Source organism: Dendrobates tinctorius, unplaced genomic scaffold (genome assembly GCF_039654945.1).
Source record: "Dendrobates tinctorius isolate UK_male_01 unplaced genomic scaffold, ASM3965494v1 ptg000019l, whole genome shotgun sequence".
Classification (NCBI taxonomy): Eukaryota; Metazoa; Chordata; class Amphibia; order Anura; family Dendrobatidae; genus Dendrobates; species Dendrobates tinctorius.
The window spans coordinates 94,526,982-94,671,160 of NW_027361687.1; positions in this window are offsets into that span (position 1 = coordinate 94,526,982).

The window sequence follows — 144,179 nt, forward strand, 5'->3', positions numbered from 1 at the left end:
ATTTCAGTCCTGCATGATTCTACCAAGACATGTGTGTTCATTGAAACGGCTGGTTTTTGATAGTTTGGGCCCTATTGAATAATGAATGTTTTGAATTTTCTCCAAAAGTAAAGTAGTTGCAAACTCATCCTTTTAGAAACTTTTTTGGGCTGTTGAGAGGAGTAAAAAACCATCAAAAATTTCAATCCTGCATGATTCTACCAAGAAATGTGATTCTTCATTCAAAACGCTGGTTTTTGCTATTGGGCTCTATTGAATAATGAATGTTTTGAATTTTCTCCAAAAGTAAAGTAGTTGCAAACTCATGCTTTTAGAGATTTGTTTGGGCTCATGAGAGGAGTAGAAAAACATCAAAAATTTCAGTCCTGCATGATTCTACCAAGAAATGTGTGTTCATTCAAACCGCTGGTTTTTGATAGTTTGGGCCCTATTGAATAATGAATGTTTTGAATTTTCTCCAAAAGTAAAGTAGTTGCAAACTCATGCTTTTAGAGACTTGTTTGGGCTCATGAGAGGAGTAGAAAAACATCAAAAATTTCAGTCCTGCATGATTCTACCAAGAAATGTGTGTTCATTGAAACCGCTGTTTTTTGATAGTTTGGGCCCTATTGAATAATGAATGTTTTGAATTTTCTCCAAAAGTAAAGTAGTTGCAAACTCATCCTTTTAGAAACTTGTTTGGGCTGTTGAGAGGAGTAAAAAACCATCAAAAATTTCAATCCTGCATGATTCTACCAAGAAATGTGATTCTTCATTCAAAACGCTGGTTTTTGCTATTGGGCTCTATTGAATAATGAATGTTTTGAATTTTCTCCAAAAGTAAAGTAGTTGCAAACTCATGCTTTTAGAGACTTGTTTGGGCTCATGAGAGGAGTAGAAAAACATCAAAAATTTCAGTCCTGCATGATTCTACCAAGAAATGTGTGTTCATTCAAACCGCTGGTTTTTGATAGTTTGGGCCCTATTGAATAATGAATGTTTTGAATTTTCTCCAAAAGTAAAGTAGTTGCAAACTCATGCTTTTAGAGACTTGTTTGGGCTCATGAGAGGAGTAGAAAAACATCAAAAATTTCAGTCCTGCATGATTCTACCAAGAAATGTGTGTTCATTGAAACCGCTGGTTTTTGATAGTTTGGGCCCTATTGAATAATGAATGTTTTGAATTTTCTCCAAAACTAAAGTAGTTGCAAACTCATCCTTTTAGAAACTTGTTTGGGCTGTTGAGAGGAGTAAAAAACCATCAAAAATTTCAATCCTGCATGATTCTACCAAGAAATGTGATTCTTCATTCAAAACGCTGGTTTTTGCTTTTGGGCTCTATTGAATAATGAATGTTTTGAATTTTCTCCAAAAGTAAAGTAGTTGCAAACTCATGCTTTTAGAGACTTGTTTGGGCTCATGAGAGGAGTAGAAAAACATCAAAAATTTCAGTCCTGCATGATTCTACCAAGAAATGTGTGTTCATTGAAACCGCTGGTTTTTGATAGTTTGGGCCCTATTGAATAATGAATGTTTTGAATTTTCTCCAAAAGTAAAGTAGTTGCAAACTCATCCTTTTAGAAACTTGTTTGGGCTGTTGAGAGGAGTAAAAAATCATCAAAAATTTCAATCCTGCATGATTCTACCAAGAAATGTGATTCTTCATTCAAAACGCTGGTTTTTGCTATTGGGCTCTATTGAATAATGAATGTTTTGAATTTTCTCCAAAAGTAAAGTAGTTGCAAACTCATGCTTTTAGAGACTTGTTTGGGCTCATGAGATGAGTAGAAAAACATCAAAAATTTCAGTCCTGCATGATTCTACCAAGACATGTGTGTTCATTGAAACGGCTGGTTTTTGATAGTTTGGGCCCTATTGAATAATGAATGTTTTGAATTTTCTCCAAAAGTAAAGTAGTTGCAAACTCATCCTTTTAGAAACTTGTTTGGGCTGTTGAGAGGAGTAAAAAACCATCAAAAATTTCAATCCTGCATGATTCTACCAAGAAATGTGATTCTTCATTCAAAACACTGGTTTTTGCTATTGGGCTCTATTGAATAATGAATGTTTTGAATTTTCTCCAAAAGTAAAGTAGTTGCAAACTCATGCTTTTAGAGACTTGTTTGGGCTCATGAGAGGAGTAGAAAAACATCAAAAATTTCATTCCTGCATGATTCTACCAAGAAATGTGTGTTCATTCAAACCGCTGGTTTTTGATAGTTTGGGCCCTATTGAATAATGAATGTTTTGAATTTTCTCCAAAAGTAAAGTAGTTGCAAACTCATGCTTTTAGAGACTTGTTTGGGCTCATGAGAGGAGTAGAAAAACATCAAAAATTTCAGTCCTGCATGATTCTACCAAGAAATGTGTGTTCATTGAAACGGCTGGTTTTTGATAGTTTGGGCCCTATTGAATAATGAATGTTTTGAATTTTCTCCAAAAGTAAAGTAGTTGCAAACTCATCCTTTTAGAAACTTGTTTGGGCTGTTGAGAGGAGTAAAAAACCATCAAAAATTTCAATCCTGCATGATTCTACCAAGAAATGTGATTCTTCATTCAAAACCTGATTTTTGCTATTGGGCTCTATTGAATAGTGAATGTTTTGAATTTTCTCCAAAAGTAAAGTAGTTGCAAACTCATGCTTTTAGAGACTTGTTTGGGCTCATGAGAGGAGTAGAAAAACATCAAAAATTCCAGTCCTGCATGATTCTACCAAGAAATGTGTTCATTCAAACCGCTGGTTTTTGATAGTTTGGGCCCTATTGAATAATGAATGTTTTGAATTTTCTCCAAAAGTAAAGTAGTTGCAAACTCATCCTTTTAGAAACTTGTTTGGGCTGTTGAGAGGAGTAAAAAACCATCAAAAATTTCAATCCTGCATGATTCTACCAAGAAATGTGATTCTTCATTCAAAACGCTGGTTTTTGCTATTGGGCTCTATTGAATAATGAATGTTTTGAATTTTCTCCAAAAGTAAAGTAGTTGCAAACTCATGCTTTTAGAGACTTGTTTGGGCTCATGAGAGGAGTAGAAAAACATCAAAAATTTCAGTCCTGCATGATTCTACCAAGAAATGTGTGTTCATTGAAACCGCTGGTTTTTGATAGTTTGGGCCGTATTGAATAATGAATGTTTTGAATTTTCTCCAAAAGTAAAGTAGTTGCAAACTCATCCTTTTAGAAACATGTTTGGGCTGTTGAGAGGAGTAAAAAATCATCAAAAATTTCAATCCTGCATGATTCTACCAAGAAATGTGATTCTTCATTCAAAACGCTGGTTTTTGCTATTGGGCTCTATTGAATAATGAATGTTTTGAATTTTCTCCAAAAGTAAAGTAGTTGCAAACTCATGCTTTTAGAGACTTGTTTGGGCTCATGAGATGAGTAGAAAAACATCAAAAATTTCAGTCCTGCATGATTCTACCAAGACATGTGTGTTCATTGAAACGGCTGGTTTTTGATAGTTTGGGCCCTATTGAATAATGAATGTTTTGAATTTTCTCCAAAAGTAAAGTAGTTGCAAACTCATCCTTTTAGAAACTTGTTTGGGCTGTTGAGAGGAGTAAAAAACCATCAAAAATTTCAATCCTGCATGATTCTACCAAGAAATGTGATTCTTCATTCAAAACGCTGGTTTTTGCTATTGGGCTCTATTGAATAATGAATGTTTTGAATTTTCTCCAAAAGTAAAGTAGTTGCAAACTCATGCTTTTAGAGACTTGTTTGGGCTCATGAGAGGAGTAGAAAAACATCAAAAATTTCAGTCCTGCATGATTCTACCAAGAAATGTGTGTTCATTCAAACCGCTGGTTTTTGATAGTTTGGGCCCTATTGAATAATGAATGTTTTGAATTTTCTCCAAAAGTAAAGTAGTTGCAAACTCATGCTTTTAGAGACTTGTTTGGGCTCATGAGAGGAGTAGAAAAACATCAAAAATTTCAGTCCTGCATGATTCTACCAAGAAATGTGTGTTCATTGAAACCGCTGGTTTTTGATAGTTTGGGCCCTATTGAATAATGAATGTTTTGAATTTTCTCCAAAAGTAAAGTAGTTGCAAACTCATCCTTTTAGAAACTTGTTTGGGCTGTTGAGAGGAGTAAAAAACCATCAAAAATTTCAATCCTGCATGATTCTACCAAGAAATGTGATTCTTCATTCAAAACGCTGGTTTTTGCTATTGGGCTCTATTGAATAATGAATGTTTTGAATTTTCTCCAAAAGTAAAGTAGTTGCAAACTCATGCTTTTAGAGACTTGTTTGGGCTCATGAGAGGAGTAGAAAAACATCAAAAATTTCAGTCCTGCATGATTCTACCAAGAAATGTGTGTTCATTCAAACCGCTGGTTTTTGATAGTTTGGGCCCTATTGAATAATGAATGTTTTGAATTTTCTCCAAAAGTAAAGTAGTTGCAAACTCATGCTTTTAGAGACTTGTTTGGGCTCATGAGAGGAGTAGAAAAACATCAAAAATTTCAATCCTGCATGATTCTACCAAGAAATGTGTGTTCATTGAAACCGCTGGTTTTTGATAGTTTGGGCCCTATTGAATAATGAATGTTTTGAATTTTCTCCAAAAGTAAAGTAGTTGCAAACTCATCCTTTTAGAAACTTGTTTGGGCTGTTGAGAGGAGTAAAAAACCATCAAAAATTTCAATCCTGCATGATTCTACCAAGAAATGTGATTCTTCATTCAAAACGCTGGTTTTTGCTATTGGGCTCTATTGAATAATGAATGTTTTGAATTTTCCCCAAAAGTAAAGTAGTTGCAAACTCATGCTTTTAGAGACTTGTTTGGGCTCATGAGAGGAGTAGAAAAACATCAAAAATTTCAGTCCTGCATGATTCTACCAAGAAATGTGTGTTCATTGAAACCGCTGGTTTTTGATAGTTTGGGCCCTATTGAATAATGAATGTTTTGAATTTTCTCCAAAAGTAAAGTAGTTGCAAACTCATCCTTTTAGAAACTTGTTTGGGCTGTTGAGAGGAGTAAAAAACCATCAAAAATGTCAATCCTGCATGATTTTACCAAGAAATGTGATTCTTCATTCAAAACCTGATTTTTGCTATTGGGCTCTATTGAATAGTGAATGTTTTGAATTTTCTCCAAAAGTAAAGTAGTTGCAAACTCATGCTTTTAGAGACTTGTTTGGGCTCATGAGAGGAGTAGAAAAACATCAAAAATTTCAGTCCTGCATGATTCTACCAAGAAATGTGTTCATTCAAACCGCTGGTTTTTGATAGTTTGGGCCCTATTGAATAATGAATGTTTTAAATTTTCTCCAAAAGTAAAGTAGTTGCAAACTCATCCTTTTAGAAACTTGTTTGGGCTGTTGAGAGGAGTAAAAAACCATCAAAAATTTCAATCCTGCATGATTCTACAAGAAATGTGATTCTTCATTCAAAACGCTGGTTTTTGCTATTGGGCTCTATTGAATAATGAATGTTTTGAATTTTCTCCAAAAGTAAAGTAGTTGCAAACTCATGCTTTTAGAGACTTGTTTGGGCTCATGAGAGGAGTAGAAAAACATCAAAAATTTCAGTCCTGCATGATTCTACCAAGAAATGTGTGTTCATTGAAACCGCTGGTTTTTGATAGTTTGGGCCCTATTGAATAATGAATGTTTTGAATTTTCTCCAAAAGTAAAGTAGTTGCAAACTCATCCTTTTAGAAACTTGTTTGGGCTGTTGAGAGGAGTAAAAAATCATCAAAAATTTCAATCCTGCATGATTCTACCAAGAAATGTGATTCTTCATTCAAAACGCTGGTTTTTGCTATTGGGCTCTATTGAATAATGAATGTTTTGAATTTTCTCCAAAAGTAAAGTAGTTGCAAACTCATGCTTTTAGAGACTTGTTTGGGCTCATGAGATGAGTAGAAAAACATCAAAAATTTCAGTCCTGCATGATTCTACCAAGACATGTGTGTTCATTGAAACGGCTGGTTTTTGATAGTTTGGGCCCTATTGAATAATGAATGTTTTGAATTTTCTCCAAAAGTAAAGTAGTTGCAAACTCATCCTTTTAGAAACTTGTTTGGGCTGTTGAGAGGAGTAAAAAACCATCAAAAATTTCAATCCTGCATGATTCTACCAAGAAATGTGATTCTTCATTCAAAACGCTGGTTTTTGCTATTGGGCTCTATTGAATAATGAATGTTTTGAATTTTCTCCAAAAGTAAAGTAGTTGCAAACTCATGCTTTTAGAGACTTGTTTGGGCTCATGAGAGGAGTAGAAAAACATCAAAAATTTCAGTCCTGCATGATTCTACCAAGAAATGTGTGTTCATTCAAACCGCTGGTTTTTGATAGTTTGGGCCCTATTGAATAATGAATGTTTTGAATTTTCTCCAAAAGTAAAGTAGTTGCAAACTCATGCTTTTAGAGACTTGTTTGGGCTCATGAGAGGAGTAGAAAAACATCAAAAATTTCAGTCCTGCATGATTCTACCAAGAAATGTGTGTTCATTGAAACGGCTGGTTTTTGATAGTTTGGGCCCTATTGAATAATGAATGTTTTGAATTTTCTCCAAAAGTAAAGTAGTTGCAAACTCATCCTTTTAGAAACTTGTTTGGGCTGTTGAGAGGAGTAAAAAACCATCAAAAATTTCAATCCGGCATGATTCTACCAAGAAATGTGATTCTTCATTCAAAACGCTGGTTTTTGCTATTGGGCTCTATTGAATAATGAATGTTTTGAATTTTCTCCAAAAGTAAAGTAGTTGCAAACTCATGCTTTTAGAGACTTGTTTGGGCTCATGAGAGGAGTAGAAAAACATCAAAAATTTCAGTCCTGCATGATTCTATCAAGAAATGTGTGTTCATTCAAACCGCTGGTTTTTGATAGTTTGGGCCCTATTGAATAATGAATGTTTTGAATTTTCTCCAAAAGTAAAGTAGTTGCAAACTCATGCTTTTAGAGACTTGTTTGGGCTCATGAGAGGAGTAGAAAAACATCAAAAATTTCAGTCCTGCATGATTCTACCAAGAAATGTGTGTTCATTGAAACCGCTGGTTTTTGATAGTTTGGGCCCTATTGAATAATGAATGTTTTGAATTTTCTCCAAAAGTAAAGTAGTTGCAAACTCATCCTTTTAGAAACTTGTTTGGGCTGTTGAGAGGAGTAAAAAACCATCAAAAATTTCAATCCTGCATGATTCTACCAAGAAATGTGATTCTTCATTCAAAACGCTGGTTTTTGCTATTGGGCTCTATTGAATAATGAATGTTTTGAATTTTCCCCAAAAGTAAAGTAGTTGCAAACTCATGCTTTTAGAGACTTGTTTGGGCTCATGAGAGGAGTAGAAAAACATCAAAAATTTCAGTCCTGCATGATTCTACCAAGAAATGTGTGTTCATTGAAACCGCTGGTTTTTGATAGTTTGGGCCCTATTGAATAATGAATGTTTTGAATTTTCTCCAAAAGTAAAGTAGTTGCAAACTCATCCTTTTAGAAACTTGTTTGGGCTGTTGAGAGGAGTAAAAAACCATCAAAAATTTCAATCCTGCATGATTTTACCAAGAAATGTGATTCTTCATTCAAAACCTGATTTTTGCTATTGGGCTCTATTGAATAGTGAATGTTTTGAATTTTCTCCAAAAGTAAAGTAGTTGCAAACTCATGCTTTTAGAGACTTGTTTGGGCTCATGAGAGGAGTAGAAAAACATCAAAAATTTCAGTCCTGCATGATTCTACCAAGAAATGTGTTCATTCAAACCGCTGGTTTTTGATAGTTTGGGCCCTATTGAATAATGAATGTTTTGAATTTTCTCCAAAAGTAAAGTAGTTGCAAACTCATCCTTTTAGAAACTTGTTTGGGCTTTTGAGAGGAGTAAAAAACCATCAAAAATTTCAATCCTGCATGATTCTACCAAGAAATGTGATTCTTCATTCAAAACGCTGGTTTTTGCTATTGGGCTCTATTGAATAATGAATGTTTTGAATTTTCTCCAAAAGTAAAGTAGTTGCAAACTCATGCTTTTAGAGACTTGTTTGGGCTCATGAGAGGAGTAGAAAAACATCAAAAATTTCATTCCTGCATGATTCTACCAAGAAATGTGTGTTCATTGAAACCGCTGGTTTTTGATAGTTTGGGCCCTATTGAATAATGAATGTTTTGAATTTTCTCCAAAAGTAAAGTAGTTGCAAACTCATCCTTTTAGAAACTTGTTTGGGCTGTTGAGAGGAGTAAAAAATCATCAAAAATTTCAATCCTGCATGATTCTACCAAGAAATGTGATTCTTCATTCAAAACGCTGGTTTTTGCTATTGGGCTCTATTGAATAATGAATGTTTTGAATTTTCTCCAAAAGTAAAGTAGTTGCAAACTCATGCTTTTAGAGACTTGTTTGGGCTCATGAGATGAGTAGAAAAACATCAAAAATTTCAGTCCTGCATGATTCTACCAAGACATGTGTGTTCATTGAAACGGCTGGTTTTTGATAGTTTGGGCCCTATTGAATAATGAATGTTTTGAATTTTCTCCAAAAGTAAAGTAGTTGCAAACTCATCCTTTTAGAAACTTGTTTGGGCTGTTGAGAGGAGTAAAAAACCATCAAAAATTTCAATCCTGCATGATTCTACCAAGAAATGTGATTCTTCATTCAAAACGCTGGTTTTTGCTATTGGGCTCTATTGAATAATGAATGTTTTGACTTTTCTCCAAAAGTAAAGTAGTTGCAAACTCATGCTTTTAGAGACTTGTTTGGGCTCATGAGAGGAGTAGAAAAACATCAAAAATTTCAGTCCTGCTTGATTCTACCAAGAAATGTGTGTTCATTCAAACCGCTGGTTTTTGATAGTTTGGGCCCTATTGAATAATGAATGTTTTGAATTTTCTCCAAAAGTAAAGTAGTTGCAAACTCATGCTTTTAGAGACTTGTTTGGGCTCATGAGAGGAGTAGAAAAACATCAAAAATTTCAGTCCTGCATGATTCTACCAAGAAATGTGTGTTCATTGAAACGGCTGTTTTTTGATAGTTTGGGCCCTATTGAATAATGAATGTTTTGAATTTTCTCCAAAAGTAAAGTAGTTGCAAACTCATCCTTTTAGAAACTTGTTTGGGCTGTTGAGAGGAGTAAAAAACCATCAAAAATTTCAATCCTGCATGATTCTACCAAGAAATGTGATTCTTCATTCAAAACGCTGGTTTTTGCTATTGGGCTCTATTGAATAATGAATGTTTTGAATTTTCTCCAAAAGTAAAGTAGTTGCAAACTCATGCTTTTAGAGACTTGTTTGGGCTCATGAGAGGAGTAGAAAAACATCAAAAATTTCAGTCCTGCATGATTCTACCAAGAAATGTGTGTTCATTGAAACCGCTGGTTTTTGATAGTTTGGGCCGTATTGAATAATGAATGTTTTGAATTTTCTCCAAAAGTAAAGTAGTTGCAAACTCATCCTTTTAGAAACATGTTTGGGCTGTTGAGAGGAGTAAAAAATCATCAAAAATTTCAATCCTGCATGATTCTACCAAGAAATGTGATTCTTCATTCAAAACGCTGGTTTTTGCTATTGGGCTCTATTGAATAATGAATGTTTTGAATTTTCTCCAAAAGTAAAGTAGTTGCAAACTCATGCTTTTAGAGACTTGTTTGGGCTCATGAGATGAGTAGAAAAACATCAAAAATTTCAGTCCTGCATGATTCTACCAAGACATGTGTGTTCATTGAAACGGCTGGTTTTTGATAGTTTGGGCCCTATTGAATAATGAATGTTTTGAATTTTCTCCAAAAGTAAAGTAGTTGCAAACTCATCCTTTTAGAAACTTGTTTGGGCTGTTGAGAGGAGTAAAAAACCATCAAAAATTTCAATCCTGCATGATTCTACCAAGAAATGTGATTCTTCATTCAAAACGCTGGTTTTTGCTATTGGGCTCTATTGAATAATGAATGTTTTGAATTTTCTCCAAAAGTAAAGTAGTTGCAAACTCATGCTTTTAGAGACTTGTTTGGGCTCATGAGAGGAGTAGAAAAACATCAAAAATTTCAGTCCTGCATGATTCTACCAAGAAATGTGTGTTCATTCAAACCGCTGGTTTTTGATAGTTTGGGCCCTATTGAATAATGAATGTTTTGAATTTTCTCCAAAAGTAAAGTAGTTGCAAACTCATGCTTTTAGAGACTTGTTTGGGCTCATGAGAGGAGTAGAAAAACATCAAAAATTTCAGTCCTGCATGATTCTACCAAGAAATGTGTGTTCATTGAAACCGCTGGTTTTTGATAGTTTGGGCCCTATTGAATAATGAATGTTTTGAATTTTCTCCAAAAGTAAAGTAGTTGCAAACTCATCCTTTTAGAAACTTGTTTGGGCTGTTGAGAGGAGTAAAAAACCATCAAAAATTTCAATCCTGCATGATTCTACCAAGAAATGTGATTCTTCATTCAAAACGCTGGTTTTTGCTATTGGGCTCTATTGAATAATGAATGTTTTGAATTTTCTCCAAAAGTAAAGTAGTTGCAAACTCATGCTTTTAGAGACTTGTTTGGGCTCATGAGAGGAGTAGAAAAACATCAAAAATTTCAGTCCTGCATGATTCTACCAAGAAATGTGTGTTCATTCAAACCGCTGGTTTTTGATAGTTTGGGCCCTATTGAATAATGAATGTTTTGAATTTTCTCCAAAAGTAAAGTAGTTGCAAACTCATGCTTTTAGAGACTTGTTTGGGCTCATGAGAGGAGTAGAAAAACATCAAAAATTTCAATCCTGCATGATTCTACCAAGAAATGTGTGTTCATTGAAACCGCTGGTTTTTGATAGTTTGGGCCCTATTGAATAATGAATGTTTTGAATTTTCTCCAAAAGTAAAGTAGTTGCAAACTCATCCTTTTAGAAACTTGTTTGGGCTGTTGAGAGGAGTAAAAAACCATCAAAAATTTCAATCCTGCATGATTCTACCAAGAAATGTGATTCTTCATTCAAAACGCTGGTTTTTGCTATTGGGCTCTATTGAATAATGAATGTTTTGAATTTTCCCCAAAAGTAAAGTAGTTGCAAACTCATGCTTTTAGAGACTTGTTTGGGCTCATGAGAGGAGTAGAAAAACATCAAAAATTTCAGTCCTGCATGATTCTACCAAGAAATGTGTGTTCATTGAAACCGCTGGTTTTTGATAGTTTGGGCCCTATTGAATAATGAATGTTTTGAATTTTCTCCAAAAGTAAAGTAGTTGCAAACTCATCCTTTTAGAAACTTGTTTGGGCTGTTGAGAGGAGTAAAAAACCATCAAAAATTTCAATCCTGCATGATTTTACCAAGAAATGTGATTCTTCATTCAAAACCTGATTTTTGCTATTGGGCTCTATTGAATAGTGAATGTTTTGAATTTTCTCCAAAAGTAAAGTAGTTGCAAACTCATGCTTTTAGAGACTTGTTTGGGCTCATGAGAGGAGTAGAAAAACATCAAAAATTTCAGTCCTGCATGATTCTACCAAGAAATGTGTGTTCATTGAAACCGCTGGTTTTTGATAGTTTGGGCCCTATTGAATAATGAATGTTTTGAATTTTCTCCAAAAGTAAAGTAGTTGCAAACTCATCCTTTTAGAAACTTGTTTGGGCTGTTGAGAGGAGTAAAAAATCATCAAAAATTTCAATCCTGCATGATTCTACCAAGAAATGTGATTCTTCATTCAAAACGCTGGTTTTTGCTATTGGGCTCTATTGAATAATGAATGTTTTGAATTTTCTCCAAAAGTAAAGTAGTTGCAAACTCATGCTTTTAGAGACTTGTTTGGGCTCATGAGATGAGTAGAAAAACATCAAAAATTTCAGTCCTGCATGATTCTACCAAGACATGTGTGTTCATTGAAACGGCTGGTTTTTGATAGTTTGGGCCCTATTGAATAATGAATGTTTTGAATTTTCTCCAAAAGTAAAGTAGTTGCAAACTCATCCTTTTAGAAACTTGTTTGGGCTGTTGAGAGGAGTAAAAAACCATCAAAAATTTCAATCCTGCATGATTCTACCAAGAAATGTGATTCTTCATTCAAAACGCTGGTTTTTGCTATTGGGCTCTATTGAATAATGAATGTTTTGAATTTTCTCCAAAAGTAAAGTAGTTGCAAACTCATGCTTTTAGAGACTTGTTTGGGCTCATGAGAGGAGTAGAAAAACATCAAAAATTTCAGTCCTGCATGATTCTACCAAGAAATGTGTGTTCATTCAAACCGCTGGTTTTTGATAGTTTGGGCCCTATTGAATAATGAATGTTTTGAATTTTCTCCAAAAGTAAAGTAGTTGCAAACTCATGCTTTTAGAGACTTGTTTGGGCTCATGAGAGGAGTAGAAAAACATCAAAAATTTCAGTCCTGCATGATTCTACCAAGAAATGTGTGTTCATTGAAACGGCTGGTTTTTGATAGTTTGGGCCCTATTGAATAATGAATGTTTTGAATTTTCTCCAAAAGTAAAGTAGTTGCAAACTCATCCTTTTAGAAACTTGTTTGGGCTGTTGAGAGGAGTAAAAAACCATCAAAAATTTCAATCCGGCATGATTCTACCAAGAAATGTGATTCTTCATTCAAAACGCTGGTTTTTGCTATTGGGCTCTATTGAATAATGAATGTTTTGAATTTTCTCCAAAAGTAAAGTAGTTGCAAACTCATGCTTTTAGAGACTTGTTTGGGCTCATGAGAGGAGTAGAAAAACATCAAAAATTTCAGTCCTGCATGATTCTATCAAGAAATGTGTGTTCATTCAAACCGCTGGTTTTTGATAGTTTGGGCCCTATTGAATAATGAATGTTTTGAATTTTCTCCAAAAGTAAAGTAGTTGCAAACTCATGCTTTTAGAGACTTGTTTGGGCTCATGAGAGGAGTAGAAAAACATCAAAAATTTCAGTCCTGCATGATTCTACCAAGAAATGTGTGTTCATTGAAACCGCTGGTTTTTGATAGTTTGGGCCCTATTGAATAATGAATGTTTTGAATTTTCTCCAAAAGTAAAGTAGTTGCAAACTCATCCTTTTAGAAACTTGTTTGGGCTGTTGAGAGGAGTAAAAAACCATCAAAAATTTCAATCCTGCATGATTCTACCAAGAAATGTGATTCTTCATTCAAAACGCTGGTTTTTGCTATTGGGCTCTATTGAATAATGAATGTTTTGAATTTTCCCCAAAAGTAAAGTAGTTGCAAACTCATGCTTTTAGAGACTTGTTTGGGCTCATGAGAGGAGTAGAAAAACATCAAAAATTTCAGTCCTGCATGATTCTACCAAGAAATGTGTGTTCATTGAAACCGCTGGTTTTTGATAGTTTGGGCCCTATTGAATAATGAATGTTTTGAATTTTCTCCAAAAGTAAAGTAGTTGCAAACTCATCCTTTTAGAAACTTGTTTGGGCTGTTGAGAGGAGTAAAAAACCATCAAAAATTTCAATCCTGCATGATTTTACCAAGAAATGTGATTCTTCATTCAAAACCTGATTTTTGCTATTGGGCTCTATTGAATAGTGAATGTTTTGAATTTTCTCCAAAAGTAAAGTAGTTGCAAACTCATGCTTTTAGAGACTTGTTTGGGCTCATGAGAGGAGTAGAAAAACATCAAAAATTTCAGTCCTGCATGATTCTACCAAGAAATGTGTTCATTCAAACCGCTGGTTTTTGATAGTTTGGGCCCTATTGAATAATGAATGTTTTGAATTTTCTCCAAAAGTAAAGTAGTTGCAAACTCATCCTTTTAGAAACTTGTTTGGGCTTTTGAGAGGAGTAAAAAACCATCAAAAATTTCAATCCTGCATGATTCTACCAAGAAATGTGATTCTTCATTCAAAACGCTGGTTTTTGCTATTGGGCTCTATTGAATAATGAATGTTTTGAATTTTCTCCAAAAGTAAAGTAGTTGCAAACTCATGCTTTTAGAGACTTGTTTGGGCTCATGAGAGGAGTAGAAAAACATCAAAAATTTCATTCCTGCATGATTCTACCAAGAAATGTGTGTTCATTGAAACCGCTGGTTTTTGATAGTTTGGGCCCTATTGAATAATGAATGTTTTGAATTTTCTCCAAAAGTAAAGTAGTTGCAAACTCATCCTTTTAGAAACTTGTTTGGGCTGTTGAGAGGAGTAAAAAATCATCAAAAATTTCAATCCTGCATGATTCTACCAAGAAATGTGATTCTTCATTCAAAACGCTGGTTTTTGCTATTGGGCTCTATTGAATAATGAATGTTTTGAATTTTCTCCAAAAGTAAAGTAGTTGCAAACTCATGCTTTTAGAGACTTGTTTGGGCTCATGAGATGAGTAGAAAAACATCAAAAATTTCAGTCCTGCATGATTCTACCAAGACATGTGTGTTCATTGAAACGGCTGGTTTTTGATAGTTTGGGCCCTATTGAATAATGAATGTTTTGAATTTTCTCCAAAAGTAAAGTAGTTGCAAACTCATCCTTTTAGAAACTTGTTTGGGCTGTTGAGAGGAGTAAAAAACCATCAAAAATTTCAATCCTGCATGATTCTACCAAGAAATGTGATTCTTCATTCAAAACGCTGGTTTTTGCTATTGGGCTCTATTGAATAATGAATGTTTTGACTTTTCTCCAAAAGTAAAGTAGTTGCAAACTCATGCTTTTAGAGACTTGTTTGGGCTCATGAGAGGAGTAGAAAAACATCAAAAATTTCAGTCCTGCTTGATTCTACCAAGAAATGTGTGTTCATTCAAACCGCTGGTTTTTGATAGTTTGGGCCCTATTGAATAATGAATGTTTTGAATTTTCTCCAAAAGTAAAGTAGTTGCAAACTCATGCTTTTAGAGACTTGTTTGGGCTCATGAGAGGAGTAGAAAAACATCAAAAATTTCAGTCCTGCATGATTCTACCAAGAAATGTGTGTTCATTGAAACGGCTGTTTTTTGATAGTTTGGGCCCTATTGAATAATGAATGTTTTGAATTTTCTCCAAAAGTAAAGTAGTTGCAAACTCATCCTTTTAGAAACTTGTTTGGGCTGTTGAGAGGAGTAAAAAACCATCAAAAATTTCAATCCTGCATGATTCTACCAAGAAATGTGATTCTTCATTCAAAACGCTGGTTTTTGCTATTGGGCTCTATTGAATAATGAATGTTTTGAATTTTCTCCAAAAGTAAAGTAGTTGCAAACTCATGCTTTTAGAGACTTGTTTGGGCTCATGAGAGGAGTAGAAAAACATCAAAAATTTCAGTCCTGCATGATTCTACCAAGAAATGTGTGTTCATTCAAACCGCTGGTTTTTGATAGTTTGGGCCCTATTGAATAATGAATGTTTTGAATTTTCTCCAAAAGTAAAGTAGTTGCAAACTTATCCTTTTAGAAACTTGTTTGAGCTGTTGAGAGGAGTAAAAAACCATCAAAAATTTCAATCCTGCATGATTTTACCAAGAAATGTGATTCTTCATTCAAAACCTGATTTTTGCTATTGGACTCTATTGAATAGTGAATGTTTTGAATTTTCTCCAAAAGTAAAGTAGTTGCAAACTCATGCTTTTAGAGACTTGTTTGGGCTCATGAGAGGAGTAGAAAAACATCAAAAATTTCAGTCCTGCATGATTCTACCAAGAAATGTGTTCATTCAAACCGCTGGTTTTTGATAGTTTGGGCCCTATTGAATAATGAATGTTTTGAATTTTCTCCAAAAGTAAAGTAGTTGCAAACTCATCCTTTTAGAAACTTGTTTGGGCTGTTGAGAGGAGTAAAAAACCATCAAAAATTTCAATCCTGCATGATTCTACCAAGAAATGTGATTCTTCATTCAAAACGCTGGTTTTTGCTATTGGGCTCTATTGAATAATGAATGTTTTGAATTTTCTCCAAAAGTAAAGTAGTTGCAAACTCATGCTTTTAGAGACTTGTTTGGGCTCATGAGATGAGTAGAAAAACATCAAAAATTTCAGTCCTGCATGATTCTACCAAGACATGTGTGTTCATTGAAACGGCTGGTTTTTGATAGTTTGGGCCCTATTGAATAATGAATGTTTTGAATTTTCTCCAAAAGTAAAGTAGTTGCAAACTCATCCTTTTAGAAACTTGTTTGGGCTGTTGAGAGGAGTAAAAAACCATCAAAAATTTCAATCCTGCATGATTCTACCAAGAAATGTGATTCTTCATTCAAAACGCTGGTTTTTGCTATTGGGCTCTATTGAATAATGAATGTTTTGAATTTTCTCCAAAAGTAAAGTAGTTGCAAACTCATGCTTTTAGAGACTTGTTTGGGCTCATGAGAGGAGTAGAAAAACATCAAAAATTTCAGTCCTGCATGATTCTACCAAGAAATGTGATTCTTCATTCAAAACGCTGGTTTTTGCTATTGGGCTCTATTGAATAATGAATGTTTTGAATTTTCTCCAAAAGTAAAGTAGTTGCAAACTCATGCTTTTAGAGACTTGTTTGGGCTCATGAGAGGAGTAGAAAAACATCAAAAATTTCAGTCCTGCATGATTCTACCAAGAAATGTGTGTTCATTCAAACCGCTGGTTTTTGATAGTTTGGGCCCTATTGAATAATGAATGTTTTGAATTTTCTCCAAAAGTAAAGTAGTTGCAAACTCATGCTTTTAGAGACTTGTTTGGGCTCATGAGAGGAGTAGAAAAACATCAAAAATTTCAGTCCTGCATGATTCTACCAAGAAATGTGTGTTCATTGAAACCGCTGGTTTTTGATAGTTTGGGCCCTATTGAATAATGAATGTTTTGAATTTTCTCCAAAAGTAAAGTAGTTGCAAACTCATCCTTTTAGAAACTTGTTTGGGCTGTTGAGAGGAGTAAAAAACCATCAAAAATTTCAATCCTGCATGATTCTACCAAGAAATGTGATTCTTCATTCAAAACGCTGGTTTTTGCTATTGGGCTCTATTGAATAATGAATGTTTTGAATTTTCTCCAAAAGTAAAGTAGTTGCAAACTCATGCTTTTAGAGACTTGTTTGGGCTCATGAGATGAGTAGAAAAACATCAAAAATTTCAGTCCTGCATGATTCTACCAAGACATGTGTGTTCATTGAAACGGCTGTTTTTTGGTAGTTTGGGCCCTATTGAATAATGAATGTTTTGAATTTTCTCCAAAAGTAAAGTAGTTGCAAACTCATCCTTTTAGAAACTTGTTTGGGCTGTTGAGAGGAGTAAAAAAGCATCAAAAATTTCAATCCTGCATGATTCTACCAAGAAATGTGATTCTTCATTCAAAACGCTGGTTTTTGCTATTGGGCTCTATTGAATAATGAATGTTTTGAATTTTCTCCAAAAGTAAAGTAGTTGCAAACTCATGCTTTTAGAGACTTGTTTGGGCTCATGAGATGAGTAGAAAAACATCAAAAATTTCAGTCCTGCATGATTCTACCAAGACATGTGTGTTCATTGAAACGGCTGGTTTTTGATAGTTTGGGCCCTATTGAATAATGAATGTTTTGAATTTTCTCCAAAAGTAAAGTAGTTGCAAACTCATCCTTTTAGAAACTTGTTTGGGCTGTTGAGAGGAGTAAAAAACCATCAAAAATTTCAATCCTGCATGATTCTACCAAGAAATGTGATTCTTCATTCAAAACGCTGGTTTTTGCTATTGGGCTCTATTGAATAATGAATGTTTTGAATTTTCTCCAAAAGTAAAGTAGTTGCAAACTCATGCTTTTAGAGACTTGTTTGGGCTCATGAGAGGAGTAGAAAAACATCAAAAATTTCAGTCCTGCATGATTCTACCAAGAAATGTTTGTTCATTGAAACCGCTGGTTTTTGATAGTTTGGGCCCTATTGAATAATGAATGTTTTGAATTTTCTCCAAAAGTAAAGTAGTTGCAAACTCATGCTTTTAGAGACTTGTTTGGGCTCATGAGAGGAGTAGAAAAACATCAAAAATTTCAGTCCTGCATGATTCTACCAAGAAATGTGTGTTCATTGAAACCGCTGGTTTTTGATAGTTTGGGCCCTATTGAATAATGAATGTTTTGAATTTTCTCCAAAAGTAAAGTAGTTGCAAACTCATCCTTTTAGAAACTTGTTTGGGCTGTTGAGAGGAGTAAAAAACCATCAAAAATTTCAATCCTGCATGATTCTACCAAGAAATGTGATTCTTCATTCAAAACGCTGGTTTTTGCTATTGGGCTCTATTGAATAATGAATGTTTTGAATTTTCTCCAAAAGTAAAGTAGTTGCAAACTCATGCTTTTAGAGACTTGTTTGGGCTCATGAGAGGAGTAGAAAAACATCAAAAACTTCAGTCCTGCATGATTCTACCAAGAAATGTGTGTTCATTGAAACCGCTGGTTTTTGATAGTTTGGGCCCTATTGAATAATGAATGTTTTGAATTTTCTCCAAAAGTAAAGTAGTTGCAAACTCATCCTTTTAGAAACTTGTTTGGGCTGTTGAGAGGAGTAAAAAATCATCAAAAATTTCAATCCTGCATGATTCTACCAAGAAATGTGATTCTTCATTCAAAACGCTGGTTTTTGCTATTGGGCTCTATTGAATAATGAATGTTTTGAATTTTCTCCAAAAGTAAAGTAGTTGCAAACTCATGCTTTTAGAGACTTGTTTGGGCTCATGAGATGAGTAGAAAAACATCAAAAATTTCAGTCCTGCATGATTCTACCAAGACATGTGTGTTCATTGAAACGGCTGGTTTTTGATAGTTTGGGCCCTACTGAATAATGAATGTTTTGAATTTTCTCCAAAAGTAAAGTAGTTGCAAACTCATCCTTTTAGAAACTTGTTTGGGCTGTTGAGAGGAGTAAAAAACCATCAAAAATTTCAATCCTGCATGATTCTACCAAGAAATGTGATTCTTCATTCAAAACGCTGGTTTTTGCTATTGGGCTCTATTGAATAATGAATGTTTTGAATTTTCTCCAAAAGTAAAGTAGTTGCAAACTCATGCTTTTAGAGACTTGTTTGGGCTCATGAGAGGAGTAGAAAAACATCAAAAATTTCAGTCCTGCATGATTCTACCAAGAAATGTGTGTTCATTCAAACCGCTGGTTTTTGATAGTTTGGGCCCTATTGAATAATGAATGTTTTGAATTTTCTCCAAAAGTAAAGTAGTTGCAAACTCATGCTTTTAGAGACTTGTTTGGGCTCATGAGAGGAGTAGAAAAACATCAAAAATTTCAGTCCTGCATGATTCTACCAAGAAATGTGTGTTCATTCAAGCCGCTGGTTTTTGATAGTTTGGGCCCTATTGAATAATGAATGTTTTGAATTTTCTCCAAAAGTAAAGTAGTTGCAAACTCATCCTTTTAGAAACTTGTTTGGGCTGTTGAGAGGAGTAAAAAACCATCAAAAATTTCAATCCTGCATGATTTTACCAAGAAATGTGATTCTTCATTCAAAACCTGATTTTTGCTATTGGGCTCTATTGAATAGTGAATGTTTTGAATTTTCTCCAAAAGTAAAGTAGTTGCAAACTCATGCTTTTAGAGACTTGTTTGGGCTCAAGAGAGGAGTAGAAAAACATCAAAAATTTCAGTCCTGCATGATTCTACCAAGAAATGTGTGTTCATTGAAACCGCTGGTTTTTGATAGTTTGGGCCCTATTGAATAATGAATGTTTTGAATTTTCTCCAAAAGTAAAGTAGTTGCAAACTCATCCTTTTAGAAACTTGTTTGGGCTGTTGAGAGGAGTAAAAAACCATCAAAAATTTCAATCCTGCATGATTCTACCAAGAAATGTGATTCTTCATTCAAAACGCTGGTTTTTGCTATTGGGCTCTATTGAATAGTGAATGTTTTGAATTTTCTCCAAAAGTAAAGTAGTTGCAAACTCATGCTTTTAGAGACTTGTTTGGGCTCAAGAGAGGAGTAGAAAAACATCAAAAATTTCAGTCCTGCATGATTCTACCAAGAAATGTGTGTTCATTGAAACCGCTGGTTTTTGATAGTTTGGGCCCTATTGAATAATGAATGTTTTGAATTTTCTCCAAAAGTAAAGTAGTTGCAAACTCATCCTTTTAGAAACTTGTTTGGGCTGTTGAGAGGAGTAAAAAACCATCAAAAATTTCAATCCTGCATGATTCTACCAAGAAATGTGATTCTTCATTCAAAACGCTGGTTTTTGCTATTGGGCTCTATTGAATAATGAATGTTTTGAATTTTCTCCAAAAGTAAAGTAGTTGCAAACTCATGCTTTTAGAGACTTGTTTGGGCTCATGAGAGGAGTAGAAAAACATCAAAAACTTCAGTCCTGCATGATTCTACCAAGAAATGTGTGTTCATTGAAACCGCTGGTTTTTGATAGTTTGGGCCCTATTGAATAATGAATGTTTTGAATTTTCTCCAAAAGTAAAGTAGTTGCAAACTCATCCTTTTAGAAACTTGTTTGGGCTGTTGAGAGGAGTAAAAAATCATCAAAAATTTCAATCCTGCATGATTCTACCAAGAAATGTGATTCTTCATTCAAAACGCTGGTTTTTGCTATTGGGCTCTATTGAATAATGAATGTTTTGAATTTTCTCCAAAAGTAAAGTAGTTGCAAACTCATGCTTTTAGAGACTTGTTTGGGCTCATGAGATGAGTAGAAAAACATCAAAAATTTCAGTCCTGCATGATTCTACCAAGACATGTGTGTTCATTGAAACGGCTGGTTTTTGATAGTTTGGGCCCTACTGAATAATGAATGTTTTGAATTTTCTCCAAAAGTAAAGTAGTTGCAAACTCATCCTTTTAGAAACTTGTTTGGGATGTTGAGAGGAGTAAAAAACCATCAAAAATTTCAATCCTGCATGATTCTACCAAGAAATGTGATTCTTCATTCAAAACGCTGGTTTTTGCTATTGGGCTCTATTGAATAATGAATGTTTTGAATTTTCTCCAAAAGTAAAGTAGTTGCAAACTCATGCTTTTAGAGACTTGTTTGGGCTCATGAGAGGAGTAGAAAAACATCAAAAATTTCAGTCCTGCATGATTCTACCAAGAAATGTGTGTTCATTCAAACCGCTGGTTTTTGATAGTTTGGGCCCTATTGAATAATGAATGTTTTGAATTTTCTCCAAAAGTAAAGTAGTTGCAAACTCATGCTTTTAGAGACTTGTTTGGGCTCATGAGAGGAGTAGAAAAACATCAAAAATTTCAGTCCTGCATGATTCTACCAAGAAATGTGTGTTCATTGAAACCGCTGGTTTTTGATAGTTTGGGCCCTATTGAATAATGAATGTTTTGAATTTTCTCCAAAAGTAAAGTAGTTGCAAACTCATCCTTTTAGAAATTTGTTTGGGCTGTTGAGAGGAGTAAAAAACCATCAAAAATTTCAATCCTGCATGATTCTACCAAGAAATGTGATTCTTCATTCAAAACGCTGGTTTTTGCTATTGGGCTCTATGGAATAATGAATGTTTTGAATTTTCTCCAAAAGTAAAGTAGTTGCAAACTCATGCTTTTAGAGACTTGTTTGGGCTCATGAGAGGAGTAGAAAAACATCAAAAATTTCAGTCCTGCATGATTCTACCAAGAAATGTGTGTTCATTCAAGCCGCTGGTTTTTGATAGTTTGGGCCCTATTGAATAATGAATGTTTTGAATTTTCTCCAAAAGTAAAGTAGTTGCAAACTCATCCTTTTAGAAACTTGTTTGGGCTGTTGAGAGGAGTAAAAAACCATCAAAAATTTCAATCCTGCATGATTTTACCAAGAAATGTGATTCTTCATTCAAAACCTGATTTTTGCTATTGGGCTCTATTGAATAGTGAATGTTTTGAATTTTCTCCAAAAGTAAAGTAGTTGCAAACTCATGCTTTTAGAGACTTGTTTGGGCTCAAGAGAGGAGTAGAAAAACATCAAAAATTTCAGTCCTGCATGATTCTACCAAGAAATGTGTTCATTCAAACCGCTGGTTTTTAATAGTTTGGGCCCTATTGAATAATGAATGTTTTGAATTTTCTCCAAAAGTAAAGTAGTTGCAAACTCATCCTTTGAGAAACTTGTTTGGGCTGTTGAGAGGAGTAAAAAACCATCAAAAATTTCAATCCTGCATGATTCTACCAAGAAATGTGATTCTTCATTCAAAACGCTGGTTTTTGCTATTGGGCTCTATTGAATAATGAATGTTTTGAATTTTCTCCAAAAGTAAAGTAGTTGCAAACTCATGCTTTTAGAGACTTGTTTGGGCTCATGAGATGAGTAGAAAAACATCAAAAATTTCAGTCCTGCATGATTCTACCAAGACATGTGTGTTCATTGAAACGGCTGGTTTTTGATAGTTTGGGCCCTATTGAATAATGAATGTTTTGAATTTTCTCCAAAAGTAAAGTAGTTGCAAACTCATCCTTTTAGAAACTTGTTTGGGCTGTTGAGAGGAGTAAAAAACCATCAAAAATTTCAATCCTGCATGATTCTACCAAGAAATGTGATTCTTCATTCAAAACGCTGGTTTTTGCTATTGGGCTCTATTGAATAATGAATGTTTTGAATTTTCTCCAAAAGTAAAGTAGTTGCAAACTCATGCTTTTAGAGATTTGTTTGGGCTCATGAGAGGAGTAGAAAAACATCAAAAATTTCAGTCCTGCATGATTCTACCAAGAAATGTGTGTTCATTCAAACCGCTGGTTTTTGATAGTTTGGGCCCTATTGAATAATGAATGTTTTGAATTTTCTCCAAAAGTAAAGTAGTTGCAAACTCATGCTTTTAGAGACTTGTTTGGGCTCATGAGAGGAGTAGAAAAACATCAAAAATTTCAGTCCTGCATGATTCTACCAAGAAATGTGTGTTCATTGAAACCGCTGGTTTTTGATAGTTTGGGCCCTATTGAATAATGAATGTTTTGAATTTTCTCCAAAAGTAAAGTAGTTGCAAACTCATCCTTTTAGAAACTTGTTTGGGCTGTTGAGAGGAGTAAAAAACCATCAAAAATTTCAATCCTGCATGATTCCACCAAGAAATGTGATTCTTCATTCAAAACGCTGGTTTTTGCTATTGGGCTCTATTGAATAATGAATGTTTTGAATTTTCTCCAAAAGTAAAGTAGTTGCAAACTCATGCTTTTAGAGACTTGTTTGGGCTCATGAGATGAGTAGAAAAACATCAAAAATTTCAGTCCTGCATGATTCTACCAAGACATGTGTGTTCATTGAAACGGCTGGTTTTTGATAGTTTGGGCCCTATTGAATAATGAATGTTTTGAATTTTCTCCAAAAGTAAAGTAGTTGCAAACTCATCCTTTTAGAAACTTGTTTAGGCTGTTGAGAGGAGTAAAAAACCATCAAAAATTTCAATCCTGCATGATTCTACCAAGAAATGTGATTCTTCATTCAAAACGCTGGTTTTTGCTACTGGGCTCTATTGAATAATGAATGTTTTGAATTTTCTCCAAAAGTAAAGTAGTTGCAAACTCATGCTTTTAGAGACTTGTTTGGGCTCATGAGAGGAGTAGAAAAACATCAAAAATTTCAGTCCTGCATGATTCTACCAAGAAATGTTTGTTCATTGAAACCGCTGGTTTTTGATAGTTTGGGCCCTATTGAATAATGAATGTTTTGAATTTTCTCCAAAAGTAAAGTAGTTGCAAACTCATGCTTTTAGAGACTTGTTTGGGCTCATGAGAGGAGTAGAAAAACATCAAAAATTTCAGTCCTGCATGATTCTACCAAGAAATGTGTGTTCATTGAAACCGCTGGTTTTTGATAGTTTGGGCCCTATTGAACAATGAATGTTTTGAATTTTCTCCAAAAGTAAAGTAGTTGCAAACTCATCCTTTTAGAAACTTGTTTGGGCTGTTGAGAGGAGTAAAAAACCATCAAAAATTTCAATCCTGCATGATTCTACCAAGAAATGTGATTCTTCATTCAAAACGCTGGTTTTTGCTATTGGGCTCTATGGAATAATGAATGTTTTGAATTTTCTCCAAAAGTAAAGTAGTTGCAAACTCATGCTTTTAGAGACTTGTTTGGGCTCATGAGAGGAGTAGAAAAACATCAAAAATTTCAGTCCTGCATGATTCTACCAAGAAATGTGTGTTCATTCAAGCCGCTGGTTTTTGATAGTTTGGGCCCTATTGAATAATGAATGTTTTGAATTTTCTCCAAAAGTAAAGTAGTTGCAAACTCATCCTTTTAGAAACTTGTTTGGGCTGTTGAGAGGAGTAAAAAACCATCAAAAATTTCAATCCTGCATGATTTTACCAAGAAATGTGATTCTTCATTCAAAACCTGATTTTTGCTATTGGGCTCTATTGAATAGTGAATGTTTTGAATTTTCTCCAAAAGTAAAGTAGTTGCAAACTCATGCTTTTAGAGACTTGTTTGGGCTCAAGAGAGGAGTAGAAAAACATCAAAAATTTCAGTCCTGCATGATTCTACCAAGAAATGTGTTCATTCAAACCGCTGGTTTTTAATAGTTTGGGCCCTATTGAATAATGAATGTTTTGAATTTTCTCCAAAAGTAAAGTAGTTGCAAACTCATCCTTTGAGAAACTTGTTTGGGCTGTTGAGAGGAGTAAAAAACCATCAAAAATTTCAATCCTGCATGATTCTACCAAGAAATGTGATTCTTCATTCAAAACGCTGGTTTTTGCTATTGGGCTCTATTGAATAATGAATGTTTTGAATTTTCTCCAAAAGTAAAGTAGTTGCAAACTCATGCTTTTAGAGATTTGTTTGGGCTCATGAGAGGAGTAGAAAAACATCAAAAATTTCAGTCCTGCATGATTCTACCAAGAAATGTGTGTTCATTCAAACCGCTGGTTTTTGATAGTTTGGGCCCTATTGAATAATGAATGTTTTGAATTTTCTCCAAAAGTAAAGTAGTTGCAAACTCATGCTTTTAGAGACTTGTTTGGGCTCATGAGAGGAGTAGAAAAACATCAAAAATTTCAGTCCTGCATGATTCTACCAAGAAATGTGTGTTCATTGAAACCGCTGGTTTTTGATAGTTTGGGCCCTATTGAATAATGAATGTTTTGAATTTTCTCCAAAAGTAAAGTAGTTGCAAACTCATCCTTTTAGAAACTTGTTTGGGCTGTTGAGAGGAGTAAAAAACCATCAAAAATTTCAATCCTGCATGATTCCACCAAGAAATGTGATTCTTCATTCAAAACGCTGGTTTTTGCTATTGGGCTCTATTGAATAATGAATGTTTTGAATTTTCTCCAAAAGTAAAGTAGTTGCAAACTCATGCTTTTAGAGACTTGTTTGGGCTCATGAGATGAGTAGAAAAACATCAAAAATTTCAGTCCTGCATGATTCTACCAAGACATGTGTGTTCATTGAAACGGCTGGTTTTTGATAGTTTGGGCCCTATTGAATAATGAATGTTTTGAATTTTCTCCAAAAGTAAAGTAGTTGCAAACTCATCCTTTTAGAAACTTGTTTAGGCTGTTGAGAGGAGTAAAAAACCATCAAAAATTTCAATCCTGCATGATTCTACCAAGAAATGTGATTCTTCATTCAAAACGCTGGTTTTTGCTACTGGGCTCTATTGAATAATGAATGTTTTGAATTTTCTCCAAAAGTAAAGTAGTTGCAAACTCATGCTTTTAGAGACTTGTTTGGGCTCATGAGAGGAGTAGAAAAACATCAAAAATTTCAGTCCTGCATGATTCTACCAAGAAATGTTTGTTCATTGAAACCGCTGGTTTTTGATAGTTTGGGCCCTATTGAATAATGAATGTTTTGAATTTTCTCCAAAAGTAAAGTAGTTGCAAACTCATGCTTTTAGAGACTTGTTTGGGCTCATGAGAGGAGTAGAAAAACATCAAAAATTTCAGTCCTGCATGATTCTACCAAGAAATGTGTGTTCATTGAAACCGCTGGTTTTTGATAGTTTGGGCCCTATTGAATAATGAATGTTTTGAATTTTCTCCAAAAGTAAAGTAGTTGCAAACTCATCCTTTTAGAAACTTGTTTGGGCTGTTGAGAGGAGTAAAAAACCATCAAAAATTTCAATCCTGCATGATTCTACCAAGAAATGTGATTCTTCATTCAAAACGCTGGTTTTTGCTATTGGGCTCTATTGAATAATGAATGTTTTGAATTTTCTCCAAAAGTAAAGTAGTTGCAAACTCATGCTTTTAGAGACTTGTTTGGGCTCATGAGAGGAGTAGAAAAACATCAAAAATTTCAGTCCTACATGATTCTACCAAGAAATGTGTGTTCATTGAAACCGCTGGTTTTTGATAGTTTGGGCCCTATTGAATAATGAATGTTTTGAATTTTCTCCAAAAGTAAAGTAGTTGCAAACTCATCCTTTTAGAAACTTGTTTGGGCTGTTGAGAGGACTAAAAAACCATCAAAAATTTCAATCCTGCATGATTCTACCAAGAAATGTGATTCTTCATTCAAAACGCTGGTTTTTGCTATTGGGCTCTATTGAATAATGAATGTTTTGAATTTTCTCCAAAAGTAAAGTAGTTGCAAACTCATGCTTTTAGAGACTTGTTTGGGCTCATGAGAGGAGTAGAAAAACATCAAAAATTTCAGTCCTGCATGATTCTACCAAGAAATGTGTGTTCATTGAAACCGCTGGTTTTTGATAGTTTGGGCCCTATTGAATAATGAATGTTTTGAATTTTCTCCAAAAGTAAAGTAGTTGCAAACTCATCCTTTTAGAAACTTGTTTGGGCTGTTGAGAGGAGTAAAAAATCATCAAAAATTTCAATCCTGCATGATTCTACCAAGAAATGTGATTCTTCATTCAAAACGCTGGTTTTTGCTATTGGGCTCTATTGAATAATGAATGTTTTGAATTTTCTCCAAAAGTAAAGTAGTTGCAAACTCATGCTTTTAGAGACTTGTTTGGGCTCATGAGATGAGTAGAAAAACATCAAAAATTTCAGTCCTGCATGATTCTACCAAGACATGTGTGTTCATTGAAACGGCTGGTTTTTGATAGTTTGGGCCCTACTGAATAATGAATGTTTTGAATTTTCTCCAAAAGTAAAGTACTTGCAAACTCATCCTTTTAGAAACTTGTTTGGGCTGTTGAGAGGAGTAAAAAACCATCAAAAATTTCAATCCTGCATGATTCTACCAAGAAATGTGATTCTTCATTCAAAACGCTGGTTTTTGCTATTGGGCTCTATTGAATAATGAATGTTTTGAATTTTCTCCAAAAGTAAAGTAGTTGCAAACTCATGCTTTTAGAGACTTGTTTGGGCTCATGAGAGGAGTAGAAAAACATCAAAAATTTCAGTCCTGCATGATTCTACCAAGAAATGTGTGTTCATTCAAACCGCTGGTTTTTGATAGTTTGGGCCCTATTGAATAATGAATGTTTTGAATTTTCTCCAAAAGTAAAGTAGTTGCAAACTCATGCTTTTAGAGACTTGTTTGGGCTCATGAGAGGAGTAGAAAAACATCAAAAATTTCAGTCCTGCATGATTCTACCAAGAAATGTGTGTTCATTGAAACCGCTGGTTTTTGATAGTTTGGGCCCTATTGAATAATGAATGTTTTGAATTTTCTCCAAAAGTAAAGTAGTTGCAAACTCATCCTTTTAGAAATTTGTTTGGGCTGTTGAGAGGAGTAAAAAACCATCAAAAATTTCAATCCTGCATGATTCTACCAAGAAATGTGATTCTTCATTCAAAACGCTGGTTTTTGCTATTGGGCTCTATGGAATAATGAATGTTTTGAATTTTCTCCAAAAGTAAAGTAGTTGCAAACTCATGCTTTTAGAGACTTGTTTGGGCTCATGAGAGGAGTAGAAAAACATCAAAAATTTCAGTCCTGCATGATTCTACCAAGAAATGTGTGTTCATTCAAGCCGCTGGTTTTTGATAGTTTGGGCCCTATTGAATAATGAATGTTTTGAATTTTCTCCAAAAGTAAAGTAGTTGCAAACTCATCCTTTTAGAAACTTGTTTGGGCTGTTGAGAGGAGTAAAAAACCATCAAAAATTTCAATCCTGCATGATTTTACCAAGAAATGTGATTCTTCATTCAAAACCTGATTTTTGCTATTGGGCTCTATTGAATAGTGAATGTTTTGAATTTTCTCCAAAAGTAAAGTAGTTGCAAACTCATGCTTTTAGAGACTTGTTTGGGCTCAAGAGAGGAGTAGAAAAACATCAAAAATTTCAGTCCTGCATGATTCTACCAAGAAATGTGTTCATTCAAACCGCTGGTTTTTAATAGTTTGGGCCCTATTGAATAATGAATGTTTTGAATTTTCTCCAAAAGTAAAGTAGTTGCAAACTCATCCTTTGAGAAACTTGTTTGGGCTGTTGAGAGGAGTAAAAAACCATCAAAAATTTCAATCCTGCATGATTCTACCAAGAAATGTGATTCTTCATTCAAAACGCTGGTTTTTGCTATTGGGCTCTATTGAATAATGAATGTTTTGAATTTTCTCCAAAAGTAAAGTAGTTGCAAACTCATGCTTTTAGAGACTTGTTTGGGCTCATGAGATGAGTAGAAAAACATCAAAAATTTCAGTCCTGCATGATTCTACCAAGACATGTGTGTTCATTGAAACGGCTGGTTTTTGATAGTTTGGGCCCTATTGAATAATGAATGTTTTGAATTTTCTCCAAAAGTAAAGTAGTTGCAAACTCATCCTTTTAGAAACTTGTTTGGGCTGTTGAGAGGAGTAAAAAACCATCAAAAATTTCAATCCTGCATGATTCTACCAAGAAATGTGATTCTTCATTCAAAACGCTGGTTTTTGCTATTGGGCTCTATTGAATAATGAATGTTTTGAATTTTCTCCAAAAGTAAAGTAGTTGCAAACTCATGCTTTTAGAGATTTGTTTGGGCTCATGAGAGGAGTAGAAAAACATCAAAAATTTCAGTCCTGCATGATTCTACCAAGAAATGTGTGTTCATTCAAACCGCTGGTTTTTGATAGTTTGGGCCCTATTGAATAATGAATGTTTTGAATTTTCTCCAAAAGTAAAGTAGTTGCAAACTCATGCTTTTAGAGACTTGTTTGGGCTCATGAGAGGAGTAGAAAAACATCAAAAATTTCAGTCCTGCATGATTCTACCAAGAAATGTGTGTTCATTGAAACCGCTGGTTTTTGATAGTTTGGGCCCTATTGAATAATGAATGTTTTGAATTTTCTCCAAAAGTAAAGTAGTTGCAAACTCATCCTTTTAGAAACTTGTTTGGGCTGTTGAGAGGAGTAAAAAACCATCAAAAATTTCAATCCTGCATGATTCCACCAAGAAATGTGATTCTTCATTCAAAACGCTGGTTTTTGCTATTGGGCTCTATTGAATAATGAATGTTTTGAATTTTCTCCAAAAGTAAAGTAGTTGCAAACTCATGCTTTTAGAGACTTGTTTGGGCTCATGAGATGAGTAGAAAAACATCAAAAATTTCAGTCCTGCATGATTCTACCAAGACATGTGTGTTCATTGAAACGGCTGGTTTTTGATAGTTTGGGCCCTATTGAATAATGAATGTTTTGAATTTTCTCCAAAAGTAAAGTAGTTGCAAACTCATCCTTTTAGAAACTTGTTTAGGCTGTTGAGAGGAGTAAAAAACCATCAAAAATTTCAATCCTGCATGATTCTACCAAGAAATGTGATTCTTCATTCAAAACGCTGGTTTTTGCTACTGGGCTCTATTGAATAATGAATGTTTTGAATTTTCTCCAAAAGTAAAGTAGTTGCAAACTCATGCTTTTAGAGACTTGTTTGGGCTCATGAGTGGAGTAGAAAAACATCAAAAATTTCAGTCCTGCATGATTCTACCAAGAAATGTTTGTTCATTGAAACCGCTGGTTTTTGATAGTTTGGGCCCTATTGAATAATGAATGTTTTGAATTTTCTCCAAAAGTAAAGTAGTTGCAAACTCATGCTTTTAGAGACTTGTTTGGGCTCATGAGAGGAGTAGAAAAACATCAAAAATTTCAGTCCTGCATGATTCTACCAAGACATGTGTGTTCATTGAAACGGCTGGTTTTTGATAGTTTGGGCCCTATTGAATAATGAATGTTTTGAATTTTCTCCAAAAGTAAAGTAGTTGCAAACTCATCCTTTTAGAAACTTGTTTGGGCTGTTGAGAGGAGTAAAAAACCATCAAAAATTTCAATCCTGCATGATTCTACCAAGAAATGTGATTCTTCATTCAAAACGCTGGTTTTTGCTATTGGGCTCTATTGAATAATGAATGTTTTGAATTTTCTCCAAAAGTAAAGTAGTTGCAAACTCATGCTTTTAGAGATTTGTTTGGGCTCATGAGAGGAGTAGAAAAACATCAAAAATTTCAGTCCTGCATGATTCTACCAAGAAATGTGTGTTCATTCAAACCGCTGGTTTTTGATAGTTTGGGCCCTATTGAATAATGAATGTTTTGAATTTTCTCCAAAAGTAAAGTAGTTGCAAACTCATGCTTTTAGAGACTTGTTTGGGCTCATGAGAGGAGTAGAAAAACATCAAAAATTTCAGTCCTGCATGATTCTACCAAGAAATGTGTGTTCATTGAAACCGCTGGTTTTTGATAGTTTGGGCCCTATTGAATAATGAATGTTTTGAATTTTCTCCAAAAGTAAAGTAGTTGCAAACTCATCCTTTTAGAAACTTGTTTGGGCTGTTGAGAGGAGTAAAAAACCATCAAAAATTTCAATCCTGCATGATTCCACCAAGAAATGTGATTCTTCATTCAAAACGCTGGTTTTTGCTATTGGGCTCTATTGAATAATGAATGTTTTGAATTTTCTCCAAAAGTAAAGTAGTTGCAAACTCATGCTTTTAGAGACTTGTTTGGGCTCATGAGATGAGTAGAAAAACATCAAAAATTTCAGTCCTGCATGATTCTACCAAGACATGTGTGTTCATTGAAACGGCTGGTTTTTGATAGTTTGGGCCCTATTGAATAATGAATGTTTTGAATTTTCTCCAAAAGTAAAGTAGTTGCAAACTCATCCTTTTAGAAACTTGTTTAGGCTGTTGAGAGGAGTAAAAAACCATCAAAAATTTCAATCCTGCATGATTCTACCAAGAAATGTGATTCTTCATTCAAAACGCTGGTTTTTGCTACTGGGCTCTATTGAATAATGAATGTTTTGAATTTTCTCCAAAAGTAAAGTAGTTGCAAACTCATGCTTTTAGAGACTTGTTTGGGCTCATGAGTGGAGTAGAAAAACATCAAAAATTTCAGTCCTGCATGATTCTACCAAGAAATGTTTGTTCATTGAAACCGCTGGTTTTTGATAGTTTGGGCCCTATTGAATAATGAATGTTTTGAATTTTCTCCAAAAGTAAAGTAGTTGCAAACTCATCCTTTTAGAAACTTGTTTGGGCTGTTGAGAGGAGTAAAAAACCATCAAAAATTTCAATCCTGCATGATTCTACCAAGAAATGTGATTCTTCATTCAAAACGCTGGTTTTTGCTATTGGGCTCTATTGAATAATGAATGTTTTGAATTTTCTCCAAAAGTAAAGTAGTTGCAAACTCATGCTTTTAGAGACTTGTTTGGGCTCATGAGAGGAGTAGAAAAACATCAAAAATTTCAGTCCTACATGATTCTACCAAGAAATGTGTGTTCATTGAAACCGCTGGTTTTTGATAGTTTGGGCCCTATTGAATAATGAATGTTTTGAATTTTCTCCAAAAGTAAAGTAGTTGCAAACTCATCCTTTTAGAAACTTGTTTGGGCTGTTGAGAGGACTAAAAAACCATCAAAAATTTCAATCCTGCATGATTCTACCAAGAAATGTGATTCTTCATTCAAAACGCTGGTTTTTGCTATTGGGCTCTATTGAATAATGAATGTTTTGAATTTTCTCCAAAAGTAAAGTAGTTGCAAACTCATGCTTTTAGAGACTTGTTTGGGCTCATGAGAGGAGTAGAAAAACATCAAAAATTTCAGTCCTGCATGATTCTACCAAGAAATGTGTGTTCATTGAAACCGCTGGTTTTTGATAGTTTGGGCCCTATTGAATAATGAATGTTTTGAATTTTCTCCAAAAGTAAAGTAGTTGCAAACTCATCCTTTTAGAAACTTGTTTGGGCTGTTGAGAGGAGTAAAAAATCATCAAAAATTTCAATCCTGCATGATTCTACCAAGAAATGTGATTCTTCATTCAAAACGCTGGTTTTTGCTATTGGGCTCTATTGAATAATGAATGTTTTGAATTTTCTCCAAAAGTAAAGTAGTTGCAAACTCATGCTTTTAGAGACTTGTTTGGGCTCATGAGATGAGTAGAAAAACATCAAAAATTTCAGTCCTGCATGATTCTACCAAGACATGTGTGTTCATTGAAACGGCTGGTTTTTGATAGTTTGGGCCCTACTGAATAATGAATGTTTTGAATTTTCTCCAAAAGTAAAGTAGTTGCAAACTCATCCTTTTAGAAACTTGTTTGGGCTGTTGAGAGGAGTAAAAAACCATCAAAAATTTCAATCCTGCATGATTCTACCAAGAAATGTGATTCTTCATTCAAAACGCTGGTTTTTGCTATTGGGCTCTATTGAATAATGAATGTTTTGAATTTTCTCCAAAAGTAAAGTAGTTGCAAACTCATGCTTTTAGAGACTTGTTTGGGCTCATGAGAGGAGTAGAAAAACATCAAAAATTTCAGTCCTGCATGATTCTACCAAGAAATGTGTGTTCATTCAAACCGCTGGTTTTTGATAGTTTGGGCCCTATTGAATAATGAATGTTTTGAATTTTCTCCAAAAGTAAAGTAGTTGCAAACTCATGCTTTTAGAGACTTGTTTGGGCTCATGAGAGGAGTAGAAAAACATCAAAAATTTCAGTCCTGCATGATTCTACCAAGAAATGTGTGTTCATTGAAACCGCTGGTTTTTGATAGTTTGGGCCCTATTGAATAATGAATGTTTTGAATTTTCTCCAAAAGTAAAGTAGTTGCAAACTCATCCTTTTAGAAATTTGTTTGGGCTGTTGAGAGGAGTAAAAAACCATCAAAAATTTCAATCCTGCATGATTCTACCAAGAAATGTGATTCTTCATTCAAAACGCTGGTTTTTGCTATTGGGCTCTATGGAATAATGAATGTTTTGAATTTTCTCCAAAAGTAAAGTAGTTGCAAACTCATGCTTTTAGAGACTTGTTTGGGCTCATGAGAGGAGTAGAAAAACATCAAAAATTTCAGTCCTGCATGATTCTACCAAGAAATGTGTGTTCATTCAAGCCGCTGGTTTTTGATAGTTTGGGCCCTATTGAATAATGAATGTTTTGAATTTTCTCCAAAAGTAAAGTAGTTGCAAACTCATCCTTTTAGAAACTTGTTTGGGCTGTTGAGAGGAGTAAAAAACCATCAAAAATTTCAATCCTGCATGATTTTACCAAGAAATGTGATTCTTCATTCAAAACCTGATTTTTGCTATTGGGCTCTATTGAATAGTGAATGTTTTGAATTTTCTCCAAAAGTAAAGTAGTTGCAAACTCATGCTTTTAGAGACTTGTTTGGGCTCAAGAGAGGAGTAGAAAAACATCAAAAATTTCAGTCCTGCATGATTCTACCAAGAAATGTGTTCATTCAAACCGCTGGTTTTTAATAGTTTGGGCCCTATTGAATAATGAATGTTTTGAATTTTCTCCAAAAGTAAAGTAGTTGCAAACTCATCCTTTGAGAAACTTGTTTGGGCTGTTGAGAGGAGTAAAAAACCATCAAAAATTTCAATCCTGCATGATTCTACCAAGAAATGTGATTCTTCATTCAAAACGCTGGTTTTTGCTATTGGGCTCTATTGAATAATGAATGTTTTGAATTTTCTCCAAAAGTAAAGTAGTTGCAAACTCATGCTTTTAGAGACTTGTTTGGGCTCATGAGATGAGTAGAAAAACATCAAAAATTTCAGTCCTGCATGATTCTACCAAGACATGTGTGTTCATTGAAACGGCTGGTTTTTGATAGTTTGGGCCCTATTGAATAATGAATGTTTTGAATTTTCTTCAAAAGTAAAGTAGTTGCAAACTCATCCTTTTAGAAACTTGTTTGGGCTGTTGAGAGGAGTAAAAAACCATCAAAAATTTCAATCCTGCATGATTCTACCAAGAAATGTGATTCTTCATTCAAAACGCTGGTTTTTGCTATTGGGCTCTATTGAATAATGAATGTTTTGAATTTTCTCCAAAAGTAAAGTAGTTGCAAACTCATGCTTTTAGAGATTTGTTTGGGCTCATGAGAGGAGTAGAAAAACATCAAAAATTTCAGTCCTGCATGATTCTACCAAGAAATGTGTGTTCATTCAAACCGCTGGTTTTTGATAGTTTGGGCCCTATTGAATAATGAATGTTTTGAATTTTCTCCAAAAGTAAAGTAGTTGCAAACTCATGCTTTTAGAGACTTGTTTGGGCTCATGAGAGGAGTAGAAAAACATCAAAAATTTCAGTCCTGCATGATTCTACCAAGAAATGTGTGTTCATTGAAACCGCTGGTTTTTGATAGTTTGGGCCCTATTGAATAATGAATGTTTTGAATTTTCTCCAAAAGTAAAGTAGTTGCAAACTCATCCTTTTAGAAACTTGTTTGGGCTGTTGAGAGGAGTAAAAAACCATCAAAAATTTCAATCCTGCATGATTCCACCAAGAAATGTGATTCTTCATTCAAAACGCTGGTTTTTGCTATTGGGCTCTATTGAATAATGAATGTTTTGAATTTTCTCCAAAAGTAAAGTAGTTGCAAACTCATGCTTTTAGAGACTTGTTTGGGCTCATGAGATGAGTAGAAAAACATCAAAAATTTCAGTCCTGCATGATTCTACCAAGACATGTGTGTTCATTGAAACGGCTGGTTTTTGATAGTTTGGGCCCTATTGAATAATGAATGTTTTGAATTTTCTCCAAAAGTAAAGTAGTTGCAAACTCATCCTTTTAGAAACTTGTTTAGGCTGTTGAGAGGAGTAAAAAACCATCAAAAATTTCAATCCTGCATGATTCTACCAAGAAATGTGATTCTTCATTCAAAACGCTGGTTTTTGCTACTGGGCTCTATTGAATAATGAATGTTTTGAATTTTCTCCAAAAGTAAAGTAGTTGCAAACTCATGCTTTTAGAGACTTGTTTGGGCTCATGAGTGGAGTAGAAAAACATCAAAAATTTCAGTCCTGCATGATTCTACCAAGAAATGTTTGTTCATTGAAACCGCTGGTTTTTGATAGTTTGGGCCCTATTGAATAATGAATGTTTTGAATTTTCTCCAAAAGTAAAGTAGTTGCAAACTCATGCTTTTAGAGACTTGTTTGGGCTCATGAGAGGAGTAGAAAAACATCAAAAATTTCAGTCCTGCATGATTCTACCAAGACATGTGTGTTCATTGAAACGGCTGGTTTTTGATAGTTTGGGCCCTATTGAATAATGAATGTTTTGAATTTTCTCCAAAAGTAAAGTAGTTGCAAACTCATCCTTTTAGAAACTTGTTTGGGCTGTTGAGAGGAGTAAAAAACCATCAAAAATTTCAATCCTGCATGATTCTACCAAGAAATGTGATTCTTCATTCAAAACGCTGGTTTTTGCTATTGGGCTCTATTGAATAATGAATGTTTTGAATTTTCTCCAAAAGTAAAGTAGTTGCAAACTCATGCTTTTAGAGATTTGTTTGGGCTCATGAGAGGAGTAGAAAAACATCAAAAATTTCAGTCCTGCATGATTCTACCAAGAAATGTGTGTTCATTCAAACCGCTGGTTTTTGATAGTTTGGGCCCTATTGAATAATGAATGTTTTGAATTTTCTCCAAAAGTAAAGTAGTTGCAAACTCATGCTTTTAGAGACTTGTTTGGGCTCATGAGAGGAGTAGAAAAACATCAAAAATTTCAGTCCTGCATGATTCTACCAAGAAATGTGTGTTCATTCAAACCGCTGGTTTTTGATAGTTTGGGCCCTATTGAATAATGAATGTTTTGAATTTTCTCCAAAAGTAAAGTAGTTGCAAACTCATGCTTTTAGAGACTTGTTTGGGCTCATGAGAGGAGTAGAAAAACATCAAAAATTTCAGTCCTGCATGATTCTACCAAGAAATGTGTGTTCATTGAAACCGCTGGTTTTTGATAGTTTGGGCCCTATTGAATAATGAATGTTTTGAATTTTCTCCAAAAGTAAAGTAGTTGCAAACTCATCCTTTTAGAAATTTGTTTGGGCTGTTGAGAGGAGTAAAAAACCATCAAAAATTTCAATCCTGCATGATTCTACCAAGAAATGTGATTCTTCATTCAAAACGCTGGTTTTTGCTATTGGGCTCTATGGAATAATGAATGTTTTGAATTTTCTCCAAAAGTAAAGTAGTTGCAAACTCATGCTTTTAGAGACTTGTTTGGGCTCATGAGAGGAGTAGAAAAACATCAAAAATTTCAGTCCTGCATGATTCTACCAAGAAATGTGTGTTCATTCAAGCCGCTGGTTTTTGATAGTTTGGGCCCTATTGAATAATGAATGTTTTGAATTTTCTCCAAAAGTAAAGTAGTTGCAAACTCATCCTTTTAGAAACTTGTTTGGGCTGTTGAGAGGAGTAAAAAACCATCAAAAATTTCAATCCTGCATGATTTTACCAAGAAATGTGATTCTTCATTCAAAACCTGATTTTTGCTATTGGGCTCTATTGAATAGTGAATGTTTTGAATTTTCTCCAAAAGTAAAGTAGTTGCAAACTCATGCTTTTAGAGACTTGTTTGGGCTCATGAGAGGAGTAGAAAAACATCAAAAATTTCAGTCCTGCATGATTCTACCAAGAAATGTGTTCATTCAAACCGCTGGTTTTTGATAGTTTGGGCCCTATTGAATAATGAATGTTTTGAATTTTCTCCAAAAGTAAAGTAGTTGCAAACTCATCCTTTTAGAAACTTGTTTGGGCTGTTGAGAGGAGTAAAAAACCATCAAAAATTTCAATCCTGCATGATTCTACCAAGAAATGTGATTCTTCATTCAAAACGCTGGTTTTTGCTATTGGGCTCTATTGAATAATGAATGTTTTGAATTTTCTCCAAAAGTAAAGTAGTTGCAAACTCATGCTTTTAGAGACTTGTTTGGGCTCATGAGATGAGTAGAAAAACATCAAAAATTTCAGTCCTGCATGATTCTACCAAGACATGTGTGTTCATTGAAACCGCTGGTTTTTGATAGTTTGGGCCCTATTGAATAATGAATGTTTTGAATTTTCTCCAAAAGTAAAGTAGTTGCAAACTCATCCTTTTAGAAACTTGTTTGGGCTGTTGAGAGGAGTAAAAAACCATCAAAAATTTCAATCCTGCATGATTCTACCAAGAAATGTGATTCTTCATTCAAAACGCTGGTTTTTGCTATTGGGCTCTATTGAATAATGAATGTTTTGAATTTTCTCCAAAAGTAAAGTAGTTGCAAACTCATGCTTTTAGAGATTTGTTTGGGCTCATGAGAGGAGTAGAAAAACATCAAAAATTTCAGTCCTGCATGATTCTACCAAGAAATGTGTGTTCATTCAAACCGCTGGTTTTTGATAGTTTGGGCCCTATTGAATAATGAATGTTTTGAATTTTCTCCAAAAGTAAAGTAGTTGCAAACTCATGCTTTTAGAGACTTGTTTGGGCTCATGAGAGGAGTAGAAAAACATCAAAAATTTCAGTCCTGCATGATTCTACCAAGAAATGTGTGTTCATTGAAACCGCTGGTTTTTGATAGTTTGGGCCCTATTGAATAATGAATGTTTTGAATTTTCTCCAAAAGTAAAGTAGTTGCAAACTCATCCTTTTAGAAACTTGTTTGGGCTGTTGAGAGGAGTAAAAAACCATCAAAAATTTCAATCCTGCATGATTCTACCAAGAAATGTGATTCTTCATTCAAAACGCTGGTTTTTGCTATTGGGCTCTATTGAATAATGAATGTTTTGAATTTTCTCCAAAAGTAAAGTAGTTGCAAACTCATGCTTTTAGAGACTTGTTTGGGCTCATGAGAGGAGTAGAAAAACATCAAAAATTTCAGTCCTGCATGATTCTACCAAGACATGTGTGTTCATTGAAACGGCTGGTTTTTGATAGTTTGGGCCCTATTGAATAATGAATGTTTTGAATTTTCTCCAAAAGTAAAGTAGTTGCAAACTCATCCTTTTAGAAACTTGTTTAGGCTGTTGAGAGGAGTAAAAAACCATCAAAAATTTCAATCCTGCATGATTCTACCAAGAAATGTGATTCTTCATTCAAAACGCTGGTTTTTGCTACTGGGCTCTATTGAATAATGAATGTTTTGAATTTTCTCCAAAAGTAAAGTAGTTGCAAACTCATGCTTTTAGAGACTTGTTTGGGCTCATGAGAGGAGTAGAAAAACATCAAAAATTTCAGTCCTGCATGATTCTACCAAGAAATGTGTGTTCATTCAAACCGCTGGTTTTTGATAGTTTGGGCCCTATTGAATAATGAATGTTTTGAATTTTCTCCAAAAGTAAAGTAGTTGCAAACTCATGCTTTTAGAGACTTGTTTGGGCTCATGAGAGGAGTAGAAAAACATCAAAAATTTCAGTCCTGCATGATTCTACCAGGAAATGTGTGTTCATTGAAACCGCTGGTTTTTGATAGTTTGGGCCCTATTGAATAATGAATGTTTTGAATTTTCTCCAAAAGTAAAGTAGTTGCAAACTCATCCTTTTAGAAACTTGTTTGGGCTGTTGAGAGGAGTAAAAAACCATCAAAAATTTCAATCCTGCATGATTCTACCAAGAAATGTGATTCTTCATTCAAAACGCTGGTTTTTGCTATTGGGCTCTATTGAATAATGAATGTTTTGAATTTTCTCCAAAAGTAAAGTAGTTGCAAACTCATGCTTTTAGAGACTTGTTTGGGCTCATGAGAGGAGTAGAAAAACATCAAAAATTTCAGTCCTGCATGATTCTACCAAGAAATGTGTGTTCATTCAAACCGCTGGTTTTTGATAGTTTGGGCCCTATTGAATAATGAATGTTTTGAATTTTCTCCAAAAGTAAAGTAGTTGCAAACTCATCCTTTTAGAAACTTGTTTGGGCTGTTGAGAGGAGTAAAAAACCATCAAAAATTTCAATCCTGCATGATTCTACCAAGAAATGTGATTCTTCATTCAAAACGCTGGTTTTTGCTATTGGGCTCTATTGAATAATGAATGTTTTGAATTTTCTCCAAAAGTAAAGTAGTTGCAAACTCATGCTTTTAGAGACTTGTTTGGGCTCATGAGAGGAGTAGAAAAACTTCAAAAATTTCAATCCTGCATGATTCTACCAAGAAATGTGTGTTCATTGAAACCGCTGGTTTTTGATAGTTTGGGCCCTATTGAATAATGAATGTTTTGAATTTTCTCCAAAAGTAAAGTAGTTGCAAACTCATGTTTTTAGAGACTTGTTTGGGCTCATGAGAGGAGTAGAAAAACATCAAAAATTTCAGTCCTGCATGATTCTACCAAGAAATGTGTGTTCATTCAAACCGCTGGTTTTTGATAGTTTGGGCCCTATTGAATAATGAATGTTTTGAATTTTCTCCAAAAGTAAAGTAGTTGCAAACTCATCCTTTTAGAAACTTGTTTGGGCTGTTGAGAGGAGTAAAAAACCATCAAAAATTTCAATCCTGCATGATTCTACCAAGAAATGTGATTCTTCATTCAAAACGCTGGTTTTTGCTATTGGGCTCTATTGAATAATGAATGTTTTGAATTTTCTCCAAAAGTAAAGTAGTTGCAAACTCATGCTTTTAGAGACTTGTTTGGGCTCATGAGAGGAGTAGAAAAACATCAAAAATTTAAGTCCTGCAGGATTCTACCAAGAAATGTGTGTTCATTGAAACCGCTGGTTTTTGATAGTTTGGGCCCTATTGAATAATGAATGTTTTGAATTTTCTCCAAAAGTAAAGTAGTTGCAAACTCATGCTTTTAGAGACTTGTTTGGGCTCATGAGAGGAGTAGAAAAACATCAAAAATTTCAGTCCTGCATGATTCTACCAAGAAATGTGTGTTCATTGAAACCGCTGGTTTTTGATAGTTTGGGCCCTATTGAATAATGAATGTTTTGAATTTTCTCCAAAAGTAAAGTAGTTGCAAACTCATCCTTTTAGAAACTTGTTTGGGCTGTTGAGAGGAGTAAAAAACCATCAAAAATTTCAATCCTGCATGATTCCACCAAGAAATGTGATTCTTCATTCAAAACGCTGGTTTTTGCTATTGGGCTCTATTGAATAATGAATGTTTTGAATTTTCTCCAAAAGTAAAGTAGTTGCAAACTCATGCTTTTAGAGACTTGTTTGGGCTCATGAGAGGAGTAGAAAAACATCAAAAATTTCAGTCCTGCATGATTCTACCAAGAAATGTGTGTTCATTCAAACCGCTGGTTTTTGATAGTTTGGGCCCTATTGAATAATGAATGTTTTGAATTTTCTCCAAAAGTAAAGTAGTTGCAAACTCATGCTTTTAGAGACTTGTTTGGGCTCATGAGAGGAGTAGAAAAACATCAAAAATTTCAGTCCTGCATGATTCTACCAAGAAATGTGTGTTCATTGAAACCGCTGGTTTTTGATAGTTTGGGCCCTATTGAATAATGAATGTTTTGAATTTTCTCCAAAAGTAAAGTAGTTGCAAACTCATCCTTTTAGAAATTTGTTTGGGCTGTTGAGAGGAGTAAAAAACCATCAAAAATTTCAATCCTGCATGATTCTACCAAGAAATGTGATTCTTCATTCAAAACGCTGGTTTTTGCTATTGGGCTCTATGGAATAATGAATGTTTTGAATTTTCTCCAAAAGTAAAGTAGTTGCAAACTCATGCTTTTAGAGACTTGTTTGGGCTCATGAGAGGAGTAGAAAAACATCAAAAATTTCAGTCCTGCATGATTCTACCAAGAAATGTGTGTTCATTCAAGCCGCTGGTTTTTGATAGTTTGGGCCCTATTGAATAATGAATGTTTTGAATTTTCTCCAAAAGTAAAGTAGTTGCAAACTCATCCTTTTAGAAACTTGTTTGGGCTGTTGAGAGGAGTAAAAAACCATCAAAAATTTCAATCCTGCATGATTTTACCAAGAAATGTGATTCTTCATTCAAAACCTGATTTTTGCTATTGGGCTCTATTGAATAGTGAATGTTTTGAATTTTCTCCAAAAGTAAAGTAGTTGCAAACTCATGCTTTTAGAGACTTGTTTGGGCTCAAGAGAGGAGTAGAAAAACATCAAAAATTTCAGTCCTGCATGATTCTACCAAGAAATGTGTTCATTCAAACCGCTGGTTTTTAATAGTTTGGGCCCTATTGAATAATGAATGTTTTGAATTTTCTCCAAAAGTAAAGTAGTTGCAAACTCATCCTTTGAGAAACTTGTTTGGGCTGTTGAGAGGAGTAAAAAACCATCAAAAATTTCAATCCTGCATGATTCTACCAAGAAATGTGATTCTTCATTCAAAACGCTGGTTTTTGCTATTGGGCTCTATTGAATAATGAATGTTTTGAATTTTCTCCAAAAGTAAAGTAGTTGCAAACTCATGCTTTTAGAGACTTGTTTGGGCTCATGAGATGAGTAGAAAAACATCAAAAATTTCAGTCCTGCATGATTCTACCAAGACATGTGTGTTCATTGAAATGGCTGGTTTTTGATAGTTTGGGCCCTATTGAATAATGAATGTTTTGAATTTTCTCCAAAAGTAAAGTAGTTGCAAACTCATCCTTTTAGAAACTTGTTTGGGCTGTTGAGAGGAGTAAAAAACCATCAAAAATTTCAATCCTGCATGATTCTACCAAGAAATGTGATTCTTCATTCAAAACGCTGGTTTTTGCTATTGGGCTCTATTGAATAATGAATGTTTTGAATTTTCTCCAAAAGTAAAGTAGTTGCAAACTCATGCTTTTAGAGATTTGTTTGGGCTCATGAGAGGAGTAGAAAAACATCAAAAATTTCAGTCCTGCATGATTCTACCAAGAAATGTGTGTTCATTCAAACCGCTGGTTTTTGATAGTTTGGGCCCTATTGAATAATGAATGTTTTGAATTTTCTCCAAAAGTAAAGTAGTTGCAAACTCATGCTTTTAGAGACTTGTTTGGGCTCATGAGAGGAGTAGAAAAACATCAAAAATTTCAGTCCTGCATGATTCTACCAAGAAATGTGTGTTCATTGAAACCGCTGGTTTTTGATAGTTTGGGCCCTATTGAATAATGAATGTTTTGAATTTTCTCCAAAAGTAAAGTAGTTGCAAACTCATCCTTTTAGAAACTTGTTTGGGCTGTTGAGAGGAGTAAAAAACCATCAAAAATTTCAATCCTGCATGATTCCACCAAGAAATGTGATTCTTCATTCAAAACGCTGGTTTTTGCTATTGGGCTCTATTGAATAATGAATGTTTTGAATTTTCTCCAAAAGTAAAGTAGTTGCAAACTCATGCTTTTAGAGACTTGTTTGGGCTCATGAGATGAGTAGAAAAACATCAAAAATTTCAGTCCTGCATGATTCTACCAAGACATGTGTGTTCATTGAAACGGCTGGTTTTTGATAGTTTGGGCCCTATTGAATAATGAATGTTTTGAATTTTCTCCAAAAGTAAAGTAGTTGCAAACTCATCCTTTTAGAAACTTGTTTAGGCTGTTGAGAGGAGTAAAAAACCATCAAAAATTTCAATCCTGCATGATTCTACCAAGAAATGTGATTCTTCATTCAAAACGCTGGTTTTTGCTACTGGGCTCTATTGAATAATGAATGTTTTGAATTTTCTCCAAAAGTAAAGTAGTTGCAAACTCATGCTTTTAGAGACTTGTTTGGGCTCATGAGTGGAGTAGAAAAACATCAAAAATTTCAGTCCTGCATGATTCTACCAAGAAATGTTTGTTCATTGAAACCGCTGGTTTTTGATAGTTTGGGCCCTATTGAATAATGAATGTTTTGAATTTTCTCCAAAAGTAAAGTAGTTGCAAACTCATGCTTTTAGAGACTTGTTTGGGCTCATGAGAGGAGTAGAAAAACATCAAAAATTTCAGTCCTGCATGATTCTACCAAGACATGTGTGTTCATTGAAACGGCTGGTTTTTGATAGTTTGGGCCCTATTGAATAATGAATGTTTTGAATTTTCTCCAAAAGTAAAGTAGTTGCAAACTCATCCTTTTAGAAACTTGTTTGGGCTGTTGAGAGGAGTAAAAAACCATCAAAAATTTCAATCCTGCATGATTCTACCAAGAAATGTGATTCTTCATTCAAAACGCTGGTTTTTGCTATTGGGCTCTATTGAATAATGAATGTTTTGAATTTTCTCCAAAAGTAAAGTAGTTGCAAACTCATGCTTTTAGAGATTTGTTTGGGCTCATGAGAGGAGTAGAAAAACATCAAAAATTTCAGTCCTGCATGATTCTACCAAGAAATGTGTGTTCATTCAAACCGCTGGTTTTTGATAGTTTGGGCCCTATTGAATAATGAATGTTTTGAATTTTCTCCAAAAGTAAAGTAGTTGCAAACTCATGCTTTTAGAGACTTGTTTGGGCTCATGAGAGGAGTAGAAAAACATCAAAAATTTCAGTCCTGCATGATTCTACCAAGAAATGTGTGTTCATTGAAACCGCTGGTTTTTGATAGTTTGGGCCCTATTGAATAATGAATGTTTTGAATTTTCTCCAAAAGTAAAGTAGTTGCAAACTCATCCTTTTAGAAACTTGTTTGGGCTGTTGAGAGGAGTAAAAAACCATCAAAAATTTCAATCCTGCATGATTCCACCAAGAAATGTGATTCTTCATTCAAAACGCTGGTTTTTGCTATTGGGCTCTATTGAATAATGAATGTTTTGAATTTTCTCCAAAAGTAAAGTAGTTGCAAACTCATGCTTTTAGAGACTTGTTTGGGCTCATGAGATGAGTAGAAAAACATCAAAAATTTCAGTCCTGCATGATTCTACCAAGACATGTGTGTTCATTGAAACGGCTGGTTTTTGATAGTTTGGGCCCTATTGAATAATGAATGTTTTGAATTTTCTCCAAAAGTAAAGTAGTTGCAAACTCATCCTTTTAGAAACTTGTTTAGGCTGTTGAGAGGAGTAAAAAACCATCAAAAATTTCAATCCTGCATGATTCTACCAAGAAATGTGATTCTTCATTCAAAACGCTGGTTTTTGCTACTGGGCTCTATTGAATAATGAATGTTTTGAATTTTCTCCAAAAGTAAAGTAGTTGCAAACTCATGCTTTTAGAGACTTGTTTGGGCTCATGAGTGGAGTAGAAAAACATCAAAAATTTCAGTCCTGCATGATTCTACCAAGAAATGTTTGTTCATTGAAACCGCTGGTTTTTGATAGTTTGGGCCCTATTGAATAATGAATGTTTTGAATTTTCTCCAAAAGTAAAGTAGTTGCAAACTCATCCTTTTAGAAACTTGTTTGGGCTGTTGAGAGGAGTAAAAAACCATCAAAAATTTCAATCCTGCATGATTCTACCAAGAAATGTGATTCTTCATTCAAAACGCTGGTTTTTGCTATTGGGCTCTATTGAATAATGAATGTTTTGAATTTTCTCCAAAAGTAAAGTAGTTGCAAACTCATGCTTTTAGAGACTTGTTTGGGCTCATGAGAGGAGTAGAAAAACATCAAAAATTTCAGTCCTACATGATTCTACCAAGAAATGTGTGTTCATTGAAACCGCTGGTTTTTGATAGTTTGGGCCCTATTGAATAATGAATGTTTTGAATTTTCTCCAAAAGTAAAGTAGTTGCAAACTCATCCTTTTAGAAACTTGTTTGGGCTGTTGAGAGGACTAAAAAACCATCAAAAATTTCAATCCTGCATGATTCTACCAAGAAATGTGATTCTTCATTCAAAACGCTGGTTTTTGCTATTGGGCTCTATTGAATAATGAATGTTTTGAATTTTCTCCAAAAGTAAAGTAGTTGCAAACTCATGCTTTTAGAGACTTGTTTGGGCTCATGAGAGGAGTAGAAAAACATCAAAAATTTCAGTCCTGCATGATTCTACCAAGAAATGTGTGTTCATTGAAACCGCTGGTTTTTGATAGTTTGGGCCCTATTGAATAATGAATGTTTTGAATTTTCTCCAAAAGTAAAGTAGTTGCAAACTCATCCTTTTAGAAACTTGTTTGGGCTGTTGAGAGGAGTAAAAAATCATCAAAAATTTCAATCCTGCATGATTCTACCAAGAAATGTGATTCTTCATTCAAAACGCTGGTTTTTGCTATTGGGCTCTATTGAATAATGAATGTTTTGAATTTTCTCCAAAAGTAAAGTAGTTGCAAACTCATGCTTTTAGAGACTTGTTTGGGCTCATGAGAGGAGTAGAAAAACATCAAAAATTTCAGTCCTGCATGATTCTACCAAGAAATGTGTGTTCATTCAAACCGCTGGTTTTTGATAGTTTGGGCCCTATTGAATAATGAATGTTTTGAATTTTCTCCAAAAGTAAAGTAGTTGCAAACTCATGCTTTTAGAGACTTGTTTGGGCTCATGAGAGGAGTAGAAAAACATCAAAAATTTCAGTCCTGCATGATTCTACCAAGAAATGTGTGTTCATTGAAACCGCTGGTTTTTGATAGTTTGGGCCCTATTGAATAATGAATGTTTTGAATTTTCTCCAAAAGTAAAGTAGTTGCAAACTCATCCTTTTAGAAATTTGTTTGGGCTGTTGAGAGGAGTAAAAAACCATCAAAAATTTCAATCCTGCATGATTCTACCAAGAAATGTGATTCTTCATTCAAAACGCTGGTTTTTGCTATTGGGCTCTATGGAATAATGAATGTTTTGAATTTTCTCCAAAAGTAAAGTAGTTGCAAACTCATGCTTTTAGAGACTTGTTTGGGCTCATGAGAGGAGTAGAAAAACATCAAAAATTTCAGTCCTGCATGATTCTACCAAGAAATGTGTGTTCATTCAAGCCGCTGGTTTTTGATAGTTTGGGCCCTATTGAATAATGAATGTTTTGAATTTTCTCCAAAAGTAAAGTAGTTGCAAACTCATCCTTTTAGAAACTTGTTTGGGCTGTTGAGAGGAGTAAAAAACCATCAAAAATTTCAATCCTGCATGATTTTACCAAGAAATGTGATTCTTCATTCAAAACCTGATTTTTGCTATTGGGCTCTATTGAATAGTGAATGTTTTGAATTTTCTCCAAAAGTAAAGTAGTTGCAAACTCATGCTTTTAGAGACTTGTTTGGGCTCATGAGAGGAGTAGAAAAACATCAAAAATTTCAGTCCTGCATGATTCTACCAAGAAATGTGTTCATTCAAACCGCTGGTTTTTGATAGTTTGGGCCCTATTGAATAATGAATGTTTTGAATTTTCTCCAAAAGTAAAGTAGTTGCAAACTCATCCTTTTAGAAACTTGTTTGGGCTGTTGAGAGGAGTAAAAAACCATCAAAAATTTCAATCCTGCATGATTCTACCAAGAAATGTGATTCTTCATTCAAAACGCTGGTTTTTGCTATTGGGCTCTATTGAATAATGAATGTTTTGAATTTTCTCCAAAAGTAAAGTAGTTGCAAACTCATGCTTTTAGAGACTTGTTTGGGCTCATGAGATGAGTAGAAAAACATCAAAAATTTCAGTCCTGCATGATTCTACCAAGACATGTGTGTTCATTGAAACCGCTGGTTTTTGATAGTTTGGGCCCTATTGAATAATGAATGTTTTGAATTTTCTCCAAAAGTAAAGTAGTTGCAAACTCATCCTTTTAGAAACTTGTTTGGGCTGTTGAGAGGAGTAAAAAACCATCAAAAATTTCAATCCTGCATGATTCTACCAAGAAATGTGATTCTTCATTCAAAACGCTGGTTTTTGCTATTGGGCTCTATTGAATAATGAATGTTTTGAATTTTCTCCAAAAGTAAAGTAGTTGCAAACTCATGCTTTTAGAGATTTGTTTGGGCTCATGAGAGGAGTAGAAAAACATCAAAAATTTCAGTCCTGCATGATTCTACCAAGAAATGTGTGTTCATTCAAACCGCTGGTTTTTGATAGTTTGGGCCCTATTGAATAATGAATGTTTTGAATTTTCTCCAAAAGTAAAGTAGTTGCAAACTCATGCTTTTAGAGACTTGTTTGGGCTCATGAGAGGAGTAGAAAAACATCAAAAATTTCAGTCCTGCATGATTCTACCAAGAAATGTGTGTTCATTGAAACCGCTGGTTTTTGATAGTTTGGGCCCTATTGAATAATGAATGTTTTGAATTTTCTCCAAAAGTAAAGTAGTTGCAAACTCATCCTTTTAGAAACTTGTTTGGGCTGTTGAGAGGAGTAAAAAACCATCAAAAATTTCAATCCTGCATGATTCTACCAAGAAATGTGATTCTTCATTCAAAACGCTGGTTTTTGCTATTGGGCTCTATTGAATAATGAATGTTTTGAATTTTCTCCAAAAGTAAAGTAGTTGCAAACTCATGCTTTTAGAGACTTGTTTGGGCTCATGAGAGGAGTAGAAAAACATCAAAAATTTCAGTCCTGCATGATTCTACCAAGACATGTGTGTTCATTGAAACGGCTGGTTTTTGATAGTTTGGGCCCTATTGAATAATGAATGTTTTGAATTTTCTCCAAAAGTAAAGTAGTTGCAAACTCATCCTTTTAGAAACTTGTTTAGGCTGTTGAGAGGAGTAAAAAACCATCAAAAATTTCAATCCTGCATGATTCTACCAAGAAATGTGATTCTTCATTCAAAACGCTGGTTTTTGCTACTGGGCTCTATTGAATAATGAATGTTTTGAATTTTCTCCAAAAGTAAAGTAGTTGCAAACTCATGCTTTTAGAGACTTGTTTGGGCTCATGAGAGGAGTAGAAAAACATCAAAAATTTCAGTCCTGCATGATTCTACCAAGAAATGTGTGTTCATTCAAACCGCTGGTTTTTGATAGTTTGGGCCCTATTGAATAATGAATGTTTTGAATTTTCTCCAAAAGTAAAGTAGTTGCAAACTCATGCTTTTAGAGACTTGTTTGGGCTCATGAGAGGAGTAGAAAAACATCAAAAATTTCAGTCCTGCATGATTCTACCAGGAAATGTGTGTTCATTGAAACCGCTGGTTTTTGATAGTTTGGGCCCTATTGAATAATGAATGTTTTGAATTTTCTCCAAAAGTAAAGTAGTTGCAAACTCATCCTTTTAGAAACTTGTTTGGGCTGTTGAGAGGAGTAAAAAACCATCAAAAATTTCAATCCTGCATGATTCTACCAAGAAATGTGATTCTTCATTCAAAACGCTGGTTTTTGCTATTGGGCTCTATTGAATAATGAATGTTTTGAATTTTCTCCAAAAGTAAAGTAGTTGCAAACTCATGCTTTTAGAGACTTGTTTGGGCTCATGAGAGGAGTAGAAAAACATCAAAAATTTCAGTCCTGCATGATTCTACCAAGAAATGTGTGTTCATTCAAACCGCTGGTTTTTGATAGTTTGGGCCCTATTGAATAATGAATGTTTTGAATTTTCTCCAAAAGTAAAGTAGTTGCAAACTCATCCTTTTAGAAACTTGTTTGGGCTGTTGAGAGGAGTAAAAAACCATCAAAAATTTCAATCCTGCATGATTCTACCAAGAAATGTGATTCTTCATTCAAAACGCTGGTTTTTGCTATTGGGCTCTATTGAATAATGAATGTTTTGAATTTTCTCCAAAAGTAAAGTAGTTGCAAACTCATGCTTTTAGAGACTTGTTTGGGCTCATGAGAGGAGTAGAAAAACTTCAAAAATTTCAATCCTGCATGATTCTACCAAGAAATGTGTGTTCATTGAAACCGCTGGTTTTTGATAGTTTGGGCCCTATTGAATAATGAATGTTTTGAATTTTCTCCAAAAGTAAAGTAGTTGCAAACTCATGCTTTTAGAGACTTGTTTGGGCTCATGAGAGGAGTAGAAAAACATCAAAAATTTCAGTCCTGCATGATTCTACCAAGAAATGTGTGTTCATTCAAACCGCTGGTTTTTGATAGTTTGGGCCCTATTGAATAATGAATGTTTTGAATTTTCTCCAAAAGTAAAGTAGTTGCAAACTCATCCTTTTAGAAACTTGTTTGGGCTGTTGAGAGGAGTAAAAAACCATCAAAAATTTCAATCCTGCATGATTCTACCAAGAAATGTGATTCTTCATTCAAAACGCTGGTTTTTGCTATTGGGCTCTATTGAATAATGAATGTTTTGAATTTTCTCCAAAAGTAAAGTAGTTGCAAACTCATGCTTTTAGAGACTTGTTTGGGCTCATGAGAGGAGTAGAAAAACATCAAAAATTTAAGTCCTGCATGATTCTACCAAGAAATGTGTGTTCATTGAAACCGCTGGTTTTTGATAGTTTGGGCCCTATTGAATAATGAATGTTTTGAATTTTCTCCAAAAGTAAAGTAGTTGCAAACTCATGCTTTTAGAGACTTGTTTGGGCTCATGAGAGGAGTAGAAAAACATCAAAAATTTCAGTCCTGCATGATTCTACCAAGAAATGTGTGTTCATTGAAACCGCTGGTTTTTGATAGTTTGGGCCCTATTGAATAATGAATGTTTTGAATTTTCTCCAAAAGTAAAGTAGTTGCAAACTCATCCTTTTAGAAACTTGTTTGGGCTGTTGAGAGGAGTAAAAAACCATCAAAAATTTCAATCCTGCATGATTCCACCAAGAAATGTGATTCTTCATTCAAAACGCTGGTTTTTGCTATTGGGCTCTATTGAATAATGAATGTTTTGAATTTTCTCCAAAAGTAAAGTAGTTGCAAACTCATGCTTTTAGAGACTTGTTTGGGCTCATGAGAGGAGTAGAAAAACATCAAAAATTTCAGTCCTGCATGATTCTACCAAGAAATGTGTGTTCATTCAAACCGCTGGTTTTTGATAGTTTGGGCCCTATTGAATAATGAATGTTTTGAATTTTCTCCAAAAGTAAAGTAGTTGCAAACTCATGCTTTTAGAGACTTGTTTGGGCTCATGAGAGGAGTAGAAAAACATCAAAAATTTCAGTCCTGCATGATTCTACCAAGAAATGTGTGTTCATTGAAACCGCTGGTTTTTGATAGTTTGGGCCCTATTGAATAATGAATGTTTTGAATTTTCTCCAAAAGTAAAGTAGTTGCAAACTCATCCTTTTAGAAATTTGTTTGGGCTGTTGAGAGGAGTAAAAAACCATCAAAAATTTCAATCCTGCATGATTCTACCAAGAAATGTGATTCTTCATTCAAAACGCTGGTTTTTGCTATTGGGCTCTATGGAATAATGAATGTTTTGAATTTTCTCCAAAAGTAAAGTAGTTGCAAACTCATGCTTTTAGAGACTTGTTTGGGCTCATGAGAGGAGTAGAAAAACATCAAAAATTTCAGTCCTGCATGATTCTACCAAGAAATGTGTGTTCATTCAAGCCGCTGGTTTTTGATAGTTTGGGCCCTATTGAATAATGAATGTTTTGAATTTTCTCCAAAAGTAAAGTAGTTGCAAACTCATCCTTTTAGAAACTTGTTTGGGCTGTTGAGAGGAGTAAAAAACCATCAAAAATTTCAATCCTGCATGATTTTACCAAGAAATGTGATTCTTCATTCAAAACCTGATTTTTGCTATTGGGCTCTATTGAATAGTGAATGTTTTGAATTTTCTCCAAAAGTAAAGTAGTTGCAAACTCATGCTTTTAGAGACTTGTTTGGGCTCAAGAGAGGAGTAGAAAAACATCAAAAATTTCAGTCCTGCATGATTCTACCAAGAAATGTGTTCATTCAAACCGCTGGTTTTTAATAGTTTGGGCCCTATTGAATAATGAATGTTTTGAATTTTCTCCAAAAGTAAAGTAGTTGCAAACTCATCCTTTGAGAAACTTGTTTGGGCTGTTGAGAGGAGTAAAAAACCATCAAAAATTTCAATCCTGCATGATTCTACCAAGAAATGTGATTCTTCATTCAAAACGCTGGTTTTTGCTATTGGGCTCTATTGAATAATGAATGTTTTGAATTTTCTCCAAAAGTAAAGTAGTTGCAAACTCATGCTTTTAGAGACTTGTTTGGGCTCATGAGATGAGTAGAAAAACATCAAAAATTTCAGTCCTGCATGATTCTACCAAGACATGTGTGTTCATTGAAACGGCTGGTTTTTGATAGTTTGGGCCCTATTGAATAATGAATGTTTTGAATTTTCTCCAAAAGTAAAGTAGTTGCAAACTCATCCTTTTAGAAACTTGTTTGGGCTGTTGAGAGGAGTAAAAAACCATCAAAAATTTCAATCCTGCATGATTCTACCAAGAAATGTGATTCTTCATTCAAAACGCTGGTTTTTGCTATTGGGCTCTATTGAATAATGAATGTTTTGAATTTTCTCCAAAAGTAAAGTAGTTGCAAACTCATGCTTTTAGAGATTTGTTTGGGCTCATGAGAGGAGTAGAAAAACATCAAAAATTTCAGTCCTGCATGATTCTACCAAGAAATGTGTGTTCATTCAAACCGCTGGTTTTTGATAGTTTGGGCCCTATTGAATAATGAATGTTTTGAATTTTCTCCAAAAGTAAAGTAGTTGCAAACTCATGCTTTTAGAGACTTGTTTGGGCTCATGAGAGGAGTAGAAAAACATCAAAAATTTCAGTCCTGCATGATTCTACCAAGAAATGTGTGTTCATTGAAACCGCTGGTTTTTGATAGTTTGGGCCCTATTGAATAATGAATGTTTTGAATTTTCTCCAAAAGTAAAGTAGTTGCAAACTCATCCTTTTAGAAACTTGTTTGGGCTGTTGAGAGGAGTAAAAAACCATCAAAAATTTCAATCCTGCATGATTCCACCAAGAAATGTGATTCTTCATTCAAAACGCTGGTTTTTGCTATTGGGCTCTATTGAATAATGAATGTTTTGAATTTTCTCCAAAAGTAAAGTAGTTGCAAACTCATGCTTTTAGAGACTTGTTTGGGCTCATGAGATGAGTAGAAAAACATCAAAAATTTCAGTCCTGCATGATTCTACCAAGACATGTGTGTTCATTGAAACGGCTGGTTTTTGATAGTTTGGGCCCTATTGAATAATGAATGTTTTGAATTTTCTCCAAAAGTAAAGTAGTTGCAAACTCATCCTTTTAGAAACTTGTTTAGGCTGTTGAGAGGAGTAAAAAACCATCAAAAATTTCAATCCTGCATGATTCTACCAAGAAATGTGATTCTTCATTCAAAACGCTGGTTTTTGCTACTGGGCTCTATTGAATAATGAATGTTTTGAATTTTCTCCAAAAGTAAAGTAGTTGCAAACTCATGCTTTTAGAGACTTGTTTGGGCTCATGAGTGGAGTAGAAAAACATCAAAAATTTCAGTCCTGCATGATTCTACCAAGAAATGTTTGTTCATTGAAACCGCTGGTTTTTGATAGTTTGGGCCCTATTGAATAATGAATGTTTTGAATTTTCTCCAAAAGTAAAGTAGTTGCAAACTCATGCTTTTAGAGACTTGTTTGGGCTGTTGAGAGGAGTAGAAAAACATCAAAAATTTCAGTCCTGCATGATTCTACCAAGACATGTGTGTTCATTGAAACGGCTGGTTTTTGATAGTTTGGGCCCTATTGAATAATGAATGTTTTGAATTTTCTCCAAAAGTAAAGTAGTTGCAAACTCATCCTTTTAGAAACTTGTTTGGGCTGTTGAGAGGAGTAAAAAACCATCAAAAATTTCAATCCTGCATGATTCTACCAAGAAATGTGATTCTTCATTCAAAACGCTGGTTTTTGCTATTGGGCTCTATTGAATAATGAATGTTTTGAATTTTCTCCAAAAGTAAAGTAGTTGCAAACTCATGCTTTTAGAGATTTGTTTGGGCTCATGAGAGGAGTAGAAAAACATCAAAAATTTCAGTCCTGCATGATTCTACCAAGAAATGTGTGTTCATTCAAACCGCTGGTTTTTGATAGTTTGGGCCCTATTGAATAATGAATGTTTTGAATTTTCTCCAAAAGTAAAGTAGTTGCAAACTCATGCTTTTAGAGACTTGTTTGGGCTCATGAGAGGAGTAGAAAAACATCAAAAATTTCAGTCCTGCATGATTCTACCAAGAAATGTGTGTTCATTCAAACCGCTGGTTTTTGATAGTTTGGGCCCTATTGAATAATGAATGTTTTGAATTTTCTCCAAAAGTAAAGTAGTTGCAAACTCATGCTTTTAGAGACTTGTTTGGGCTCATGAGAGGAGTAGAAAAACATCAAAAATTTCAGTCCTGCATGATTCTACCAAGAAATGTGTGTTCATTGAAACCGCTGGTTTTTGATAGTTTGGGCCCTATTGAATAATGAATGTTTTGAATTTTCTCCAAAAGTAAAGTAGTTGCAAACTCATCCTTTTAGAAATTTGTTTGGGCTGTTGAGAGGAGTAAAAAACCATCAAAAATTTCAATCCTGCATGATTCTACCAAGAAATGTGATTCTTCATTCAAAACGCTGGTTTTTGCTATTGGGCTCTATGGAATAATGAATGTTTTGAATTTTCTCCAAAAGTAAAGTAGTTGCAAACTCATGCTTTTAGAGACTTGTTTGGGCTCATGAGAGGAGTAGAAAAACATCAAAAATTTCAGTCCTGCATGATTCTACCAAGAAATGTGTGTTCATTCAAGCCGCTGGTTTTTGATAGTTTGGGCCCTATTGAATAATGAATGTTTTGAATTTTCTCCAAAAGTAAAGTAGTTGCAAACTCATCCTTTTAGAAACTTGTTTGGGCTGTTGAGAGGAGTAAAAAACCATCAAAAATTTCAATCCTGCATGATTTTACCAAGAAATGTGATTCTTCATTCAAAACCTGATTTTTGCTATTGGGCTCTATTGAATAGTGAATGTTTTGAATTTTCTCCAAAAGTAAAGTAGTTGCAAACTCATGCTTTTAGAGACTTGTTTGGGCTCATGAGAGGAGTAGAAAAACATCAAAAATTTCAGTCCTGCATGATTCTACCAAGAAATGTGTTCATTCAAACCGCTGGTTTTTGATAGTTTGGGCCCTATTGAATAATGAATGTTTTGAATTTTCTCCAAAAGTAAAGTAGTTGCAAACTCATCCTTTTAGAAACTTGTTTGGGCTGTTGAGAGGAGTAAAAAACCATCAAAAATTTCAATCCTGCATGATTCTACCAAGAAATGTGATTCTTCATTCAAAACGCTGGTTTTTGCTATTGGGCTCTATTGAATAATGAATGTTTTGAATTTTCTCCAAAAGTAAAGTAGTTGCAAACTCATGCTTTTAGAGACTTGTTTGGGCTCATGAGATGAGTAGAAAAACATCAAAAATTTCAGTCCTGCATGATTCTACCAAGACATGTGTGTTCATTGAAACCGCTGGTTTTTGATAGTTTGGGCCCTATTGAATAATGAATGTTTTGAATTTTCTCCAAAAGTAAAGTAGTTGCAAACTCATCCTTTTAGAAACTTGTTTGGGCTGTTGAGAGGAGTAAAAAACCATCAAAAATTTCAATCCTGCATGATTCTACCAAGAAATGTGATTCTTCATTCAAAACGCTGGTTTTTGCTATTGGGCTCTATTGAATAATGAATGTTTTGAATTTTCTCCAAAAGTAAAGTAGTTGCAAACTCATGCTTTTAGAGATTTGTTTGGGCTCATGAGAGGAGTAGAAAAACATCAAAAATTTCAGTCCTGCATGATTCTACCAAGAAATGTGTGTTCATTCAAACCGCTGGTTTTTGATAGTTTGGGCCCTATTGAATAATGAATGTTTTGAATTTTCTCCAAAAGTAAAGTAGTTGCAAACTCATGCTTTTAGAGACTTGTTTGGGCTCATGAGAGGAGTAGAAAAACATCAAAAATTTCAGTCCTGCATGATTCTACCAAGAAATGTGTGTTCATTGAAACCGCTGGTTTTTGATAGTTTGGGCCCTATTGAATAATGAATGTTTTGAATTTTCTCCAAAAGTAAAGTAGTTGCAAACTCATCCTTTTAGAAACTTGTTTGGGCTGTTGAGAGGAGTAAAAAACCATCAAAAATTTCAATCCTGCATGATTCTACCAAGAAATGTGATTCTTCATTCAAAACGCTGGTTTTTGCTATTGGGCTCTATTGAATAATGAATGTTTTGAATTTTCTCCAAAAGTAAAGTAGTTGCAAACTCATGCTTTTAGAGACTTGTTTGGGCTCATGAGAGGAGTAGAAAAACATCAAAAATTTCAGTCCTGCATGATTCTACCAAGACATGTGTGTTCATTGAAACGGCTGGTTTTTGATAGTTTGGGCCCTATTGAATAATGAATGTTTTGAATTTTCTCCAAAAGTAAAGTAGTTGCAAACTCATCCTTTTAGAAACTTGTTTAGGCTGTTGAGAGGAGTAAAAAACCATCAAAAATTTCAATCCTGCATGATTCTACCAAGAAATGTGATTCTTCATTCAAAACGCTGGTTTTTGCTACTGGGCTCTATTGAATAATGAATGTTTTGAATTTTCTCCAAAAGTAAAGTAGTTGCAAACTCATGCTTTTAGAGACTTGTTTGGGCTCATGAGAGGAGTAGAAAAACATCAAAAATTTCAGTCCTGCATGATTCTACCAAGAAATGTGTGTTCATTCAAACCGCTGGTTTTTGATAGTTTGGGCCCTATTGAATAATGAATGTTTTGAATTTTCTCCAAAAGTAAAGTAGTTGCAAACTCATGCTTTTAGAGACTTGTTTGGGCTCATGAGAGGAGTAGAAAAACATCAAAAATTTCAGTCCTGCATGATTCTACCAGGAAATGTGTGTTCATTGAAACCGCTGGTTTTTGATAGTTTGGGCCCTATTGAATAATGAATGTTTTGAATTTTCTCCAAAAGTAAAGTAGTTGCAAACTCATCCTTTTAGAAACTTGTTTGGGCTGTTGAGAGGAGTAAAAAACCATCAAAAATTTCAATCCTGCATGATTCTACCAAGAAATGTGATTCTTCATTCAAAACGCTGGTTTTTGCTATTGGGCTCTATTGAATAATGAATGTTTTGAATTTTCTCCAAAAGTAAAGTAGTTGCAAACTCATGCTTTTAGAGACTTGTTTGGGCTCATGAGAGGAGTAGAAAAACATCAAAAATTTCAGTCCTGCATGATTCTACCAAGAAATGTGTGTTCATTCAAACCGCTGGTTTTTGATAGTTTGGGCCCTATTGAATAATGAATGTTTTGAATTTTCTCCAAAAGTAAAGTAGTTGCAAACTCATCCTTTTAGAAACTTGTTTGGGCTGTTGAGAGGAGTAAAAAACCATCAAAAATTTCAATCCTGCATGATTCTACCAAGAAATGTGATTCTTCATTCAAAACGCTGGTTTTTGCTATTGGGCTCTATTGAATAATGAATGTTTTGAATTTTCTCCAAAAGTAAAGTAGTTGCAAACTCATGCTTTTAGAGACTTGTTTGGGCTCATGAGAGGAGTAGAAAAACTTCAAAAATTTCAATCCTGCATGATTCTACCAAGAAATGTGTGTTCATTGAAACCGCTGGTTTTTGATAGTTTGGGCCCTATTGAATAATGAATGTTTTGAATTTTCTCCAAAAGTAAAGTAGTTGCAAACTCATGCTTTTAGAGACTTGTTTGGGCTCATGAGAGGAGTAGAAAAACATCAAAAATTTCAGTCCTGCATGATTCTACCAAGAAATGTGTGTTCATTCAAACCGCTGGTTTTTGATAGTTTGGGCCCTATTGAATAATGAATGTTTTGAATTTTCTCCAAAAGTAAAGTAGTTGCAAACTCATCCTTTTAGAAACTTGTTTGGGCTGTTGAGAGGAGTAAAAAACCATCAAAAATTTCAATCCTGCATGATTCTACCAAGAAATGTGATTCTTCATTCAAAACGCTGGTTTTTGCTATTGGGCTCTATTGAATAATGAATGTTTTGAATTTTCTCCAAAAGTAAAGTAGTTGCAAACTCATGCTTTTAGAGACTTGTTTGGGCTCATGAGAGGAGTAGAAAAACATCAAAAATTTAAGTCCTGCATGATTCTACCAAGAAATGTGTGTTCATTGAAACCGCTGGTTTTTGATAGTTTGGGCCCTATTGAATAATGAATGTTTTGAATTTTCTCCAAAAGTAAAGTAGTTGCAAACTCATGCTTTTAGAGACTTGTTTGGGCTCATGAGAGGAGTAGAAAAACATCAAAAATTTCAGTCCTGCATGATTCTACCAAGAAATGTGTGTTCATTCAAACCGCTGGTTTTTGATAGTTTGGGCCCTATTGAATAATGAATGTTTTGAATTTTCTCCAAAAGTAAAGTAGTTGCAAACTCATGCTTTTAGAGACTTGTTTGGGCTCATGAGAGGAGTAGAAAAACATCAAAAATTTCAGTCCTGCATGATTCTACCAAGAAATGTGTGTTCATTGAAACCGCTGGTTTTTGATAGTTTGGGCCCTATTGAATAATGAATGTTTTGAATTTTCTCCAAAAGTAAAGTAGTTGCAAACTCATCCTTTTAGAAACTTGTTTGGGCTGTTGAGAGGAGTAAAAAACCATCAAAAATTTCAATCCTGCATGATTCCACCAAGAAATGTGATTCTTCATTCAAAACGCTGGTTTTTGCTATTGGGCTCTATTGAATAATGAATGTTTTGAATTTTCTCCAAAAGTAAAGTAGTTGCAAACTCATGCTTTTAGAGACTTGTTTGGGCTCATGAGAGGAGTAGAAAAACATCAAAAATTTCAGTCCTGCATGATTCTACCAAGAAATGTGTGTTCATTCAAACCGCTGGTTTTTGATAGTTTGGGCCCTATTGAATAATGAATGTTTTGAATTTTCTCCAAAAGTAAAGTAGTTGCAAACTCATGCTTTTAGAGACTTGTTTGGGCTCATGAGAGGAGTAGAAAAACATCAAAAATTTCAGTCCTGCATGATTCTACCAAGAAATGTGTGTTCATTGAAACCGCTGGTTTTTGATAGTTTGGGCCCTATTGAATAATGAATGTTTTGAATTTTCTCCAAAAGTAAAGTAGTTGCAAACTCATCCTTTTAGAAATTTGTTTGGGCTGTTGAGAGGAGTAAAAAACCATCAAAAATTTCAATCCTGCATGATTCTACCAAGAAATGTGATTCTTCATTCAAAACGCTGGTTTTTGCTATTGGGCTCTATGGAATAATGAATGTTTTGAATTTTCTCCAAAAGTAAAGTAGTTGCAAACTCATGCTTTTAGAGACTTGTTTGGGCTCATGAGAGGAGTAGAAAAACATCAAAAATTTCAGTCCTGCATGATTCTACCAAGAAATGTGTGTTCATTCAAGCCGCTGGTTTTTGATAGTTTGGGCCCTATTGAATAATGAATGTTTTGAATTTTCTCCAAAAGTAAAGTAGTTGCAAACTCATCCTTTTAGAAACTTGTTTGGGCTGTTGAGAGGAGTAAAAAACCATCAAAAATTTCAATCCTGCATGATTTTACCAAGAAATGTGATTCTTCATTCAAAACCTGATTTTTGCTATTGGGCTCTATTGAATAGTGAATGTTTTGAATTTTCTCCAAAAGTAAAGTAGTTGCAAACTCATGCTTTTAGAGACTTGTTTGGGCTCAAGAGAGGAGTAGAAAAACATCAAAAATTTCAGTCCTGCATGATTCTACCAAGAAATGTGTTCATTCAAACCGCTGGTTTTTAATAGTTTGGGCCCTATTGAATAATGAATGTTTTGAATTTTCTCCAAAAGTAAAGTAGTTGCAAACTCATCCTTTGAGAAACTTGTTTGGGCTGTTGAGAGGAGTAAAAAACCATCAAAAATTTCAATCCTGCATGATTCTACCAAGAAATGTGATTCTTCATTCAAAACGCTGGTTTTTGCTATTGGGCTCTATTGAATAATGAATGTTTTGAATTTTCTCCAAAAGTAAAGTAGTTGCAAACTCATGCTTTTAGAGACTTGTTTGGGCTCATGAGATGAGTAGAAAAACATCAAAAATTTCAGTCCTGCATGATTCTACCAAGACATGTGTGTTCATTGAAACGGCTGGTTTTTGATAGTTTGGGCCCTATTGAATAATGAATGTTTTGAATTTTCTCCAAAAGTAAAGTAGTTGCAAACTCATCCTTTTAGAAACTTGTTTGGGCTGTTGAGAGGAGTAAAAAACCATCAAAAATTTCAATCCTGCATGATTCTACCAAGAAATGTGATTCTTCATTCAAAACGCTGGTTTTTGCTATTGGGCTCTATTGAATAATGAATGTTTTGAATTTTCTCCAAAAGTAAAGTAGTTGCAAACTCATGCTTTTAGAGATTTGTTTGGGCTCATGAGAGGAGTAGAAAAACATCAAAAATTTCAGTCCTGCATGATTCTACCAAGAAATGTGTGTTCATTCAAACCGCTGGTTTTTGATAGTTTGGGCCCTATTGAATAATGAATGTTTTGAATTTTCTCCAAAAGTAAAGTAGTTGCAAACTCATGCTTTTAGAGACTTGTTTGGGCTCATGAGAGGAGTAGAAAAACATCAAAAATTTCAGTCCTGCATGATTCTACCAAGAAATGTGTGTTCATTGAAACGGCTGGTTTTTGATAGTTTGGGCCCTATTGAATAATGAATGTTTTGAATTTTCTCCAAAAGTAAAGTAGTTGCAAACTCATCCTTTTAGAAACTTGTTTGGGCTGTTGAGAGGAGTAAAAAACCATCAAAAATTTCAATCCTGCATGATTCCACCAAGAAATGTGATTCTTCATTCAAAACGCTGGTTTTTGCTATTGGGCTCTATTGAATAATGAATGTTTTGAATTTTCTCCAAAAGTAAAGTAGTTGCAAACTCATGCTTTTAGAGACTTGTTTGGGCTCATGAGATGAGTAGAAAAACATCAAAAATTTCAGTCCTGCATGATTCTACCAAGACATGTGTGTTCATTGAAACGGCTGGTTTTTGATAGTTTGGGCCCTATTGAATAATGAATGTTTTGAATTTTCTCCAAAAGTAAAGTAGTTGCAAACTCATCCTTTTAGAAACTTGTTTAGGCTGTTGAGAGGAGTAAAAAACCATCAAAAATTTCAATCCTGCATGATTCTACCAAGAAATGTGATTCTTCATTCAAAACGCTGGTTTTTGCTACTGGGCTCTATTGAATAATGAATGTTTTGAATTTTCTCCAAAAGTAAAGTAGTTGCAAACTCATGCTTTTAGAGACTTGTTTGGGCTCATGAGTGGAGTAGAAAAACATCAAAAATTTCAGTCCTGCATGATTCTACCAAGAAATGTTTGTTCATTCAAACCGCTGGTTTTTGATAGTTTGGGCCCTATTGAATAATGAATGTTTTGAATTTTCTCCAAAAGTAAAGTAGTTGCAAACTCATGCTTTTAGAGACTTGTTTGGGCTCATGAGAGGAGTAGAAAAACATCAAAAATTTCAGTCCTGCATGATTCTACCAAGAAATGTGTGTTCATTGAAACGGCTGGTTTTTGATAGTTTGGGCCCTATTGAATAATGAATGTTTTGAATTTTCTCCAAAAGTAAAGTAGTTGCAAACTCATCCTTTTAGAAACTTGTTTGGGCTGTTGAGAGGAGTAAAAAACCATCAAAAATTTCAATCCTGCATGATTCTACCAAGAAATGTGATTCTTCATTCAAAACGCTGGTTTTTGCTATTGGGCTCTATTGAATAATGAATGTTTTGAATTTTCTCCAAAAGTAAAGTAGTTGCAAACTCATGCTTTTAGAGACTTGTTTGGGCTCATGAGAGGAGTAGAAAAACATCAAAAATTTCAGTCCTGCATGATTCTACCAAGAAATGTGTGTTCATTCAAACCGCTGGTTTTTGATAGTTTGGGCCCTATTGAATAATGAATGTTTTGAATTTTCTCCAAAAGTAAAGTAGTTGCAAACTCATGCTTTTAGAGACTTGTTTGGGCTCATGAGAGGAGTAGAAAAACATCAAAAATTTCAGTCCTGCATGATTCTACCAAGAAATGTGTGTTCATTGAAACGGCTGGTTTTTGATAGTTTGGGCCCTATTGAATAATGAATGTTTTGAATTTTCTCCAAAAGTAAAGTAGTTGCAAACTCATCCTTTTAGAAACTTGTTTGGGCTGTTGAGAGGAGTAAAAAACCATCAAAAATTTCAATCCTGCATGATTCTACCAAGAAATGTGATTCTTCATTCAAAACCTGATTTTTGCTATTGGGCTCTATTGAATAGTGAATGTTTTGAATTTTCTCCAAAAGTAAAGTAGTTGCAAACTCATGCTTTTAGAGACTTGTTTGGGCTCATGAGAGGAGTAGAAAAACATCAAAAATTTCAGTCCTGCATGATTCTACCAAGAAATGTGTTCATTCAAACCGCTGGTTTTTGATAGTTTGGGCCCTATTGAATAATGAATGTTTTGAATTTTCTCCAAAAGTAAAGTAGTTGCAAACTCATCCTTTTAGAAACTTGTTTGGGCTGTTGAGAGGAGTAAAAAACCATCAAAAATTTCAATCCTGCATGATTCTACCAAGAAATGTGATTCTTCATTCAAAACCTGATTTTTGCTATTGGGCTCTATTGAATAGTGAATGTTTTGAATTTTCTCCAAAAGTAAAGTAGTTGCAAACTCATGCTTTTAGAGACTTGTTTGGGCTCATGAGAGGAGTAGAAAAACATCAAAAATTTCAGTCCTGCATGATTCTACCAAGAAATGTGTGTTCATTCAAACCGCTGGTTTTTGATAGTTTGGGCCCTATTGAATAATGAATGTTTTGAATTTTCTCCAAAAGTAAAGTAGTTGCAAACTCATGCTTTTAGAGACTTGTTTGGGCTCATGAGAGGAGTAGAAAAACATCAAAAATTTCAGTCCTGCATGATTCTACCAGGAAATGTGTGTTCATTGAAACCGCTGGTTTTTGATAGTTTGGGCCCTATTGAATAATGAATGTTTTGAATTTTCTCCAAAAGTAAAGTAGTTGCAAACTCATCCTTTTAGAAACTTGTTTGGGCTGTTGAGAGGAGTAAAAAACCATCAAAAATTTCAATCCTGCATGATTCTACCAAGAAATGTGATTCTTCATTCAAAACGCTGGTTTTTGCTATTGGGCTCTATTGAATAATGAATGTTTTGAATTTTCTCCAAAAGTAAAGTAGTTGCAAACTCATGCTTTTAGAGACTTGTTTGGGCTCATGAGAGGAGTAGAAAAACATCAAAAATTTCAGTCCTGCATGATTCTACCAAGAAATGTGTGTTCATTGAAACCGCTGGTTTTTGATAGTTTGGGCCCTATTGAATAATGAATGTTTTGAATTTTCTCCAAAAGTAAAGTAGTTGCAAACTCATCCTTTTAGAAACTTGTTTGGGCTGTTGAGAGGAGTAAAAAACCATCAAAAATTTCAATCCTGCATGATTCTACCAAGAAATGTGATTCTTCATTCAAAACGCTGGTTTTTGCTATTGGGCTCTATTGAATAATGAATGTTTTGAATTTTCTCCAAAAGTAAAGTAGTTGCAAACTCATGCTTTTAGAGACTTGTTTGGGCTCATGAGAGGAGTAGAAAAACATCAAAAATTTCAGTCCTGCATGATTCTACCAAGAAATGTGTGTTCATTCAAACCGCTGGTTTTTGATAGTTTGGGCCCTATTGAATAATGAATGTTTTGAATTTTCTCCAAAAGTAAAGTAGTTGCAAACTCATGCTTTTAGAGACTTGTTTGGGCTCATGAGAGGAGTAGAAAAACATCAAAAATTTCAGTCCTGCATGATTCTACCAAGAAATGTGTGTTCATTGAAACCGCTGGTTTTTGATAGTTTGGGCCCTATTGAATAATGAATGTTTTGAATTTTCTCCAAAAGTAAAGTAGTTGCAAACTCATCCTTTTAGAAACTTGTTTGGGCTGTTGAGAGGAGTAAAAAACCATCAAAAATTTCAATCCTGCATGATTCTACCAAGAAATGTGATTCTTCATTCAAAACGCTGGTTTTTGCTATTGGGCTCTATTGAATAATGAATGTTTTGAATTTTCTCCAAAAGTAAAGTAGTTGCAAACTCATGCTTTTAGAGACTTGTTTGGGCTCATGAGAGGAGTAGAAAAACATCAAAAATTTCAGTCCTGCATGATTCTACCAAGAAATGTGTGTTCATTGAAACCGCTGGTTTTTGATAGTTTGGGCCCTATTGAATAATGAATGTTTTGAATTTTCTCCAAAAGTAAAGTAGTTGCAAACTCATCCTTTTAGAAACTTGTTTGGGCTGTTGAGAGGAGTAAAAAATCATCAAAAATTTCAATCCTGCATGATTCTACCAAGAAATGTGATTCTTCATTCAAAACGCTGGTTTTTGCTATTGGGCTCTATTGAATAATGAATGTTTTGAATTTTCTCCAAAAGTAAAGTAGTTGCAAACTCATGCTTTTAGAGACTTGTTTGGGCTCATGAGATGAGTAGAAAAACATCAAAAATTTCAGTCCTGCATGATTCTACCAAGACATGTGTGTTCATTGAAACGGCTGGTTTTTGATAGTTTGGGCCCTATTGAATAATGAATGTTTTGAATTTTCTCCAAAAGTAAAGTAGTTGCAAACTCATCCTTTTAGAAACTTGTTTGGGCTGTTGAGAGGAGTAAAAAACCATCAAAAATTTCAATCCTGCATGATTCTACCAAGAAATGTGATTCTTCATTCAAAACGCTGGTTTTTGCTATTGGGCTCTATTGAATAATGAATGTTTTGAATTTTCTCCAAAAGTAAAGTAGTTGCAAACTCATGCTTTTAGAGACTTGTTTGGGCTCATGAGAGGAGTAGAAAAACATCAAAAATTTCATTCCTGCATGATTCTACCAAGAAATGTGTGTTCATTCAAACCGCTGGTTTTTGATAGTTTGGGCCCTATTGAATAATGAATGTTTTGAATTTTCTCCAAAAGTAAAGTAGTTGCAAACTCATGCTTTTAGAGACTTGTTTGGGCTCATGAGAGGAGTAGAAAAACATCAAAAATTTCAGTCCTGCATGATTCTACCAAGAAATGTGTGTTCATTGAAACGGCTGGTTTTTGATAGTTTGGGCCCTATTGAATAATGAATGTTTTGAATTTTCTCCAAAAGTAAAGTAGTTGCAAACTCATCCTTTTAGAAACTTGTTTGGGCTGTTGAGAGGAGTAAAAAACCATCAAAAATTTCAATCCTGCATGATTCTACCAAGAAATGTGATTCTTCATTCAAAACCTGATTTTTGCTATTGGGCTCTATTGAATAGTGAATGTTTTGAATTTTCTCCAAAAGTAAAGTAGTTGCAAACTCATGCTTTTAGAGACTTGTTTGGGCTCATGAGAGGAGTAGAAAAACATCAAAAATTTCAGTCCTGCATGATTCTACCAAGAAATGTGTTCATTCAAACCGCTGGTTTTTGATAGTTTGGGCCCTATTGAATAATGAATGTTTTGAATTTTCTCCAAAAGTAAAGTAGTTGCAAACTCATCCTTTTAGAAACTTGTTTGGGCTGTTGAGAGGAGTAAAAAACCATCAAAAATTTCAATCCTGCATGATTCTACCAAGAAATGTGATTCTTCATTCAAAACGCTGGTTTTTGCTATTGGGCTCTATTGAATAATGAATGTTTTGAATTTTCTCCAAAAGTAAAGTATTTGCAAACTCATGCTTTTAGAGACTTGTTTGGGCTCATGAGAGGAGTAGAAAAACATCAAAAATTTCAGTCCTGCATGATTCTACCAAGAAATGTGTGTTCATTGAAACCGCTGGTTTTTGATAGTTTGGGCCCTATTGAATAATGAATGTTTTGAATTTTCTCCAAAAGTAAAGTAGTTGCAAACTCATCCTTTTAGAAACATGTTTGGGCTGTTGAGAGGAGTAAAAAATCATCAAAAATTTCAATCCTGCATGATTCTACCAAGAAATGTGATTCTTCATTCAAAACGCTGGTTTTTGCTATTGGGCTCTATTGAATAATGAATGTTTTGAATTTTCTCCAAAAGTAAAGTAGTTGCAAACTCATGCTTTTAGAGACTTGTTTGGGCTCATGAGATGAGTAGAAAAACATCAAAAATTTCAGTCCTGCATGATTCTACCAAGACATGTGTGTTCATTGAAACGGCTGGTTTTTGATAGTTTGGGCCCTATTGAATAATGAATGTTTTGAATTTTCTCCAAAAGTAAAGTAGTTGCAAACTCATCCTTTTAGAAACTTGTTTGGGCTGTTGAGAGGAGTAAAAAACCATCAAAAATTTCAATCCTGCATGATTCTACCAAGAAATGTGATTCTTCATTCAAAACGCTGGTTTTTGCTATTGGGCTCTATTGAATAATGAATGTTTTGAATTTTCTCCAAAAGTAAAGTAGTTGCAAACTCATGCTTTTAGAGACTTGTTTGGGCTCATGAGAGGAGTAGAAAAACATCAAAAATTTCAGTCCTGCATGATTCTACCAAGAAATGTGTGTTCATTCAAACCGCTGGTTTTTGATAGTTTGGGCCCTATTGAATAATGAATGTTTTGAATTTTCTCCAAAAGTAAAGTAGTTGCAAACTCATGCTTTTAGAGACTTGTTTGGGCTCATGAGAGGAGTAGAAAAACATCAAAAATTTCAGTCCTGCATGATTCTACCAAGAAATGTGTGTTCATTGAAACGGCTGGTTTTTGATAGTTTGGGCCCTATTGAATAATGAATGTTTTGAATTTTCTCCAAAAGTAAAGTAGTTGCAAACTCATCCTTTTAGAAACTTGTTTGGGCTGTTGAGAGGAGTAAAAAACCATCAAAAATTTCAATCCTGCATGATTCTACCAAGAAATGTGATTCTTCATTCAAAACGCTGGTTTTTGCTATTGGGCTCTATTGAATAATGAATGTTTTGAATTTTCTCCAAAAGTAAAGTAGTTGCAAACTCATGCTTTTAGAGACTTGTTTGGGCTCATGAGAGGAGTAGAAAAACATCAAAAATTTCAGTCCTGCATGATTCTACCAAGAAATGTGTGTTCATTCAAACCGCTGGTTTTTGATAGTTTGGGCCCTATTGAATAATGAATGTTTTGAATTTTCTCCAAAAGTAAAGTAGTTGCAAACTCATGCTTTTAGAGACTTGTTTGGGCTCATGAGAGGAGTAGAAAAACATCAAAAATTTCAGTCCTGCATGATTCTACCAAGAAATGTGTGTTCATTGAAACGGCTGGTTTTTGATAGTTTGGGCCCTATTGAATAATGAATGTTTTGAATTTTCTCCAAAAGTAAAGTAGTTGCAAACTCATCCTTTTAGAAACTTGTTTGGGCTGTTGAGAGGAGTAAAAAACCATCAAAAATTTCAATCCTGCATGATTCTACCAAGAAATGTGATTCTTCATTCAAAACCTGATTTTTGCTATTGGGCTCTATTGAATAGTGAATGTTTTGAATTTTCTCCAAAAGTAAAGTAGTTGCAAACTCATGCTTTTAGAGACTTGTTTGGGCTCATGAGAGGAGTAGAAAAACATCAAAAATTTCAGTCCTGCATGATTCTACCAAGAAATGTGTTCATTCAAACCGCTGGTTTTTGATAGTTTGGGCCCTATTGAATAATGAATGTTTTGAATTTTCTCCAAAAGTAAAGTAGTTGCAAACTCATCCTTTTAGAAACTTGTTTGGGCTGTTGAGAGGAGTAAAAAACCATCAAAAATTTCAATCCTGCATGATTCTACCAAGAAATGTGATTCTTCATTCAAAACGCTGGTTTTTGCTATTGGGCTCTATTGAATAATGAATGTTTTGAATTTTCTCCAAAAGTAAAGTATTTGCAAACTCATGCTTTTAGGGACTTGTTTGGGCTCATGAGAGGAGTAGAAAAACATCAAAAATTTCAGTCCTGCATGATTCTACCAAGAAATGTGTGTTCATTGAAACCGCTGGTTTTTGATAGTTTGGGCCCTATTGAATAATGAATGTTTTGAATTTTCTCCAAAAGTAAAGTAGTTGCAAACTCATCCTTTTAGAAACATGTTTGGGCTGTTGAGAGGAGTAAAAAATCATCAAAAATTTCAATCCTGCATGATTCTACCAAGAAATGTGATTCTTCATTCAAAACGCTGGTTTTTGCTATTGGGCTCTATTGAATAATGAATGTTTTGAATTTTCTCCAAAAGTAAAGTAGTTGCAAACTCATGCTTTTAGAGACTTGTTTGGGCTCATGAGATGAGTAGAAAAACATCAAAAATTTCAGTCCTGCATGATTCTACCAAGACATGTGTGTTCATTGAAACGGCTGGTTTTTGATAGTTTGGGCCCTATTGAATAATGAATGTTTTGAATTTTCTCCAAAAGTAAAGTAGTTGCAAACTCATCCTTTTAGAAACTTGTTTGGGCTGTTGAGAGGAGTAAAAAACCATCAAAAATTTCAATCCTGCATGATTCTACCAAGAAATGTGATTCTTCATTCAAAACGCTGGTTTTTGCTATTGGGCTCTATTGAATAATGAATGTTTTGAATTTTCTCCAAAAGTAAAGTATTTGCAAACTCATGCTTTTAGAGACTTGTTTGGGCTCATGAGAGGAGTAGAAAAACATCAAAAATTTCAGTCCTGCATGATTCTACCAAGAAATGTGTGTTCATTCAAACCGCTGGTTTTTGATAGTTTGGGCCCTATTGAATAATGAATGTTTTGAATTTTCTCCAAAAGTAAAGTAGTTGCAAACTCATGCTTTTAGAGACTTGTTTGGGCTCATGAGAGGAGTAGAAAAACATCAAAAATTTCAGTCCTGCATGATTCTACCAAGAAATGTGTGTTCATTGAAACGGCTGGTTTTTGATAGTTTGGGCCCTATTGAATAATGAATGTTTTGAATTTTCTCCAAAAGTAAAGTAGTTGCAAACTCATCCTTTTAGAAACTTGTTTGGGCTGTTGAGAGGAGTAAAAAACCATCAAAAATTTCAATCCTGCATGATTCTACCAAGAAATGTGATTCTTCATTCAAAACGCTGGTTTTTGCTATTGGGCTCTATTGAATAATGAATGTTTTGAATTTTCTCCAAAAGTAAAGTAGTTGCAAACTCATGCTTTTAGAGACTTGTTTGGGCTCATGAGAGGAGTAGAAAAACATCAAAAATTTCAGTCCTGCATGATTCTACCAAGAAATGTGTGTTCATTCAAACCGCTGGTTTTTGATAGTTTGGGCCCTATTGAATAATGAATGTTTTGAATTTTCTCCAAAAGTAAAGTAGTTGCAAACTCATGCTTTTAGAGACTTGTTTGGGCTCATGAGAGGAGTAGAAAAACATCAAAAATTTCAGTCCTGCATGATTCTACCAAGAAATGTGTGTTCATTGAAACCGCTGGTTTTTGATAGTTTGGGCCCTATTGAATAATGAATGTTTTGAATTTTCTCCAAAAGTAAAGTAGTTGCAAACTCATCCTTTTAGAAACTTGTTTGGGCTGTTGAGAGGAGTAAAAAACCATCAAAAATTTCAATCCTGCATGATTCTACCAAGAAATGTGATTCTTCATTCAAAACGCTGGTTTTTGCTATTGGGCTCTATTGAATAATGAATGTTTTGAATTTTCCCCAAAAGTAAAGTAGTTGCAAACTCATGCTTTTAGAGACTTGTTTGGGCTCATGAGAGGAGTAGAAAAACATCAAAAATTTCAGTCCTGCATGATTCTACCAAGAAATGTGTGTTCATTGAAACCGCTGGTTTTTGATAGTTTGGGCCCTATTGAATAATGAATGTTTTGAATTTTCTCCAAAAGTAAAGTAGTTGCAAACTCATCCTTTTAGAAACTTGTTTGGGCTGTTGAGAGGAGTAAAAAACCATCAAAAATTTCAATCCTGCATGATTTTACCAAGAAATGTGATTCTTCATTCAAAACCTGATTTTTGCTATTGGGCTCTATTGAATAGTGAATGTTTTGAATTTTCTCCAAAAGTAAAGTAGTTGCAAACTCATGCTTTTAGAGACTTGTTTGGGCTCATGAGAGGAGTAGAAAAACATCAAAAATTTCAGTCCTGCATGATTCTACCAAGAAATGTGTTCATTCAAACCGCTGGTTTTTGATAGTTTGGGCCCTATTGAATAATGAATGTTTTGAATTTTCTCCAAAAGTAAAGTAGTTGCAAACTCATCCTTTTAGAAACTTGTTTGGGCTGTTGAGAGGAGTAAAAAACCATCAAAAATTTCAATCCTGCATGATTCTACCAAGAAATGTGATTCTTCATTCAAAACGCTGGTTTTTGCTATTGGGCTCTATTGAATAATGAATGTTTTGAATTTTCTCCAAAAGTAAAGTAGTTGCAAACTCATGCTTTTAGAGACTTGTTTGGGCTCATGAGAGGAGTAGAAAAACATCAAAAATTTCAGTCCTGCATGATTCTACCAAGAAATGTGTGTTCATTGAAACCGCTGGTTTTTGATAGTTTGGGCCCTATTGAATAATGAATGTTTTGAATTTTCTCCAAAAGTAAAGTAGTTGCAAACTCATCCTTTTAGAAACTTGTTTGGGCTGTTGAGAGGAGTAAAAAATCATCAAAAATTTCAATCCTGCATGATTCTACCAAGAAATGTGATTCTTCATTCAAAACGCTGGTTTTTGCTATTGGGCTCTATTGAATAATGAATGTTTTGAATTTTCTCCAAAAGTAAAGTAGTTGCAAACTCATGCTTTTAGAGACTTGTTTGGGCTCATGAGATGAGTAGAAAAACATCAAAAATTTCAGTCCTGCATGATTCTACCAAGACATGTGTGTTCATTGAAACGGCTGGTTTTTGATAGTTTGGGCCCTATTGAATAATGAATGTTTTGAATTTTCTCCAAAAGTAAAGTAGTTGCAAACTCATCCTTTTAGAAACTTGTTTGGGCTGTTGAGAGGAGTAAAAAACCATCAAAAATTTCAATCCTGCATGATTCTACCAAGAAATGTGATTCTTCATTCAAAACGCTGGTTTTTGCTATTGGGCTCTATTGAATAATGAATGTTTTGAATTTTCTCCAAAAGTAAAGTAGTTGCAAACTCATGCTTTTAGAGACTTGTTTGGGCTCATGAGAGGAGTAGAAAAACATCAAAAATTTCAGTCCTGCATGATTCTACCAAGAAATGTGTGTTCATTCAAACCGCTGGTTTTTGATAGTTTGGGCCCTATTGAATAATGAATGTTTTGAATTTTCTCCAAAAGTAAAGTAGTTGCAAACTCATGCTTTTAGAGACTTGTTTGGGCTCATGAGAGGAGTAGAAAAACATCAAAAATTTCAGTCCTGCATGATTCTACCAAGAAATGTGTGTTCATTGAAACGGCTGGTTTTTGATAGTTTGGGCCCTATTGAATAATGAATGTTTTGAATTTTCTCCAAAAGTAAAGTAGTTGCAAACTCATCCTTTTAGAAACTTGTTTGGGCTGTTGAGAGGAGTAAAAAACCATCAAAAATTTCAATCCTGCATGATTCTACCAAGAAATGTTATTCTTCATTCAAAACGCTGGTTTTTGCTATTGGGCTCTATTGAATAATGAATGTTTTGAATTTTCTCCAAAAGTAAAGTAGTTGCAAACTCATGCTTTTAGAGACTTGTTTGGGCTCATGAGAGGAGTAGAAAAACATCAAAAATTTCAGTCCTGCATGATTCTATCAAGAAATGTGTGTTCATTCAAACCGCTGGTTTTTGATAGTTTGGGCCCTATTGAATAATGAATGTTTTGAATTTTCTCCAAAAGTAAAGTAGTTGCAAACTCATGCTTTTAGAGACTTGTTTGGGCTCATGAGAGGAGTAGAAAAACATCAAAAATTTCAGTCCTGCATGATTCTACCAAGAAATGTGTGTTCATTGAAACCGCTGGTTTTTGATAGTTTGGGCCCTATTGAATAATGAATGTTTTGAATTTTCTCCAAAAGTAAAGTAGTTGCAAACTCATCCTTTTAGAAACTTGTTTGGGCTGTTGAGAGGAGTAAAAAACCATCAAAAATTTCAATCCTGCATGATTCTACCAAGAAATGTGATTCTTCATTCAAAACGCTGGTTTTTGCTATTGGGCTCTATTGAATAATGAATGTTTTGAATTTTCCCCAAAAGTAAAGTAGTTGCAAACTCATGCTTTTAGAGACTTGTTTGGGCTCATGAGAGGAGTAGAAAAACATCAAAAATTTCAGTCCTGCATGATTCTACCAAGAAATGTGTGTTCATTGAAACCGCTGGTTTTTGATAGTTTGGGCCCTATTGAATAATGAATGTTTTGAATTTTCTCCAAAAGTAAAGTAGTTGCAAACTCATCCTTTTAGAAACTTGTTTGGGCTGTTGAGAGGAGTAAAAAACCATCAAAAATTTCAATCCTGCATGATTTTACCAAGAAATGTGATTCTTCATTCAAAACCTGATTTTTGCTATTGGGCTCTATTGAATAGTGAATGTTTTGAATTTTCTCCAAAAGTAAAGTAGTTGCAAACTCATGCTTTTAGAGACTTGTTTGGGCTCATGAGAGGAGTAGAAAAACATCAAAAATTTCAGTCCTGCATGATTCTACCAAGAAATGTGTTCATTCAAACCGCTGGTTTTTGATAGTTTGGGCCCTATTGAATAATGAATGTTTTGAATTTTCTCCAAAAGTAAAGTAGTTGCAAACTCATCCTTTTAGAAACTTGTTTGGGCTTTTGAGAGGAGTAAAAAACCATCAAAAATTTCAATCCTGCATGATTCTACCAAGAAATGTGATTCTTCATTCAAAACGCTGGTTTTTGCTATTGGGCTCTATTGAATAATGAATGTTTTGAATTTTCTCCAAAAGTAAAGTAGTTGCAAACTCATGCTTTTAGAGACTTGTTTGGGCTCATGAGAGGAGTAGAAAAACATCAAAAATTTCATTCCTGCATGATTCTACCAAGAAATGTGTGTTCATTGAAACCGCTGGTTTTTGATAGTTTGGGCCCTATTGAATAATGAATGTTTTGAATTTTCTCCAAAAGTAAAGTAGTTGCAAACTCATCCTTTTAAAAACTTGTTTGGGCTGTTGAGAGGAGTAAAAAATCATCAAAAATTTCAATCCTGCATGATTCTACCAAGAAATGTGATTCTTCATTCAAAACGCTGGTTTTTGCTATTGGGCTCTATTGAATAATGAATGTTTTGAATTTTCTCCAAAAGTAAAGTAGTTGCAAACTCATGCTTTTAGAGACTTGTTTGGGCTCATGAGATGAGTAGAAAAACATCAAAAATTTCAGTCCTGCATGATTCTACCAAGACATGTGTGTTCATTGAAACGGCTGGTTTTTGATAGTTTGGGCCCTATTGAATAATGAATGTTTTGAATTTTCTCCAAAAGTAAAGTAGTTGCAAACTCATCCTTTTAGAAACTTGTTTGGGCTGTTGAGAGGAGTAAAAAACCATCAAAAATTTCAATCCTGCATGATTCTACCAAGAAATGTGATTCTTCATTCAAAACGCTGGTTTTTGCTATTGGGCTCTATTGAATAATGAATGTTTTGACTTTTCTCCAAAAGTAAAGTAGTTGCAAACTCATGCTTTTAGAGACTTGTTTGGGCTCATGAGAGGAGTAGAAAAACATCAAAAATTTCAGTCCTGCTTGATTCTACCAAGAAATGTGTGTTCATTCAAACCGCTGGTTTTTGATAGTTTGGGCCCTATTGAATAATGAATGTTTTGAATTTTCTCCAAAAGTAAAGTAGTTGCAAACTCATGCTTTTAGAGACTTGTTTGGGCTCATGAGAGGAGTAGAAAAACATCAAAAATTTCAGTCCTGCATGATTCTACCAAGAAATGTGTGTTCATTCAAACCGCTGGTTTTTGATAGTTTGGGCCCTATTGAATAATGAATGTTTTGAATTTTCTCCAAAAGTAAAGTAGTTGCAAACTCATCCTTTTAGAAACTTGTTTGGGCTGTTGAGAGGAGTAAAAAACCATCAAAAATTTCAATCCTGCATGATTTTACCAAGAAATGTGATTCTTCATTCAAAACCTGATTTTTGCTATTGGGCTCTATTGAATAGTGAATGTTTTGAATTTTCTCCAAAAGTAAAGTAGTTGCAAACTCATGCTTTTAGAGACTTGTTTGGGCTCATGAGAGGAGTAGAAAAACATCAAAAATTTCAGTCCTGCATGATTCTACCAAGAAATGTGTTCATTCAAACCGCTGGTTTTTGATAGTTTGGGCCCTATTGAATAATGAATGTTTTGAATTTTCTCCAAAAGTAAAGTAGTTGCAAACTCATCCTTTTAGAAACTTGTTTGGGCTGTTGAGAGGAGTAAAAAATCATCAAAAATTTCAATCCTGCATGATTCTACCAAGAAATGTGATTCTTCATTCAAAACGCTGGTTTTTGCTATTGGGCTCTATTGAATAATGAATGTTTTGAATTTTCTCCAAAAGTAAAGTAGTTGCAAACTCATGCTTTTAGAGACTTGTTTGGGCTCATGAGATGAGTAGAAAAACATCAAAAATTTCAGTCCTGCATGATTCTACCAAGACATGTGTGTTCATTGAAACGGCTGGTTTTTGATAGTTTGGGCCCTATTGAATAATGAATGTTTTGAATTTTCTCCAAAAGTAAAGTAGTTGCAAACTCATCCTTTTAGAAACTTGTTTGGGCTGTTGAGAGGAGTAAAAAACCATCAAAAATTTCAATCCTGCATGATTCTACCAAGAAATGTGATTCTTCATTCAAAACGCTGGTTTTTGCTATTGGGCTCTATTGAATAATGAATGTTTTGAATTTTCTCCAAAAGTAAAGTAGTTGCAAACTCATGCTTTTAGAGACTTGTTTGGGCTCATGAGAGGAGTAGAAAAACATCAAAAATTTCAGTCCTGCATGATTCTACCAAGAAATGTGATTCTTCATTCAAAACGCTGGTTTTTGCTATTGGGCTCTATTGAATAATGAATGTTTTGAATTTTCTCCAAAAGTAAAGTAGTTGCAAACTCATGCTTTTAGAGACTTGTTTGGGCTCATGAGAGGAGTAGAAAAACATCAAAAATTTCAGTCCTGCATGATTCTACCAAGAAATGTGTGTTCATTCAAACCGCTGGTTTTTGATAGTTTGGGCCCTATTGAATAATGAATGTTTTGAATTTTCTCCAAAAGTAAAGTAGTTGCAAACTCATGCTTTTAGAGACTTGTTTGGGCTCATGAGAGGAGTAGAAAAACATCAAAAATTTCAGTCCTGCATGATTCTACCAAGACATGTGTGTTCATTGAAACGGCTGTTTTTTGGTAGTTTGGGCCCTATTGAATAATGAATGTTTTGAATTTCCTCCAAAAATAAAGCAGTTGCAAACTCATCCTTTTAGAAACTTGTTTGGGCTGTTGAGAGGAGTAAAAAACCATCAAAAATTTCAATCCTGCATGATTCTACCAAGAAATGTGATTCTTCATTCAAAACGCTGGTTTTTGCTATTGGGCTCTATTGAATAATGAATGTTTTGAATTTTCTCCAAAAGTAAAGTAGTTGCAAACTCATGCTTTTAGAGACTTGTTTGGGCTCATGAGAGGAGTAGAAAAACATCAAAAATTTCAGTCCTGCATGATTCTACCAAGAAATGTGTGTTCATTCAAACCGCTGGTTTTTGATAGTTTGGGCCCTATTGAATAATGAATGTTTTGAATTTTCTCCAAAAGTAAAGTAGTTGCAAACTCATGCTTTTAGAGACTTGTTTGGGCTCATGAGAGGAGTAGAAGAACATCAAAAATTTCAGTCCTGCATGATTCTACCAAGAAATGTGTGTTCATTGAAACCGCTGGTTTTTGATAGTTTGGGCTCTATTGAATAATGAATGTTTTGAATTTTCTCCAAAAGTAAAGTAGTTGCAAACTCATCCTTTTAGAAACTTGTTTGGGCTGTTGAGAGGAGTAAAAAACCATCAAAAATTTCAATCCTGCATGATTCTACCAAGAAATGTGATTCTTCATTCAAAACGCTGGTTTTTGCTATTGGGCTCTATTGAATAATGAATGTTTTGAATTTTCTCCAAAAGTAAAGTAGTTGCAAACTCATGCTTTTAGAGACTTGTTTGGGCTCATGAGAGGAGTAGAAAAACATCAAAAATTTCAGTCCTGCATGATTCTACCAAGAAATGTGTGTTCATTGAAACCACTGGTTTTTGATAGTTTGGGCCCTATTGAATAATGAATGTTTTGAATTTTCTCCAAAAGTAAAGTAGTTGCAAACTCATCCTTTTAGAAACTTGTTTGGGCTGTTGAGAGGAGTAAAAAACCATCAAAAATTTCAATCCTGCATGATTCTACCAAGAAATGTGATTATTCATTCAAAACGCTGGTTTTTGCTATTGGGCTCTATTGAATAATGAATGTTTTGAATTTTCTCCAAAAGTAAAGTAGTTGCAAACTCATGCTTTTAGAGACTTGTTTGGGCTCATGAGAGGAGTAGAAAAACTTCAAAAATTTCAGTCCTGCATGATTCTACCAAGAAATGTGTGTTCATTGAAACCGCTGGTTTTTGATAGTTTGGGCCCTATTGAATAATGAATGTTTTGAATTTTCTCCAAAAGTAAAGTAGTTGCAAACTCATCCTTTTAGAAACTTGTTTGGGCTGTTGAGAGGAGTAAAAAACCATCAAAAATTTCAATCCTGCATGATTCTACCAAGAAATGTGATTCTTCATTCAAAACGCTGGTTTTTGCTATTGGGGTCTATTGAATAATGAATGTTTTGAATTTTCTCCAAAAGTAAAGTAGTTGCAAACTCATGCTTTTAGAGACTTGTTTGGGCTCATGAGATGAGTAGAAAAACATCAAAAATTTCAGTCCTGCATGATTCTACCAAGACATGTGTGTTCATTGAAACGGCTGGTTTTTGATAGTTTGGGCCCTATTGAGTAATGAATGTTTTGAATTTTCTCCAAAAGTAAAGTAGTTGCAAACTCATCCTTTTAGAAACTTGTTTGGGCTGTTGAGAGGAGTAAAAAACCATCAAAAATTTCAATCCTGCATGATTCTACCAAGAAATGTGATTCTTCATTCAAAACGCTGGTTTTTGCTATTGGGCTCTATTGAATAATGAATGTTTTGAATTTTCTCCAAAAGTAAAGTAGTTGCAAACTCATGCTTTTAGAGACTTGTTTGGGCTCATGAGAGGAGTAGAAAAACATCAAAAATTTCAGTCCTGCATGATTCTACCAAGAAATGTGTGTTCATTCAAACCGCTGGTTTTTGATAGTTTGGGCCCTATTGAATAATGAATGTTTTGAATTTTCTCCAAAAGTAAAGTAGTTGCAAACTCATGCTTTTAGAGACTTGTTTGGGCTCATGAGAGGAGTAGAAAAACATCAAAAATTTCAGTCCTGCATGATTCTACCAAGAAATGTGTGTTCATTGAAACCGCTGGTTTTTGATAGTTTGGGCCCTATTGAATAATGAATGTTTTGAATTTTCTCCAAAAGTAAAGTAGTTGCAAACTCATCCTTTTAGAAACTTGTTTGGGCTGTTGAGAGGAGTAAAAAAGCATCAAAAATTTCAATCCTGCATGATTCTACCAAGAAATGTGATTCTTCATTCAAAACGCTGGTTTTTGCTATTGGGCTCTATTGAATAATGAATGTTTTGAATTTTCTCCAAAAGTAAAGTAGTTGCAAACTCATGCTTTTAGAGACTTGTTTGGGCTCATGAGATGAGTAGAAAAACATCAAAAATTTCAGTCCTGCATGATTCTACCAAGACATGTGTGTTCATTGAAACGGCTGGTTTTTGATAGTTTGGGCCCTATTGAATAATGAATGTTTTGAATTTTCTCCAAAAGTAAAGTAGTTGCAAACTCATCCTTTTAGAAACTTGTTTGGGCTGTTGAGAGGAGTAAAAAACCATCAAAAATTTCAATCCTGCATGATTCTACCAAGAAATGTGATTCTTCATTCAAAACGCTGGTTTTTGCTATTGGGCTCTATTGAATAATGAATGTTTTGAATTTTCTCCAAAAGTAAAGTAGTTGCAAACTCATGCTTTTAGAGACTTGTTTGGGCTCATGAGAGGAGTAGAAAAACATCAAAAATTTCAGTCCTGCATGATTCTACCAAGAAATGTTTGTTCATTGAAACCGCTGGTTTTTGATAGTTTGGGCCCTATTGAATAATGAATGTTTTGAATTTTCTCCAAAAGTAAAGTAGTTGCAAACTCATGCTTTTAGAGACTTGTTTGGGCTCATGAGAGGAGTAGAAAAACATCAAAAATTTCAGTCCTGCATGATTCTACCAAGAAATGTGTGTTCATTGAAACCGCTGGTTTTTGATAGTTTGGGCCCTATTGAATAATGAATGTTTTGAATTTTCTCCAAAAGCAAAGTAGTTGCAAACTCATCCTTTTAGAAACTTGTTTGGGCTGTTGAGAGGAGTAAAAAACCATCAAAAATTTCAATCCTGCATGATTCTACCAAGAAATGTGATTCTTCATTCAAAACGCTGGTTTTTGCTATTGGGCTCTATTGAATAATGAATGTTTTGAATTTTCTCCAAAAGTAAAGTAGTTGCAAACTCATGCTTTTAGAGACTTGTTTGGGCTCATGAGAGGAGTAGAAAAACATCAAAAATTTCAGTCCTGCATGATTCTACCAAGAAATGTGTGTTCATTGAAACCGCTGGTTTTTGATAGTTTGGGCCCTATTGAATAATGAATGTTTTGAATTTTCTCCAAAAGTAAAGTAGTTGCAAACTCATCCTTTTAGAAACTTGTTTGGGCTGTTGAGAGGAGTAAAAAATCATCAAAAATTTCAATCCTGCATGATTCTACCAAGAAATGTGATTCTTCATTCAAAACGCTGGTTTTTGCTATTGGGCTCTATTGAATAATGAATGTTTTGAATTTTCTCCAAAAGTAAAGTAGTTGCAAACTCATGCTTTTAGAGACTTGTTTGGGCTCATGAGATGAGTAGAAAAACATCAAAAATTTCAGTCCTGCATGATTCTACCAAGACATGTGTGTTCATTGAAACGGCTGGTTTTTGATAGTTTGGGCCCTACTGAATAATGAATGTTTTGAATTTTCTCCAAAAGTAAAGTAGTTGCAAACTCATCCTTTTAGAAACTTGTTTGGGCTGTTGAGAGGAGTAAAAAACCATCAAAAATTTCAATCCTGCATGATTCTACCAAGAAATGTGATTCTTCATTCAAAACGCTGGTTTTTGCTATTGGGCTCTATTGAATAATGAATGTTTTGAATTTTCTCCAAAAGTAAAGTAGTTGCAAACTCATGCTTTTAGAGACTTGTTTGGGCTCATGAGAGGAGTAGAAAAACATCAAAAATTTCAGTCCTGCATGATTCTACCAAGAAATGTGTGTTCATTCAAACCGCTGGTTTTTGATAGTTTGGGCCCTATTGAATAATGAATGTTTTGAATTTTCTCCAAAAGTAAAGTAGTTGCAAACTCATGCTTTTAGAGACTTGTTTGGGCTCATGAGAGGAGTAGAAAAACATCAAAAATTTCAGTCCTGCATGATTCTACCAAGAAATGTGTGTTCATTGAAACCGCTGGTTTTTGATAGTTTGGGCCCTATTGAATAATGAATGTTTTGAATTTTCTCCAAAAGTAAAGTAGTTGCAAACTCATCCTTTTAGAAATTTGTTTGGGCTGTTGAGAGGAGTAAAAAACCATCAAAAATTTCAATCCTGCATGATTCTACCAAGAAATGTGATTCTTCATTCAAAACGCTGGTTTTTGCTATTGGGCTCTATGGAATAATGAATGTTTTGAATTTTCTCCAAAAGTAAAGTAGTTGCAAACTCATGCTTTTAGAGACTTGTTTGGGCTCATGAGAGGAGTAGAAAAACATCAAAAATTTCAGTCCTGCATGATTCTACCAAGAAATGTGTGTTCATTCAAGCCGCTGGTTTTTGATAGTTTGGGCCCTATTGAATAATGAATGTTTTGAATTTTCTCCAAAAGTAAAGTAGTTGCAAACTCATCCTTTTAGAAACTTGTTTGGGCTGTTGAGAGGAGTAAAAAACCATCAAAAATTTCAATCCTGCATGATTTTACCAAGAAATGTGATTCTTCATTCAAAACCTGATTTTTGCTATTGGGCTCTATTGAATAGTGAATGTTTTGAATTTTCTCCAAAAGTAAAGTAGTTGCAAACTCATGCTTTTAGAGACTTGTTTGGGCTCATGAGAGGAGTAGAAAAACATCAAAAATTTCAGTCCTGCATGATTCTACCAAGAAATGTGTTCATTCAAACCGCTGGTTTTTGATAGTTTGGGCCCTATTGAATAATGAATGTTTTGAATTTTCTCCAAAAGTAAAGTAGTTGCAAACTCATCCTTTTAGAAACTTGTTTGGGCTGTTGAGAGGAGTAAAAAACCATCAAAAATTTCAATCCTGCATGATTCTACCAAGAAATGTGATTCTTCATTCAAAACGCTGGTTTTTGCTATTGGGCTCTATTGAATAATGAATGTTTTGAATTTTCTCCAAAAGTAAAGTAGTTGCAAACTCATGCTTTTAGAGACTTGTTTGGGCTCATGAGAGGAGTAGAAAAACATCAAAAATTTCAGTCCTGCATGATTCTACCAAGAAATGTGTGTTCATTCAAACCGCTGGTTTTTGATAGTTTGGGCCCTATTGAATAATGAATGTTTTGAATTTTCTCCAAAAGTAAAGTAGTTGCAAACTCATGCTTTTAGAGACTTGTTTGGGCTCATGAGAGGAGTAGAAAAACATCAAAAATTTCAGTCCTGCATGATTCTACCAAGAAATGTGTGTTCATTGAAACCGCTGGTTTTTGATAGTTTGGGCCCTATTGAATAATGAATGTTTTGAATTTTCTCCAAAAGTAAAGTAGTTGCAAACTCATCCTTTTAGAAATTTGTTTGGGCTGTTGAGAGGAGTAAAAAACCATCAAAAATTTCAATCCTGCATGATTCTACCAAGAAATGTGATTCTTCATTCAAAACGCTGGTTTTTGCTATTGGGCTCTATGGAATAATGAATGTTTTGAATTTTCTCCAAAAGTAAAGTAGTTGCAAACTCATGCTTTTAGAGACTTGTTTGGGCTCATGAGAGGAGTAGAAAAACATCAAAAATTTCAGTCCTGCATGATTCTACCAAGAAATGTGTGTTCATTCAAGCCGCTGGTTTTTGATAGTTTGGGCCCTATTGAATAATGAATGTTTTGAATTTTCTCCAAAAGTAAAGTAGTTGCAAACTCATCCTTTTAGAAACTTGTTTGGGCTGTTGAGAGGAGTAAAAAACCATCAAAAATTTCAATCCTGCATGATTTTACCAAGAAATGTGATTCTTCATTCAAAACCTGATTTTTGCTATTGGGCTCTATTGAATAGTGAATGTTTTGAATTTTCTCCAAAAGTAAAGTAGTTGCAAACTCATGCTTTTAGAGACTTGTTTGGGCTCATGAGAGGAGTAGAAAAACATCAAAAATTTCAGTCCTGCATGATTCTACCAAGACATGTGTGTTCATTGAAACGGCTGGTTTTTGATAGTTTGGGCCCTACTGAATAATGAATGTTTTGAATTTTCTCCAAAAGTAAAGTAGTTGCAAACTCATCCTTTTAGAAACTTGTTTGGGCTGTTGAGAGGAGTAAAAAACCATCAAAAATTTCAATCCTGCATGATTCTACCAAGAAATGTGATTCTTCATTCAAAACGCTGGTTTTTGCTATTGGGGTCTATTGAATAATGAATGTTTTGAATTTTCTCCAAAAGTAAAGTAGTTGCAAACTCATGCTTTTAGAGACTTGTTTGGGCTCATGAGATGAGTAGAAAAACATCAAAAATTTCAGTCCTGCATGATTCTACCAAGACATGTGTGTTCATTGAAACGGCTGGTTTTTGATAGTTTGGGCCCTATTGAGTAATGAATGTTTTGAATTTTCTCCAAAAGTAAAGTAGTTGCAAACTCATCCTTTTAGAAACTTGTTTGGGCTGTTGAGAGGAGTAAAAAACCATCAAAAATTTCAATCCTGCATGATTCTACCAAGAAATGTGATTCTTCATTCAAAACGCTGGTTTTTGCTATTGGGCTCTATTGAATAATGAATGTTTTGAATTTTCTCCAAAAGTAAAGTAGTTGCAAACTCATGCTTTTAGAGACTTGTTTGGGCTCATGAGAGGAGTAGAAAAACATCAAAAATTTCAGTCCTGCATGATTCTACCAAGAAATGTGTGTTCATTCAAACCGCTGGTTTTTGATAGTTTGGGCCCTATTGAATAATGAATGTTTTGAATTTTCTCCAAAAGTAAAGTAGTTGCAAACTCATGCTTTTAGAGACTTGTTTGGGCTCATGAGAGGAGTAGAAAAACATCAAAAATTTCAGTCCTGCATGATTCTACCAAGAAATGTGTGTTCATTGAAACCGCTGGTTTTTGATAGTTTGGGCCCTATTGAATAATGAATGTTTTGAATTTTCTCCAAAAGTAAAGTAGTTGCAAACTCATCCTTTTAGAAACTTGTTTGGGCTGTTGAGAGGAGTAAAAAAGCATCAAAAATTTCAATCCTGCATGATTCTACCAAGAAATGTGATTCTTCATTCAAAACGCTGGTTTTTGCTATTGGGCTCTATTGAATAATGAATGTTTTGAATTTTCTCCAAAAGTAAAGTAGTTGCAAACTCATGCTTTTAGAGACTTGTTTGGGCTCATGAGATGAGTAGAAAAACATCAAAAATTTCAGTCCTGCATGATTCTACCAAGACATGTGTGTTCATTGAAACGGCTGGTTTTTGATAGTTTGGGCCCTATTGAATAATGAATGTTTTGAATTTTCTCCAAAAGTAAAGTAGTTGCAAACTCATCCTTTTAGAAACTTGTTTGGGCTGTTGAGAGGAGTAAAAAACCATCAAAAATTTCAATCCTGCATGATTCTACCAAGAAATGTGATTCTTCATTCAAAACGCTGGTTTTTGCTATTGGGCTCTATTGAATAATGAATGTTTTGAATTTTCTCCAAAAGTAAAGTAGTTGCAAACTCATGCTTTTAGAGACTTGTTTGGGCTCATGAGAGGAGTAGAAAAACATCAAAAATTTCAGTCCTGCATGATTCTACCAAGAAATGTTTGTTCATTGAAACCGCTGGTTTTTGATAGTTTGGGCCCTATTGAATAATGAATGTTTTGAATTTTCTCCAAAAGTAAAGTAGTTGCAAACTCATGCTTTTAGAGACTTGTTTGGGCTCATGAGAGGAGTAGAAAAACATCAAAAATTTCAGTCCTGCATGATTCTACCAAGAAATGTGTGTTCATTGAAACCGCTGGTTTTTGATAGTTTGGGCCCTATTGAATAATGAATGTTTTGAATTTTCTCCAAAAGTAAAGTAGTTGCAAACTCATCCTTTTAGAAACTTGTTTGGGCTGTTGAGAGGAGTAAAAAACCATCAAAAATTTCAATCCTGCATGATTCTACCAAGAAATGTGATTCTTCATTCAAAACGCTGGTTTTTGCTATTGGGCTCTATTGAATAATGAATGTTTTGAATTTTCTCCAAAAGTAAAGTAGTTGCAAACTCATGCTTTTAGAGACTTGTTTGGGCTCATGAGAGGAGTAGAAAAACATCAAAAATTTCAGTCCTGCATGATTCTACCAAGAAATGTGTGTTCATTGAAACCGCTGGTTTTTGATAGTTTGGGCCCTATTGAATAATGAATGTTTTGAATTTTCTCCAAAAGTAAAGTAGTTGCAAACTCATCCTTTTAGAAACTTGTTTGGGCTGTTGAGAGGAGTAAAAAATCATCAAAAATTTCAATCCTGCATGATTCTACCAAGAAATGTGATTCTTCATTCAAAACGCTGGTTTTTGCTATTGGGCTCTATTGAATAATGAATGTTTTGAATTTTCTCCAAAAGTAAAGTAGTTGCAAACTCATGCTTTTAGAGACTTGTTTGGGCTCATGAGATGAGTAGAAAAACATCAAAAATTTCAGTCCTGCATGATTCTACCAAGACATGTGTGTTCATTGAAACGGCTGGTTTTTGATAGTTTGGGCCCTACTGAATAATGAATGTTTTGAATTTTCTCCAAAAGTAAAGTAGTTGCAAACTCATCCTTTTAGAAACTTGTTTGGGCTGTTGAGAGGAGTAAAAAACCATCAAAAATTTCAATCCTGCATGATTCTACCAAGAAATGTGATTCTTCATTCAAAACGCTGGTTTTTGCTATTGGGCTCTATTGAATAATGAATGTTTTGAATTTTCTCCAAAAGTAAAGTAGTTGCAAACTCATGCTTTTAGAGACTTGTTTGGGCTCATGAGAGGAGTAGAAAAACATCAAAAATTTCAGTCCTGCATGATTCTACCAAGAAATGTGTGTTCATTCAAACCGCTGGTTTTTGATAGTTTGGGCCCTATTGAATAATGAATGTTTTGAATTTTCTCCAAAAGTAAAGTAGTTGCAAACTCATGCTTTTAGAGACTTGTTTGGGCTCATGAGAGGAGTAGAAAAACATCAAAAATTTCAGTCCTGCATGATTCTACCAAGAAATGTGTGTTCATTGAAACGGCTGGTTTTTGATAGTTTGGGCCCTATTGAATAATGAATGTTTTGAATTTTCTCCAAAAGTAAAGTAGTTGCAAACTCATCCTTTTAGAAACTTGTTTGGGCTGTTGAGAGGAGTAAAAAACCATCAAAAATTTCAATCCTGCATGATTCTACCAAGAAATGTGATTCTTCATTCAAAACCTGATTTTTGCTATTGGGCTCTATTGAATAGTGAATGTTTTGAATTTTCTCCAAAAGTAAAGTAGTTGCAAACTCATGCTTTTAGAGACTTGTTTGGGCTCATGAGAGGAGTAGAAAAACATCAAAAATTTCAGTCCTGCATGATTCTACCAAGAAATGTGTTCATTCAAACCGCTGGTTTTTGATAGTTTGGGCCCTATTGAATAATGAATGTTTTGAATTTTCTCCAAAAGTAAAGTAGTTGCAAACTCATCCTTTTAGAAACTTGTTTGGGCTGTTGAGAGGAGTAAAAAACCATCAAAAATTTCAATCCTGCATGATTCTACCAAGAAATGTGATTCTTCATTCAAAACGCTGGTTTTTGCTATTGGGCTCTATTGAATAATGAATGTTTTGAATTTTCTCCAAAAGTAAAGTATTTGCAAACTCATGCTTTTAGGGACTTGTTTGGGCTCATGAGAGGAGTAGAAAAACATCAAAAATTTCAGTCCTGCATGATTCTACCAAGAAATGTGTGTTCATTGAAACCGCTGGTTTTTGATAGTTTGGGCCCTATTGAATAATGAATGTTTTGAATTTTCTCCAAAAGTAAAGTAGTTGCAAACTCATCCTTTTAGAAACATGTTTGGGCTGTTGAGAGGAGTAAAAAATCATCAAAAATTTCAATCCTGCATGATTCTACCAAGAAATGTGATTCTTCATTCAAAACGCTGGTTTTTGCTATTGGGCTCTATTGAATAATGAATGTTTTGAATTTTCTCCAAAAGTAAAGTAGTTGCAAACTCATGCTTTTAGAGACTTGTTTGGGCTCATGAGATGAGTAGAAAAACATCAAAAATTTCAGTCCTGCATGATTCTACCAAGACATGTGTGTTCATTGAAACGGCTGGTTTTTGATAGTTTGGGCCCTATTGAATAATGAATGTTTTGAATTTTCTCCAAAAGTAAAGTAGTTGCAAACTCATCCTTTTAGAAACTTGTTTGGGCTGTTGAGAGGAGTAAAAAACCATCAAAAATTTCAATCCTGCATGATTCTACCAAGAAATGTGATTCTTCATTCAAAACGCTGGTTTTTGCTATTGGGCTCTATTGAATAATGAATGTTTTGAATTTTCTCCAAAAGTAAAGTAGTTGCAAACTCATGCTTTTAGAGACTTGTTTGGGCTCATGAGAGGAGTAGAAAAACATCAAAAATTTCAGTCCTGCATGATTCTACCAAGAAATGTGTGTTCATTCAAACCGCTGGTTTTTGATAGTTTGGGCCCTATTGAATAATGAATGTTTTGAATTTTCTCCAAAAGTAAAGTAGTTGCAAACTCATGCTTTTAGAGACTTGTTTGGGCTCATGAGAGGAGTAGAAAAACATCAAAAATTTCAGTCCTGCATGATTCTACCAAGAAATGTGTGTTCATTGAAACGGCTGGTTTTTGATAGTTTGGGCCCTATTGAATAATGAATGTTTTGAATTTTCTCCAAAAGTAAAGTAGTTGCAAACTCATCCTTTTAGAAACTTGTTTGGGCTGTTGAGAGGAGTAAAAAACCATCAAAAATTTCAATCCTGCATGATTCTACCAAGAAATGTGATTCTTCATTCAAAACGCTGGTTTTTGCTATTGGGCTCTATTGAATAATGAATGTTTTGAATTTTCTCCAAAAGTAAAGTAGTTGCAAACTCATGCTTTTAGAGACTTGTTTGGGCTCATGAGAGGAGTAGAAAAACATCAAAAATTTCAGTCCTGCATGATTCTACCAAGAAATGTGTGTTCATTCAAACCGCTGGTTTTTGATAGTTTGGGCCCTATTGAATAATGAATGTTTTGAATTTTCTCCAAAAGTAAAGTAGTTGCAAACTCATGCTTTTAGAGACTTGTTTGGGCTCATGAGAGGAGTAGAAAAACATCAAAAATTTCAGTCCTGCATGATTCTACCAAGAAATGTGTGTTCATTGAAACCGCTGGTTTTTGATAGTTTGGGCCCTATTGAATAATGAATGTTTTGAATTTTCTCCAAAAGTAAAGTAGTTGCAAACTCATCCTTTTAGAAACTTGTTTGGGCTGTTGAGAGGAGTAAAAAACCATCAAAAATTTCAATCCTGCATGATTCTACCAAGAAATGTGATTCTTCATTCAAAACGCTGGTTTTTGCTATTGGGCTCTATTGAATAATGAATGTTTTGAATTTTCCCCAAAAGTAAAGTAGTTGCAAACTCATGCTTTTAGATACTTGTTTGGGCTCATGAGAGGAGTAGAAAAACATCAAAAATTTCAGTCCTGCATGATTCTACCAAGAAATGTGTGTTCATTGAAACCGCTGGTTTTTGATAGTTTGGGCCCTATTGAATAATGAATGTTTTGAATTTTCTCCAAAAGTAAAGTAGTTGCAAACTCATCCTTTTAGAAACTTGTTTGGGCTGTTGAGAGGAGTAAAAAACCATCAAAAATTTCAATCCTGCATGATTTTACCAAGAAATGTGATTCTTCATTCAAAACCTGATTTTTGCTATTGGGCTCTATTGAATAGTGAATGTTTTGAATTTTCTCCAAAAGTAAAGTAGTTGCAAACTCATGCTTTTAGAGACTTGTTTGGGCTCATGAGAGGAGTAGAAAAACATCAAAAATTTCAGTCCTGCATGATTCTACCAAGAAATGTGTTCATTCAAACCGCTGGTTTTTGATAGTTTGGGCCCTATTGAATAATGAATGTTTTGAATTTTCTCCAAAAGTAAAGTAGTTGCAAACTCATCCTTTTAGAAACTTGTTTGGGCTGTTGAGAGGAGTAAAAAACCATCAAAAATTTCAATCCTGCATGATTCTACCAAGAAATGTGATTCTTCATTCAAAACGCTGGTTTTTGCTATTGGGCTCTATTGAATAATGAATGTTTTGAATTTTCTCCAAAAGTAAAGTAGTTGCAAACTCATGCTTTTAGAGACTTGTTTGGGCTCATGAGAGGAGTAGAAAAACATCAAAAATTTCAGTCCTGCATGATTCTACCAAGAAATGTGTGTTCATTGAAACCGCTGGTTTTTGATAGTTTGGGCCCTATTGAATAATGAATGTTTTGAATTTTCTCCAAAAGTAAAGTAGTTGCAAACTCATCCTTTTAGAAACTTGTTTGGGCTGTTGAGAGGAGTAAAAAAGCATCAAAAATTTCAATCCTGCATGATTCTACCAAGAAATGTGATTCTTCATTCAAAACGCTGGTTTTTGCTATTGGGCTCTATTGAATAATGAATGTTTTGAATTTTCTCCAAAAGTAAAGTAGTTGCAAACTCATGCTTTTAGAGACTTGTTTGGGCTCATGAGATGAGTAGAAAAACATCAAAAATTTCAGTCCTGCATGATTCTACCAAGACATGTGTGTTCATTGAAACGGCTGGTTTTTGATAGTTTGGGCCCTATTGAATAATGAATGTTTTGAATTTTCTCCAAAAGTAAAGTAGTTGCAAACTCATCCTTTTAGAAACTTGTTTGGGCTGTTGAGAGGAGTAAAAAACCATCAAAAATTTCAATCCTGCATGATTCTACCAAGAAATGTGATTCTTCATTCAAAACGCTGGTTTTTGCTATTGGGCTCTATTGAATAATGAATGTTTTGAATTTTCTCCAAAAGTAAAGTAGTTGCAAACTCATGCTTTTAGAGACTTGTTTGGGCTCATGAGAGGAGTAGAAAAACATCAAAAATTTCAGTCCTGCATGATTCTACCAAGAAATGTTTGTTCATTGAAACCGCTGGTTTTTGATAGTTTGGGCCCTATTGAATAATGAATGTTTTGAATTTTCTCCAAAAGTAAAGTAGTTGCAAACTCATGCTTTTAGAGACTTGTTTGGGCTCATGAGAGGAGTAGAAAAACATCAAAAATTTCAGTCCTGCATGATTCTACCAAGAAATGTGTGTTCATTGAAACCGCTGGTTTTTGATAGTTTGGGCCCTATTGAATAATGAATGTTTTGAATTTTCTCCAAAAGCAAAGTAGTTGCAAACTCATCCTTTTAGAAACTTGTTTGGGCTGTTGAGAGGAGTAAAAAACCATCAAAAATTTCAATCCTGCATGATTCTACCAAGAAATGTGATTCTTCATTCAAAACGCTGGTTTTTGCTATTGGGCTCTATTGAATAATGAATGTTTTGAATTTTCTCCAAAAGTAAAGTAGTTGCAAACTCATGCTTTTAGAGACTTGTTTGGGCTCATGAGAGGAGTAGAAAAACATCAAAAATTTCAGTCCTGCATGATTCTACCAAGAAATGTGTGTTCATTGAAACCGCTGGTTTTTGATAGTTTGGGCCCTATTGAATAATGAATGTTTTGAATTTTCTCCAAAAGTAAAGTAGTTGCAAACTCATCCTTTTAGAAACTTGTTTGGGCTGTTGAGAGGAGTAAAAAATCATCAAAAATTTCAATCCTGCATGATTCTACCAAGAAATGTGATTCTTCATTCAAAACGCTGGTTTTTGCTATTGGGCTCTATTGAATAATGAATGTTTTGAATTTTCTCCAAAAGTAAAGTAGTTGCAAACTCATGCTTTTAGAGACTTGTTTGGGCTCATGAGATGAGTAGAAAAACATCAAAAATTTCAGTCCTGCATGATTCTACCAAGACATGTGTGTTCATTGAAACGGCTGGTTTTTGATAGTTTGGGCCCTACTGAATAATGAATGTTTTGAATTTTCTCCAAAAGTAAAGTAGTTGCAAACTCATCCTTTTAGAAACTTGTTTGGGCTGTTGAGAGGAGTAAAAAACCATCAAAAATTTCAATCCTGCATGATTCTACCAAGAAATGTGATTCTTCATTCAAAACGCTGGTTTTTGCTATTGGGCTCTATTGAATAATGAATGTTTTGAATTTTCTCCAAAAGTAAAGTAGTTGCAAACTCATGCTTTTAGAGACTTGTTTGGGCTCATGAGAGGAGTAGAAAAACATCAAAAATTTCAGTCCTGCATGATTCTACCAAGAAATGTGTGTTCATTCAAACCGCTGGTTTTTGATAGTTTGGGCCCTATTGAATAATGAATGTTTTGAATTTTCTCCAAAAGTAAAGTAGTTGCAAACTCATGCTTTTAGAGACTTGTTTGGGCTCATGAGAGGAGTAGAAAAACATCAAAAATTTCAGTCCTGCATGATTCTACCAAGAAATGTGTGTTCATTGAAACCGCTGGTTTTTGATAGTTTGGGCCCTATTGAATAATGAATGTTTTGAATTTTCTCCAAAAGTAAAGTAGTTGCAAACTCATCCTTTTAGAAATTTGTTTGGGCTGTTGAGAGGAGTAAAAAACCATCAAAAATTTCAATCCTGCATGATTCTACCAAGAAATGTGATTCTTCATTCAAAACGCTGGTTTTTGCTATTGGGCTCTATGGAATAATGAATGTTTTGAATTTTCTCCAAAAGTAAAGTAGTTGCAAACTCATGCTTTTAGAGACTTGTTTGGGCTCATGAGAGGAGTAGAAAAACATCAAAAATTTCAGTCCTGCATGATTCTACCAAGAAATGTGTGTTCATTCAAGCCGCTGGTTTTTGATAGTTTGGGCCCTATTGAATAATGAATGTTTTGAATTTTCTCCAAAAGTAAAGTAGTTGCAAACTCATCCTTTTAGAAACTTGTTTGGGCTGTTGAGAGGAGTAAAAAACCATCAAAAATTTCAATCCTGCATGATTTTACCAAGAAATGTGATTCTTCATTCAAAACCTGATTTTTGCTATTGGGCTCTATTGAATAGTGAATGTTTTGAATTTTCTCCAAAAGTAAAGTAGTTGCAAACTCATGCTTTTAGAGACTTGTTTGGGCTCATGAGAGGAGTAGAAAAACATCAAAAATTTCAGTCCTGCATGATTCTACCAAGAAATGTGTTCATTCAAACCGCTGGTTTTTGATAGTTTGGGCCCTATTGAATAATGAATGTTTTGAATTTTCTCCAAAAGTAAAGTAGTTGCAAACTCATCCTTTTAGAAACTTGTTTGGGCTGTTGAGAGGAGTAAAAAACCATCAAAAATTTCAATCCTGCATGATTCTACCAAGAAATGTGATTCTTCATTCAAAACGCTGGTTTTTGCTATTGGGCTCTATTGAATAATGAATGTTTTGAATTTTCTCCAAAAGTAAAGTAGTTGCAAACTCATGCTTTTAGAGACTTGTTTGGGCTCATGAGAGGAGTAGAAAAACATCAAAAATTTCAGTCCTGCATGATTCTACCAAGAAATGTGTGTTCATTCAAACCGCTGGTTTTTGATAGTTTGGGCCCTATTGAATAATGAATGTTTTGAATTTTCTCCAAAAGTAAAGTAGTTGCAAACTCATGCTTTTAGAGACTTGTTTGGGCTCATGAGAGGAGTAGAAAAACATCAAAAATTTCAGTCCTGCATGATTCTACCAAGAAATGTGTGTTCATTGAAACCGCTGGTTTTTGATAGTTTGGGCCCTATTGAATAATGAATGTTTTGAATTTTCTCCAAAAGTAAAGTAGTTGCAAACTCATCCTTTTAGAAATTTGTTTGGGCTGTTGAGAGGAGTAAAAAACCATCAAAAATTTCAATCCTGCATGATTCTACCAAGAAATGTGATTCTTCATTCAAAACGCTGGTTTTTGCTATTGGGCTCTATGGAATAATGAATGTTTTGAATTTTCTCCAAAAGTAAAGTAGTTGCAAACTCATGCTTTTAGAGACTTGTTTGGGCTCATGAGAGGAGTAGAAAAACATCAAAAATTTCAGTCCTGCATGATTCTACCAAGAAATGTGTGTTCATTCAAGCCGCTGGTTTTTGATAGTTTGGGCCCTATTGAATAATGAATGTTTTGAATTTTCTCCAAAAGTAAAGTAGTTGCAAACTCATCCTTTTAGAAACTTGTTTGGGCTGTTGAGAGGAGTAAAAAACCATCAAAAATTTCAATCCTGCATGATTTTACCAAGAAATGTGATTCTTCATTCAAAACCTGATTTTTGCTATTGGGCTCTATTGAATAGTGAATGTTTTGAATTTTCTCCAAAAGTAAAGTAGTTGCAAACTCATGCTTTTAGAGACTTGTTTGGGCTCATGAGAGGAGTAGAAAAACATCAAAAATTTCAGTCCTGCATGATTCTACCAAGACATGTGTGTTCATTGAAACGGCTGGTTTTTGATAGTTTGGGCCCTACTGAATAATGAATGTTTTGAATTTTCTCCAAAAGTAAAGTAGTTGCAAACTCATCCTTTTAGAAACTTGTTTGGGCTGTTGAGAGGAGTAAAAAACCATCAAAAATTTCAATCCTGCATGATTCTACCAAGAAATGTGATTCTTCATTCAAAACGCTGGTTTTTGCTATTGGGGTCTATTGAATAATGAATGTTTTGAATTTTCTCCAAAAGTAAAGTAGTTGCAAACTCATGCTTTTAGAGACTTGTTTGGGCTCATGAGATGAGTAGAAAAACATCAAAAATTTCAGTCCTGCATGATTCTACCAAGACATGTGTGTTCATTGAAACGGCTGGTTTTTGATAGTTTGGGCCCTATTGAGTAATGAATGTTTTGAATTTTCTCCAAAAGTAAAGTAGTTGCAAACTCATCCTTTTAGAAACTTGTTTGGGCTGTTGAGAGGAGTAAAAAACCATCAAAAATTTCAATCCTGCATGATTCTACCAAGAAATGTGATTCTTCATTCAAAACGCTGGTTTTTGCTATTGGGCTCTATTGAATAATGAATGTTTTGAATTTTCTCCAAAAGTAAAGTAGTTGCAAACTCATGCTTTTAGAGACTTGTTTGGGCTCATGAGAGGAGTAGAAAAACATCAAAAATTTCAGTCCTGCATGATTCTACCAAGAAATGTGTGTTCATTCAAACCGCTGGTTTTTGATAGTTTGGGCCCTATTGAATAATGAATGTTTTGAATTTTCTCCAAAAGTAAAGTAGTTGCAAACTCATGCTTTTAGAGACTTGTTTGGGCTCATGAGAGGAGTAGAAAAACATCAAAAATTTCAGTCCTGCATGATTCTACCAAGAAATGTGTGTTCATTGAAACCGCTGGTTTTTGATAGTTTGGGCCCTATTGAATAATGAATGTTTTGAATTTTCTCCAAAAGTAAAGTAGTTGCAAACTCATCCTTTTAGAAACTTGTTTGGGCTGTTGAGAGGAGTAAAAAAGCATCAAAAATTTCAATCCTGCATGATTCTACCAAGAAATGTGATTCTTCATTCAAAACGCTGGTTTTTGCTATTTGGCTCTATTGAATAATGAATGTTTTGAATTTTCTCCAAAAGTAAAGTAGTTGCAAACTCATGCTTTTAGAGACTTGTTTGGGCTCATGAGATGAGTAGAAAAACATCAAAAATTTCAGTCCTGCATGATTCTACCAAGACATGTGTGTTCATTGAAACGGCTGGTTTTTGATAGTTTGGGCCCTATTGAATAATGAATGTTTTGAATTTTCTCCAAAAGTAAAGTAGTTGCAAACTCATCCTTTTAGAAACTTGTTTGGGCTGTTGAGAGGAGTAAAAAACCATCAAAAATTTCAATCCTGCATGATTCTACCAAGAAATGTGATTCTTCATTCAAAACGCTGGTTTTTGCTATTGGGCTCTATTGAATAATGAATGTTTTGAATTTTCTCCAAAAGTAAAGTAGTTGCAAACTCATGCTTTTAGAGACTTGTTTGGGCTCATGAGAGGAGTAGAAAAACATCAAAAATTTCAGTCCTGCATGATTCTACCAAGAAATGTTTGTTCATTGAAACCGCTGGTTTTTGATAGTTTGGGCCCTATTGAATAATGAATGTTTTGAATTTTCTCCAAAAGTAAAGTAGTTGCAAACTCATGCTTTTAGAGACTTGTTTGGGCTCATGAGAGGAGTAGAAAAACATCAAAAATTTCAGTCCTGCATGATTCTACCAAGAAATGTGTGTTCATTGAAACCGCTGGTTTTTGATAGTTTGGGCCCTATTGAATAATGAATGTTTTGAATTTTCTCCAAAAGTAAAGTAGTTGCAAACTCATCCTTTTAGAAACTTGTTTGGGCTGTTGAGAGGAGTAAAAAACCATCAAAAATTTCAATCCTGCATGATTCTACCAAGAAATGTGATTCTTCATTCAAAACGCTGGTTTTTGCTATTGGGCTCTATTGAATAATGAATGTTTTGAATTTTCTCCAAAAGTAAAGTAGTTGCAAACTCATGCTTTTAGAGACTTGTTTGGGCTCATGAGAGGAGTAGAAAAACATCAAAAATTTCAGTCCTGCATGATTCTACCAAGAAATGTGTGTTCATTGAAACCGCTGGTTTTTGATAGTTTGGGCCCTATTGAATAATGAATGTTTTGAATTTTCTCCAAAAGTAAAGTAGTTGCAAACTCATCCTTTTAGAAACTTGTTTGGGCTGTTGAGAGGAGTAAAAAATCATCAAAAATTTCAATCCTGCATGATTCTACCAAGAAATGTGATTCTTCATTCAAAACGCTGGTTTTTGCTATTGGGCTCTATTGAATAATGAATGTTTTGAATTTTCTCCATTTTCAATAACTTTATTAAAATTTTACATAAAGTTAACAGTATTGTTTTTACAGCATATTATTGACGGTAGGGTTCAGGATAATATACAAAATAACAGTAATGTATTACATTGAGTAGATCAGTAGGAGTAACAATACACCTAATAATATAAACACTTAACAGTAGTGTGATAAATTGTCAGAGAACCAAGAGATAATCTTATAATAAACTAACGTAATGAGTTACATTGTTTTCTGTTTTAAGAGAGTAAGCGCGTTTTTACCAGATAAATTCAGAGAGGAGAGATATCAGCAATAAAAATAAAAAATAAAAAAAAATCACATAGTGGGAGAGACCAAGAGCAGTTCAATTAGGAGAAATTCTGATCAGAGGTAAATCTAATCCAAGAATTCCACCTTTTGCTATATGTACTGAAGTAGTCATTTGCCAAAGCATGGCTTTTTTCGTATGAGCAATGTAATGACATCTTGTCTACAATATCACTAATTTTGGGAGTAGCCTCTTCGTTCCATAAGGATGCTATGGCATTTTTAGTTATTAGAAAAAGGTGGATAACTGTTGGGATATGAGATGTATGAATCACTTCTAAACCTATGGACAATAATGCCATCTGTGGCGTAAGGGTGATGTTCTGTTTAGTCAGAATATTAATTGTTCTAGAGATTTCTATCCAAATGGGCCTGATTTTAGGACATTCCCAGAATACATGTAATAGTGTACCTGTGAATCCGCAATCTCTCCAACAATCTGGGGATCTACCTGGGAACATCCTGGCCAGCTTCACAGGAGTATAGTACCATCTAGATGTCAGTTTGTAAAAGGATTCATGTAGAGATGCGCAAATGTTGGATGAATATGTCTGTTTGAGAGCCAGCTCCCATTGTTCCAGAGAGAATAGAGTATCAAAATCGCTCTCCCATTTAATCATATATGAAGTTTTTTCTCCAATATCAGAGCCGTTCAAAAAATCATATATATTTCTTGATCTCCAATGGACCTTAACATTAGGATTGCAAAGTAGCAAACTTGTAGATTCTGTAATGTAAGATTTTCTTTTCAAAAATTTTGAGATATTTTTCTTAATCGAGGGAAGGAGTTCCAAATCCTGGCAAGAAAAATTATGTTGAGATATTAAAGATTCGTTGCTTATAAATTTCTTACCATCGAACAAATCTCCTATCACCTTAATACCAAATTTTATCCAATCTTTCGGGATTTTTTTATCCATTAGTAAACCAAGAAATTTGATAGGAATATTTTTTAATTGAACGTATCTCTGGCTTCTGTTTCTCTTAACCTGCGACTTAGCCAGTTGCTTCCATGCAGAGAGAGTTGCGGAGATTATTGGGGAGTCATAACGTAAAGGAGTAGATGACCCCAAACACTCTAGAATTGCGCTTAAAAGAGTTTTGTTTTTATTAAAATATGTCTCGATTTCTACCCAAGCTGGGACGTTATTTGAATTAACCCAAGAAAAGGATTGTTTTATTAAATTGGCATAGTAATAATTAATTAAATTTGGAAGGGCTAGGCCTCCATTGACTTTGCTTCTGTATAGTATATGGGAAGCCACTCTCGCCCTTTTCTTATTCCAAACAAACTTATTTATAATAGACTGAAGTTTCCTAATAAATTTTAAGGGAACAAGTAAAGGTATTGCTCTAAAGATATATAGTATCTTTGGAAGAGTAAAAAGCTTAAATAGTGTTATCCTTCCCACCCATGAAATTTCGTGAGTCGCAAAATTGTTCAATTCGATCTGAGTCTTTTTTGTAATGTTTTGTATGTTCAACTCAACTGTCTTCCTAAAGTTCCTGGATATACGAATACCCAAGTATGAAACATCCTCTTTCTCCCAATCAAACCGGGAAATTTCCTTAATGCGTGAGATGGTTAGGTCGTCTAGAAAGAAATCCAAGATTTTAGATTTGTTCTCATTGATTTTGTAAAATGAGATTTTAGAGAAATTCTCGATAGTAGATAATACACCCCTAATAGAGTTCAGTGGATCTGATAGACTCAGTATAATGTCATCAGCAAATAGACCAATTTTAAATTGGTGATCTTCAATTTGGATACCATGGATCTCATCATTGGTTCTTATTGCTTCTGCTAAGGGTTCCATAATCAGCGCAAATAACAGGGGGGAGAGTGGGCATCCCTGTCTAGTTCCGTTAGTTATCATGATGCGATCTGAAGTGTGGTTATTTGCATAAACATTAGCGGAAGGGTTTGTGTATAAAGCCATTATAGTTTTTATTATATTATCACTGAAGCCAAATTTATTCAGAGTTGCTTTGAGGAAGTCCCAATTAACCCTGTCGAAGGCTTTCTCTGCGTCTAAAGCCAGGAGGAGAGAGGGGATTTTCTTTCTTTTAATAAAATTTACCAAGTTCAATGTTCTCCTAGTGCCATCGATAGTCTGGCGTCCCTCTATAAACCCGAGTTGATCTTTATGAATAATGTTTGGGAGGATATTTTTTAGTCTATTTGCTATAATTTTTGAATATAGTTTGACATCTTGAATTTTCTCCAAAAGTAAAGTAGTTGCAAACTCATGCTTTTAGAGACTTGTTTGGGCTCATGAGATGAGTAGAAAAACATCAAAAATTTCAGTCCTGCATGATTCTACCAAGACATGTGTGTTCATTGAAACGGCTGGTTTTTGATAGTTTGGGCCCTACTGAATAATGAATGTTTTGAATTTTCTCCAAAAGTAAAGTAGTTGCAAACTCATCCTTTTAGAAACTTGTTTGGGCTGTTGAGAGGAGTAAAAAAACATCAAAAATTTCAATCCTGCATGATTCTACCAAGAAATGTGATTCTTCATTCAAAACGCTGGTTTTTGCTATTGGGCTCTATTGAATAATGAATGTTTTGAATTTTCTCCAAAAGTAAAGTAGTTGCAAACTCATGCTTTTAGAGACTTGTTTGGGCTCATGAGAGGAGTAGAAAAACATCAAAAATTTCAGTCCTGCATGATTCTACCAAGAAATGTGTGTTCATTCAAACCGCTGGTTTTTGATAGTTTGGGCCCTATTGAATAATGAATGTTTTGAATTTTCTCCAAAAGTAAAGTAGTTGCAAACTCATGCTTTTAGAGACTTGTTTGGGCTCATGAGAGGAGTAGAAAAACATCAAAAATTTCAGTCCTGCATGATTCTACCAAGAAATGTGTGTTCATTGAAACGGCTGGTTTTTGATAGTTTGGGCCCTATTGAATAATGAATGTTTTGAATTTTCTCCAAAAGTAAAGTAGTTGCAAACTCACCCTTTTAGAAACTTGTTTGGGCTGTTGAGAGGAGTAAAAAACCATCAAAAATTTCAATCCTGCATGATTCTACCAAGAAATGTGATTCTTCATTCAAAACGCTGGTTTTTGCTATTGGGCTCTATTGAATAATGAATGTTTTGAATTTTCTCCAAAAGTAAAGTAGTTGCAAACTCATGCTTTTAGAGACTTGTTTGGGCTCATGAGAGGAGTAGAAAAACATCAAAAATTTCAGTCCTGCATGATTCTACCAAGAAATGTGTGTTCATTCAAACCGCTGGTTTTTGATAGTTTGGGCCCTATTGAATAATGAATGTTTTGAATTTTCTCCAAAAGTAAAGTAGTTGCAAACTCATGCTTTTAGAGACTTGTTTGGGCTCATGAGAGGAGTAGAAAAACATCAAAAATTTCAGTCCTGCATGATTCTACCAAGAAATGTGTGTTCATTGAAACGGCTGGTTTTTGATAGTTTGGGCCCTATTGAATAATGAATGTTTTGAATTTTCTCCAAAAGTAAAGTAGTTGCAAACTCATCCTTTTAGAAACTTGTATGGGCTGTTGAGAGGAGTAAAAAACCATCAAAAATTTCAATCCTGCATGATTCTACCAAGAAATGTGATTCTTCATTCAAAACCTGATTTTTGCTATTGGGCTCTATTGAATAGTGAATGTTTTGAATTTTCTCCAAAAGTAAAGTAGTTGCAAACTCATGCTTTTAGAGACTTGTTTGGGCTCATGAGAGGAGTAGAAAAACATCAAAAATTTCAGTCCTGCATGATTCTACCAAGAAATGTGTTCATTCAAACCGCTGGTTTTTGATAGTTTGGGCCCTATTGAATAATGAATGTTTTGAATTTTCTCCAAAAGTAAAGTAGTTGCAAACTCATCCTTTTAGAAACTTGTTTGGGCTGTTGAGAGGAGTAAAAAACCATCAAAAATTTCAATCCTGCATGATTCTACCAAGAAATGTGATTCTTCATTCAAAACGCTGGTTTTTGCTATTGGGCTCTATTGAATAATGAATGTTTTGAATTTTCTCCAAAAGTAAAGTATTTGCAAACTCATGCTTTTAGGGACTTGTTTGGGCTCATGAGAGGAGTAGAAAAACATCAAAAATTTCAGTCCTGCATGATTCTACCAAGAAATGTGTGTTCATTGAAACCGCTGGTTTTTGATAGTTTGGGCCCTATTGAATAATGAATGTTTTGAATTTTCTCCAAAAGTAAAGTAGTTGCAAACTCATCCTTTTAGAAACATGTTTGGGCTGTTGAGAGGAGTAAAAAATCATCAAAAATTTCAATCCTGCATGATTCTACCAAGAAATGTGATTCTTCATTCAAAACGCTGGTTTTTGCTATTGGGCTCTATTGAATAATGAATGTTTTGAATTTTCTCCAAAAGTAAAGTAGTTGCAAACTCATGCTTTTAGAGACTTGTTTGGGCTCATGAGATGAGTAGAAAAACATCAAAAATTTCAGTCCTGCATGATTCTACCAAGACATGTGTGTTCATTGAAACGGCTGGTTTTTGATAGTTTGGGCCCTATTGAATAATGAATGTTTTGAATTTTCTCCAAAAGTAAAGTAGTTGCAAACTCATCCTTTTAGAAACTTGTTTGGGCTGTTGAGAGGAGTAAAAAACCATCAAAAATTTCAATCCTGCATGATTCTACCAAGAAATGTGATTCTTCATTCAAAACGCTGGTTTTTGCTATTGGGCTCTATTGAATAATGAATGTTTTGAATTTTCTCCAAAAGTAAAGTAGTTGCAAACTCATGCTTTTAGAGACTTGTTTGGGCTCATGAGAGGAGTAGAAAAACATCAAAAATTTCAGTCCTGCATGATTCTACCAAGAAATGTGTGTTCATTCAAACCGCTGGTTTTTGATAGTTTGGGCCCTATTGAATAATGAATGTTTTGAATTTTCTCCAAAAGTAAAGTAGTTGCAAACTCATGCTTTTAGAGACTTGTTTGGGCTCATGAGAGGAGTAGAAAAACATCAAAAATTTCAGTCCTGCATGATTCTACCAAGAAATGTGTGTTCATTGAAACGGCTGGTTTTTGATAGTTTGGGCCCTATTGAATAATGAATGTTTTGAATTTTCTCCAAAAGTAAAGTAGTTGCAAACTCATCCTTTTAGAAACTTGTTTGGGCTGTTGAGAGGAGTAAAAAACCATCAAAAATTTCAATCCTGCATGATTCTACCAAGAAATGTGATTCTTCATTCAAAACGCTGGTTTTTGCTATTGGGCTCTATTGAATAATGAATGTTTTGAATTTTCTCCAAAAGTAAAGTAGTTGCAAACTCATGCTTTTAGAGACTTGTTTGGGCTCATGAGAGGAGTAGAAAAACATCAAAAATTTCAGTCCTGCATGATTCTACCAAGAAATGTGTGTTCATTCAAACCGCTGGTTTTTGATAGTTTGGGCCCTATTGAATAATGAATGTTTTGAATTTTCTCCAAAAGTAAAGTAGTTGCAAACTCATGCTTTTAGAGACTTGTTTGGGCTCATGAGAGGAGTAGAAAAACATCAAAAATTTCAGTCCTGCATGATTCTACCAAGAAATGTGTGTTCATTGAAACCGCTGGTTTTTGATAGTTTGGGCCCTATTGAATAATGAATGTTTTGAATTTTCTCCAAAAGTAAAGTAGTTGCAAACTCATCCTTTTAGAAACTTGTTTGGGCTGTTGAGAGGAGTAAAAAACCATCAAAAATTTCAATCCTGCATGATTCTACCAAGAAATGTGATTCTTCATTCAAAACGCTGGTTTTTGCTATTGGGCTCTATTGAATAATGAATGTTTTGAATTTTCCCCAAAAGTAAAGTAGTTGCAAACTCATGCTTTTAGAGACTTGTTTGGGCTCATGAGAGGAGTAGAAAAACATCAAAAATTTCAGTCCTGCATGATTCTACCAAGAAATGTGTGTTCATTGAAACCGCTGGTTTTTGATAGTTTGGGCCCTATTGAATAATGAATGTTTTGAATTTTCTCCAAAAGTAAAGTAGTTGCAAACTCATCCTTTTAGAAACTTGTTTGGGCTGTTGAGAGGAGTAAAAAACCATCAAAAATTTCAATCCTGCATGATTTTACCAAGAAATGTGATTCTTCATTCAAAACCTGATTTTTGCTATTGGGCTCTATTGAATAGTGAATGTTTTGAATTTTCTCCAAAAGTAAAGTAGTTGCAAACTCATGCTTTTAGAGACTTGTTTGGGCTCATGAGAGGAGTAGAAAAACATCAAAAGTTTCAGTCCTGCATGATTCTACCAAGAAATGTGTTCATTCAAACCGCTGGTTTTTGATAGTTTGGGCCCTATTGAATAATGAATGTTTTGAATTTTCTCCAAAAGTAAAGTAGTTGCAAACTCATCCTTTTAGAAACTTGTTTGGGCTGTTGAGAGGAGTAAAAAACCATCAAAAATTTCAATCCTGCATGATTCTACCAAGAAATGTGATTCTTCATTCAAAACGCTGGTTTTTGCTATTGGGCTCTATTGAATAATGAATGTTTTGAATTTTCTCCAAAAGTAAAGTAGTTGCAAACTCATGCTTTTAGAGACTTGTTTGGGCTCATGAGAGGAGTAGAAAAACATCAAAAATTTCAGTCCTGCATGATTCTACCAAGAAATGTGTGTTCATTCAAACCGCTGGTTTTTGATAGTTTGGGCCCTATTGAATAATGAATGTTTTGAATTTTCTCCAAAAGTAAAGTAGTTGCAAACTCATGCTTTTAGAGACTTGTTTGGGCTCATGAGAGGAGTAGAAAAACATCAAAAATTTCAGTCCTGCATGATTCTACCAAGAAATGTGTGTTCATTGAAACCGCTGGTTTTTGATAGTTTGGGCCCTATTGAATAATGAATGTTTTGAATTTTCTCCAAAAGTAAAGTAGTTGCAAACTCATCCTTTTAGAAACTTGTTTGGGCTGTTGAGAGGAGTAAAAAACCATCAAAAATTTCAATCCTGCATGATTCTACCAAGAAATGTGATTCTTCATTCAAAACGCTGGTTTTTGCTATTGGGCTCTATTGAATAATGAATGTTTTGAATTTTCCCCAAAAGTAAAGTAGTTGCAAACTCATGCTTTTAGAGACTTGTTTGGGCTCATGAGAGGAGTAGAAAAACATCAAAAATTTCAGTCCTGCATGATTCTACCAAGAAATGTGTGTTCATTGAAACCGCTGGTTTTTGATAGTTTGGGCCCTATTGAATAATGAATGTTTTGAATTTTCTCCAAAAGTAAAGTAGTTGCAAACTCATCCTTTTAGAAACTTGTTTGGGCTGTTGAGAGGAGTAAAAAACCATCAAAAATTTCAATCCTGCATGATTTTACCAAGAAATGTGATTCTTCATTCAAAACCTGATTTTTGCTATTGGGCTCTATTGAATAGTGAATGTTTTGAATTTTCTCCAAAAGTAAAGTAGTTGCAAACTCATGCTTTTAGAGACTTGTTTGGGCTCATGAGAGGAGTAGAAAAACATCAAAAGTTTCAGTCCTGCATGATTCTACCAAGAAATGTGTTCATTCAAACCGCTGGTTTTTGATAGTTTGGGCCCTATTGAATAATGAATGTTTTGAATTTTCTCCAAAAGTAAAGTAGTTGCAAACTCATCCTTTTAGAAACTTGTTTGGGCTGTTGAGAGGAGTAAAAAACCATCAAAAATTTCAATCCTGCATGATTCTACCAAGAAATGTGATTCTTCATTCAAAACGCTGGTTTTTGCTATTGGGCTCTATTGAATAATGAATGTTTTGAATTTTCTCCAAAAGTAAAGTAGTTGCAAACTCATGCTTTTAGAGACTTGTTTGGGCTCATGAGAGGAGTAGAAAAACATCAAAAATTTCAGTCCTGCATGATTCTACCAAGAAATGTGTGTTCATTGAAACCGCTGGTTTTTGATAGTTTGGGCCCTATTGAATAATGAATGTTTTGAATTTTCTCCAAAAGTAAAGTAGTTGCAAACTCATCCTTTTAGAAACTTGTTTGGGCTGTTGAGAGGAGTAAAAAATCATCAAAAATTTCAATCCTGCATGATTCTACCAAGAAATGTGATTCTTCATTCAAAACGCTGGTTTTTGCTATTGGGCTCTATTGAATAATGAATGTTTTGAATTTTCTCCAAAAGTAAAGTAGTTGCAAACTCATGCTTTTAGAGACTTGTTTGGGCTCATGAGATGAGTAGAAAAACATCAAAAATTTCAGTCCTGCATGATTCTACCAAGACATGTGTGTTCATTGAAACGGCTGGTTTTTGATAGTTTGGGCCCTATTGAATAATGAATGTTTTGAATTTTCTCCAAAAGTAAAGTAGTTGCAAACTCATCCTTTTAGAAACTTGTTTGGGCTGTTGAGAGGAGTAAAAAACCATCAAAAATTTCAATCCTGCATGATTCTACCAAGAAATGTGATTCTTCATTCAAAACGCTGGTTTTTGCTATTGGGCTCTATTGAATAATGAATGTTTTGAATTTTCTCCAAAAGTAAAGTAGTTGCAAACTCATGCTTTTAGAGACTTGTTTGGGCTCATGAGAGGAGTAGAAAAACATCAAAAATTTCAGTCCTGCATGATTCTACCAAGAAATGTGTGTTCATTCAAACCGCTGGTTTTTGATAGTTTGGGCCCTATTGAATAATGAATGTTTTGAATTTTCTCCAAAAGTAAAGTAGTTGCAAACTCATGCTTTTAGAGACTTGTTTGGGCTCATGAGAGGAGTAGAAAAACATCAAAAATTTCAGTCCTGCATGATTCTACCAAGAAATGTGTGTTCATTGAAACGGCTGGTTTTTGATAGTTTGGGCCCTATTGAATAATGAATGTTTTGAATTTTCTCCAAAAGTAAAGTAGTTGCAAACTCATCCTTTTAGAAACTTGTTTGGGCTGTTGAGAGGAGTAAAAAACCATCAAAAATTTCAATCCTGCATGATTCTACCAAGAAATGTGATTCTTCATTCAAAACGCTGGTTTTTGCTATTGGGCTCTATTGAATAATGAATGTTTTGAATTTTCTCCAAAAGTAAAGTAGTTGCAAACTCATGCTTTTAGAGACTTGTTTGGGCTCATGAGAGGAGTAGAAAAACATCAAAAATTTCAGTCCTGCATGATTCTATCAAGAAATGTGTGTTCATTCAAACCGCTGGTTTTTGATAGTTTGGGCCCTATTGAATAATGAATGTTTTGAATTTTCTCCAAAAGTAAAGTAGTTGCAAACTCATGCTTTTAGAGACTTGTTTGGGCTCATGAGAGGAGTAGAAAAACATCAAAAATTTCAGTCCTGCATGATTCTACCAAGAAATGTGTGTTCATTGAAACCGCTGGTTTTTGATAGTTTGGGCCCTATTGAATAATGAATGTTTTGAATTTTCTCCAAAAGTAAAGTAGTTGCAAACTCATCCTTTTAGAAACTTGTTTGGGCTGTTGAGAGGAGTAAAAAACCATCAAAAATTTCAATCCTGCATGATTCTACCAAGAAATGTGATTCTTCATTCAAAACGCTGGTTTTTGCTATTGGGCTCTATTGAATAATGAATGTTTTGAATTTTCCCCAAAAGTAAAGTAGTTGCAAACTCATGCTTTTAGAGACTTGTTTGGGCTCATGAGAGGAGTAGAAAAACATCAAAAATTTCAGTCCTGCATGATTCTACCAAGAAATGTGTGTTCATTGAAACCGCTGGTTTTTGATAGTTTGGGCCCTATTGAATAATGAATGTTTTGAATTTTCTCCAAAAGTAAAGTAGTTGCAAACTCATCCTTTTAGAAACTTGTTTGGGCTGTTGAGAGGAGTAAAAAACCATCAAAAATTTCAATCCTGCATGATTTTACCAAGAAATGTGATTCTTCATTCAAAACCTGATTTTTGCTATTGGGCTCTATTGAATAGTGAATGTTTTGAATTTTCTCCAAAAGTAAAGTAGTTGCAAACTCATGCTTTTAGAGACTTGTTTGGGCTCATGAGAGGAGTAGAAAAACATCAAAAATTTCAGTCCTGCATGATTCTACCAAGAAATGTGTTCATTCAAACCGCTGGTTTTTGATAGTTTGGGCCCTATTGAATAATGAATGTTTTGAATTTTCTCCAAAAGTAAAGTAGTTGCAAACTCATCCTTTTAGAAACTTGTTTGGGCTTTTGAGAGGAGTAAAAAACCATCAAAAATTTCAATCCTGCATGATTCTACCAAGAAATGTGATTCTTCATTCAAAACGCTGGTTTTTGCTATTGGGCTCTATTGAATAATGAATGTTTTGAATTTTCTCCAAAAGTAAAGTAGTTGCAAACTCATGCTTTTAGAGACTTGTTTGGGCTCATGAGAGGAGTAGAAAAACATCAAAAATTTCATTCCTGCATGATTCTACCAAGAAATGTGTGTTCATTGAAACCGCTGGTTTTTGATAGTTTGGGCCCTATTGAATAATGAATGTTTTGAATTTTCTCCAAAAGTAAAGTAGTTGCAAACTCATCCTTTTAAAAACTTGTTTGGGCTGTTGATAGGAGTAAAAAATCATCAAAAATTTCAATCCTGCATGATTCTACCAAGAAATGTGATTCTTCATTCAAAACGCTGGTTTTTGCTATTGGGCTCTATTGAATAATGAATGTTTTGAATTTTCTCCAAAAGTAAAGTAGTTGCAAACTCATGCTTTTAGAGACTTGTTTGGGCTCATGAGATGAGTAGAAAAACATCAAAAATTTCAGTCCTGCATGATTCTACCAAGACATGTGTGTTCATTGAAACGGCTGGTTTTTGATAGTTTGGGCCCTATTGAATAATGAATGTTTTGAATTTTCTCCAAAAGTAAAGTAGTTGCAAACTCATCCTTTTAGAAACTTGTTTGGGCTGTTGAGAGGAGTAAAAAACCATCAAAAATTTCAATCCTGCATGATTCTACCAAGAAATGTGATTCTTCATTCAAAACGCTGGTTTTTGCTATTGGGCTCTATTGAATAATGAATGTTTTGACTTTTCTCCAAAAGTAAAGTAGTTGCAAACTCATGCTTTTAGAGACTTGTTTGGGCTCATGAGAGGAGTAGAAAAACATCAAAAATTTCAGTCCTGCTTGATTCTACCAAGAAATGTGTGTTCATTCAAACCGCTGGTTTTTGATAGTTTGGGCCCTATTGAATAATGAATGTTTTGAATTTTCTCCAAAAGTAAAGTAGTTGCAAACTCATGCTTTTAGAGACTTGTTTGGGCTCATGAGAGGAGTAGAAAAACATCAAAAATTTCAGTCCTGCATGATTCTACCAAGAAATGTGTGTTCATTCAAACCGCTGGTTTTTGATAGTTTGGGCCCTATTGAATAATGAATGTTTTGAATTTTCTCCAAAAGTAAAGTAGTTGCAAACTCATCCTTTTAGAAACTTGTTTGGGCTGTTGAGAGGAGTAAAAAACCATCAAAAATTTCAATCCTGCATGATTTTACCAAGAAATGTGATTCTTCATTCAAAACCTGATTTTTGCTATTGGGCTCTATTGAATAGTGAATGTTTTGAATTTTCTCCAAAAGTAAAGTAGTTGCAAACTCATGCTTTTAGAGACTTGTTTGGGCTCATGAGAGGAGTAGAAAAACATCAAAAATTTCAGTCCTGCATGATTCTACCAAGAAATGTGTTCATTCAAACCGCTGGTTTTTGATAGTTTGGGCCCTATTGAATAATGAATGTTTTGAATTTTCTCCAAAAGTAAAGTAGTTGCAAACTCATCCTTTTAGAAACTTGTTTGGGCTGTTGAGAGGAGTAAAAAACCATCAAAAATTTCAATCCTGCATGATTCTACCAAGAAATGTGATTCTTCATTCAAAACGCTGGTTTTTGCTATTGGGCTCTATTGAATAATGAATGTTTTGAATTTTCTCCAAAAGTAAAGTAGTTGCAAACTCATGCTTTTAGAGACTTGTTTGGGCTCATGAGATGAGTAGCAAAACATCAAAAATTTCAGTCCTGCATGATTCTACCAAGACATGTGTGTTCATTGAAACGGCTGGTTTTTGATAGTTTGGGCCCTATTGAATAATGAATGTTTTGAATTTTCTCCAAAAGTAAAGTAGTTGCAAACTCATCCTTTTAGAAACTTGTTTGGGCTGTTGAGAGGAGTAAAAAACCATCAAAAATTTCAATCCTGCATGATTCTACCAAGAAATGTGATTCTTCATTCAAAACGCTGGTTTTTGCTATTGGGCTCTATTGAATAATGAATGTTTTGAATTTTCTCCAAAAGTAAAGTAGTTGCAAACTCATGCTTTTAGAGACTTGTTTGGGCTCATGAGAGGAGTAGAAAAACATCAAAAATTTCAGTCCTGCATGATTCTACCAAGAAATGTGATTCTTCATTCAAAACGCTGGTTTTTGCTATTGGGCTCTATTGAATAATGAATGTTTTGAATTTTCTCCAAAAGTAAAGTAGTTGCAAACTCATGCTTTTAGAGACTTGTTTGGGCTCATGAGAGGAGTAGAAAAACATCAAAAATTTCAGTCCTGCATGATTCTACCAAGAAATGTGTGTTCATTCAAACCGCTGGTTTTTGATAGTTTGGGCCCTATTGAATAATGAATGTTTTGAATTTTCTCCAAAAGTAAAGTAGTTGCAAACTCATGCTTTTAGAGACTTGTTTGGGCTCATGAGAGGAGTAGAAAAACATCAAAAATTTCAGTCCTGCATGATTCTACCAAGAAATGTGTGTTCATTGAAACCGCTGGTTTTTGATAGTTTGGGCCCTATTGAATAATGAATGTTTTGAATTTTCTCCAAAAGTAAAGTAGTTGCAAACTCATCCTTTTAGAAACTTGTTTGGGCTGTTGAGAGGAGTAAAAAACCATCAAAAATTTCAATCCTGCATGATTCTACCAAGAAATGTGATTCTTCATTCAAAACGCTGGTTTTTGCTATTGGGCTCTATTGAATAATGAATGTTTTGAATTTTCTCCAAAAGTAAAGTAGTTGCAAACTCATGCTTTTAGAGACTTGTTTGGGCTCATGAGATGAGTAGAAAAACATCAAAAATTTCAGTCCTGCATGTTTCTACCAAGACATGTGTGTTCATTGAAACGGCTGTTTTTTGGTAGTTTGGGCCCTATTGAATAATGAATGTTTTGAATTTCCTCCAAAAATAAAGCAGTTGCAAACTCATCCTTTTAGAAACTTGTTTGGGCTGTTGAGAGGAGTAAAAAACCATCAAAAATTTCAATCCTGCATGATTCTACCAAGAAATGTGATTCTTCATTCAAAACGCTGGTTTTTGCTATTGGGCTCTATTGAATAATGAATGTTTTGAATTTTCTCCAAAAGTAAAGTAGTTGCAAACTCATGCTTTTAGAGACTTGTTTGGGCTCATGAGAGGAGTAGAAAAACATCAAAAATTTCAGTCCTGCATGATTCTACCAAGAAATGTGTGTTCATTCAAACCGCTGGTTTTTGATAGTTTGGGCCCTATTGAATAATGAATGTTTTGAATTTTCTCCAAAAGTAAAGTAGTTGCAAACTCATGCTTTTAGAGACTTGTTTGGGCTCATGAGAGGAGTAGAAGAACATCAAAAATTTCAGTCCTGCATGATTCTACCAAGAAATGTGTGTTCATTGAAACCGCTGGTTTTTGATAGTTTGGGCTCTATTGAATAATGAATGTTTTGAATTTTCTCCAAAAGTAAAGTAGTTGCAAACTCATCCTTTTAGAAACTTGTTTGGGCTGTTGAGAGGAGTAAAAAACCATCAAAAATTTCAATCCTGCATGATTCTACCAAGAAATGTGATTCTTCATTCAAAACGCTGGTTTTTGCTATTGGGCTCTATTGAATAATGAATGTTTTGAATTTTCTCCAAAAGTAAAGTAGTTGCAAACTCATGCTTTTAGAGACTTGTTTGGGCTCATGAGAGGAGTAGAAAAACATAAAAAATTTCAGTCCTGCATGATTCTACCAAGAAATGTGTGTTCATTGAAACCACTGGTTTTTGATAGTTTGGGCCCTATTGAATAATGAATGTTTTGAATTTTCTCCAAAAGTAAAGTAGTTGCAAACTCATCCTTTTAGAAACTTGTTTGGGCTGTTGAGAGGAGTAAAAAACCATCAAAAATTTCAATCCTGCATGATTCTACCAAGAAATGTGATTATTCATTCAAAACGCTGGTTTTTGCTATTGGGCTCTATTGAATAATGAATGTTTTGAATTTTCTCCAAAAGTAAAGTAGTTGCAAACTCATGCTTTTAGAGACTTGTTTGGGCTCATGAGAGGAGTAGAAAAACTTCAAAAATTTCAGTCCTGCATGATTCTACCAAGAAATGTGTGTTCATTGAAACCGCTGGTTTTTGATAGTTTGGGCCCTATTGAATAATGAATGTTTTGAATTTTCTCCAAAAGTAAAGTAGTTGCAAACTCATCCTTTTAGAAACTTGTTTGGGCTGTTGAGAGGAGTAAAAAACCATCAAAAATTTCAATCCTGCATGATTCTACCAAGAAATGTGATTCTTCATTCAAAACGCTGGTTTTTGCTATTGGGGTCTATTGAATAATGAATGTTTTGAATTTTCTCCAAAAGTAAAGTAGTTGCAAACTCATGCTTTTAGAGACTTGTTTGGGCTCATGAGATGAGTAGAAAAACATCAAAAATTTCAGTCCTGCATGATTCTACCAAGACATGTGTGTTCATTGAAACGGCTGGTTTTTGATAGTTTGGGCCCTATTGAGTAATGAATGTTTTGAATTTTCTCCAAAAGTAAAGTAGTTGCAAACTCATCCTTTTAGAAACTTGTTTGGGCTGTTGAGAGGAGTAAAAAACCATCAAAAATTTCAATCCTGCATGATTCTACCAAGAAATGTGATTCTTCATTCAAAACGCTGGTTTTTGCTATTGGGCTCTATTGAATAATGAATGTTTTGAATTTTCTCCAAAAGTAAAGTAGTTGCAAACTCATGCTTTTAGAGACTTGTTTGGGCTCATGAGAGGAGTAGAAAAACATCAAAAATTTCAGTCCTGCATGATTCTACCAAGAAATGTGTGTTCATTCAAACCGCTGGTTTTTGATAGTTTGGGCCCTATTGAATAATGAATGTTTTGAATTTTCTCCAAAAGTAAAGTAGTTGCAAACTCATGCTTTTAGAGACTTGTTTGGGCTCATGAGAGGAGTAGAAAAACATCAAAAATTTCAGTCCTGCATGATTCTACCAAGAAATGTGTGTTCATTGAAACCGCTGGTTTTTGATAGTTTGGGCCCTATTGAATAATGAATGTTTTGAATTTTCTCCAAAAGTAAAGTAGTTGCAAACTCATCCTTTTAGAAACTTGTTTGGGCTGTTGAGAGGAGTAAAAAAGCATCAAAAATTTCAATCCTGCATGATTCTACCAAGAAATGTGATTCTTCATTCAAAACGCTGGTTTTTGCTATTGGGCTCTATTGAATAATGAATGTTTTGAATTTTCTCCAAAAGTAAAGTAGTTGCAAACTCATGCTTTTAGAGACTTGTTTGGGCTCATGAGATGAGTAGAAAAACATCAAAAATTTCAGTCCTGCATGATTCTACCAAGACATGTGTGTTCATTGAAACGGCTGGTTTTTGATAGTTTGGGCCCTATTGAATAATGAATGTTTTGAATTTTCTCCAAAAGTAAAGTAGTTGCAAACTCATCCTTTTAGAAACTTGTTTGGGCTGTTGAGAGGAGTAAAAAACCATCAAAAATTTCAATCCTGCATGATTCTACCAAGAAATGTGATTCTTCATTCAAAACGCTGGTTTTTGCTATTGGGCTCTATTGAATAATGAATGTTTTGAATTTTCTCCAAAAGTAAAGTAGTTGCAAACTCATGCTTTTAGAGACTTGTTTGGGCTCATGAGAGGAGTAGAAAAACATCAAAAATTTCAGTCCTGCATGATTCTACCAAGAAATGTTTGTTCATTGAAACCGCTGGTTTTTGATAGTTTGGGCCCTATTGAATAATGAATGTTTTGAATTTTCTCCAAAAGTAAAGTAGTTGCAAACTCATGCTTTTAGAGACTTGTTTGGGCTCATGAGAGGAGTAGAAAAACATCAAAAATTTCAGTCCTGCATGATTCTACCAAGAAATGTGTGTTCATTGAAACCGCTGGTTTTTGATAGTTTGGGCCCTATTGAATAATGAATGTTTTGAATTTTCTCCAAAAGCAAAGTAGTTGCAAACTCATCCTTTTAGAAACTTGTTTGGGCTGTTGAGAGGAGTAAAAAACCATCAAAAATTTCAATCCTGCATGATTCTACCAAGAAATGTGATTCTTCATTCAAAACGCTGGTTTTTGCTATTGGGCTCTATTGAATAATGAATGTTTTGAATTTTCTCCAAAAGTAAAGTAGTTGCAAACTCATGCTTTTAGAGACTTGTTTGGGCTCATGAGAGGAGTAGAAAAACATCAAAAATTTCAGTCCTGCATGATTCTACCAAGAAATGTGTGTTCATTGAAACCGCTGGTTTTTGATAGTTTGGGCCCTATTGAATAATGAATGTTTTGAATTTTCTCCAAAAGTAAAGTAGTTGCAAACTCATCCTTTTAGAAACTTGTTTGGGCTGTTGAGAGGAGTAAAAAATCATCAAAAATTTCAATCCTGCATGATTCTACCAAGAAATGTGATTCTTCATTCAAAACGCTGGTTTTTGCTATTGGGCTCTATTGAATAATGAATGTTTTGAATTTTCTCCAAAAGTAAAGTAGTTGCAAACTCATGCTTTTAGAGACTTGTTTGGGCTCATGAGATGAGTAGAAAAACATCAAAAATTTCAGTCCTGCATGATTCTACCAAGACATGTGTGTTCATTGAAACGGCTGGTTTTTGATAGTTTGGGCCCTACTGAATAATGAATGTTTTGAATTTTCTCCAAAAGTAAAGTAGTTGCAAACTCATCCTTTTAGAAACTTGTTTGGGCTGTTGAGAGGAGTAAAAAACCATCAAAAATTTCAATCCTGCATGATTCTACCAAGAAATGTGATTCTTCATTCAAAACGCTGGTTTTTGCTATTGGGCTCTATTGAATAATGAATGTTTTGAATTTTCTCCAAAAGTAAAGTAGTTGTAAACTCATGCTTTTAGAGACTTGTTTGGGCTCATGAGAGGAGTAGAAAAACATCAAAAATTTCAGTCCTGCATGATTCTACCAAGAAATGTGTGTTCATTCAAACCGCTGGTTTTTGATAGTTTGGGCCCTATTGAATAATGAATGTTTTGAATTTTCTCCAAAAGTAAAGTAGTTGCAAACTCATGCTTTTAGAGTCTTGTTTGGGCTCATGAGAGGAGTAGAAAAACATCAAAAATTTCAGTCCTGCATGATTCTACCAAGAAATGTGTGTTCATTGAAACCGCTGGTTTTTGATAGTTTGGGCCCTATTGAATAATGAATGTTTTGAATTTTCTCCAAAAGTAAAGTAGTTGCAAACTCATCCTTTTAGAAATTTGTTTGGGCTGTTGAGAGGAGTAAAAAACCATCAAAAATTTCAATCCTGCATGATTCTACCAAGAAATGTGATTCTTCATTCAAAACGCTGGTTTTTGCTATTGGGCTCTATGGAATAATGAATGTTTTGAATTTTCTCCAAAAGTAAAGTAGTTGCAAACTCATGCTTTTAGAGACTTGTTTGGGCTCATGAGAGGAGTAGAAAAACATCAAAAATTTCAGTCCTGCATGATTCTACCAAGAAATGTGTGTTCATTCAAGCCGCTGGTTTTTGATAGTTTGGGCCCTATTGAATAATGAATGTTTTGAATTTTCTCCAAAAGTAAAGTAGTTGCAAACTCATCCTTTTAGAAACTTGTTTGGGCTGTTGAGAGGAGTAAAAAACCATCAAAAATTTCAATCCTGCATGATTTTACCAAGAAATGTGATTCTTCATTCAAAACCTGATTTTTGCTATTGGGCTCTATTGAATAGTGAATGTTTTGAATTTTCTCCAAAAGTAAAGTAGTTGCAAACTCATGCTTTTAGAGACTTGTTTGGGCTCATGAGAGGAGTAGAAAAACATCAAAAATTTCAGTCCTGCATGATTCTACCAAGAAATGTGTTCATTCAAACCGCTGGTTTTTGATAGTTTGGGCCCTATTGAATAATGAATGTTTTGAATTTTCTCCAAAAGTAAAGTAGTTGCAAACTCATCCTTTTAGAAACTTGTTTGGGCTGTTGAGAGGAGTAAAAAACCATCAAAAATTTCAATCCTGCATGATTCTACCAAGAAATGTGATTCTTCATTCAAAACGCTGGTTTTTGCTATTGGGCTCTATTGAATAATGAATGTTTTGAATTTTCTCCAAAAGTAAAGTAGTTGCAAACTCATGCTTTTAGAGACTTGTTTGGGCTCATGAGAGGAGTAGAAAAACATCAAAAATTTCAGTCCTGCATGATTCTACCAAGAAATGTGTGTTCATTCAAACCGCTGGTTTTTGATAGTTTGGGCCCTATTGAATAATGAATGTTTTGAATTTTCTCCAAAAGTAAAGTAGTTGCAAACTCATGCTTTTAGAGACTTGTTTGGGCTCATGAGAGGAGTAGAAAAACATCAAAAATTTCAGTCCTGCATGATTCTACCAAGAAATGTGTGTTCATTGAAACCGCTGGTTTTTGATAGTTTGGGCCCTATTGAATAATGAATGTTTTGAATTTTCTCCAAAAGTAAAGTAGTTGCAAACTCATCCTTTTAGAAATTTGTTTGGGCTGTTGAGAGGAGTAAAAAACCATCAAAAATTTCAATCCTGCATGATTCTACCAAGAAATGTGATTCTTCATTCAAAACGCTGGTTTTTGCTATTGGGCTCTATGGAATAATGAATGTTTTGAATTTTCTCCAAAAGTAAAGTAGTTGCAAACTCATGCTTTTAGAGACTTGTTTGGGCTCATGAGAGGAGTAGAAAAACATCAAAAATTTCAGTCCTGCATGATTCTACCAAGAAATGTGTGTTCATTCAAGCCGCTGGTTTTTGATAGTTTGGGCCCTATTGAATAATGAATGTTTTGAATTTTCTCCAAAAGTAAAGTAGTTGCAAACTCATCCTTTTAGAAACTTGTTTGGGCTGTTGAGAGGAGTAAAAAACCATCAAAAATTTCAATCCTGCATGATTTTACCAAGAAATGTGATTCTTCATTCAAAACCTGATTTTTGCTATTGGGCTCTATTGAATAGTGAATGTTTTGAATTTTCTCCAAAAGTAAAGTAGTTGCAAACTCATGCTTTTAGAGACTTGTTTGGGCTCATGAGAGGAGTAGAAAAACATCAAAAATTTCAGTCCTGCATGATTCTACCAAGACATGTGTGTTCATTGAAACGGCTGGTTTTTGATAGTTTGGGCCCTACTGAATAATGAATGTTTTGAATTTTCTCCAAAAGTAAAGTAGTTGCAAACTCATCCTTTTAGAAACTTGTTTGGGCTGTTGAGAGGAGTAAAAAAACATCAAAAATTTCAATCCTGCATGATTCTACCAAGAAATGTGATTCTTCATTCAAAACGCTGGTTTTTGCTATTGGGGTCTATTGAATAATGAATGTTTTGAATTTTCTCCAAAAGTAAAGTAGTTGCAAACTCATGCTTTTAGAGACTTGTTTGGGCTCATGAGATGAGTAGAAAAACATCAAAAATTTCAGTCCTGCATGATTCTACCAAGACATGTGTGTTCATTGAAACGGCTGGTTTTTGATAGTTTGGGCCCTATTGAGTAATGAATGTTTTGAATTTTCTCCAAAAGTAAAGTAGTTGCAAACTCATCCTTTTAGAAACTTGTTTGGGCTGTTGAGAGGAGTAAAAAACCATCAAAAATTTCAATCCTGCATGATTCTACCAAGAAATGTGATTCTTCATTCAAAACGCTGGTTTTTGCTATTGGGCTCTATTGAATAATGAATGTTTTGAATTTTCTCCAAAAGTAAAGTAGTTGCAAACTCATGCTTTTAGAGACTTGTTTGGGCTCATGAGAGGAGTAGAAAAACATCAAAAATTTCAGTCCTGCATGATTCTACCAAGAAATGTGTGTTCATTCAAACCGCTGGTTTTTGATAGTTTGGGCCCTATTGAATAATGAATGTTTTGAATTTTCTCCAAAAGTAAAGTAGTTGCAAACTCATGCTTTTAGAGACTTGTTTGGGCTCATGAGAGGAGTAGAAAAACATCAAAAATTTCAGTCCTGCATGATTCTACCAAGAAATGTGTGTTCATTGAAACCGCTGGTTTTTGATAGTTTGGGCCCTATTGAATAATGAATGTTTTGAATTTTCTCCAAAAGTAAAGTAGTTGCAAACTCATCCTTTTAGAAACTTGTTTGGGCTGTTGAGAGGAGTAAAAAAGCATCAAAAATTTCAATCCTGCATGATTCTACCAAGAAATGTGATTCTTCATTCAAAACGCTGGTTTTTGCTATTGGGCTCTATTGAATAATGAATGTTTTGAATTTTCTCCAAAAGTAAAGTAGTTGCAAACTCATGCTTTTAGAGACTTGTTTGGGCTCATGAGATGAGTAGAAAAACATCAAAAATTTCAGTCCTGCATGATTCTACCAAGACATGTGTGTTCATTGAAACGGCTGGTTTTTGATAGTTTGGGCCCTATTGAATAATGAATGTTTTGAATTTTCTCCAAAAGTAAAGTAGTTGCAAACTCATCCTTTTAGAAACTTGTTTGGGCTGTTGAGAGGAGTAAAAAACCATCAAAAATTTCAATCCTGCATGATTCTACCAAGAAATGTGATTCTTCATTCAAAACGCTGGTTTTTGCTATTGGGCTCTATTGAATAATGAATGTTTTGAATTTTCTCCAAAAGTAAAGTAGTTGCAAACTCATGCTTTTAGAGACTTGTTTGGGCTCATGAGAGGAGTAGAAAAACATCAAAAATTTCAGTCCTGCATGATTCTACCAAGAAATGTTTGTTCATTGAAACCGCTGGTTTTTGATAGTTTGGGCCCTATTGAATAATGAATGTTTTGAATTTTCTCCAAAAGTAAAGTAGTTGCAAACTCATGCTTTTAGAGACTTGTTTGGGCTCATGAGAGGAGTAGAAAAACATCAAAAATTTCAGTCCTGCATGATTCTACCAAGAAATGTGTGTTCATTGAAACCGCTGGTTTTTGATAGTTTGGGCCCTATTGAATAATGAATGTTTTGAATTTTCTCCAAAAGTAAAGTAGTTGCAAACTCATCCTTTTAGAAACTTGTTTGGGCTGTTGAGAGGAGTAAAAAACCATCAAAAATTTCAATCCTGCATGATTCTACCAAGAAATGTGATTCTTCATTCAAAACGCTGGTTTTTGCTATTGGGCTCTATTGAATAATGAATGTTTTGAATTTTCTCCAAAAGTAAAGTAGTTGCAAACTCATGCTTTTAGAGACTTGTTTGGGCTCATGAGAGGAGTAGAAAAACATCAAAAATTTCAGTCCTGCATGATTCTACCAAGAAATGTGTGTTCATTGAAACCGCTGGTTTTTGATAGTTTGGGCCCTATTGAATAATGAATGTTTTGAATTTTCTCCAAAAGTAAAGTAGTTGCAAACTCATCCTTTTAGAAACTTGTTTGGGCTGTTGAGAGGAGTAAAAAATCATCAAAAATTTCAATCCTGCATGATTCTACCAAGAAATGTGATTCTTCATTCAAAACGCTGGTTTTTGCTATTGGGCTCTATTGAATAATGAATGTTTTGAATTTTCTCCAAAAGTAAAGTAGTTGCAAACTCATGCTTTTAGAGACTTGTTTGGGCTCATGAGATGAGTAGAAAAACATCAAAAATTTCAGTCCTGCATGATTCTACCAAGACATGTGTGTTCATTGAAACGGCTGGTTTTTGATAGTTTGGGCCCTACTGAATAATGAATGTTTTGAATTTTCTCCAAAAGTAAAGTAGTTGCAAACTCATCCTTTTAGAAACTTGTTTGGGCTGTTGAGAGGAGTAAAAAACCATCAAAAATTTCAATCCTGCATGATTCTACCAAGAAATGTGATTCTTCATTCAAAACGCTGGTTTTTGCTATTGGTCTCTATTGAATAATGAATGTTTTGAATTTTCTCCAAAAGTAAAGTAGTTGCAAACTCATGCTTTTAGAGACTTGTTTGGGCTCATGAGAGGAGTAGAAAAACATCAAAAATTTCAGTCCTGCATGATTCTACCAAGAAATGTGTGTTCATTCAAACCGCTGGTTTTTGATAGTTTGGGCCCTATTGAATAATGAATGTTTTGAATTTTCTCCAAAAGTAAAGTAGTTGCAAACTCATGCTTTTAGAGACTTGTTTGGGCTCATGAGAGGAGTAGAAAAACATCAAAAATTTCAGTCCTGCATGATTCTACCAAGAAATGTGTGTTCATTGAAACCGCTGGTTTTTGATAGTTTGGGCCCTATTGAATAATGAATGTTTTGAATTTTCTCCAAAAGTAAAGTAGTTGCAAACTCATCCTTTTAGAAATTTGTTTGGGCTGTTGAGAGGAGTAAAAAACCATCAAAAATTTCAATCCTGCATGATTCTACCAAGAAATGTGATTCTTCATTCAAAACGCTGGTTTTTGCTATTGGGCTCTATGGAATAATGAATGTTTTGAATTTTCTCCAAAAGTAAAGTAGTTGCAAACTCATGCTTTTAGAGACTTGTTTGGGCTCATGAGAGGAGTAGAAAAACATCAAAAATTTCAGTCCTGCATGATTCTACCAAGAAATGTGTGTTCATTCAAGCCGCTGGTTTTTGATAGTTTGGGCCCTATTGAATAATGAATGTTTTGAATTTTCTCCAAAAGTAAAGTAGTTGCAAACTCATCCTTTTAGAAACTTGTTTGGGCTGTTGAGAGGAGTAAAAAACCATCAAAAATTTCAATCCTGCATGATTTTACCAAGAAATGTGATTCTTCATTCAAAACCTGATTTTTGCTATTGGGCTCTATTGAATAGTGAATGTTTTGAATTTTCTCCAAAAGTAAAGTAGTTGCAAACTCATGCTTTTAGAGACTTGTTTGGGCTCATGAGAGGAGTAGAAAAACATCAAAAATTTCAGTCCTGCATGATTCTACCAAGAAATGTGTTCATTCAAACCGCTGGTTTTTGATAGTTTGGGCCCTATTGAATAATGAATGTTTTGAATTTTCTCCAAAAGTAAAGTAGTTGCAAACTCATGCTTTTAGAGACTTGTTTGGGCTCATGAGAGGAGTAGAAGAACATCAAAAATTTCAGTCCTGCATGATTCTACCAAGAAATGTGTGTTCATTGAAACCGCTGGTTTTTGATAGTTTGGGCTCTATTGAATAATGAATGTTTTGAATTTTCTCCAAAAGTAAAGTAGTTGCAAACTCATCCTTTTAGAAACTTGTTTGGGCTGTTGAGAGGAGTAAAAAACCATCAAAAATTTCAATCCTGCATGATTCTACCAAGAAATGTGATTCTTCATTCAAAACGCTGGTTTTTGCTATTGGGCTCTATTGAATAATGAATGTTTTGAATTTTCTCCAAAAGTAAAGTAGTTGCAAACTCATGCTTTTAGAGACTTGTTTGGGCTCATGAGAGGAGTAGAAAAACATCAAAAATTTCAGTCCTGCATGATTCTACCAAGAAATGTGTGTTCATTGAAACCACTGGTTTTTGATAGTTTGGGCCCTATTGAATAATGAATGTTTTGAATTTTCTCCAAAAGTAAAGTAGTTGCAAACTCATCCTTTTAGAAACTTGTTTGGGCTGTTGAGAGGAGTAAAAAACCATCAAAAATTTCAATCCTGCATGATTCTACCAAGAAATGTGATTCTTCATTCAAAACGCTGGTTTTTGCTATTGGGCTCTATTGAATAATGAATGTTTTGAATTTTCTCCAAAAGTAAAGTAGTTGCAAACTCATGCTTTTAGAGACTTGTTTGGGCTCATGAGAGGAGTAGAAAAACTTCAAAAATTTCAGTCCTGCATGATTCTACCAAGAAATGTGTGTTCATTGAAACCGCTGGTTTTTGATAGTTTGGGCCCTATTGAATAATGAATGTTTTGAATTTTCTCCAAAAGTAAAGTAGTTGCAAACTCATCCTTTTAGAAACTTGTTTGGGCTGTTGAGAGGAGTAAAAAACCATCAAAAATTTCAATCCTGCATGATTCTACCAAGAAATGTGATTCTTCATTCAAAACGCTGGTTTTTGCTATTGGGGTCTATTGAATAATGAATGTTTTGAATTTTCTCCAAAAGTAAAGTAGTTGCAAACTCATGCTTTTAGAGACTTGTTTGGGCTCATGAGATGAGTAGAAAAACATCAAAAATTTCAGTCCTGCATGATTCTACCAAGACATGTGTGTTCATTGAAACGGCTGGTTTTTGATAGTTTGGGCCCTATTGAGTAATGAATGTTTTGAATTTTCTCCAAAAGTAAAGTAGTTGCAAACTCATCCTTTTAGAAACTTGTTTGGGCTGTTGAGAGGAGTAAAAAACCATCAAAAATTTCAATCCTGCATGATTCTACCAAGAAATGTGATTCTTCATTCAAAACGCTGGTTTTTGCTATTGGGCTCTATTGAATAATGAATGTTTTGAATTTTCTCCAAAAGTAAAGTAGTTGCAAACTCATGCTTTTAGAGACTTGTTTGGGCTCATGAGAGGAGTAGAAAAACATCAAAAATTTCAGTCCTGCATGATTCTACCAAGAAATGTGTGTTCATTCAAACCGCTGGTTTTTGATAGTTTGGGCCCTATTGAATAATGAATGTTTTGAATTTTCTCCAAAAGTAAAGTAGTTGCAAACTCATGCTTTTAGAGACTTGTTTGGGCTCATGAGAGGAGTAGAAAAACATCAAAAATTTCAGTCCTGCATGATTCTACCAAGAAATGTGTGTTCATTGAAACCGCTGGTTTTTGATAGTTTGGGCCCTATTGAATAATGAATGTTTTGAATTTTCTCCAAAAGTAAAGTAGTTGCAAACTCATCCTTTTAGAAACTTGTTTGGGCTGTTGAGAGGAGTAAAAAAGCATCAAAAATTTCAATCCTGCATGATTCTACCAAGAAATGTGATTCTTCATTCAAAACGCTGGTTTTTGCTATTGGGCTCTATTGAATAATGAATGTTTTGAATTTTCTCCAAAAGTAAAGTAGTTGCAAACTCATGCTTTTAGAGACTTGTTTGGGCTCATGAGATGAGTAGAAAAACATCAAAAATTTCAGTCCTGCATGATTCTACCAAGACATGTGTGTTCATTGAAACGGCTGGTTTTTGATAGTTTGGGCCCTATTGAATAATGAATGTTTTGAATTTTCTCCAAAAGTAAAGTAGTTGCAAACTCATCCTTTTAGAAACTTGTTTGGGCTGTTGAGAGGAGTAAAAAACCATCAAAAATTTCAATCCTGCATGATTCTACCAAGAAATGTGATTCTTCATTCAAAACGCTGGTTTTTGCTATTGGGCTCTATTGAATAATGAATGTTTTGAATTTTCTCCAAAAGTAAAGTAGTTGCAAACTCATGCTTTTAGAGACTTGTTTGGGCTCATGAGAGGAGTAGAAAAACATCAAAAATTTCAGTCCTGCATGATTCTACCAAGAAATGTTTGTTCATTGAAACCGCTGGTTTTTGATAGTTTGGGCCCTATTGAATAATGAATGTTTTGAATTTTCTCCAAAAGTAAAGTAGTTGCAAACTCATGCTTTTAGAGACTTGTTTGGGCTCATGAGAGGAGTAGAAAAACATCAAAAATTTCAGTCCTGCATGATTCTACCAAGAAATGTGTGTTCATTGAAACCGCTGGTTTTTGATAGTTTGGGCCCTATTGAATAATGAATGTTTTGAATTTTCTCCAAAAGTAAAGTAGTTGCAAACTCATCCTTTTAGAAACTTGTTTGGGCTGTTGAGAGGAGTAAAAAACCATCAAAAATTTCAATCCTGCATGATTCTACCAAGAAATGTGATTCTTCATTCAAAACGCTGGTTTTTGCTATTGGGCTCTATTGAATAATGAATGTTTTGAATTTTCTCCAAAAGTAAAGTAGTTGCAAACTCATGCTTTTAGAGACTTGTTTGGGCTCATGAGAGGAGTAGAAAAACATCAAAAATTTCAGTCCTGCATGATTCTACCAAGAAATGTGTGTTCATTGAAACCGCTGGTTTTTGATAGTTTGGGCCCTATTGAATAATGAATGTTTTGAATTTTCTCCAAAAGTAAAGTAGTTGCAAACTCATCCTTTTAGAAACTTGTTTGGGCTGTTGAGAGGAGTAAAAAATCATCAAAAATTTCAATCCTGCATGATTCTACCAAGAAATGTGATTCTTCATTCAAAACGCTGGTTTTTGCTATTGGGCTCTATTGAATAATGAATGTTTTGAATTTTCTCCAAAAGTAAAGTAGTTGCAAACTCATGCTTTTAGAGACTTGTTTGGGCTCATGAGATGAGTAGAAAAACATCAAAAATTTCAGTCCTGCATGATTCTACCAAGACATGTGTGTTCATTGAAACGGCTGGTTTTTGATAGTTTGGGCCCTACTGAATAATGAATGTTTTGAATTTTCTCCAAAAGTAAAGTAGTTGCAAACTCATCCTTTTAGAAACTTGTTTGGGCTGTTGAGAGGAGTAAAAAACCATCAAAAATTTCAATCCTGCATGATTCTACCAAGAAATGTGATTCTTCATTCAAAACGCTGGTTTTTGCTATTGGGCTCTATTGAATAATGAATGTTTTGAATTTTCTCCAAAAGTAAAGTAGTTGCAAACTCATGCTTTTAGAGACTTGTTTGGGCTCATGAGAGGAGTAGAAAAACATCAAAAATTTCAGTCCTGCATGATTCTACCAAGAAATGTGTGTTCATTCAAACCGCTGGTTTTTGATAGTTTGGGCCCTATTGAATAATGAATGTTTTGAATTTTCTCCAAAAGTAAAGTAGTTGCAAACTCATGCTTTTAGAGACTTGTTTGGGCTCATGAGAGGAGTAGAAAAACATCAAAAATTTCAGTCCTGCATGATTCTACCAAGAAATGTGTGTTCATTGAAACCGCTGGTTTTTGATAGTTTGGGCCCTATTGAATAATGAATGTTTTGAATTTTCTCCAAAAGTAAAGTAGTTGCAAACTCATCCTTTTAGAAATTTGTTTGGGCTGTTGAGAGGAGTAAAAAACCATCAAAAATTTCAATCCTGCATGATTCTACCAAGAAATGTGATTCTTCATTCAAAACGCTGGTTTTTGCTATTGGGCTCTATGGAATAATGAATGTTTTGAATTTTCTCCAAAAGTAAAGTAGTTGCAAACTCATGCTTTTAGAGACTTGTTTGGGCTCATGAGAGGAGTAGAAAAACATCAAAAATTTCAGTCCTGCATGATTCTACCAAGAAATGTGTGTTCATTCAAGCCGCTGGTTTTTGATAGTTTGGGCCCTATTGAATAATGAATGTTTTGAATTTTCTCCAAAAGTAAAGTAGTTGCAAACTCATCCTTTTAGAAACTTGTTTGGGCTGTTGAGAGGAGTAAAAAACCATCAAAAATTTCAATCCTGCATGATTTTACCAAGAAATGTGATTCTTCATTCAAAACCTGATTTTTGCTATTGGGCTCTATTGAATAGTGAATGTTTTGAATTTTCTCCAAAAGTAAAGTAGTTGCAAACTCATGCTTTTAGAGACTTGTTTGGGCTCATGAGAGGAGTAGAAAAACATCAAAAATTTCAGTCCTGCATGATTCTACCAAGAAATGTGTTCATTCAAACCGCTGGTTTTTGATAGTTTGGGCCCTATTGAATAATGAATGTTTTGAATTTTCTCCAAAAGTAAAGTAGTTGCAAACTCATCCTTTTAGAAACTTGTTTGGGCTGTTGAGAGGAGTAAAAAACCATCAAAAATTTCAATCCTGCATGATTCTACCAAGAAATGTGATTCTTCATTCAAAACGCTGGTTTTTGCTATTGGGCTCTATTGAATAATGAATGTTTTGAATTTTCTCCAAAAGTAAAGTAGTTGCAAACTCATGCTTTTAGAGACTTGTTTGGGCTCATGAGAGGAGTAGAAAAACATCAAAAATTTCAGTCCTGCATGATTCTACCAAGAAATGTGTGTTCATTCAAACCGCTGGTTTTTGATAGTTTGGGCCCTATTGAATAATGAATGTTTTGAATTTTCTCCAAAAGTAAAGTAGTTGCAAACTCATGCTTTTAGAGACTTGTTTGGGCTCATGAGAGGAGTAGAAAAACATCAAAAATTTCAGTCCTGCATGATTCTACCAAGAAATGTGTGTTCATTGAAACCGCTGGTTTTTGATAGTTTATGCCCTATTGAATAATGAATGTTTTGAATTTTCTCCAAAAGTAAAGTAGTTGCAAACTCATCCTTTTAGAAATTTGTTTGGGCTGTTGAGAGGAGTAAAAAACCATCAAAAATTTCAATCCTGCATGATTCTACCAAGAAATGTGATTCTTCATTCAAAACGCTGGTTTTTGCTATTGGGCTCTATGGAATAATGAATGTTTTGAATTTTCTCCAAAAGTAAAGTAGTTGCAAACTCATGCTTTTAGAGACTTGTTTGGGCTCATGAGAGGAGTAGAAAAACATCAAAAATTTCAGTCCTGCATGATTCTACCAAGAAATGTGTGTTCATTCAAGCCGCTGGTTTTTGATAGTTTGGGCCCTATTGAATAATGAATGTTTTGAATTTTCTCCAAAAGTAAAGTAGTTGCAAACTCATCCTTTTAGAAACTTGTTTGGGCTGTTGAGAGGAGTAAAAAACCATCAAAAATTTCAATCCTGCATGATTTTACCAAGAAATGTGATTCTTCATTCAAAACCTGATTTTTGCTATTGGGCTCTATTGAATAGTGAATGTTTTGAATTTTCTCCAAAAGTAAAGTAGTTGCAAACTCATGCTTTTAGAGACTTGTTTGGGCTCATGAGAGGAGTAGAAAAACATCAAAAATTTCAGTCCTGCATGATTCTACCAAGAAATGTGTTCATTCAAACCGCTGGTTTTTGATAGTTTGGGCCCTATTGAATAATGAATGTTTTGAATTTTCTCCAAAAGTAAAGTAGTTGCAAACTCATCCTTTTAGAAACTTGTTTGGGCTGTTGAGAGGAGTAAAAAACCATCAAAAATTTCAATCCTGCATGATTCTACCAAGAAATGTGATTCTTCATTCAAAACGCTGGTTTTTGCTATTGGGCTCTATTGAATAATGAATGTTTTGAATTTTCTCCAAAAGTAAAGTAGTTGCAAACTCATGCTTTTAGAGACTTGTTTGGGCTCATGAGATGAGTAGAAAAACATCAAAAATTTCAGTCCTGCATGATTCTACCAAGACATGTGTGTTCATTGAAACCGCTGGTTTTTGATAGTTTGGGCCCTATTGAATAATGAATGTTTTGAATTTTCTCCAAAAGTAAAGTAGTTGCAAACTCATCCTTTTAGAAACTTGTTTGGGCTGTTGAGAGGAGTAAAAAACCATCAAAAATTTCAATCCTGCATGATTATACCAAGAAATGTGATTCTTCATTCAAAACGCTGGTTTTTGCTATTGGGCTCTATTGAATAATGAATGTTTTGAATTTTCTCCAAAAGTAAAGTAGTTGCAAACTCATGCTTTTAGAGATTTGTTTGGGCTCATGAGAGGAGTAGAAAAACATCAAAAATTTCAGTCCTGCATGATTCTACCAAGAAATGTGTGTTCATTCAAACCGCTGGTTTTTGATAGTTTGGGCCCTATTGAATAATGAATGTTTTGAATTTTCTCCAAAAGTAAAGTAGTTGCAAACTCATGCTTTTAGAGACTTGTTTGGGCTCATGAGAGGAGTAGAAAAACTTCAAAAATTTCAGTCCTGCATGATTCTACCAAGAAATGTGTGTTCATTGAAACCGCTGGTTTTTGATAGTTTGGGCCCTATTGAATAATGAATGTTTTGAATTTTCTCCAAAAGTAAAGTAGTTGCAAACTCATCCTTTTAGAAACTTGTTTGGGCTGTTGAGAGGAGTAAAAAACCATCAAAAATTTCAATCCTGCATGATTCTACCAAGAAATGTGATTCTTCATTCAAAACGCTGGTTTTTGCTATTGGGGTCTATTGAATAATGAATGTTTTGAATTTTCTCCAAAAGTAAAGTAGTTGCAAACTCATGCTTTTAGAGACTTGTTTGGGCTCATGAGATGAGTAGAAAAACATCAAAAATTTCAGTCCTGCATGATTCTACCAAGACATGTGTGTTCATTGAAACGGCTGGTTTTTGATAGTTTGGGCCCTATTGAGTAATGAATGTTTTGAATTTTCTCCAAAAGTAAAGTAGTTGCAAACTCATCCTTTTAGAAACTTGTTTGGGCTGTTGAGAGGAGTAAAAAACCATCAAAAATTTCAATCCTGCATGATTCTACCAAGAAATGTGATTCTTCATTCAAAACGCTGGTTTTTGCTATTGGGCTCTATTGAATAATGAATGTTTTGAATTTTCTCCAAAAGTAAAGTAGTTGCAAACTCATGCTTTTAGAGACTTGTTTGGGCTCATGAGAGGAGTAGAAAAACATCAAAAATTTCAGTCCTGCATGATTCTACCAAGAAATGTGTGTTCATTCAAACCGCTGGTTTTTGATAGTTTGGGCCCTATTGAATAATGAATGTTTTGAATTTTCTCCAAAAGTAAAGTAGTTGCAAACTCATGCTTTTAGAGACTTGTTTGGGCTCATGAGAGGAGTAGAAAAACATCAAAAATTTCAGTCCTGCATGATTCTACCAAGAAATGTGTGTTCATTGAAACCGCTGGTTTTTGATAGTTTGGGCCCTATTGAATAATGAATGTTTTGAATTTTCTCCAAAAGTAAAGTAGTTGCAAACTCATCCTTTTAGAAACTTGTTTGGGCTGTTGAGAGGAGTAAAAAAGCATCAAAAATTTCAATCCTGCATGATTCTACCAAGAAATGTGATTCTTCATTCAAAACGCTGGTTTTTGCTATTGGGCTCTATTGAATAATGAATGTTTTGAATTTTCTCCAAAAGTAAAGTAGTTGCAAACTCATGCTTTTAGAGACTTGTTTGGGCTCATGAGATGAGTAGAAAAACATCAAAAATTTCAGTCCTGCATGATTCTACCAAGACATGTGTGTTCATTGAAACGGCTGGTTTTTGATAGTTTGGGCCCTATTGAATAATGAATGTTTTGAATTTTCTCCAAAAGTAAAGTAGTTGCAAACTCATCCTTTTAGAAACTTGTTTGGGCTGTTGAGAGGAGTAAAAAACCATCAAAAATTTCAATCCTGCATGATTCTACCAAGAAATGTGATTCTTCATTCAAAACGCTGGTTTTTGCTATTGGGGTCTATTGAATAATGAATGTTTTGAATTTTCTCCAAAAGTAAAGTAGTTGCAAACTCATGCTTTTAGAGACTTGTTTGGGCTCATGAGATGAGTAGAAAAACATCAAAAATTTCAGTCCTGCATGATTCTACCAAGACATGTGTGTTCATTGAAACGGCTGGTTTTTGATAGTTTGGGCCCTATTGAGTAATGAATGTTTTGAATTTTCTCCAAAAGTAAAGTAGTTGCAAACTCATCCTTTTAGAAACTTGTTTGGGCTGTTGAGAGGAGTAAAAAACCATCAAAAATTTCAATCCTGCATGATTCTACCAAGAAATGTGATTCTTCATTCAAAACGCTGGTTTTTGCTATTGGGCTCTATTGAATAATGAATGTTTTGAATTTTCTCCAAAAGTAAAGTAGTTGCAAACTCATGCTTTTAGAGACTTGTTTGGGCTCATGAGAGGAGTAGAAAAACATCAAAAATTTCAGTCCTGCATGATTCTACCAAGAAATGTGTGTTCATTCAAACCGCTGGTTTTTGATAGTTTGGGCCCTATTGAATAATGAATGTTTTGAATTTTCTCCAAAAGTAAAGTAGTTGCAAACTCATGCTTTTAGAGACTTGTTTGGGCTCATGAGAGGAGTAGAAAAACATCAAAAATTTCAGTCCTGCATGATTCTACCAAGAAATGTGTGTTCATTGAAACCGCTGGTTTTTGATAGTTTGGGCCCTATTGAATAATGAATGTTTTGAATTTTCTCCAAAAGTAAAGTAGTTGCAAACTCATCCTTTTAGAAACTTGTTTGGGCTGTTGAGAGGAGTAAAAAAGCATCAAAAATTTCAATCCTGCATGATTCTACCAAGAAATGTGATTCTTCATTCAAAACGCTGGTTTTTGCTATTGGGCTCTATTGAATAATGAATGTTTTGAATTTTCTCCAAAAGTAAAGTAGTTGCAAACTCATGCTTTTAGAGACTTGTTTGGGCTCATGAGATGAGTAGAAAAACATCAAAAATTTCAGTCCTGCATGATTCTACCAAGACATGTGTGTTCATTGAAACGGCTGGTTTTTGATAGTTTGGGCCCTATTGAATAATGAATGTTTTGAATTTTCTCCAAAAGTAAAGTAGTTGCAAACTCATCCTTTTAGAAACTTGTTTGGGCTGTTGAGAGGAGTAAAAAACCATCAAAAATTTCAATCCTGCATGATTCTACCAAGAAATGTGATTCTTCATTCAAAACGCTGGTTTTTGCTATTGGGCTCTATTGAATAATGAATGTTTTGAATTTTCTCCAAAAGTAAAGTAGTTGCAAACTCATGCTTTTAGAGACTTGTTTGGGCTCATGAGAGGAGTAGAAAAACATCAAAAATTTCAGTCCTGCATGATTCTACCAAGAAATGTTTGTTCATTGAAACCGCTGGTTTTTGATAGTTTGGGCCCTATTGAATAATGAATGTTTTGAATTTTCTCCAAAAGTAAAGTAGTTGCAAACTCATGCTTTTAGAGACTTGTTTGGGCTCATGAGGGGAGTAGAAAAACATCAAAAATTTCAGTCCTGCATGATTCTACCAAGAAATGTGTGTTCATTGAAACCGCTGGTTTTTGATAGTTTGGGCCCTATTGAATAATGAATGTTTTGAATTTTCTCCAAAAGTAAAGTAGTTGCAAACTCATCCTTTTAGAAACTTGTTTGGGCTGTTGAGAGGAGTAAAAAACCATCAAAAATTTCAATCCTGCATGATTCTACCAAGAAATGTGATTCTTCATTCAAAACGCTGGTTTTTGCTATTGGGCTCTATTGAATAATGAATGTTTTGAATTTTCTCCAAAAGTAAAGTAGTTGCAAACTCATGCTTTTAGAGACTTGTTTGGGCTCATGAGAGGAGTAGAAAAACATCAAAAATTTCAGTCCTGCATGATTCTACCAAGAAATGTGTGTTCATTGAAACCGCTGGTTTTTGATAGTTTGGGCCCTATTGAATAATGAATGTTTTGAATTTTCTCCAAAAGTAAAGTAGTTGCAAACTCATCCTTTTAGAAACTTGTTTGGGCTGTTGAGAGGAGTAAAAAATCATCAAAAATTTCAATCCTGCATGATTCTACCAAGAAATGTGATTCTTCATTCAAAACGCTGGTTTTTGCTATTGGGCTCTATTGAATAATGAATGTTTTGAATTTTCTCCAAAAGTAAAGTAGTTGCAAACTCATGCTTTTAGAGACTTGTTTGGGCTCATGAGATGAGTAGAAAAACATCAAAAATTTCAGTCCTGCATGATTCTACCAAGACATGTGTGTTCATTGAAACGGCTGGTTTTTGATAGTTTGGGCCCTACTGAATAATGAATGTTTTGAATTTTCTCCAAAAGTAAAGTAGTTGCAAACTCATCCTTTTAGAAACTTGTTTGGGCTGTTGAGAGGAGTAAAAAACCATCAAAAATTTCAATCCTGCATGATTCTACCAAGAAATGTGATTCTTCATTCAAAACGCTGGTTTTTGCTATTGGGCTCTATTGAATAATGAATGTTTTGAATTTTCTCCAAAAGTAAAGTAGTTGCAAACTCATGCTTTTAGAGACTTGTTTGGGCTCATGAGAGGAGTAGAAAAACATCAAAAATTTCAGTCCTGCATGATTCTACCAAGAAATGTGTGTTCATTCAAACCGCTGGTTTTTGATAGTTTGGGCCCTATTGAATAATGAATGTTTTGAATTTTCTCCAAAAGTAAAGTAGTTGCAAACTCATGCTTTTAGAGACTTGTTTGGGCTCATGAGAGGAGTAGAAAAACATCAAAAATTTCAGTCCTGCATGATTCTACCAAGAAATGTGTGTTCATTGAAACCGCTGGTTTTTGATAGTTTGGGCCCTATTGAATAATGAATGTTTTGAATTTTCTCCAAAAGTAAAGTAGTTGCAAACTCATCCTTTTAGAAATTTGTTTGGGCTGTTGAGAGGAGTAAAAAACCATCAAAAATTTCAATCCTGCATGATTCTACCAAGAAATGTGATTCTTCATTCAAAACGCTGGTTTTTGCTATTGGGCTCTATGGAATAATGAATGTTTTGAATTTTCTCCAAAAGTAAAGTAGTTGCAAACTCATGCTTTTAGAGACTTGTTTGGGCTCATGAGAGGAGTAGAAAAACATCAAAAATTTCAGTCCTGCATGATTCTACCAAGAAATGTGTGTTCATTCAAGCCGCTGGTTTTTGATAGTTTGGGCCCTATTGAATAATGAATGTTTTGAATTTTCTCCAAAAGTAAAGTAGTTGCAAACTCATCCTTTTAGAAACTTGTTTGGGCTGTTGAGAGGAGTAAAAAACCATCAAAAATTTCAATCCTGCATGATTTTACCAAGAAATGTGATTCTTCATTCAAAACCTGATTTTTGCTATTGGGCTCTATTGAATAGTGAATGTTTTGAATTTTCTCCAAAAGTAAAGTAGTTGCAAACTCATGCTTTTAGAGACTTGTTTGGGCTCATGAGAGGAGTAGAAAAACATCAAAAATTTCAGTCCTGCATGATTCTACCAAGAAATGTGTTCATTCAAACCGCTGGTTTTTGATAGTTTGGGCCCTATTGAATAATGAATGTTTTGAATTTTCTCCAAAAGTAAAGTAGTTGCAAACTCATCCTTTTAGAAACTTGTTTGGGCTGTTGAGAGGAGTAAAAAACCATCAAAAATTTCAATCCTGCATGATTCTACCAAGAAATGTGATTCTTCATTCAAAACGCTGGTTTTTGCTATTGGGCTCTATTGAATAATGAATGTTTTGAATTTTCTCCAAAAGTAAAGTAGTTGCAAACTCATGCTTTTAGAGACTTGTTTGGGCTCATGAGAGGAGTAGAAAAACATCAAAAATTTCAGTCCTGCATGATTCTACCAAGAAATGTGTGTTCATTCAAACCGCTGGTTTTTGATAGTTTGGGCCCTATTGAATAATGAATGTTTTGAATTTTCTCCAAAAGTAAAGTAGTTGCAAACTCATGCTTTTAGAGACTTGTTTGGGCTCATGAGAGGAGTAGAAAAACATCAAAAATTTCAGTCCTGCATGATTCTACCAAGAAATGTGTGTTCATTGAAACCGCTGGTTTTTGATAGTTTGGGCCCTATTGAATAATGAATGTTTTGAATTTTCTCCAAAAGTAAAGTAGTTGCAAACTCATCCTTTTAGAAATTTGTTTGGGCTGTTGAGAGGAGTAAAAAACCATCAAAAATTTCAATCCTGCATGATTCTACCAAGAAATGTGATTCTTCATTCAAAACGCTGGTTTTTGCTATTGGGCTCTATGGAATAATGAATGTTTTGAATTTTCTCCAAAAGTAAAGTAGTTGCAAACTCATGCTTTTAGAGACTTGTTTGGGCTCATGAGAGGAGTAGAAAAACATCAAAAATTTCAGTCCTGCATGATTCTACCAAGAAATGTGTGTTCATTCAAGCCGCTGGTTTTTGATAGTTTGGGCCCTATTGAATAATGAATGTTTTGAATTTTCTCCAAAAGTAAAGTAGTTGCAAACTCATCCTTTTAGAAACTTGTTTGGGCTGTTGAGAGGAGTAAAAAACCATCAAAAATTTCAATCCTGCATGATTTTACCAAGAAATGTGATTCTTCATTCAAAACCTGATTTTTGCTATTGGGCTCTATTGAATAGTGAATGTTTTGAATTTTCTCCAAAAGTAAAGTAGTTGCAAACTCATGCTTTTAGAGACTTGTTTGGGCTCATGAGAGGAGTAGAAAAACATCAAAAATTTCAGTCCTGCATGATTCTACCAAGAAATGTGTTCATTCAAACCGCTGGTTTTTGATAGTTTGGGCCCTATTGAATAATGAATGTTTTGAATTTTCTCCAAAAGTAAAGTAGTTGCAAACTCATCCTTTTAGAAACTTGTTTGGGCTGTTGAGAGGAGTAAAAAACCATCAAAAATTTCAATCCTGCATGATTCTACCAAGAAATGTGATTCTTCATTCAAAACGCTGGTTTTTGCTATTGGGCTCTATTGAATAATGAATGTTTTGAATTTTCTCCAAAAGTAAAGTAGTTGCAAACTCATGCTTTTAGAGACTTGTTTGGGCTCATGAGATGAGTAGAAAAACATCAAAAATTTCAGTCCTGCATGATTCTACCAAGACATGTGTGTTCATTGAAACGGCTGGTTTTTGATAGTTTGGGCCCTATTGAATAATGAATGTTTTGAATTTTCTTAAACAATATTTTTATTGAGTTTTCAAAATAATAGGAATGTATAAACATACCTCATATATATCATGTTCGAATAGAGTCAAGATAATGTACATCAGGACATCATCATATGGTATCTGAACATCATATCATCATTTAAAGTATGTACAATTAACATTAATTGAAATAGATTTGAAAAACAATTACAACAGTACAGGCAAACACCAAATACATGTGAAATTTTGGCACACAAAAAGAGCAAAAATCAAGATATCAAGATATAAATTCTTCTTCTATCTTAGATTTGAGTTTCAACCATCTATGCCATCTGTCGTCAAATAACTTTATTGACATATTGTTAATATAATGAATTTTTTCATAAACACAATGTTTGTCCACCAACATGATCAATGTGGCAATGTTCGGAGGTTGCTTGTTGTTCCAACCTTTCGCTATAAGGTATATTGCAGACATGAGTATGTGGGCAACCAAATACTTTGTTGTTTTGAATCTGCAAATATCTATGAGTAGTAAGGCCAAGGCAGGGTGCAACTGAACACGCCAGTTGCATATGATCGAAATCAAATTGGAGACCTTAAGCCAGTATGGTTTCAGTACCGGGCATCCCCAGAAAATATGGAGTAAGTCAGCCTGAGACCCGCATCCCCGCCAACACAGATCAGATCCCCCTTCCCCAAAATGTTTAATCCTGTTTGGGGTCAAGTAATATCTGTGGACTAGTTTGTAATGTGTTTCCAAAATGTTCATGCAATTTGTAGACCTCACTGCAGTCTTAAAAGACAATGTCCACTGTGGGGCACAAATCTGCTTCTGCAGAGTAGTCTCCCATTTTTCAAAGCATCCACCCTTAGAAAAGGTGTATTTGCCGGTCAGGAAGTTATACAGGGGTTTAAGAGAGCTCTTGTGCCTGGGGGTTGTGCTGGTTAGGAAATTATAAATGGTATGGTTGACCAAAACTATCTTGCAGAAATATCTCTTAAATTTGTTATATTCCTCTTTGAGTATGAGGTATTTCATATATTCCGTATTAGGGATTTTAAATTTAGCCTTGACCAACTCAAAAGGCATGACTTTATTATTGTCCAATAAATCATCCACATAAGCAATGGGGAATGTTTTCCAGTTATCAAACATGGGTCTCAAAGAAACCTTGACAGGTGCCAAAAAGTGAAGTCTCAGTCTTTTGGTTGAAACAGGGGAGACATTAAACCTTCTCCTGCACATATGTGACCAGCTCTGCACAGAGGCTCTGAGTATTGGGTTTTCTATGTCTCCAATCTCTCCTCTGTGCAGAAGAAAATAGGAAACATAAAGTGTCGGTTCTTTATTAGGCATTAAATCTCTTTCAATTTTTGGCCATCCCAATTCTGTCTGTTCTGTGAGCCACATTTTTGTCAATTCAGTTGTGGTGGCAAAGTAATACGCCTCCAAGTCTGGAAGGGCTATCCCCCCATTTTCTCTAGATTTAAGTAGTGTGTGTTTCTTTACCCTAGGCTTTTTATTATTCCAAATAAATCTGTTCATTTGATGAGTTAATTTTTGTATGTGTTGCATTGATAAAGGCAGAGGGACATTCCTGTACAAAAACAACACCTTTGGGAGGCAGAACATCTTATATAGTACTATTCTTCCCAACCAAGTGGCTGGGGTTTTTGACAATTCTCCCAACTTAGTGTCAAGGGATTTCAAAAGGCTATCTATGTTTACCTCACTTGTGTGTGTGAGGTCGCTTGTGAGCCAAATTCCTAGATATGGGATTTTAGTGCAGTCCCAAGTAAAAGGGTACTTATCTTGTAATTGCTGTTTTATAGGGGCTGAAATAAATAGTGACAAAACGTTAGTCTTTTTTACATTGAGTTTATAATATGATATTGAACCAAACAACTCTATGATGTCCCAAGTCGCCTTCAACGACTCAACAGGATCTGTCAGTGTGAGTATGATATCGTCTGCATATAAATTTATTTTATGCTCTACATCTCCCAACCGTACTCCCCTCACCTCACTCGAGTCCCTTATCCTTTGAGCCAGTGGTTCCAGACTCAGGATAAAAATAATTGGGGACAGAGGGCATCCCTGTCTTGTTCCGTTTGTTATGTCAAATTTCCCTGACATCGTGCTATTGACCAGCACAGAGGCAGACGGTTGGGAGTACAGAGCCTGAACACTTTTCAACATCTCCTCACCAAAACCCATCTTCTTTAATACTGCGAATGCATATGTCCAATTGATGCGGTCAAAAGCTTTCTCCGCATCAAGGGCCACAAACAGACTGGGAATTTTTTTCTTGTTACAAAAGTGTATATGGTGCAAGACACTTCTTGAACTGTCAGAAGTCTGTCTAAATTTTACAAAACCCACTTGATCGGGATGTATGAGATATTGGATAACATCCTGCACCCTTTCTGCCAGTATTTTTGCATAGACCTTGATGTCTGCATTCAGGAGGGATATGGGTCTATAGTTTTCTATCTTGGTGGGATCTTTGTCCGGTTTGGGGATTACCACTATGGTGGCTCTCAGCATATCTGCACTACATGTTCCTTTTGATTTTATAAAATTTAGGGTGTTTGTTAAATAGGGGACCAGATTTTCCTGAAATGTTTTATAATATTCCACAGGGAATCCGTCTGGACCAGGAGCCTTATTACATTTGAGATTTTTTATTGCCAGAGAGACCTCTCCCTCAGAGAAGGGTGCATCAAGCATTTCCCTTTGCTCAGAAGACAGAGATCTCAACTCTACTCCTCCCAGGAAATTATCTATCATCTCCTCTGTAGGAGGGGGATAAGTCCCATTTTTCCCTATATTGTAAAGGTTTGAGTAGTATTTTTCAAAAGCCAAAGCTATGTCCCTTGGCTTTTCTATATTCACTGAGTTCTGGGAAAGTTTTTTAATTAAATGCTTTTTATTTATGGGTTTGAATCTATTTGCCATAGTTTTTGAGTTTTTGTTGTTATTTATGTAGAACCCTGCCCTGTTAAACAGAGTCTTTTTTTCGTAAATATTTATGAGAAGATTTCTAAATTCCAATCTAAGGGAGTATAACTCCTTGTATTTAGTAAAAGATTTTTCCACTTTGGCCTGGTCTTCAAGTTTTTTGATTTGTTCTAGTAACAGCCTCTGTTTGCTCTCTCTTTCCCTCTTTTGTCTTGAGGCCATCTGAATTAAGTGGCCTCTAATGACACATTTATGTGCTAACCATAAGGTTTCAGGGGAGATTTCCTGGGAGTCATTTTCTTTAAAATAATTCATTATAGTGTTTTTTATTGTTGCTATATTATCTGGGGAGTCTACTACAAATTTGCTATATCTCCAATTGTAGTGTCTTTGAGTCGAAGAGGAAACCTGTAATGTTAATAGAATTGGAGCATGGTCCGACCATGTGATGGGGCCAGTTTGGAAATCTATATACGAATCTAGTAAGGAAAAACTGGTAAATATATGATCTATTTTGGTATAAGATCTGTTGTGTGGGCAGAATCTGGTGTATTCTCTAGAATTAGGGTTCAATATTTTACAACTGTCGTGCAGGTTAGCATTGCTCAGCCACTTCCCCAAATTCACACTTCTGTAGTATGGAGCAGAGGATGAGCAATCAGTGCTTGGGTCAACAATACAATTAAAGTCTCCCCCCCATATGATTTGTCCCTTGCTAAATTTGGATAATTTTCTTTTGACTTTATTGAGAAAGCTAATTTGTCTCACATTAGGGGCGTATACATTAACCACAGTGTATTCCATTCCCTCCAAGGTAAAATTGATGATTAAATATCTGCCTTTATTGTCTTTATAAACATCTGAAATAACCACTGGTAGGTCTCTGTGGAAGGCAATGGCCACCCCAGCTTTTTTCCCTCCCTCGTTGTTGGAGAAGAAAATCTGAGGATAATCTTTGTTTTTAAATCTGTTATTATCAGTTTCCAGGAGGTGGGTTTCCTGTATCATAGCAACATTTGCTTTCAATCTTTTGATCTCCTTCCACAGAGCATACCTTTTAAAGGGACTATTAAGCCCATTTACATTAAATGATAGGATTTTCAACTCCATAATATATCAAAAAGAAAGAAATGTGTTAAATAACTCAATAAGATAGAATAGTCCATCTGGACATATATCCAAGAAGAGTGGTATTTCTCTAGAAATTTGTTGTCAGTGCCTGGTGTGCCTGTGAATAGAAACATGTTATAACCTGGAATAACCTAGAACAAAACAAACTTGTTAACAAGGAAGGTGAATTTCTCAAAAGAAATGATACCAAGAGAAATCTCTCGGTTAGTGTTTGGGGATGAAAGTTCAGGCCAAGAGCCAGGGTCAACACCTACCAAGTCCATTATCTTTTCTTTTGTGTGGTCCAGGACTGTGACAAACGTCTTGGCTGTCGTGAAGAGTTGCTCCTCTCTTGATTGTAGGATAAAGATGAGTTCTTCATTGGAGGAATACCAAGGTCCTGAAAGAATCTATCACAGTTATCAATGTTAGATAAGGCAAAAGTAGTGTTTTCCTTCATGACCAATATTTTTGTAGGAAAGCCCCATCTGTATAGCACCCTGTGCTCCCGTAGGTGTGCAGTGATAGGGAAAAAGTCTCTCCTTTTTTTGCAACGTGGCTTTTGAAAAGTCTGCAAAGATCTTAATACCCTCATATGGTCTTGGTAAGATGGGTGACTGCTTGCTCTTCCTCAAAATGTCCTCCTTTGTCAGAAAATAGTGAAAGAATGCAATAACATCCCGCGGAGCTCTTTCAGGGGCATATTTGGACTTAGGTAGTCTGTGTATGCGTTCTATTAAGAGGTCTCCTTTGGAAGCACCTGGGAGCATAGCATGGAGCATTTTTTGCACATATGAATCAAGATCTCTGTCCTTGACATTCTCAGGTATTCCTCTGAATTTAAGGTTGTTTCTCCTACTCCTGTCCTCTTGTTCTATCAGTCTTGACTTTAGGAAGGTAACTTCTTTCTCTAAGGCATAATGTTCGTCTATCAAATTGTTGTGAGACTGGACTATCTCCTCCATTTTCGACTCCAAGTGATTCACCCTCTGACCCAGACTGTCTATATTGTTTTGGAGGTTTGTATTATATCCCTCTAGTTGTTTTTGGAATGTCTTTGCAAGAAGGCACACCATATTTTTTATGAACATTTCTGAAGCTGCTTTGTTGGTAGCCTCTACCTCAGTCAAAACATGTAAAAAGTTTTCAGGCATGGGGTTATCTGGAGTGCAGAAGTCCTCCATCTGCGTCTCACTTTGCAGCTCAGCCGAGCTACTGCTTAATCTGCAGCTATTTTGTGAGGCAGGGGACAGTTCCCTCTGTGGTGGCGTTAGAGGGGTGTCTGAAATTGTGGAGATATCTGGACAAGATGAGGAGGCCCTTATTGTATTTGTGGCCTCCATAGCGGCTGTGAGCGTTGCTGCTGTGCAAGATTTCACAGGCTGCGCAAGATTTTTGCTTAAGGTACGCAATTTGCGTACTTGCTGCGCAATCCCGTCTGTTTCCCGGTTAATCTCGCGATATTTTGCCTCCTTCTTCTCAGCGCTACTTTTAACACTGAATTTAGCGCTTTCTTTAATATATGGAGCGGCGGTTTTTGCAGGGATGGGGGCAGACTTACCCCCTGACTTGAATACTGCGTGTTTCAGTCTCTGTGGCGTTCTCTCCCGCTGTGCGCCGCTCAGGCTGGGGCTGCAGGCTGTGGCTGCTGTGTGGCGGGCGCCATCTTGGCTCCTCAGCATGAGGGGAGAGCGCTCCAGATTTTTTGATTTTCCTGCTTTTCTATTAAGCGGATCCATTATGTGGGGGCACCGCTGGTGCCTATGGAGGTTCCCACAAGTTTTCAGCCAGTCCTGGCTTGTAAGTCGCTTGTTAATAGCGCTTGGTAGGCTGCCCTGTGGAGGAGCTCAGAGCTCAGGCTTCCATTCAGCTCAGACGCTGGCCACGCCCCCCAATGTTTTGAATTTTCTCCAAAAGTAAAGTAGTTGCAAACTCATCCTTTTAGAAACTTGTTTGGGCTGTTGAGAGGAGTAAAAAAACCATCAAAAATTTCAATCCTGCATGATTTTACCAAGAAATGTGATTCTTCATTCAAAACCTGATTTTTGCTATTGGGCTCTATTGAATAGTGAATGTTTTGAATTTTCTCCAAAAGTAAAGTAGTTGCAAACTCATGCTTTTAGAGACTAGTTTGGGCTCATGAGAGGAGTAGAAAAACATCAAAAATTTCAGTCCTGCATGATTCTACCAAGAAATGTGTGTTCATTGAAACCGCTGGTTTTTGATAGTTTGGGCCCTATTGAATAATGAATGTTTTGAATTTTCTCCAAAAGTAAAGTAGTTGCAAACTCATCCTTTTAGAAACTTGTTTGGGCTGTTGAGAGGAGTAAAAAACCATCAAAAATTTCAATCCTGCATGATTCTACCAAGAAATGTGATTCTTCATTCAAAACCTGATTTTTGCTATTGGGCTCTATTGAATAGTGAATGTTTTGAATTTTCTCCAAAAGTAAAGTAGTTGCAAACTCATCCTTTTAGAAACTTGTTTGGGCTGTTGAGAGGAGTAAAAAATCATCAAAAATTTCAATCCTGCATGATTCTACCAAGAAATGTGATTCTTCATTTAAAACGCTGGTTTTTGCTATTGGGCTCTATTGAATAATGAATGTTTTGAATTTTCTCCAAAAGTAAAGTAGTTGCAAACTCATGCTTTTAGAGACTTGTTTGGGCTCATGAGATGAGTAGAAAAACATCAAAAATTTCAGTCCTGCATGATTCTACCAAGACATGTGTGTTCATTGAAACGGCTGGTTTTCGATAGTTTGGGCCCTATTGAATAATGAATGTTTTGAATTTTCTCCAAAAGTAAAGTAGTTGCAAACTCATCCTTTTAGAAACTTGTTTGGGCTGTTGAGAGGAGTAAAAAACCATCAAAAATTTCAATCCTGCATGATTCTACCAAGAAATGTGATTCTTCATTCAAAACGCTGGTTTTGGTATTGGGCTCTATTGAATAATGAATGTTTTGAATTTTCTCCAAAAGTAAAGTATTTGCAAACTCATGCTTTTAGAGACTTGTTTGGGCTCATGAGAGGAGTAGAAAAACATCAAAAATTTCAGTCCTGCATGATTCTACCAAGAAATGTGTGTTCATTCAAACCGCTGGTTTTTGATAGTTTGGGCCCTATTGAATAATGAATGTTTTGAATTTTCTCCAAAAGTAAAGTAGTTGCAAACTCATGCTTTTAGAGACTTGTTTGGGCTCATGAGAGGAGTAGAAAAACATCAAAAATTTCAGTCCTGCATGATTCTACCAAGAAATGTGTGTTCATTGAAACCGCTGGTTTTTGATAGTTTGGGCCCTATTGAATAATGAATGTTTTGAATTTTCTCCAAAAGTAAAGTAGTTGCAAACTCATCCTTTTATAAACTTGTTTGGGCTGTTGAGAGGAGTAAAAAACCATCAAAAATTTCAATCCTGCATGATTCTACCAAGAAATGTGATTCTTCATTCAAAACGCTGGTTTTTGCTATTGGGCTCTATTGAATAATGAATGTTTTGAATTTTCTCCAAAAGTAAAGTAGTTGCAAACTCATGCTTTTAGAGACTTGTTTGGGCTCATGAGATGAGTAGAAAAACATCAAAAATTTCAGTCCTGCATGATTCTACCAAGACATGTGTGTTCATTGAAACGGCTGGTTTTTGATAGTTTGGGCCCTATTGAATAATGAATGTTTTGAATTTTCTCCAAAAGTAAAGTAGTTGCAAACTCATCCTTTTAGAAACTTGTTTGGGCTGTTGAGAGGAGTAAAAAACCATCAAAAATTTCAATCCTGCATGATTCTACCAAGAAATGTGATTCTTCATTCAAAACGCTGGTTTTTGCTATTGGGCTCTATTGAATAATGAATGTTTTGAATTTTCTCCAAAAGTAAAGTAGTTGCAAACTCATGCTTTTAGAGACTTGTTTGGGCTCATGAGAGGAGTAGAAAAACATCAAAAATTTCAGTCCTGCATGATTCTACCAAGAAATGTGTGTTCATTGAAACCGCTGGTTTTTGATAGTTTGGGCCCTATTGAATAATGAATGTTTTGAATTTTCTCCAAAAGTAAAGTAGTTGCAAACTCATGCTTTTAGAGACTTGTTTAGGCTCATGAGAGGAGTAGAAAAACATCAAAAATTTCAGTCCTGCATGATTCTACCAAGAAATGTGTGTTCATTGAAACCGCTGGTTTTTGATAGTTTGGGCCCTATTGAATAATGAATGTTTTGAATTTTCTCCAAAAGTAAAGTAGTTGCAAACTCATCCTTTTAGAAACTTGTTTGGGCTGTTGAGAGGAGTAAAAAACCATCAAAAATTTCAATCCTGCATGATTCTACCAAGAAATGTGATTCTTCATTCAAAACGCTGGTTTTTGCTATTGGGCTCTATTGAATAATGAATGTTTTGAATTTTCTCCAAAAGTAAAGTAGTTGCAAACTCATGCTTTTAGAGACTTGTTTGGGCTCATGAGAGGAGTAGAAAAACATCAAAAATTTCAGTCCTGCATGATTCTACCAAGAAATGTGTGTTCATTGAAACCGCTGGTTTTTGATAGTTTGGGCCCTATTGAATAATGAATGTTTTGAATTTTCTCCAAAAGTAAAGTAGTTGCAAACTCATCCTTTTAGAAACTTGTTTGGGCTGTTGAGAGGAGTAAAAAATCATCAAAAATTTCAATCCTGCATGATTCTACCAAGAAATGTGATTCTTCATTCAAAACGCTGGTTTTTGCTATTGGGCTCTATTGAATAATGAATGTTTTGAATTTTCTCCAAAAGTAAAGTAGTTGCAAACTCATGCTTTTAGAGACTTGTTTGGGCTCATGAGATGAGTAGAAAAACATCAAATATTTCAGTCCTGCATGATTCTACCAAGACATGTGTGTTCATTGAAACGGCTGGTTTTTGATAGTTTGGGCCCTATTGAATAATGAATGTTTTGAATTTTCTCCAAAAGTAAAGTAGTTGCAAACTCATCCTTTTAGAAACTTGTTTGGGCTGTTGAGAGGAGTAAAAAACCATCAAAAATTTCAATCCTGCATGATTCTACCAAGAAATGTGATTCTTCATTCAAAACGCTGGTTTTTGCTATTGGGCTCTATTGAATAATGAATGTTTTGAATTTTCTCCAAAAGTAAAGTAGTTGCAAACTCATGCTTTTAGAGACTTGTTTGGGCTCATGAGAGGAGTAGAAAAACATCAAAAATTTCAGTCCTGCATGATTCTACCAAGAAATGTGTGTTCATTGAAACCGCTGGTTTTTGATAGTTTGGGCCCTATTGAATAATGAATGTTTTGAATTTTCTCCAAAAGTAAAGTAGTTGCAAACTCATCCTTTTAGAAACTTGTTTGGGCTGTTGAGAGGAGTAAAAAATCATCAAAAATTTCAATCCTGCATGATTCTACCAAGAAATGTGATTCTTCATTCAAAACGCTGGTTTTTGCTATTGGGCTCTATTGAATAATGAATGTTTTGAATTTTCTCCAAAAGTAAAGTAGTTGCAAACTCATGCTTTTAGAGACTTGTTTGGGCTCATGAGATGAGTAGAAAAACATCAAAAATTTCAGTCCTGCATGATTCTACCAAGACATGTGTGTTCATTGAAACGGCTGGTTTTTGATAGTTTGGGCCCTACTGAATAATGAATGTTTTGAATTTTCTCCAAAAGTAAAGTAGTTGCAAACTCATCCTTTTAGAAACTTGTTTGGGCTGTTGAGAGGAGTAAAAAACCATCAAAAATTTCAATCCTGCATGATTCTACCAAGAAATGTGATTCTTCATTCAAAACGCTGGTTTTGGTATTGGGCTCTATTGAATAATGAATGTTTTGAATTTTCTCCAAAAGTAAAGTATTTGCAAACTCATGCTTTTAGAGACTTGTTTGGGCTCATGAGAGGAGTAGAAAAACATCAAAAATTTCAGTCCTGCATGATTCTACCAAGAAATGTGTGTTCATTCAAACCGCTGGTTTTTGATAGTTTGGGCCCTATTGAATAATGAATGTTTTGAATTTTCTCCAAAAGTAAAGTAGTTGCAAACTCATGCTTTTAGAGACTTGTTTGGGCTCATGAGAGGAGTAGAAAAACATCAAAAATTTCAGTCCTGCATGATTCTACCAAGAAATGTGTGTTCATTAAAACCGCTGGTTTTTGATAGTTTGGGCCCTATTGAATAATGAATGTTTTGAATTTTCTCCAAAAGTAAAGTAGTTGCAAACTCATCCTTTTAGAAATTTGTTTGGGCTGTTGAGAGGAGTAAAAAACCATCAAAAATTTCAATCCTGCATGATTCTACCAAGAAATGTGATTCTTCATTCAAAACGCTGGTTTTTGCTATTGGGCTCTATGGAATAATGAATGTTTTGAATTTTCTCCAAAAGTAAAGTAGTTGCAAACTCATGCTTTTAGAGACTTGTTTGGGCTCATGAGAGGAGTAGAAAAACATCAAAAATTTCAGTCCTGCATGATTCTACCAAGAAATGTGTGTTCATTCAAGCCGCTGGTTTTTGATAGTTTGGGCCCTATTGAATAATGAATGTTTTGAATTTTCTCCAAAAGTAAAGTAGTTGCAAACTCATCCTTTTAGAAACTTGTTTGGGCTGTTGAGAGGAGTAAAAAACCATCAAAAATTTCAATCCTGCATGATTTTACCAAGAAATGTGATTCTTCATTCAAAACCTGATTTTTGCTATTGGGCTCTATTGAATAGTGAATGTTTTGAATTTTCTCCAAAAGTAAAGTAGTTGCAAACTCATGCTTTTAGAGACTTGTTTGGGCTCATGAGAGGAGTAGAAAAACATCAAAAATTTCAGTCCTGCATGATTCTACCAAGAAATGTGTTCATTCAAACCGCTGGTTTTTGATAGTTTGGGCCCTATTGAATAATGAATGTTTTGAATTTTCTCCAAAAGTAAAGTAGTTGCAAACTCATCCTTTTAGAAACTTGTTTGGGCTGTTGAGAGGAGTAAAAAACCATCAAAAATTTCAATCCTGCATGATTCTACCAAGAAATGTGATTCTTCATTCAAAACGCTGGTTTTGGTATTGGGCTCTATTGAATAATGAATGTTTTGAATTTTCTCCAAAAGTAAAGTATTTGCAAACTCATGCTTTTAGAGACTTGTTTGGGCTCATGAGAGGAGTAGAAAAACATCAAAAATTTCAGTCCTGCATGATTCTACCAAGAAATGTGTGTTCATTCAAACCGCTGGTTTTTGATAGTTTGGGCCCTATTGAATAATGAATGTTTTGAATTTTCTCCAAAAGTAAAGTAGTTGCAAACTCATGCTTTTAGAGACTTGTTTGGGCTCATGAGAGGAGTAGAAAAACATCAAAAATTTCAGTCCTGCATGATTCTACCAAGAAATGTGTGTTCATTGAAACCGCTGGTTTTTGATAGTTTGGGCCCTATTGAATAATGAATGTTTTGAATTTTCTCCAAAAGTAAAGTAGTTGCAAACTCATCCTTTTATAAACTTGTTTGGGCTGTTGAGAGGAGTAAAAAACCATCAAAAATTTCAATCCTGCATGATTCTACCAAGAAATGTGATTCTTCATTCAAAACGCTGGTTTTTGCTATTGGGCTCTATTGAATAATGAATGTTTTGAATTTTCTCCAAAAGTAAAGTAGTTGCAAACTCATGCTTTTAGAGACTTGTTTGGGCTCATGAGATGAGTAGAAAAACATCAAAAATTTCAGTCCTGCATGATTCTACCAAGACATGTGTGTTCATTGAAACGGCTGGTTTTTGATAGTTTGGGCCCTATTGAATAATGAATGTTTTGAATTTTCTCCAAAAGTAAAGTAGTTGCAAACTCATCCTTTTAGAAACTTGTTTGGGCTGTTGAGAGGAGTAAAAAACCATCAAAAATTTCAATCCTGCATGATTCTACCAAGAAATGTGATTCTTCATTCAAAACGCTGGTTTTTGCTATTGGGCTCTATTGAATAATGAATGTTTTGAATTTTCTCCAAAAGTAAAGTAGTTGCAAACTCATGCTTTTAGAGACTTGTTTGGGCTCATGAGAGGAGTAGAAAAACATCAAAAATTTCAGTCCTGCATGATTCTACCAAGAAATGTGTGTTCATTGAAACCGCTGGTTTTTGATAGTTTGGGCCCTATTGAATAATGAATGTTTTGAATTTTCTCCAAAAGTAAAGTAGTTGCAAACTCATGCTTTTAGAGACTTGTTTAGGCTCATGAGAGGAGTAGAAAAACATCAAAAATTTCAGTCCTGCATGATTCTACCAAGAAATGTGTGTTCATTGAAACCGCTGGTTTTTGATAGTTTGGGCCCTATTGAATAATGAATGTTTTGAATTTTCTCCAAAAGTAAAGTAGTTGCAAACTCATCCTTTTAGAAACTTGTTTGGGCTGTTGAGAGGAGTAAAAAACCATCAAAAATTTCAATCCTGCATGATTCTACCAAGAAATGTGATTCTTCATTCAAAACGCTGGTTTTTGCTATTGGGCTCTATTGAATAATGAATGTTTTGAATTTTCTCCAAAAGTAAAGTAGTTGCAAACTCATGCTTTTAGAGACTTGTTTGGGCTCATGAGAGGAGTAGAAAAACATCAAAAATTTCAGTCCTGCATGATTCTACCAAGAAATGTGTGTTCATTGAAACCGCTGGTTTTTGATAGTTTGGGCCCTATTGAATAATGAATGTTTTGAATTTTCTCCAAAAGTAAAGTAGTTGCAAACTCATCCTTTTAGAAACTTGTTTGGGCTGTTGAGAGGAGTAAAAAATCATCAAAAATTTCAATCCTGCATGATTCTACCAAGAAATGTGATTCTTCATTCAAAACGCTGGTTTTTGCTATTGGGCTCTATTGAATAATGAATGTTTTGAATTTTCTCCAAAAGTAAAGTAGTTGCAAACTCATGCTTTTAGAGACTTGTTTGGGCTCATGAGATGAGTAGAAAAACATCAAATATTTCAGTCCTGCATGATTCTACCAAGACATGTGTGTTCATTGAAACGGCTGGTTTTTGATAGTTTGGGCCCTATTGAATAATGAATGTTTTGAATTTTCTCCAAAAGTAAAGTAGTTGCAAACTCATCCTTTTAGAAACTTGTTTGGGCTGTTGAGAGGAGTAAAAAACCATCAAAAATTTCAATCCTGCATGATTCTACCAAGAAATGTGATTCTTCATTCAAAACGCTGGTTTTTGCTATTGGGCTCTATTGAATAATGAATGTTTTGAATTTTCTCCAAAAGTAAAGTAGTTGCAAACTCATGCTTTTAGAGACTTGTTTGGGCTCATGAGAGGAGTAGAAAAACATCAAAAATTTCAGTCCTGCATGATTCTACCAAGAAATGTGTGTTCATTGAAACCGCTGGTTTTTGATAGTTTGGGCCCTATTGAATAATGAATGTTTTGAATTTTCTCCAAAAGTAAAGTAGTTGCAAACTCATCCTTTTAGAAACTTGTTTGGGCTGTTGAGAGGAGTAAAAAATCATCAAAAATTTCAATCCTGCATGATTCTACCAAGAAATGTGATTCTTCATTCAAAACGCTGGTTTTTGCTATTGGGCTCTATTGAATAATGAATGTTTTGAATTTTCTCCAAAAGTAAAGTAGTTGCAAACTCATGCTTTTAGAGACTTGTTTGGGCTCATGAGATGAGTAGAAAAACATCAAAAATTTCAGTCCTGCATGATTCTACCAAGACATGTGTGTTCATTGAAACGGCTGGTTTTTGATAGTTTGGGCCCTACTGAATAATGAATGTTTTGAATTTTCTCCAAAAGTAAAGTAGTTGCAAACTCATCCTTTTAGAAACTTGTTTGGGCTGTTGAGAGGAGTAAAAAACCATCAAAAATTTCAATCCTGCATGATTCTACCAAGAAATGTGATTCTTCATTCAAAACGCTGGTTTTTGCTATTGGGCTCTATTGAATAATGAATGTTTTGAATTTTCTCCAAAAGTAAAGTAGTTGCAAACTCATGCTTTTAGAGACTTGTTTGGGCTCATGAGAGGAGTAGAAAAACATCAAAAATTTCAGTCCTGCATGATTCTACCAAGAAATGTGTGTTCATTCAAACCGCTGGTTTTTGATAGTTTGGGCCCTATTGAATAATGAATGTTTTGAATTTTCTCCAAAAGTAAAGTAGTTGCAAACTCATGCTTTTAGAGACTTGTTTGGGCTCATGAGAGGAGTAGAAAAACATCAAAAATTTCAGTCCTGCATGATTCTACCAAGAAATGTGTGTTCATTAAAACCGCTGGTTTTTGATAGTTTGGGCCCTATTGAATAATGAATGTTTTGAATTTTCTCCAAAAGTAAAGTAGTTGCAAACTCATCCTTTTAGAAATTTGTTTGGGCTGTTGAGAGGAGTAAAAAACCATCAAAAATTTCAATCCTGCATGATTCTACCAAGAAATGTGATTCTTCATTCAAAACGCTGGTTTTTGCTATTGGGCTCTATGGAATAATGAATGTTTTGAATTTTCTCCAAAAGTAAAGTAGTTGCAAACTCATGCTTTTAGAGACTTGTTTGGGCTCATGAGAGGAGTAGAAAAACATCAAAAATTTCAGTCCTGCATGATTCTACCAAGAAATGTGTGTTCATTCAAGCCGCTGGTTTTTGATAGTTTGGGCCCTATTGAATAATGAATGTTTTGAATTTTCTCCAAAAGTAAAGTAGTTGCAAACTCATCCTTTTAGAAACTTGTTTGGGCTGTTGAGAGGAGTAAAAAACCATCAAAAATTTCAATCCTGCATGATTTTACCAAGAAATGTGATTCTTCATTCAAAACCTGATTTTTGCTATTGGGCTCTATTGAATAGTGAATGTTTTGAATTTTCTCCAAAAGTAAAGTAGTTGCAAACTCATGCTTTTAGAGACTTGTTTGGGCTCATGAGAGGAGTAGAAAAACA